The following is a 123,039-nucleotide window of genomic DNA, read 5'->3' on the forward strand; positions in this document are numbered from 1 at the left end:
TATTACGTTTCCCAATAAACAAACAAGAATAAGAAGGAAAAGAGAAAACTTACAAATTTTAGTCTTATGTTGCAAATAAATCAAAAAAAATATTTTGGACTAATTACAAAGAGTTCTCTAACTTTAGTTAAAAGTAAAAAATGTCATGTCACCAATCCGTTAGTGGATTAATGAAATTTTAACCACAGTGACCAATTTGAGCAATTATTTTAATTAGAGTGACTAAATTGACAAAAAAATTAGAGTGCTTTGTTGTGTAATTTATCCTAAAATAAAAATAATTCCAAAATTTTAAATATTATTTGAAGAATTTTTAAATTAAAAAAAACATTTTTTTATTTTTATTTTCAAAATTTTGGAACTGAATATTATAACCTTTATGAATTTCAAAGTATCTTATAATTTTGGAACTGAATATTATCCCCAATTCGCCTTACTCGATCACCTGCCAGCAGTACATAAACTAATTGCTTCCCTTATTTTGGAAGGGACCAAATTACTTCTAGCCTTATGGTCTAGGGATCTCTTGGATATCTATCCATTAAAAGTTAAAACTAAAGGTGGGTGATAGAGTACAACCAACTTGATATCTGAAGTTGATGGACCCCTTTGATGTTTTTGCAATTATATTTTTGTTAACAAAATGTTTTAAGAAAAGTTAATTTACTATTTATAAAAAAAAGTTATATTAAATATTCCATAAATAATAATTAATTTAATGAATTTCCATGCATCTAGAAAATATATCTACTAATATAATATTCTTAAAAGTAGAATATAAATTAATGCTCAAGTTTTTTAGAAGAAATTAATGCTTAAGTTAACATATATATTTTTAAAACAATGTAATTAATTTGTATTTTAAAAATGGGTTAGTATTTGAGACATTCGTGTGTATTTTAAAAATAGGTTGAAATATGTTCCTATACTTTTGAAATTTAGTCCTTTTACTTTTTAAATTAACAAAATAATAATAATGTTAACAATCGACACTGAATTTTAAAATCTAAAAGGTAGAGGATTAAATTCCTAAAAATAAAAGTATAGAGATCAAATTCTAAATTTTAATAAATGCATAGACTTATGGCATTTTTTAATACGTTACTATACCAAATATTTTCCCTTTAAATGTCGAAACCAACTTTTATTTTTGGAAAAAAAACAAAAATTAGTTGTCGATGAAAATTTGGAGTCGCCACCAATCTTTTTATTAAGGTGTGATTGGGTCACCTAAAAACGACTTTGGTCTACGAATTTTAGAAAAACGGGTCCGAGAGTCGGTTACGTATGAGGAAGGATTGGCACCCTCATAACGCCCAAAAATTGGTACCTAGTTAATTAATTAATGTCTTAATGTCGAAAATTTGAAAATATATAATCCTTAGCAAAAACTTAAAAACGTTACGTATTAAGACCATTATCATTCCAGAGAAAGAAAATGTCACACCCAATGCGTTAGGGCACGGCATTCTAATTTCCTCAAAAATGAATTAGGCCAGAATACTCGTGTAATAAAAATTTAAAAGAATATTCATTTGTTTAAGATTTAAGAAATCGCGGCCCAATACGTTAGGGCACAATTCCTCAAAATCCCAAACTTGAAATATTTCCTTTATTATTTTTTTTTCAAAAATCTTTGTCTCGAGAAATCAATACGTCACATCCAATACGTTAGGATACAACATATTTAACTCCCCAACAACAAGCTTTTTATTTTATATATTTTTTATTAATGAGCAACCCGATCGTTGGATTTAACGAAGAAAATTGGAACCCAATACGTTAGGGCTCAATTTCCTTGAAAATCCTAAATACGAGTGTTATCTCAATTTTGAAAATTTTAAAATCGAAAAAAAAAGATGTGATGCTACATTAAATATAAAATGTAATAATAAATACAACAATGGCATAGAAATAAACGAAATTAATGTACATAAACAACGACATGTAAAATATCAAATGAATATAAATGAAAACATAAATCAATAAGCAAATGAAGGAAATAAACAAAAAATATATATATAAAGAGAAAAAGGTACAAAATATATATACATTTGAAATTATGAAGAATAAAAGACATAAAGATAATTTACTCATAAAATTTTGGGTTATAAAACTTATATATATATAAAATACATAATGCATTTATGAAAACAAGGAAAATATAAATATATACATATAAAAAATATTCATGCATTTACAAAAATTGAAATATATAAGTTATAAAACGTGGAAAATATTTATAGTAAGCTTTGAATGGAGTATAAATATATGTGTATATATTACAAAATGTATAAACATATAAAATCATAGAATATGGGCAAACGTATGAATATTATGAAATATAAATGTGTATATATATATGTATAAAAACTATGAAAATAAAATGATAATAAAGTATGTATATAATATGTATATATATTAAAACGTTTAAAATATATATGTATATATATTAACATGCATATGCTATATATATGTAGGTATAATAATAATATATAATATAATAATAAAATGATAATAACAAAATTAATAAAATAGACTAAAAACCTAAAATGAAAGATTAAGGATTAAATTGAAAATCAACATAATTTAAAAAAAATGAAGGGCCCAATTAAAAGGCGCGAATAACTCATAGGGCTCGAATGGGAAAATATCTCCATCATTTGAAATGCGTCACTTTATTAGGGCTAAATAAAATAAATAAATAAAATTCACAGTGGTATCACCTTCTCCCTTTTTTAAAATCGTAAATAAGTAAAAAATAATCGAAAAAGAAAAAAAAAAGAAAACAGTAAGCCACCTTTAAAAAACTGCCAATCGTTCTCCCTTTTTTATTGATTCCTTTTTTTTTTTGGTGTGAAGGGAGAGGCCTCTATTTATAGATGAGCCTCCCCAAATCCAACAGTACAGATCAATTACATCAACGGCTAAGATTAAAGGGTATCTACAAATTAAATCTTTAAGATTACAAAATCATATCTTCTAAGATTGCATATATCATATCTAAGATTGCATATCATATCTAAGATTGTATATCCTCGAAAATTATGTTTCCATATGTGAGCCCGGGCTAAAATTGGGTATTACAGCTGCCCCTCTTTGCTCGTTGTCGTGTAACAGGAACAGAGCAAAGACTTTAGAAATGGCCAATTTTTGCCCGGTCACGCTGGATCTTGTTGCTCTTCTTCTTCAAGCAGCTACATCCATCCTACTGCATCTTCAGAGGTATAGGAATTCGTGCTTCAATCTACTCCACTGCAACTTCAGAGAGATAAGACTTATAGCTTTAATCTGCTCCACTGCAACTTCAAGAGGATAAGACTTGCTGGCTTAAATCTGCTTCCCACTATCTTGGGAAGATAAGATTTGCTGTCTTCGATCTACTCCACTATTGCTTAGGGAGAAAAGATCTACAATCTTCAGCCTACTCCGCTGCTGCTCAGGGAGACAAGGCTTGGTGGCTTAAATATGCTTTCCACTATCTTGGAAAGATAAGATTTGCCGTCTTTGATCCGCTCCACTCATCGCTTAGGAGATAAGATCTACAATCTTCACCTACTCCACGCTGCCGCGTCAGGAGACAAGGCTTGGTGGCTTAAATCGCTTCCCACTATCTTGGAAAGATAAGATTTGTCGTCTTTGATCCGCTCCACTATCGCTTAGGGAGATAAGATCTACAATCTTCACCTACTCATCGCTGCTCGTGGAGACAAGGCTTGGTGGCTTAAATATGCTTTCCACTATCTTGGAAAGATAAGATTTACCGCCTTTGATCCGCTCCACTCATCGCTTAGGAGATAAGATCTACAATCTTCACCTACTCATTCGCTCAGGAGACAAGGCTTGGTAGCTTAAATCTGCTTCCCACTATCTTAGAAAGATAAGATTTGCCGTCTTCGATCTTCTCCACTATTGCTTAGGGAGATAAGATCTACAATTTTCAACCTACTCCACTGCTACTCAGGGAGACAAGGCTTGGTGGCTTAAATCTGCTTCCCACTATCTTAGAAAGATAAGATTTGCCGTCTTCAATCTTCTCCACTACTGCTTAGGGAGATAAGATCTATAATCTTCAACCTACTCCGCTGCTGCTCAGGGAGACAAGGCTTGGTGGCTTAAATCTGCTTCTCACTATCTTGGAAAGATAAGATTTGTCGTCCTCGATCTACTTCACTACTGCTTAGGGAGATAAGATCTACGATCCTCAACCTACTCCGCTGTTGCTCAGGGAGACAAGGCTTAGTGTTTCACCGGTTTGTTCTATGGGGAACATGACCTGTATAATTCATTTTATGAACCTAATTATGCCTAGTGATTAGGATGTCATTATCAGAATGAGTCAAATGCTCCTAATTAAGTATGTATGAATGATGTTTGCATGAATGCAGAATGTCATTTTTTTCATTTTTTTTATATAACGATCTTTCTTTATCGCTTAAGTTAACATTGCTCGACATTTATTAAGGTTTTATCACTGACGCGCTATAACGCCCTCGCTCAGCTGACGTCTTTATTTAGTCAGATTGCCCCCACTGTAAACCTCAAAGTTCAATCCACTAGGACGCAAAATTTATACCATCATTCTTCCACTGTAACCCGAGGGTGGATATATATAGCTTTTTCTCAATCCACTCCTATCACAATTCAAGGATACAGGATCTAAATCTTTCTGGTCTCTTACACCATTCCCAGGGTGTCGTACCAAAGGCTCATGCGCAAATGAAAGCTCTCTTCCCCGAGGTAGCCTCTATTGCTTTAAGCTTTGTCATCAACACGACATCTTATCATTTGGTTCAACCAATGTTTTTGACAACAAAATACAAATAGAAAGTCCTAGTTTAGACTCTTCTTTTTCAGATTTCCAACCTTTAAACCTGGTGCGTTCTAAATAATAGTCATGTTTCAGGCTCCTGTTTTATTTAGAAACTTATAGAGTAATATGAAAAACTTCCCTTGTGAAAGTTTTATTAGTCCATTAATCATTATTCCAATGCAACATGCTTGCGAAAAAGGTCATAACAATGGATAAGAATAAAGTTAGTTCTAAGCATAGCTCGAAAGGAATAAATTATCAAAAATAGTAAAGAACGATAAATAAATTGATTGGGAATGTGTATCTTGGAAAAGAATGAAGTATTCCAAGAACAACAAATTCAAAATAAATGGTGTGGAGACGAGGTGCCCCAGATATCACAGCTTGAACTTCTCTGTACAAACTTCCTGAAGACCATTTTGAGTTTGACATGTATTTAGGAGATCTACATTACTCTGTCAATGCCCCAAGATGTCGCGTACCCTTTCTTGTTGACTAAGGCATAGCAAGATCACAACATGCCCCATTCTAATCAACATTTGAGCTGGTCTAATTACCTCATGCCCATTCTGATCAATATTTGAGCCGCCCTTTTCGGGTTTTCAACTCAAATCCCCTTTTGTCTAAGGCGCCCTTTGTGGGTTTTCACCTTAGCCTCTCCATTTTACTTTTTCATTTTTTCATTTCGTAATTTTTTTTCGACTCAAAGTGCCCTTTGCGGGTTTCTTACCTTGGTCATCTCTTTCCTTAAGCGGAGTATTTTTCTGACTGAATTTGAGTTTACAGGACTTTGCAGGTTTATCATCTATCTCGCTCAAAATCAAAGCTCATTTGAAAAACAAACCTTCTCTACAACATAAGGTTCTTTCTAATCCGTTTCCCTTCAAAATATATTTTTGTAGAGGGAGGATCTTTAACATTAGGTCACCCTCGTGGAATTCTCTGGGCTGAACCTTTTGTTAGCTCGCATTATCTTCTTCTGGCGTATTTGACCATGATGGATAACTTTGAATATTCCTCTTCAATCAGAATTGGATCCAAAAACTTAGAGAGAAAGAATCTTGTCTTCAATAGGCAAAAACCGCGATAGGCCCAAGAGAAAGGAAAAGGCCCGACAGAGACAAGCCCTTGTCATCCCTTTCGATCAGAATCAATGTCATTCCAGATAATGTTTTATAAAAATCTTCCACTTTTATTTTGTATGCGAAAGATCTTCTTCAGTATCAGGTTTCTCTCGTAGAGCCTTTTGGGACGAAATTTAACTATGACGAAAAAACTGTAGATCTTCCTTTTCAATACGAAGAAATGGCAACTTTACTTTAACGGGCAAAACTATGATGAGCCAAAAAAGAAAGCATTGCCCCAACAAAAAATTCTAACTGCATTGTTCGTGTTGTTTATCTTGAACATACTGTAAATTTTTGATGTCGTACTGTTGTTTAGATTACAATGACAATGCTTAACCTGGGCATATCCTAGTATGGCTATGTGAGGACATCTTTGAACTCTTGAGGTAACTCAACAAGGTCTTGTTTTGTTTCTCCGGTTATGTACATTCCTTTAAGGTCACAATCTCTATTGTTTCCTCAGGAAGTAAAATTTCCTTCATACTCTACATCCTCAACAAGTCCGGAGATAGGCTACAATCTATGTCATTTTCAAAGTCATGAGATCTCCCTAAACACATGCATCGCTCAAAAAGAAAATCCTGAGTCTGTCACAGCGTCACTCACGTCATTAATATATGGGGACCTATAGCAAGTACCAACGAATATACAAAAGAATGTATAAATTTATGAATAATTATTTGTACAATATAATTATGAATGAAAGAATGATGTGGAAGAGAATCCAAAAGAATGAAAGAATAATTACTCGTAAAGAATGAAACAATATTGGCTCAAAAATAAATGCAAAGATGTTATTTTATTAGAATAATGATGTTCAGACATGAGCCTATTTCACAAAGGAATTCCTATCATTTTGAGGCTAAAAACAACAAGAATGTTCTGAACATTACTCTAAATAAGCACTAAAGACTACAGAGATTTCTTCCGCAATTCAATTACTTAGAACACCTCCAAGTTGATAAGGGCGAATATCCAACAATGACCCTTTTCAGTTGTCTTCATGCACGACATTAATGTGAACGCTTCCTAACCCTTCTTCATATATTGCATTCACCCCATCATCGATGTGATTGGGTAGCAGATTTTCTGCACTAGATGAACCATCAATTTTGACAACGCCTATATTGATGAGTCTTTCAACTAGCTTTTTGAAGGCAATGCAATTCTCTACTGAGTACCCCGTAATTCCCGCATGATAATCACATTGCGTGTTTGTATCATACCATTTAAGGGTTTTGAGTAGAAAGGTGCAACAACGTGCGCATCGAATAGGCTTTGATACAGCTCCTTATACGCCATCGGAATTGGTGTGAAATGGAGCTTCTCAGTACCTGGTTTCCCACCAGATTCGTGCTTTAAAGGGCTCTGATGTCTGGTGGTTTCTGTCTTTGGCCGGCCCACAGTGATTGGTTTTGAGTGGCCCTTGTTATATCTGCCTGCATTATCCTATTTATTTCCCTTTTTCCTTGGGGCCTTTGTAGTATCTAGGTACTCCACCTTCGACTGTTGCATTTCTACTGGTTTAACAAGAGTAACCGGAAAATTGGATCCTAGGCCTGTCGAGTAATTCACTGGTGTTGATGTACCAATCTGATAATGTTGGGATCTGATAGCTAAGAATGCCCCTTGTGGACGCCCATCTGGCTGGACCTGGACATTTATCGGAGTACCACTTGGAGAATAAGCAAGATCCTCATTATCAACCCCAAGGTGGACCACCGGTTTTTTTCATTTCTTCTAACTCTCCAGCTAGCAATCGGTCAAACTGGCTCATCATGATTCTCTGTAATTCTAGCATTTGATCTCTCATTTCCTACTGAAATTTGGTCAATTTCTCCTGCATCTGTATTTGCATTCGCTCTAATTTTTCCAACTTTTGTTCCATTTCTCTGATCTTTGCTTGGGTACTATAACGGTGTTTAGCAGGTTGGTTGGTTTCCAAATTAACTGAAGAATGATTTTAATCGATTAGGCTCTTTTAGTGGATTTTAATGCGTATGATGTCATGTAACGCGAATGCATGCAATGAATGCATAAAGAAATGTTGATTCTGATTCAATTCCATTTAGAAAACTTTATTAGAAAACAAATCTCTTTACATAAAATGAATATTTATACGGCCTTGCCCTCATAGGCGGAGATATTCAATCCTCTTCTTCATTCGAGCGTTAAGATAAATCTCACGAACTATTCAAAAAACGTCTTTTCTATCTCTTTTTTGCTCGATTCGGGTCGTAACACGTTGCTCACTCATCCTCGTGATGCTCGTTGGCTTCTCTTTAAGAAGGTTTAGCAGCTCTCGAATAATCTTTGTCATCTTGAATCCTTGGGCAACGGAGCCATAGTCGTGTAGCCCTCCATTAAATTATCATCCTTCTCTTATCACGTGTTCTTAGACCATATTCGGACAACCATATTGTCATCCACTTTATCAAGAAACCTATTTTCTTATGACAAGCTCTCTATTTAGCAACCGGACGTGAATCAACACCTCTTTTTTAAGATGCAAATGCAATGCAATCATATTAAAAACAACATAAAAGACAAGTTAGTACAAAGTAAAAGCAAAGGAATAAAGTACATACTCGGGAAACCACTAGGGTTTGGTGTAATTATTCCTAATGTGGGCAACTAGGGTTCACTATATGTAGTTTGGCTCTAAGGTAAGGGTACCTGAACTAGCAGATTCCTCGATCCTCACCCATTATAGGCTCATACGGACCAAGTTCAGTTCAGGGGAATACATTTTCCTATGGCTGCACGGAGATGAAAATCTCATGAAGACATAGGTACGGATGTATCCCGAAAGCAATCCGCTATCCTGCACGGAGGTGAAGACCTCACGAAGGAAATAGCTTCTCACTCCCACTTAAAAGGATATAATCGAATGGTCATGTAATGAAATATGCAGAAACATCAAAATCCAAACCAATAAAGTAATTACAAACCAAAGTAATTATAATCGTAACAAAAATGGACAAAATACAACAAAATGATCGTAAATTTAAACCAAGTTTTCGAGTGACCTCTAGGCATTCGGTGTGATTCTACCTAGGGTAGGCTCCTAAGGCTCATTATATGCGGTTCGGTTCTAAAGTAAGGGTACCTGAACTAGCAGATTCCTCGATCTTCACCCATTATAGGCTCATATAGATCAAGTTCGGTTCAGGGGAACACATTTTCCCTATAACTATACGGAGATGATAATCTCACGAAGGCATAGGTACCGATGTATTCCGAAAGCGATCCACTATCCTATACGGAGGTGAAAACCTCACGAAGGAATAGTTTCTCACTCCCACTTAGAAGGGTAAAATCATTCAACTCATGTAATGAATAATACAAAGATCAATTAAGCAAGAAAATGAATGAATGCACAATGATCTCATGATTTTTTTAAAAAATTTATTTTCTCGACAATAAGACAGAAATTAATCAACTTTGTGGCTCGACTCTCGTATGTGTCCCCAGTGGAGTCACCAAGCTGTTGAAACCAACTTTTATTTTTCGAAAAAAAAGAAAAATTAGTTGTCGATGAAAATTTGGAGTCGCTACCAATCTTTTATTAAGGTGTGATTAGTCACCTAAAAACGACTTTGGTCTACGAATTTTAGAAAAACGGGTCCGGGAGTCGATTACGTATGAGGAAGGATTAGCACCCTCATAACGCCCAAAAATTGGTACCTAGTTAATTAATTAATGTCTTAATGTCGAAAATTTGAAAATATATAATCCTTAGCAAAAACTTAAAAACGTTACGTATTAAGACCCTTATCATTCCAGAGAAAGAAAATGTCACACCCAATGCGTTAGGGCACGACATTCTAATTTCCTCAAAAATGAATTAGGCCAGAATACTCGTGTAATAAAAATTTAAAAGAATATTCATTTGTTTAAGATTTAAGAAATCGCGGCCCAATACGTTAGGGCACAATTCCTCAAAATCTCAAACTTGAAATATTTCCTTTATTTTTTTTTTCAAAAATCTTTGTCTCGAGAAATCAATACGTCACATCCAATACGTTAGGATACAACATATTTAACTCCCCAACAACAAGCTTTTTATTTTATATATTTAAAATATTTAAAAGTGTTTATGGACAAGGTTTGAGTTTTAAATTTTTCACCTCGAGTTGACCTGACTCGACTCATTTTGTAATTTTAAAATATTATTTTTTTAAATAATATTAATATTAATATTAATATATTTTATTATTAAATTTAAATAAAAAGTAAATCTTATTAATATAAAACAATGAAATGGTTAATTGATAAAAAATTTATGTCATTAATATAAATGTCCAAAATAATAAATTTAATAGGTGGGTGATTAAGTCAAAACCTCTCAAATAATAGAATGATTAATTGTGTACTTTATTAATAACATAATAAAAATAAAAATAATAAAACAATTTATTATAGTGAATTTAAAAATATCGATAATCAAATTAAAATCAAATTTTTTAACAAACATAAATTTGGTGATGGTATTATGAATTTTCAAAGTTTAATAATTAAATAAAACTTCTCAAAAAAACAAAGTTATGAAAATTATTATTTTTATTTAAATTTTAAAATTATAATAGAACAGGTTAAATGTGTGTGGTACATTGAAGGGAATGCTATTGCTATGTATCATCTAATATGTGTTGTGGTACTATCACTTATTTAATAGTTAGATGACCAATTTTTTTATGTCAGTAATGTTAGTGTCAAAATGTCGACAATCTTTTGGCCCAATGACAGGTATCATGTAGTAGGCATGAGAATATGAGTTCAGTACCATGAAATCTCATTCTCCTTCCCTAATTATCAAAAAGGAAATGTTAGTACCAAAATTGATACTTTGAATAGTTGGATAACCGAGTTTAAGCCTTTTGAATGGTTGAATGATTATCTATGTAATTTATCAATAACCTTCATTAAACTTTACAACTAAAAATGTAATTATAAAATAGCTATATATGATAAATAGTAGTAATTTTAATATTATATAACAAATTTGTAGGAAAAAATTAACATCAAATTTTGCTATTAGGCTATGTACTTTGCATAAGCCGTGGATATAGTACATGTGCTTTAATTTGATCAATTTTAGTTCCTATATTTTTAAATTTTAAAATTTAATCTTGACCAAACAAGAGCAATTAAATATGTTTGGTTAAATTCTACTATTAATCATGTATTATGCGTAAAGTTAGAGATATAGTCCATATTCTCCAACTAGATCATTAATTTTAGTTGCTATAGTTTTACGATTTGAAATTTTAGTCTTAATATAAATGACAGTCATTAAATTTATTAACTAGGCTCCTTGTGAGTAATATGGGAAGATGACAAGTTGATATGACATTACACATACGATAATATGTTTGACGTATCAAATTTTGAAAATAATAGAATTTAATGAATTTAACAGTAGCCATTTGATCAAAACTAAAATTTTAAAATTCTAAAAGAGCAGGGATTGAAAATAACTAAAGTAAATATAGGTACAAATCCACAATTTATTCAAAGTATAGGGTCTAATAGCACAGTTTATCCAAAATGTAATAATAGTATGTTTTGATACCACTGCAATTAATTATTGACTACGTACCGTATTTTTTGTTATAATATTAAAGTAAAATTATACAAAATTTGTAATATAATATTTAATAGGCTAATTCATTAAGCTGGATGTTTTAGAATAAAAAAGTATTAATATTTAAGTCATAATTAATTTTCAACATATAATAGTAATTTTAACCAATTAAAAAGTAAATGTAAAATTAATAATAAATAATTTATCGTACAAGTGAAAAATATTATGCATAAAATAATAAATTATATACATAAAAATAAATAATTGATAAAAAAGATAATTGTAAAATTTATATAACTTATTAATAAAGTATAAGATAATATATTTATATAAATATCGTAATCTATATAATACTTAATTACAAAATATATTTATATTAAAAGTTATAATTTTTAAAAAAATACTTATAATCAAATTAACAATTAACAGCCTTATTTTTTAAAATTGTTACCAATTAGCTCGTTAATATGATAAATCAACTTTGCTTAACGTTCGTTGTAACGACAGTTCAAATGAAAACAAGTAGTGTAAAAATAAGGGAAAAAAAGAATTAACAAAATCGATATTTGTTAATGCAATTTAGACAGCCCTACGTCTGTGAGGTCTCATTCAGTGGATGATTTTATTCAACAATCGTCCAGATCACCAATTGGCTTAAGTTCAATCTACTTGTATACAAAGAAGTTATTAGAGCCCCAATATCAACCACAAAACAAAGCAAACAAAGAGTGCCACAAAATAACCACAAGAAAACCAAACAAAGTTGTTAACAAAAACATCCAAAACTACTTTTGATGTGCGGCACAAAATAGCTTATTTATAAGCCTCTTCAAGTGATAAATCAACCGTGTTTTGATAGGTTTTAAAAAACCTATTTAAAAGTTGAAATTATCTCATTAATTATTTGAGTATTTATCACATAAAAGTCTTCATAAATCATCTTCCAACTGCTCCAAAAATCTCTTGAATAAATATGATATTTGTCTTTAAAAAATAGCATTAATAATAAGACTTTTATACTTATCCAACCGCCTCAAGCAATTCAGTTGGGAATCTTAGTACCCTAATTGACCCATACTTCTAGTTTTGTCAAATATTCGACATTCAAATGAACTGAAATCAACACAAATTACATCTATTCAAAACCAAAATCGATGACCCAAACTGAGAACCATAGTAGCAATAACGTTCCCAACATTTACACCAAATTAATTAATAAAGTTTAAATTCACGTGTTAAAGCATATCAAATATTAAATAGAGACAAATTACAAATTTATTTTTTATTGATGGCACTTTAAGATTTTATAATACTTATTTGTATTTTTAAATTAAATTTAAATTTTATATTAATTTAATATAATGATAACTATTTTAATTATATTTTTATAAAAATATTAAATAAATTTAGTATATTATGTTTGGTTAATGTTAATATGTACAATGACAGAGCATTTACCCTACTTTACTTTACCTGTACTTTATTTCATGTTTTAATTTTCTTAATAACATAAATTAAATTTGATTTTAAATCTAAATTAATTTGAATATATCTAACACTTTAATTATTTTAATAAAAAAGATTACATACGTCAAATCTTTAATCTTAACATGTATGCGTATTATAGATGTGTTTTTCTCAATTTTTGTTCTCTATATTTTTATGGTAACTTGATTTTATGTTGTAATTACCCAAACATATTTATTATTTGCAAATATTGTTATTTGAAAATTACTAATATTTTAAAATTCAAGTTCCTAAGTTAACTTATTTTTATATTAAAATTACAAGCTCAAAGCAAGAGAAGAGGCTGTAAATGTTGATATCCTATAAAATCATCTTTTAAAATTAAATAAAAGAAATTTAAAAAATCATATTAGACATTTTAAAATGTTGATATCCTATAAAATCATCTTTTAAAATGTTGTGAGTGATTTGACACCAATTCAATCAATTAAACAAAGCAAAATCCAATATATAAAATAAAGGGTTAAATCACTATTTAGGGTCTGAACTTGGTAACTTTTCCTACATTAGAATCTAATTTTTTTGTCTAAATTAGGTCCTGAACTTGGTAATAGTTCCCACATTGGTGCCAAGGTTTGGTAATTTTTCTGACATTGGAGTATGAACTTTTTTTAATCCAAGTTAGACCCTAAATTTGACAATTGTTCCCACACAAGAGCACAACCTTTAGGATTTTCAAGGACTGACTTGGCCAAAAAGAGTTGAAGTCCCAATGTGGGAACATTTGCCAAATTCAGAGCCTAACGTAGATAAAACGAAGTTTAAGCCCTATCATGGAAACAATTACCAAGTACAAGGCCTTACTTGGACAAACAAAAATTTAAGCTCTAATGTAAGAAAAGTTACTAAATTCAAGTTACAAAATGTAATTTAGCCCTAAAATATATGTCGATAAGAATACCTTTTTCCTAATTATTTTTTAATGGTTAGACAAAAATCATATAAATAAATTATTATATAATAATTAATAGGATTAATATTTAATACATATTTTTATCTTGTAAATAATTTTAAAAGATTGTCAATGTACATTTTTAAAAATATTTATTGGTTAATATTTTAATAAATCTACTAATAGGGTTCATTACCCCCCAAAAAAAAAAACCTTTAAAAGTTAATCTCAACATTCAACAATGAACAAAGAGAAGAACCCAAAAAAGAAATGAAAGAAAAAGAAAATGAGAAAAGTTGGAATCTTATAGTTTGAATAAAATAATTAGAAAATCTACCTAAACAAAGTCCAAAGAAGCTTCAACTTGTCGATCCACTTGCAGTGTCCGGCGTAAGCCTGTTTGCTATTAACAAAATATACCCCTCTCTCTCTCTCCAACTCCAACAAATCCTCCCTTTTCCATCTTATCGTATATATTCAAAACCATGATCTTCATCCCATGCCCTCATTTTTCGCCCTCTTAAACTACCCCCCATCAGATGCCTTCCTCTTTGCAGCTCCACCGCACCACCACCGCCGTTGGCACCTGCCACCACCAAAAACAACAACCTCCACCCCCTACCACTCTCACGACCTTTTTCCCTCTTCCTACCGGCGTCTCCTTTCCCGACATGGTCTCCGCCTACCACTTCCACACCTTGGGTCCTAATCAGTGTTGCTCCGCTGTGGTTCAAACCATCAACGCCCCTGTCGAAACCGTCTGGTCGGTGGTTCGCCGTTTCGATAACCCTCAAGCTTACAAACACTTCCTCAAAAGCTGTCATGTCATCGTCGGTGACGGTAACGTAGGCAGCCTCCGTGAAGTCCACGTCATATCGGGTCTCCCCGCCGCTTTCAGCACCGAGAGGCTTGAAATCCTCGACGACGAACATCACGTGCTTAGCTTTAGCGTCGTCGGAGGTGTTCATCGGTTGAATAATTACAAGTCTGTCACGACTCTACACGCTTCAAACAAAGGTAACGGGACAGTTGTCGTGGAATCATTCGTGGTTGACATACCGCCCGGCAACACCAGAGAAGATACATGCACTTTCGTTGATACTATTGTACGTTGCAACCTTCAATCTTTGGCTCAAATGGCCGAAAATATGGCAACAAAAGAATCATTGTCATCATCCCCCTAAACTATTCCAAAGAAAAAGAAAATCGAATTCTCTCAATTCTATTTTTTTCTCGATGTGGGATCTATCCATTAATGACTTCGTATCGAGATTCATAGATGAAGTTGAATGTGATCATATGTTACAATATTGGTATCGATGATGTAATGTTTAGCTTTTTTCTTCCCATCTGGTGAAGATTTCGCTTTGATGATCACACTCAATTTTAATGTAATTATGAATGTATTTCCTTCTTTGTTGCATCAAATATATGTGATTTCCACTTAAATATCTTCAGCTGGGTTAGTATATTTAAAAAAGGCTGTTTGATTTAATAAAAGAAAAAGTAAATAGAAATTCCAATTAGTAATGCACGGATCATCGGGGTGGCTAATGGCTATATAATATAAGATTATATATGGATAAAGAAGATGAAAAGGGCCGGTGTATGACATGGCATATACATTACTATATTCAATTTAATCCTTTCTTTCAAATTTTATTCCATCATGTAACATGTTTACAAGAAAAGAGGCCAAACTATATATATATATAAACCATAGCTTTAGAATTTTCATGTTCGTACGGATAGGTTTTCATTGTTTCACTCCATAATCCACTGACCTACATTATATTTATGCAATCAAAGAAATGTTTAACAACAATTCTTTTATGGAAAAAACTCTAATTAATTCACCCAAATTGTTGTTGATCAGTTTGACTATTAATGAAGTTGAAGCAATGAGAAGTTGACACGTGACATGTTATATCAACATTTTTTTTAAAAAATTTTATGTTTAGACTGAACCTAGACAAATGAACATATAAGTTTATTTGAATTTGGATAATAATTTATCTAGGTTCATTTTAAATGTGATTATTGAAAAAAAATATTTCTAAAATTATAATAAAATATAAATCATTAAAACTATAAATAATTATTTAAAATTCTAAAAATTCTAAAAAATATTAATAATAGAAAATTAAATTATAAAATATTAAAAAGTATAAAATTAAAAAAAGATTATCAAATTTTAAGTAGGTAAGTATTCATCAAAATGTCTCAAGAATACAAGAATGACATAGTTTTAGTAATCAATGTAATTCCTGAAATTGCTTTCCTCTCTTACAGCTTCTTCAATGTTAGGTTTTTTTATATTTTTCTTGGAATTTTAATAATTTTATAATTTTATAATTATTTGAATTTCTATAATTTTAAAAACATTTTATGATTTTCGGATAACATTTTATTATTTTAGTAAACACATCTAAGCTGAATTTAGATAAATGTGTGTTCAAATTTGAATGAAGCTAGATGTTTTTTGTTCAAGTTTATTTTAGAGTATATTTTAAAAATATTGAAGACTTTACAGCATACTTCTTATTCCTTTGTTAACATTCGATAATGATCAAACCAGTCAATGATGATTTTATTAATGTAATAGTTTAATATTTTTTTTGGATTGAGAGTTGAATCGAATACTTTTTTTAATAATGGTTTAATTGATTTTCGATTTTCATTGAGGAAAATGATGATTAAATATAAATGATATGAAATTGGAAAACAATATTATAGTTATATAAAATCAGCCGGTAATCAAGTTTCAAAATTCATGTACTTGAGAGAGAAGAATGAAAAGGTGATTTCTTATAAAAATCCAACTTGTGGTACAAAACATTGCAAGTTGATGGTAATCTTCCACATCTTTAATTTCTATTTATTCTTTTCATTTATTACTAATTCACAGAATTTGTGTTAATTAATAAATATATTCTTTAAAACCAATTATTATATTATTTATAATTCTACCTTTGGAATTTAATTCTATTCATAATTTTTATCGCTTTAGATAATAATTTAATATATTTGCAAGTTGAAGTGCAAGTGGGATGGAATGATATTAATGTTTCACATTATTTATATAACAAAGCCAACCATTTGGTCTGTCTCGAACCTAATTTGACCGCTCAATGCCTCCCATCACTTAACAATCTTTCTTTTTTCTCTTTTTCTTGTAATTTTCATTAATCAATGCCCATCTTGTTTTTTGGTAAGTAATCATTAATAATGTTTTATTAATCCAAAATTGGGTGAAATGAATCAAAAGATTAAGGCTTGTAAATGATCCAAAATCCAAAATTAAAATGATTTGTTCAAAGTTTGAAAAGCCATATTGGCCACTTGCTATGAAGGCCATGCGATTTGCTTGCATTTGAAACAGCCTGGAGTCTGCTAAGAAAATCAGTCGATGGCACCCCCCTACACGTGCTTCTTGTCTGCAACTTGATAATATCATACGATTATCAAACTTTATATAATCAACATCATTACGCTATAAAAAGAATATAAACACGTTTTTCGACCCTCTTTTTTTCTATTAATGCACAGTTGTTTAAATTTATCTTTCGGTAAATTATAATATCAGGATAAAAATTGAATAACAAGCGCGATTAAGCACCTTAACCATCATGCCAACGCATGTGGTTCAAATTTAAATTTGACTTAAGGCTATTCTTTGAATTAATATTTACATATATATATATATATATATATCTTCCTCCAATGCATTGAAATGATAGTAAAATTATTAGTTATTGCATTTAATATAATGTTATTATTATAAATAATATATTAATTTCTTTTGGAAGTTACAAATAATTATAATAAAGGAATTGAACTTATGTGCTCAATGTCCTGAGACCTTATTGGCATGTTGTTTCATCGGCTTGGTCTACCATAGTCTTGCTTCTTGGCGAGGCACGTACAGCAAAAGAGGGCTTGGATTTAAAATTTTGAAGGGGTTGAATATTACCATGTTAGCTAAGCTTTATGTTTTCCTAATGATAGTGCAATGGAGACTAGGAAAGGGTCCAAAGCATCATGGGTTGCTATGATAGAATAAGAATGGAATTGAGGTTTCCATTTGGGATCATCATTGCATAGTTTGGTCTAAACCTATAAATTTACAAGTGTTCATGAAATGGTTGGGTTAGGTTAGAGTTGGACTCCTAAATGGTATAACATAATACATAATTGCTTAAGTTTTACTCCTAGTGGAATGGATTAACGAGGAAAAAGTGGAAGTTGGGGATGATAGGGCAATGGGGAATTAGATTTGGGATGACGCCAAAGCTGCAATCAAAGAGATTCCTATTTGCCAATAAAGTGGTAAGCATGCACCAATTTGGCCTTTTGTTGATAAAAGGCGTATTTACTGTTTCTTTTGGTACAAGGAACTGGAAAGGGATTAAGCCTCGGATAAATATATATTAGAAGAAGACACATAACGTCAATTTAATAAATATATTTATAAAAAAACTTGATATAATTAATAGATGAAGTTTTAATTGAATGGTAAAATATACATAAATGTTGAAAATTTTAGAAGTTTGGGTTCAAATCTTATTATGTGGTTTTTTTACTTAAATAATACAAAAAAATAAAATTAATAACTAAAATGGCATGCCCATTAGATTATTTGCCAAAACGGTATGGTTTTATTGACAGGCGGCACCGGACTGAAATGTAATGATCTAAAGTATTCAAGGACCTGATATGAAATTTACCATTTTGAGTGACTGTTGAAAAAAAAAAGTGAAAGGGTGCCGTGTCGCGGCACCAAACTTTAAATGTGACTAATTGCCTTCTAAGCCCTCCTTATTTATTATTATTTTTTATTCCCCTTCAACTCACTACATTGTGTTTAAACAAGCCCTCAACCTATTTTTGTAGTTAAATAAGCTCTTAACCTATTATTTTTATTCATAAAAACCCTTTATTTTAATATTAAAGTAAATATATTTTACCCAAAGTAAAGCTATTTAAAAATATATAAACTAAAATTAAGTCTGCTACCCTAGCACGATTGTGTCTGCCGCCTCTGGCACGCTTTTAGGTTTTCTTGTTTTTTTTTTTTTAGGTCTTCTTGTTTTGTCTTCTTTTCTTGATCCCTGCGCCTCTGTTTCTGGAAAAAATATGGAGAATGATTTAGCCAAATTATCAATTAATGAAGAGGAGGATGATGTTATCCAAATCCAAGAAAATCCTGGAACGGAAAGAACAGAAGAGTTTCTTCAATTGGTGGGGTGTTTTCTTACAGCAAGTATAATTCATTTTCCTGCTATGAAAAGTACTATGGCGAATCTGTGGCATCCTGTTCGTGGAGTTCGTATTCGAGATCTGGGGGAAAAAAGGTTTTTATTCCAATTTTTTCATTATATGGATCTTGAAAGGGTGTTGAAAGGCTCCCCATGGACATTCAACAATCATCTGTTAATTCTTTATAATTTAAGATGGGAGGATGATCCCATGAAGGTCCCTTTAGTATTGACCCCTTTTTGGGTTCAGATTCATGATGTTCCAATTGGTTTGTTTTCTGAAAATCTAGTAGCTAATCTGGGGAATTTTCTGGGAAATTTCATGGAATATGATGGGACTAATTTAGGGAAGGAAAACAGGAATTTTATAAGGATCAGGGTCCAAGTTGATATCAGACGTCCTCTGAAAAGAAAGAAGCTACTCGAATACAGGGGGAGAAAGTCCTATGTCCGGTTTATATATGAAAGATTGACACTTTTTTGTTTCTTTTGTGGAAAATTGGGTCACAATGATTCTTTTTGTGAGGTAAAAATGTTGATTGGAGTAGAAATCGCAGAAATGGGGTGGGATTTATCAATAAGAGCACAGTCCCGAAGAGCTCTATCCATGAATAGTGTCTGGCTACGAGAAGAGGGGGAAGGGGCTGTAGGTGGAATTCTGGAAGGAAATAGGGGTTGTGCAAGGGGACTACGAAGAATGGAACGCAATAAGAGTTATGGGAAGGCAGTAGATCCAATTCTGGGTTTTAATGTGGAAGGTGACACTTTGTGCGAAGATGAAAAGCAGGTTAACTCATTGATGGACCATGGCCAATATGCGATGGAACATGATTTGGAGGATGAAGCTTTAGTGGGAGAAGAAGGTAAAAAAAGAGCCAGAACGGAGAATGATGATTTACTACAGAATGAGGGGATTACCTCCCAAGTAAGAAGTATGAGATCGAGGGACCTTAACCAATTGATATCGGCGGCTGCCAAGAGGCAAGCCGACCGGGAATTATGAAAATCCTAAGTTGGAATGTCCGTGGATTGGGGAATTCAAGGACATTTAGAAGACTTCGGCACTCGCTGAAGACTTACGACCCCCAGATTGTCTTCTTTATGGAGACGAAAATTGGCAGAATTCAAATGAAGAAAGTTAGGCAAAGATGTGGTTTTGTGAATGGTATAGAGGTGGATCTAGAGGAGGGCTCTGTTTGGCTTGGAGGTGTGAGGTCAATATCACTCTGAAAAGCTTCTCTAAAAGACATATTGATGTGATAGTGCATGATAATGAAAGGGAGGTTATGTGGCGATTTACAGGATTTTATGGAACTCCGTATGCACGAGATAAAGAAGATTCATGGGCTATTTTGAAAAAACTTTATAATGGAGAGAATAATCCATGGTTAGTATGTTGAGATTTTAATGAAATCATGTATGGTTTTGAGAAGAAATGAGGTACACCCCGAGACGAGAGAAGGATGGAACAGTTCCGGAAATCATTGGAATTATGCCAACTGAATGATGTAGGATATGTGGGTAGATGGTTTACATGGGAACGAGGCAATCTACCATAGACAAATATACGAGAACGCTTGGAAAGAGGGGTAGCAAATACGGAGTGGATTTCGTTGTTCTCTAATATAAAAGTTCAGCATTTGGTGCACTCTTTTTCCGATCATTGTCCTCTCATTATTGATACAAAGAAGGAAATCAGACAGAGGAATGAAAAAAGTTTCAGAGTTGAAAACTGGTGGTTTTTGGAGGATTCATTTGTCGACACTGCCGAACATTTATGGAAGATGTCAACAAGTAATTTCCTACAGAAACTGGATTTCATAAAGAAGGGGCTGGAAGATTGGGCAGGAAAAATTTTAAAGAATAAAAAAGGGAAAAAGAATTATTTAACAGCAAAATTATCTGAATTACTTGAAGCTGAAAGGGATGATAGCGACATGGCAGAGTTTATTGATACGAAGATCCAGCTTAACTTGGAGATTGAGAAAGATGAAAGATATTGGGAGCAAAGGGCCAGATTGAATTGACTCAAATTAGGGGATAAAAACACTGCCTTTTTTCATAGCCAAGCAACTCAGAGGCGAAAGAAAAATATGATCAAGAGTTTGCAGTCCGAACATGATAGGGCCACGGAAAATCTACAAGAAATGGAAGAAATCTAGGTCTTACTTTCAGAATCTTTTTTCATCAGAGAATCAAGGAAATTGTGATTTCCTACTCTCGGGTATAAATCGTTGTATTAATGACGAGGATAATAAAAGGTTCACCGCACATTATACAAGGGAAGAAATTCGTGAGGCTCTTTTTGAAATGGGACCTACTAAGGCGCCAGGTGAAGATGGACTCCCAGCCATCTTTTATCAGAAATGCTGGCATTTTATTGGTGAGGATACAGTTTCATTTTGTCTTCTACTCTTAAACGGTGATATGGAGGTCAGTGTTATTAATTCAACTCATATTGTGCTCATTCCAAAAATTAATAATCCCAAAAGTATGCCATAGTTTAGGCCTATCAGTTTATGCAATGTTGTTTACAAAGTTATTGCGAAAACTATAGCGAACAGATTTAGAAGGGTGATTGATAAATGCATTGATAAGGCTCAAAGTGTTTTTTCCCGGGAAGATTAATCTCTGATAATGTCTTGCTTGCTTATGAGATACTGCATTCCTTAAAGCAAAAAAGAGTGGGGAAAAAAGGTTACATGGCAGTAAAACTGGATATGAGCAAGACTTAGATAGGGTGGAATGGATTTTTATCAAAAAGTTAATGTCTCGAATGGGATTCGCTCAAAGTTGGATTGACAATATTATGAAATGCTTGACTACTGTCTCATATAAGGTTGTGATCAATGGCAATGTTGGAATGAAATTCTATCCAGAAAGAGGACTGCGACAAGGGGACCCTTTGAGCCCATTTATTTTCCTTATATGTGGAGAAGGCCTTTCCAGTCTCATGAGAACAGCAGTAGAGGAAGGATTTTTAAAGGGTGTCAAAGTCAGTAGACGAGGTCCACAGATATTGCACTTATTATTTGCAGATGATTGTATCCTTTTTCGGGAAGCAACATGTAGAGGGGCTAATTCATTCAAGGCAATATTAAGCGAATATAGAAGGTGCTCGGGGCAATGTGTGAACTTTGAGAAATCAACCATCTATTTCAGCAAAAACACTTTTGAGGAGAAAAGAAGACGGGTCGTTAATTTGCTTAGAGTCCGAAGCTCAAATGAGCTTGAACGTTACCTTGGTTTGCCAAACATGGTGGGACGACAAAAGAAGGTTTCCTTTCAAGCATTGAAAGACAAAATAAAACAACGAATTGACAATTGGAGTATGAGATTTTTATCGCATGGTGGAAAAGAAGTGTTTATCAAAGCTGTTTTGCAAGCTATTCCGACTTACTCAATGGCTTGCTTCTTACTTCCGAAATCCTTATGTGACGAAATGGAAGGAATTATCGCGAGATTTTGGTGGAAAAAAGGTCAGGGAAAAGGGGGAATTCATTGGAGCTCGTGGAAGAATTTATGCAGTTTAAAAGAGAATGGAGGTTTAGGCTTTCGTAATCTCAGTCAATTCAATATTGCATTGCTTGCCAAACAGGGGTGGCGTCTTTTTAATTAACCGAATTCGCTTTTAGCCAGGGTTCTTAAAGCAAAGTATTATCCAAATTCGAATTTTCTAAGTGCAGAGTTGGGGAATTTACCTTCCCTTACCTGGAAGAATATCTGGGCTGCAAAGGGACTTCTCACTCAAGGCCTGTGTTGGAGAGTTGGGAAAGGAAACAAAATTTCTATTTGGAATGACCGGTGGATCCCGGGGATCGAACCTAGTATATGGCAGAACAGTAATCAAAATGGAGAGCTGGAAAATGTATCAGATCTAATTGATAGAATACATAAGACGTGAAAGTGGAGGTTGTTACTCATACCTTTCAACTGGACATTGCGCAAAGAATATTACAGATCCCACTTGCAACTACAGATAGTGAAGATTTGCTCGTTTGGAAAGGTGAACCGTCTGGAGAATTCTCAGTACGGAGTGCTTACAAACTATTACAAGATGCTAATCTGGACCCTAATAATATAGTACAGACCGAATTCAAAGATTTCTACAGAAAATTATGGCAATTACAACTTCCATCAAAAATTCTACTCTTGATCTGGAGGATTTCTTGGAACTACATTCCTACATTAGTCAATCTACGTTGCAAACGTTTAACCACAAGCGTGAGATGTCCTCGATGTGGTTCAGGGGAAGAAAACAGTTTCCACGTATTTTTGCAATGTCCTAAAAGCAATGAAGTTTGGCAAAACATTAATATGACTTGGGTTACACCATACAGAGATCAGAATACTAGAACATGGCTTACTTGGGTCTTCGAAAAAGGAACCAATGAGCAGTGTAAGGTGTTTTGTTGCGCCTTATGGGCAATATGGAACTCACGAAATCAATTGGTGCATGAGAGGAAGATTGTATCAGGAAGGGATCTTGTTCACAGAATAAAGGCTTATTTAGCTGAGATTGAAACAGTGGGAATGTAAAAACGTACCTTGAAGACTGTTGAAATTCAGAGACATTGGGAAGCGAGAACACAGGACACAATACACTTTGATGCAGCTTTTGATACTAACAGGTATAGATCGGCGTCGGGAGTTATTGTACGAGACTGGCGGGGAGAGTTAAGAGCCTTGAAAACAACCCTCCACTCCAATATTTCATCTCCGTTTCTTGCAGAAGCATATGCATGTGTACAAGCAGTAAAGTTAGGCTTAGCAATGGGTCTCCGATCAGTTACAATTATGGGAGATTCGAAGACGGCCATAAAGAAATGTCAAGCAAAAGGTATGGACAAGTCGATTATTGGAGCAGTCATCAGAGATATTTAGAAGCATAGTTCTCGAGTTCAAGAAATAATTTTTCAGTTTATTCAAAAACCAGAAAACTATCAAGCCCATAAACTAGCAAAAGAAACATTAGAAAAGGGGGAAGAGAGGAACCTGGTCGGAACCGAGAGGATCTGCAATGAAGAACTTCTGCAAGAGGAATGGGCAAGGAACCCGGGTTAAAGGGTTTTCAAAAGAAAAGAGATTTGAAAATGATAACAGATGGAAGAAAATCTTTTGGGAAACTGTTATCCTCAGAACAGATGTGACGATTCAGTATGGAAAAGTGGGATTTAATTGCGTCCAGCTGTTAGATTTGACTGGGTTTTATTTATTATTCTTTTATTTATTACTTTTGTTTTTTCATCTTCCGTTTTGCTTTTAGGATATGTCTTTTTTAGGCATACTTTGCAGCCCATTTCTGCTTTTGTTTTGGTTGTAATCCGTAGGAACATAACCCAAACATATTGGGTATTTCTTTGGTTTGATTTATAATAGCCCAGTTTGATTATTCAAAAAAAAAAAAAAACTAATTCGCATTTTATGTTTATGTGAATTTGATGGGAATAGTTTATTAAATAAAAATTTAAAATTTCTTGAGAGTGCTTAAATACATGATATTCTTAACTACTCTTTTGAAATTTTTGATTACTTTTTTAGGTTTAATGTTGATGTTAAAGTGTATATAATTTTTATTGCATCAACAAAAAATTAAGATAAGAGCTTGAAATTCAAAATATATTTACTTTAATATTAAAATAAAGGGCTTTTATGAGTAAAAAACATAGATTAAGAGCTTATTTAACCACAAAAATAGGTTGAGAGCTTGTTTAAACACAATGTAGTGAGTTGAAGGGGAATAAAAATAAAATAATAAATAAGGAGGACTTAGAAGGCAATTAGCCACATTTAAGCTTTGGTGCCGCCACTCAAAAGGGTAAATTTGCATGTCAAGTCCCTGAATACTTTGATCATTGCATGTCAGTCTGGTGTCGCCAATTTGACAGGTGGCACCAATAAAACCATACAATTTTGGTAAATAATCTTACGGGCATACCATTTTAGTTATTAATTTTATTTTTTATATTATTTAGGTGAAAAAGTCTTATTATGTGCATATATTTTTGGCTTAAACAATAAATGGTACTTAAATTATACTCATTTTCTCAAGTTAGTAGCTATACTTTTTTTTGTCACAAGTGGTACCTAAACTATACTGTTACCCAAAATAGTATCTAAACTATACCTGTTGCCTATATTACCTAGTGTCAAAAATAAAATCTCTTAACCAATTATTTTGTGACACACTAAAATAATTAATTGAAAATATAAAAATTTAAATATTATTTCCTTGAGTTTTTTTGAAAAAAAACTTACAAACATATGTTTTTTTTCTCTTTTGTTCTTCACCCAAGAACTCCGGTGATGAAAAATTCAAGAATCCTTAGAAAAACTTATTCAAACCCAGTTTTCGACAATAAAATCCAAATTTTGATAAGCTTATTTTTCTTTTTAAATCTCGATTTTGATTCCTCTCTCACCCAATCCAAAATCTATGTTTTATTTTTCTTAAAAATAACTTTTCCCGTTCTTTTTCAGATACTTCGCATAAAACAATTAATGCTGAATGAACTTCTATAATGAAAGAAACTAGATAAAACATAAAATCCAAATACAAAGAAGAAGCTGATTACGAAAAAAAAATAGTAAGAGGAGAAGAAAGAATCGTTGGGAGAGAGAGAGAGTGAAACAAATTTAAAAAATAATTTAATTAAAGAAAAATTATCTCGCACATTGCTTGTGGAATTTTTTAGATTCCACAAGCGAATTAAAGGTGTTAGATGTGTCTGGTAGGATATATTAAAAAATTAAAAAAAAACTCATCGAAATCTAGGTTTTATTGTCGAAAACTGGGTTCAAATGTGTTTCTCGACTAGTTCTTGAATTTTTTGTCACTAGAATTTTTAGGTGAAGAACAAAAAGAGATGAATATGTTTATAAAGGAAATAATATATAATCTTTTTGGATATTTTAGTTAAAAATTATCTCGTGTCACAAAATGATTGGTTAAGGGAATTTTTTTAACAACAGAGGTAAAATGGGTAAGGAGTATAGTTTAGGTACCACTTGTGATGACAAAAAATTCAAGTATCAACTTGGGAAGATAAGTATAGTTTAGTTATCATTTTGTGATTTAAGTATATATATTTTTATATAACAAATATAAAATAGCAAAACACACTTAAAACAGGTGAGTTAATAATATTTTCATCATTATCTAATTAAGTTAATATCCGTTTAACTCATGACACAAGTGAGTTAATAATATTTTATCATTATCCAATTGAGTTAATATCCGTTTAACTCATCACACAGGTGATTATCTCCCAAGGGAAATTCTGATCTCTTAAGCTTAAAACAACGAAAGCTTTAGTTTCTTACATAGGTCTAAAGTCTAAGCTAAAAGGTTGGACCACTGTTTTTTTTAAATCCACTTTAAAAGCCCTCCCAAAATGAAAGATTTCACTATTAGGCCCAATAACATAATTAACCATATACAGATGACTAAATTATTCGTGTAAGTAAGGTCTAATTATCTAAGAATTTGATATTTTCATTTTACTTAACAAAAATCAATTTGACTTCCTTTACAAAGATAAACAAGGGTATCGTAATAAAAAAATTTTAAAACTGTACGTGAATCAACCGAACTAAATTTCGAATTTCCCAAAACAAAACTTTAATATAAATTCATTTGAAAAAACAAACCTCAAAAGCTATAATAGAAAAAGATAAATTCAAGGATAAAATAATTTGGCAAAGAGGAGCTCATTCCAAGTATCTTGAAGGCCAGGCAAACACCAATGAGTACAATCCGCATAACTAATCGGATTAGCCAACTGCTCGGGCGTCAATGGATTCCATTGCTTTTTATAAATCGATGTGTGTGCATCTTTACGATAATTTGAGAGTTGAGTGATGTTAAGGAATGTGATGGGGTACTTTGATTTACTAAACACTTCTCCAATCACCTTCATTATACTTTTTCTACTATCTGAACCCCAATAGTTCGGATCTTCAATCATTGTTGTTTGATTATAACAGTTCTCACCAAGTTCACCTCCCCAATCTATGCCCCTGTCAAAAGAACGATCCAGCACAAATTAATTTAACAGAGAAAATTCGATAATCAAAACTTTAAATTATATACTCACTTTGCATGAGTAGGGGACATGCTAGTGAAAAAAACCCTAGTCTTCTTGCGATCCATATTTTTTCTCACCCATCTCAACATGCTTCTCATTCCCATTCCATAGGCTTCCTCAGTTGAAACCTTTATTATTTCTTTATTCTCCTCCTCAAACGATCCTTTCCTGTCCAAAAATATATATTTTTATTCGAAACATTTCTGATATTATATATATATTTAAATATATTAAAAAAATTAAATACACCCATATCCGACACCTACAAGACTTTCATCTCCAGGCCAGTCATCCACCACAAATAGGTATTGAAAACCAAGATATCAACCCCTTTCCAATTCTTGCCGTGCTTATTGATCGAACCTTTCCTCACTACTCTATCAGATATCCTATGAACAACCGCATTATCTGCGTTCGATTCAAGGAGAAATGGAGCCCAGTAGAATTCAATGCTCGTATTATAATCCTTAAAAAAGAAAAAAGGAGATTTTAACATTAAAAAAAATATTGATCATAAATTAAATTAAATTAAATTACGTACCCTGGCTTTGAAAACTGTGAGGGAACCATTTTTATGAGTTTTCATGGATTTCTGGTCATTAGGGATGAGTTTATGAAGAAGACATATCATTGATACGTATTGACCACGGTTCAATGAGTCACCAACAAACATCATTCTCTTCCCTCTTAGTGTTTCCAACATCAATGTCGCATTGAAGCTGTTCATTCCATAATAATTAGTATTCTATCACGTTATATATAGTCATAGATTAGAAATTAAATTGTATTTTGTTTATTATATTTTAAAAATAGATAAATTAGTCTTAGATCAAAGAATAAATTGGTTATTCTGTTAAAAATTTTTACATCATCTTAACATACATGGTCAATTTTTAATAATAGAAATGGATGAAATTTTTAATAGAATGATCATAATATATAAGGACTGATTTATCATGAATTTGACTCTTCATTATACTTTTACTGTGTATTATATAAAATAAAACATTAAAATATGATTAATTTGTTTTTACCTAGGAAGATCGCATCCACGAGGTTGCCATCGCCATTTCTGATAGTCTTTATCAGGCCTTCCATGTTCTTGACATGTCAACTGGGGTTGAATGTACGGACACTCCGATTCTTCATAGAGAGGCCGAGTTAACTCGTCCCTCACCCACCTCCCCCTGAATATATCACATCCTTCTTCGCCCTTCCCTATAGCGAATGCCAACTTCCCTCTTCTTTTCACTAACCCCAACAGCCCCAATTCCCAAGTCAAATCCAAACAACATAAAAATAAAAAACAGAGCTTGACTCGTTTGACTGAGTTGAGTTAACTCACCAGGTTTAGACATGGCTCGGCCTGGAATTGGTTCAAGTTGTCCAAGAGTGCACATGAAATCTTCTCCATAAAGAATAGAAACGAAAACAATGAAAGCTAACAACGTAAAGAGGTAAGGAGAGAGTCGAGCTTTTCTAAGAACAGCAGAGGAAGAAGACGACAATGGTGGTTTCATATCTTTGTTTCTTTAAAATTAAACCCAAAAATCTGTTTTTTTTTTACCTTAAATTTGTGTGGGAATTCTAATTATTTACAAGGGTTTAGGAATGTTGAGATTGGATTCAAGAATGAATATATAGAGAGAAGTATGCAAAGGTTTAATTCCACTACTGTTTCAACAATTGAATACTTTCACGTCTTCTCATTCTGAAATTATAATTTTATCATTTATAATACTAATAATTTTATTTAAGCATAAATTCGATATAAACCGAGAAAATAATATAATAATTATAATTATGTGTAGATAATATTATTAGCATTTATAAATATAATTTCTTTATTATTTTTGGTTACATAAAGTGTTTGTGTTATTTGCAGCTAGAAAATGATTGTTTAGCGCCTACATTAATCACACTTTATGATTTGTCTTAATATGTTCATTAATTATATTTTCATTAATTACTTACAAATGACAATATGTTCTGTAGATCTACTCAAGTGATACATTTTTCTCTTAAAGAAATAAAAAGAGTAGTAGTGGGCAGTAAATGGAGTGTAATGGAGAAGCTATAATTTTCCCTTGGCTTTTAAGCTAAGGATTGTCCCTAAATTGTAAAAGATGTCATATCATTATCCTACTTTATACACCTATAGTGACATGGACATGCAATTTCTGTCTTCATAATTATATTTAAAATTTTAGATAAATAATTAATTTTGTAAATATTTAAACATATATATATATATATGTCATGTTATTTTTAATGTTATATATTTAAATTATTTTTGCTATTGTATTTAATATTAAAAGAAAAAAATGAAGGTGATGGTGATGGTGATTTAATAAACTAAGGTTGCTTTGTTTTAAGAAATTTAGCATTTAGGTAAGGATTTGGTGACATTTTACATTACATTTTGTTGACTTTTTTTTATATGCTTTTACTCTAATGTCTAATCTTTAACAATAAAGCAGCAGTTAGCTGTTTTTAATTGTTGTACACCTTGGATGATGCAATGGATCACCTAAATCATTTCCATATATTTTTGTTTATATTAGATTCTACACCCCATAATTAAATAATGAATTAATAGTCTATTGAATTTTAGTTCGATTGGTATTAATATTGTTGTCAAATACGGAAGGACATGGATTCGAGTATGCTAAAACACATTTGTCCTATTATTTAAGGGTGGGAAAAGTCGTGTCAACAAATCTCTTGGTAAGTACCTGGGATTTAATATGAAGCATATTTCTTCTAAAAGCTCATTTTTTCAATCTACCATTAACAAGCTGAATATCAAGCTCTAAGGATGGAAGTCCAAATTGCTCTTTCCTGGTTGTAGGTTGACTATGATTTTCTCCATACTCTCAAATCTACCGGTCTTCAAATGATCCTACTTTAAAGCCCTTGAAAAGGTTTAATAACAAAAGTCTAGTGGAAACAAAAGGAAGGGGAGAGAAAGGTTCACTTTGTATTTGGGATTTGGTCTATACTCCTAAATGGAAAGGAGAACTTGACATTTAAAAATCGAAGGATTTTAATTAGGTTCTTTGAGCAAGACAGGCTTGGAGAATAGTTAATAATGAAGATCCTTTAAAAGAAACACTTTCATAAAAAAAATACTACAGAAATTATGCCTTCCTCAAGGTTAAAACTAAGCCAACTGACATCTGGATGCGGAAAAGCTTACTGCATGGTAGAGATCTTCTAGTAAAGGGATTAGATTGGCAAATTGGAGATGGCAGTAAACTTCTTTTTTTTTAAATGATAACATCATTCATGAGTTCCAGGTTTCAGGTGGTGGTAATGCCAACTGTTTAAAAGTTAATGACTGAAGAGAAAGGGGGGGGGGGGGCATGGAAAATGAATGAAGTTAACATACATTTAACTGAAGAATCTATGCAAGAGTTATTCAATAAAGGGTTCCCCATACTCGGAGGAGAGGATCAACTAATATGGAAACACAATCCTTTGGGATCCTTTTTTGTAAAGTCAAGACATGCTTCTATTGTCTTTGGAGATCATATTGACAAAATGCTAGCAATAGACAAGAATGGAACAAATCAACTTGGAGGAGGCTTTGGTCACGGAAGGTACCTTATAAAATTGTTTTCTTTCTTTGGAAACTATGCACTAGTAATCTGCCTTGTATGAAGGAATTTGCTATAAGAAAAGTTGTTCCTTTAATCTCATTTGTCTATAGAAAAAAAGGGTGCGTAGAATTTTAGCACTTATTCTATTGTTTTTTTAGAGTTTGTTTTTGAAAGTGTATGTAATAGCTCAATTTCGTCCGGCCTAAACAGAAACCAAAAAAATAAATAAACCAAATAAAAACCAAAAATAAAAAGTCCAAGTCCATTTACAAAAATAGCCCAAATACAAAAAAAAACCCTAAGGCCTGTAATCACTGAATTTTGCCCGGGTTGAATTTTGGGCCGGGTCAATCTCGTATGGGCCCAATGATCGGGCCCATTAGGATTTAATTTTAGAATTGTTTTAGCCCATTTTTAATGTTTGCTTTAAATATTAATAAAATAGTCATAATAAAATTTTGAAAAAATAAAAAATACAAAAAATAAAAATTACATTTTGACCCTTCTACTTTGTAAAATTTATATTTTGACCCCAAAATTTTCTTTAAATTACACTTTGACCCCTAATATTTCGTAAATTACAGTCAGGCCCCTAAACTTTCCAGAAATTACATTTTTGCCCTATATTTTCCTAGAATCGCATTTTTGCCCCAGAAATTTTGCACCCATTACGATTTAGTCCTTCTGGGCATGACAAGACTGCCCCCAACCAGCATTCTTGCGTGCCCCGCTCGCCACGCCTGCCACCCCAATGCATGGCCTCCCTCCTCCTCTGCCACCTGAAAAGAAAGAGAAAGAAACAAAAATTGATGGATTTAAAAAGAGGAATATGAGAGAAAGAGGGGGATTTTCGGATAGGAACCCCCCCCAAAAAAAAAAAAAGAAGCAGAGAAAACTCAAAAAAAAAAATAAAAACAGCAGTAAGTAAAAAGCCATCACCACCGCCGCACCACCACCGTCACCGTCACCACCTGAAAAGCCGCAATCAATCAAAAAGGAAAGCAAAGCAAAAAAAGTAGCAGCAAAAAAAAAAAAAACGAAAGAACAACTTCAAAAATCCGGCCGCTCCTTCGCCACCACCGTGCTCACCGCCGCGCCCTTGCATTCCCACCCCCGTCGCACCTACACAAGCAAGCAAAAAAAGAAAACAAAAAAACAGCAAGTAAAACGAGAAAGAAAACAGCAGCCCAAACAGTAAAGAAGAAAGAAAAGAAGAAAAGAAAGATAGGAAAAGGAAAAAGAAATAAAAAAAACAGCAGCCCATTTTTGGCAGTCCAGCAGCAGTCCAGCAGCAGTCCACCAGCAGCAGCCCACCAGCAGTGGCCCACCCTTGCAGCTCCAATCCAGCAGCAGGCCCAGCGCAGCAGTTCAGCAGATTCGGCCCATTTCAACAGCTCCAGTCCAGCAGGTTCAGCCCAACAGCAGCAGGCCACTGCCCAACAGGCCACTGCCCAGCCCAACGCCCAGCAGCTCCAGCAAGCCACCCATACAGCAGCCCAACAGTTCCAGCAGCCCAAGCCCACTAAGGCCCAATTCAAAGCAAAAAAAGAAAAGGCCTGTCCTTCAAGCCCACAACTTTGGGCTTTGGGTAATCTTTTTTTTTAATCCATTTTAATTTATTTAATTTATTTAAATGGTATTTTATTTAAATTAGCATTTTTTAATAGTTTTTTTTAGAAATATTATTATGTTATTTTATTTGCATGTTTAAAATAAAAATATATATTTTAATGCATAAGGCAACGAGCCGGTTTAGCATCGAGCCGTTGATTTCATCGCTATGTTGGGTGAATATTGATGGCTCGTGTTAAATACGGGACGCCCTTATAAAAATCGAAAATATTCAAAATTCCTCGTGTTTTAATAAAAATCCTCGTGTTTTATTAGAATCCCGATTAAATATTAATTTGATTTGTTTTGACACTAATTCGACGATTTCATCGCCATATCGGAGTGAATATCATCGATTCGTGTTAAATATGGTATTATTAAAAAAAATCGTGTTTCAAAAATTTTCATGTCTTCAAAATTTCTCATCTTTCAAAATAATAATAATAAAATTTCCCGTGTTTCAAAAAAATATATTCGTGTTTCTTTTTTTCAAAAAATTTCCCATGTTTCAAAAAAATATATTCGTGTTTCTTTTTTTTCAAAAAAAAATCTCGTGTTTCAAAATTTTCGTTTTTTAAAAGAGTTTTGTGTTTCTAAAATGCTTGTATTTAAAACAAAAAATTTTGTGTTTTCAAAAAAAAAAAAAAAAGAAAAAGTTGTTGTGCTTTAAAATTCTCGTGCTTTAATCGGATCACGGCTAATATTAAATTGAACTTGTATTTTTGAAAATTAAGACAACGCGCATTTTAACGAGATACCAATTTTGGGCGTCGCGAGGGTGCTAATACCTTCCTCGCGCGTAACCGACTCCCGAACCCTAATTTTCTCTGGATTTTCACGCAGACCTAAAATTACCTCTTTTTTAGGAAAATTTAAAAATAAATTTTTCTTCTAAAAAGAGAATTTATTAGGTGTCCGATCACACCTAGAAAAAAAGATCAGTGGCGACTCCCTTTTAAATAAATTGAAACTATGCTTTTAAATTTTCAATAATCACTTCAATTAGCGTCCGTACCCAAAATTTTTAGGTCGCTACAGCTGGCGACTCCACTGGGGACTTTTGAGAGTCGAGTCTGACGTTAAACGCGCGTTATCAAATTTTCAAAATTCTTGTTCAAATTAATTTTAATCGTGATCCTTGAATTTTATCTTCTTTTTTCAAAAAATCATACATCCGCATCCGGTTTTGAAATTAATATTTTCTAACTGTTTTACTTTCGTGTTTTTTTCACTTTAAGTTTTGTGGTTTTAGTTTGTTTTTTTAGTAAAATAAAATAAAAGGTTTGTGAGTTTCTCCCACACACCGTGCACTGCATTCTTGCATAACTTGAGCTCTCTACCCGGCTCTGCTCGCTTAAGTGGAAGTAAACGCTACGCCTTCGTGAGTTAACTCGTCCCTCCGACAAAGCTAGTGAAATACTTCCGGGTTACATATGACTTATGCTTTCGTGAGTTAACTTGTCCCTCCGCACAGGCATAAGTAAATGTAATCCCTCGAATTGAGCTCGCGAGCCCTGACGGGCGATAATCGAGGCTCCGTACTAGCCTTAGTAGGTGACAGTATGGACAATTCGAGTACCTTTCTAGAACCGAAACTACATATAGTGAACCGTATGAGCCACCCGAGTAGAGCCATGCCGAACCTCCGTCTATCGAATAGTCACCAAAATAAGTACACGGGAGAAACACCTCTTACCTTTTATTTCTTTTGCATTTACACTTATTTAATGAATTAAGTCTGTTTAATAAATTGGGCCGGATAGATTGTCTGATGATATGTGGGGTAGGTTTCTTGTAAAGCATATTGGGGCAAGAAAAAAGAAAAAATGTGGGCTTTTCCACCAAATTGCATGATTGAATAGCTTAATTCGTTAAATTTTCCATAGTCTTTATTTTTCTTCTTTCTTCTTTTATATCTGTTGTGATCTCTGACCAGGGTTATTTGTTTTTCATTTTATTTTTCATCATGCATCGTAGACATTTCATTAGGAAGGTGTTGGTTAAAGATTGGTTGCCAAAAACGGGTTTCTGATGGAGGAGTCAATTACACAAGTAACTGAGAAAAATGCCGTAGTTCGAGATTGGTCTTTGAGGACTCAGAAAGCGAAAGGGGATAGTTTAAAAGAAGGATACATCTCTGATCTTCCTGAGCATGTGACTTTGAATGCTCGTCAGAATGATCTCAAAGACTTGACTAGGATTTGGAAACAGTGGGACTCAGATACCAAAGGCATTTTCACTGAGAAGTATGGGGATATAGCTCACTTGATAGCAATTGATGTGAACGAGCAGTTGATCCAAGCCATGGTTCGATTCTGGGACCCAGCCTATCAATGTTTCACTTTCAATCAGGAAGATATGACTCGACCATAGAAGAGTATGCCGCTTTGCTTCAGATCGATAATGTGCAACTCAACAAGATATATGTGAAGGAGCCTAAACCAATAACCTTCAAGAAAAAGCTAATGAAGTTGACGGGATGACCGATACATGGGCTGAAAAAGATAAAGAAGAAGAATGAAGTCGGTTGTGTTCCGTGGTTTTCTCTTGGAGTTAGTTCGTAATCATCCGGATGTTTTGAAAAGAGTAGATTTGTTTGCCTTGGCCATTTACGGATGGTCGTCTTCCGAAGGTTCTTGGGCATATTGAAGTTGCGGTTGTGGATTTCTTCAAAAGTTGAAGCAAAGAGTCAACCCGGTCCCAACCATCTTGGTTGAGACTTTAGATCTCTAAATGCTTGTAGGAGAAAAGGGAAGGACGTTTTATTGGATGCGCCGATTCATTGAATGTTTGGATCTTTAGCCATTTTTGGAAGGTGGAGCGACGCCTTTCCACATGTTTTCAAAGACATTCGCCTGTTGGAAGCACACCTTGAAAAAGATTGGTCAAGGATGTCTTTGAACAACACTGGTCTCGCTTTTTGTAACCTCCGTGTCAAGATATAACTTGGAGAGCACCTTGGATTCGTCCCTCTGTCTTATTATACAAGTGTGGAAACCAAGACTGGATGCCTTTACTAGGATTATGGGGAGGAGTTGGATATGCTCCATTGTTGGTTCAAAGACAGTTCGCTTCGCGACAGTTTGTACCAGTTACCAATGGATTGGCACAATCGGAGTTTGCCTTTATGGGTGAGGGTTACATGAAAAAGGTTCGAGATACTGCGAATTCTTGGAGGCAAATCTACCTAATGGAATTAGCTCTCTATGTTGATACTATCACTGTAGACTATGACCTATGGAGGGAACGACGAGTGAAGAGTCAAGTAACCCCATCGATTGATGAAGCTTGCCAGAATCCGTTCTTAGAGAAAATTCCATCCGAGCTAGAAATTTCAAGACATGAATTTGAACGTGAAAAAGCCAAACTGTTGCGAGATATTAGTTCTCTCCAGAAGGAGAACTACCAGTTGAAGATTGATGTCAAAATTGAAAAATCCAAAACCGAAAAAGTCCAAAAAGATGTTGAAGTTACGAGAAAGGATTTAAGGGACCTTCATTTGGAAAACAAGAAATTAAGAGGCACTATAAGAAATAGTGGATTGGGCAAAGCATCAGCAGAATGGAAGGAGGAACTAAGCAATATCAAAGGTGGGATGGAATTCTGAAAGCCAAAGCGAAGAAAGAAGAGGAAAGAGTCAGACGTGCTATGATAGAGTTGAGGAAGAAGAGTGTTGAACACGAAGTCGTGGATCGCAGAACTAACAGCTAGTCAGTCTAAGCATCAAGAGCTAAAAGGAAAAATTCGAAGTTTAGAGAGTACACTGTAAGCTCATCAACAATATTTGGATGACCTCTTGAGGGCTTTAGAAGACAAGAATGGTCAGCATGACTGAGACATTCGCGCCTATGAGAGAGCCCTCCAAGAAAAGGATATGCATCTCGGCAGTTTAATCAATGAAATTCGTAGGGCGGCTAATTTGCGCATGTAGTACAATTGTCAGATGAAGCGGAAGTTCTCAGTTGCCAATACCCTCCAAGCCAAAGATCAAGCATATCGGAGTTCCTGGAACGTGTAAAGAAGCAAGGCGACGTGGCTAAGAAGTTTGTGTAATCGTAAAACTAATATGGCAAAACTTTTGTAATGGACTCTTTGATAAATGAAACGCCCAAGTATGGGGCCATTTGGAATCAACACCTATTTTTGCATATTTACGCATGATTAACATTCATTAATTATTCATTCATTCATTACATGCTCATATCTCCCTAATCATTCGCTAAGGTTAAAACCATCTAATCCACAGTTACCACACTACAAGTCTGGAATCACGTCACTCCTATAGGACGCGCTTAAGAGCTAGAACTATGGATGCCGAACTCAATGAAAGGATGGAAAGGATGGAAAGAACCCAAAGAGAATTGCAGAGCAACCGCCAAGTCGCAAAGAAGAGGCAAGAGATTTGATGGTGAGATCTCGAGAGGAATCGCTCGAGCAAAGAGATCAAATGACCAAAATGATGGAAATGATGATGGCCTTGGTCAAAGGAAAGGGACCTATGCAGAGCCCCGATATCGTAGAACCGCCTCAGTCAAGAGCTAATCAAGATCCACTTTATCCTCCGGGATTTACTCCACCTCATGTCCATACAATGCAAAGAGGATACCTCCAAAGAGAACCTACAAGTCAGGAACAACATCCTACTCCATCTGCTCATTTAGGACAGGGAATGTTTGTATCGAACCCTGGGGCTAATCCTTCAGATCCAATTGTTCCAGACCTAGATGATCCTGTAGAAGTAGCAAGGCTGAGAATTGATGATAATAACGCTCAGGATAAGTACAGGATCTGGAAGAGAGGATCAAGGCGAGAGAATCGTTGAAGTTTTCTCGCTTTGAGTGCCAAAGAGCTCGATTTGGTACCGATTTGGTCTTACCCCTAAAATTTAAGGCACCTGATTTCGAGAAGTATGACGGAACAAGATGTCCAAAGGCGCATCTGATCATGTTTTGTCGAAAGATGACTGGTTATGTAAACGATGATAAATTGTTGGTGCATTGCTTTCAAGATAGTTTGGTTGGCTCAGCCCTTCGATGGTATAATCAACTCAGTAGAGAGAGAATCCGATCATGGAAGGATTTGGCTTCAGCATTCTGTGAGCAATATAGGCATGTACCGGATATGATGCCTGATTGACTAACCTTACAAATGATGGAAAAGAAGCCGACAGAGACTTTTCGGCAGTATGCACAAAGATGGAGGGATATCTCGGCTCAGGTGGAGCCTCCGTTAACTAAGACAGAGATAACGGTCCTCTTCATTAATACTCTCAAAGCGTCGTTTTACGATAAATTGGTAGGAAGTGCCACAAAGGACTTCGCGGATATTGTAATATCCGGGGATCTTATTGAAAACGCCGTCAAGAGTGGGAAAATGGAAGGCCCCGAGAGTTCGAAGAGGGTAGTACCCGCAAAGAAAAAAGAGGTAGAGGCTCATATGGTTGGAACCGAGAGTCACTGTGCCCCCAATTCGTACCCTGCCTAATCACGACCTCATTATCGCCCACCTTCAAACTTCTACTTTCCTCCTCAAGGTCCTTACCATCAAGCACCTCCGTCTTACCCCGTTTATGCTATGAATAACCAAAGACCATTCACCTTGTTCCCACCAAACACCATGCCTACACAAAGTCAACCTAAAAATGATCAAAGACCAGCAAGACCCATTCCTGAAAAACCTCAATTCACCCCAATTCCTGTGCCATACGGAGAATTATACCCGAAACTGTTGGAGAAGCAATTGATATCCCACATTACATGGCACCCCAAGCCCCTTACCCGAGGTGGTATGATCCTAATGCTAGTTGTGTGTATCACGCTGGGAATCAGGGACACTCTACAGAAAATTGTGTGGCCTTTAAAAAGAGGGTTCAAGGTCTCATCGATGCTGCCATTTTACGATTTGATGGTGTTAGCAATGTGACGGGAAATCCTCTTCCTAACCATACTGGCGGGAATGTAAATGCGGTGATAGATGAAGACAATTGGCAAGCCAAATGTGATGTTAATAAAGTAAGAACACCTTTGAAGAAGGTATGGGAGATGATGATTGAAAATGGCATGCTATGTCCGTCTAGTAAGATCCTTAAAGAAGAAAGTACAAAAGACCAGAGTTTCTGTGATTTTCATGGCATTGAAGGGCATGACATCCAATCTTGCAGGGAATTTAGAAAATTACTTCAGGACATGATAGATAACAAGGAGGTCAAAGTCTTTGATAGTGTGGAAGGGGCCGATGAGGGAGAAATATGTGCCTCTGATGATCAATTGATGGCTTTCCCTTATAGTGTCGATAGACCCTTGGTGATTTATTACGAGGTAAAGAAGGAAGAAGTTAGTCGAGAAGTTAAACCAAGTTTGATAATTGAAGTACCTGCTCCTTTCCCTTATAAGGACAACAAGGCAGTGCCTTGGAATTATGATGTCAATATTATTGTACCTGAGGGTGAAAAGTCCAAGGTTGTGAGTGAAGGTGTTAGCGGAGTAGGGCATTTTACTCGTAGCGGAAGATGTTATTCTCCCGAGACGGTTGAGCCAAAGAAGAAGGTTGCTGGTCCGAGCCAAAAAGGAAAAGCACCAATGTATGAGGTTGAGGATGATGTTGAAACACAACTTGAGCGGGGAAGTTAAAAAGGTCGTGAATGAGAAGGAAGCACATGAGTTCTTAAAGTTTATTAAGCACGTGAATATAGCGTCGTAGAACAATTAAACAAGCGGTAGGCACGAATCTCGGTATTGTCTCTATTGTTGAACTGAGCCACATCGAAATGCCTTGTTAAAGTGTTAAATCAAGCTTATGTGGCGAACAATGTATCCGTGGAAAAGCTTGATAGGTGGGCAAATAATCTAAATGCGATAATTTCATCTCTTTTAGTGATGACGAAATACCGCTAAATGCTAGGGGCTCGTAAAAGCATTGCACATCACAACCAATTGCAAAGGTTACATATTACCAAATGTGCTCATCGACAATGGATCTCAGACTCAATGTTATGCCTTTGGCCACGCTTTCTAGGATGCGGTTGATATGTCTTATCCGAGGCCTTGTTATTCTACAGTAAGGGCATTTGATGGGACACGGTGAGAAGTCATGGGAAAGATCGAAATTCCTTTAAAAGTTGGGCCATGTGTATATGATATCGAGTTTCAGGTCATGGACATCACGCCTTCATACAATTGCCTCTTAGGAAGACCTTGGATCCATTCTGCTGGGGCAGTTCCTTCATCTCTCCATCAAAAAGTAAAGTTCATCATGGATAGCCGTTTGATTACTGTTGATGGTGAGGAAGACATCATCGCATCTATCTCTACTGATGCACCCTACATCGAAATAAGCGAGGATGCGGTAGAATGTTCTTTTCGCTCCTTGGAATTTATCAATGCTACATTTGTTGCTGAAAGGAATAAGATCCCTATTCCCAAACTGTCAAGGAATACCGGGATGGGAATTAAGCTGACTGTGGGAAAAGGAGCTCGAGCGAGGAAAGGTTTGGGAAAATATCAACAATGGATGGTTAGAGCTTTGAAACCAACGCACCACAAGGGCCAATACGGTTTGGGGTTCAAACCAGATATATATCAAAGAAGAAAACAATTGCAGAAAGATCGAGAGAGAAGAATCGCAAGGGCTTCATGCCAGGAATTGGGGTGGGATCCGTTAGTGTATCCTCCTTTATTAAGAACATTTACATCAGCAGGAGTGATGTACTCAGGGCAGAACAACTCGCAAGTCACATTATTGATTGAAAAGGGTCTTCAGAATATCAGCCTAAATGCTATTGACAATGAGAATGATGAAATTAAGAATGCTTCAATGATACGCCCTTGTCCTCCAGGATATGTTTTGAACAACTGGACTGCTGAGGACCTCCTTGTAGTTTTTAAGTCCCCTTCAGAGTAATGCTCAATGTTAACCCTTCATTTTGTGTGTCCTTAAACAGTAGGATTCCTTTTGTAAGAGCTTCTGTTTGCTCTTTATCATTTCAATGAACATTAATGAAGATGCATTTTGTTTTATATTGTCATATTCTTTTCATTAACTTTGCGACTACTCATTCTGTTCATATCCTTTTCTAGGCATATATCTCATATCATCTCATATCATTGTGTGTTGATTACAATACCTCAATACTCTGCTATAGCCTTTTTCCATTCACCTTTCAGGTGCTCAGATATCAATGGCATGAATAATCCCGTTATGAATCCTGAAATCAATTTTGAGAAGGTTGTTTGTTTAGGAGAATTCGAAGCTGATGAAAATGTTGAAGATTGTGTCTCGTCTCCTAACTTACTGAGAATGGTGGAACAAGAAGAGAAACAAATCCTACCCCATCAAGAATCTGTTGAGGTAGTTAACTTGGGGAACGAAGAAGAGAAACAAGAAGTGAAGATTGGGACTTCCATTTCAGAAAACACAAGGCAAGATTTAATCGCCTTGCTCCATGAATACAAGGATGTGTTTGCCTGGTCTTATCAGGATATGCCAGGATTGAACACGGATATTGTGGTCCACAAGCTCCCACTGAAACCAGAATGCAAACCCGTTCAGCAGAAATTAAGAAGGATGAGACCCGAAATGCTGTTAAAGATAAAAGAGAAAGTCAAGAAACAATTTGACGCTGGCTTCCTACAAGTCTCAAAGTATCCAGAATGGGTAGCTAATATAGTCCCAGTGCCGAAGAAGGATGGCAAGGTGTGAATGTGCGTGGATTATCGTGATCTAAATCAAGCAAGCCCTAAGGATAACTTTCCTTTACCGCATATCGACACTTTGGTGGATAATACGGTAAAGCATTCTCTGTTTTCTTTCATGGATGGTTTCTTAGGATATAATCAGATAAAGATGGGTCCCGAAGACATGGAGAAAACTACATTCATAACAATGTGGGGAACCTTCTGCTACAAGGTAATGCCGTTCGGATTAAAGAATGCTGGGGCAACATATCAGAGAGCCATGGTGACGTTATTCCATGATATGATGCACAAAGAAATAGAAGTTTATGTCGATGATATGATTTCCAAATCTCGGGAAGAAAGAGAGCATGTTGGGAGTCTTAGGAAGCTGTTTGAAAGATTAAGAAAGTTCCAGTTGAAGCTTAACCCGGCCAAATGTACATTTGGGGCTACCTTAGGAAAACTGCTAGGTTTCATTGTTAGTGAAAGAGGTATTGAGGTTGACCCAGATAAGATAAAAGCTATACAAGAATTGCCTCCCCCGCGTATATAAAAGGAAGTCAGAGGTTTTTTAGGAAGGTTGAATTACATTGCTCGATTCATTGCTCAACTTACCAATCAGTGTGACCCAATTTTTCGACTCCTTCGAAAACGTAATCCGGGAGAATGGAACGAGGAGTGCCAAGTGGCCTTCGACAAGATAAAACAGTATCTATCTAATCCTCCTGTGCTAGTACCGCCGACCCCTGGAAAACCCTTAATATTGTACCTGACCGTGTTTGAGAACTCAATGGGTTGCGTACTGGGGGAACATGATGAGTCAGGGAGAAGAGAAAAGGCAATTTACTACCTCAGCAAGAAGTTCACAGAATATGAGGCAAAATACCCTTCAATTGAGAAGTTTTGTTGTGCATTGATTTGGACGGTTCGAAGGCTCAGACAATACATGTTGTATCACACGACATGGTTAATTTCAAAACTGGACCCAATAAAGTACATGATGGAGTCACCTGCACTCTCAGGGAGAATGGCCCGATGGCAGATCCTATTGACTGAGTATGACATTGTATATGTGAGCCAAAAGTCGATAAAAGGAAGCGCAATAGCTGACTTCTTGGCAAGTCGTGCAATGGAGGAATACGAGCCTTTGAGATTTGAGTTCCCAAATGAAGATTTGATGTGCATTTCAGAAAAAGAGGGCGAGTCATCAAAAGGAAAGTCATGGAAGATGAGCTTTGATGGTGCATCAAATGCATCGGGGCATGGGATAGGAGTAGTCTTAGTATCACCTGAAGGGGACCATTACCCACTTACTGCCAGATTGAATTTCTTCTGTACAAATAATATAGCGGAATATGAAGCTTGCATCATGGGACTTCGTGCAGCTATCAAGAGGAAAATCAAAATCTTAGAGGTACACGGGGACTCAGCACTAGTCATTTACCAAGTTCGTGGAGATTGGGAAGTAAGAGATTCAAAATTAGTCAAATATCGCGATCTCGTCGCAGAGCTAATCAAGGAATTCTATGAAGTGACTTTTAACTACTTTCCACGGGAAGAGAATCAATTGGCTGATGCCCTAGCCACCTTGGCTTCGATGTTTAAAGCAAACAGAGAAAATGAAATAATGCCTATCCAAATGAGCATATATGAGACCCCCGCACACTGCTTTAGTATTGAGGAGGAGTCAGATGGACGACCATGGTTCCATGATATCTTGAAGTATATCAAGAATCAAAGGTACCCCGAGCAAGCAAACGAGAATGACAAAAGAACAATCAGGAGAATGGCGATTGGATTTGTTCTTGACGGGGATATTCTATACAAAAGGGGAAAAGATCAAGTGCTCCTGAGGTGTGTGGACGCTGTTGAAGCTAGAAAGATACTTGAAGAGGTTCATGAAGGAATTTGTGGAACACATGCCAGTGGTTTCACCATGGCCAGGCAGATTATGAGACTTGGTTTTTATTGGCTGACGATGGAAAGGGATTGCATTGGTTACGCACGAAAGTGCCACAAATGTCAAATTTATGGCGACAAAATTCATGCAGCTCCGTCGCCCCTTCATGTCATGACTTCTCCGTGGCCTTTTTCTATGTGGGGCATGGATGTTATAGGGCCAATTTCCCCGAAAGCTTCCAATGGGCATCGATTCATCTTTGTGGTTATAGACTACTTCACAAAATGGGTAGAAGCCACTTCATTTGCTAATGTGACAAAGACTGCAGTCTGTAGGTTCTTAAAAAAGGAGATTATATGTCGATATGGTCTGCCTGAAAGAATCATTTCAGATAATGCTTTAAATTTGAACAACAAGATGATGAAAGAAGTATGTGAGCAATTCCAGATAAAACATCATAATTCTTCGCCCTATCGCCCAAAGATGAACGGAGCAGTAGAAGCCGCTAATAAGAACATTAAGAGGATTATTAGGAAGATGACTGAGACATATAAAGACTGGCACGAAAAGCTACCATTCGCCTTGTACGCATATCGCACCTCGGTACGGACGTCTACGGGGGCAACTCCTTTTTCTCTGGTCTACGGGATGGAAGCGTTCTGCCTATCGAAGTAGAGATCCCATCCCTGCGCGTCTTAATGGAGACAAGATTAGAAGAATCAGAGTGGGTTCGAGCTCGATATGATTAGCTAAACCTTATTGAAGGGAAACGCTTGAAGGCAATTTGTCATGGACAGATGTATCAGAAAAGAATGATCACGACTCATGATAAAAAGATGCGGCCAAGAGAATTTCGTGAAGGGGAGCTTGTTTTAAGAAAGATCCTCACGATACAAAAGGACTTTCGAGGAAAATGGTCACCAAATTGGGAAGGGCCATACGTTGTAAAAAAGGCATTCTCAGGAGGGGCTCTGATTCTCACTGAGATGGACGGGAAAGAATTACCTAATCCAGTGAACTCAGATGCTGTGAAGAAATATTATGCTTAAAAAAAACAAACAAAAAAAATAGAAAAAAAACAAAAAAACAGAAAAAAACAGACAAAACAAAAAAAGAAGAAAAAATCAAGATGAAAACCCGAAAAGGGCGTCTTGATAAACAAAAAAAAAAGATTAGGATGAAAACCCGAAAGGGCGTCCTAATGAAGTGGGCTCGGGCTTGAAGAAGCCAATTGGCTTGAACGGGGAGTCGAATGGCGGGGTTACAATATTTGAAGCATTCTCAGAAGCTCAAAATCTTCTACACAAGAAGCCGTGCTCGAAAAGATCCAGGATGAAGAAACGTGGAAAGTTTATGCATTGGATATCTAGAGCATTTCTGGCCATTGAACTCGCTTTCTTTTCTTTATGACAATTTATTTGTTAAACTTTCCTTGTCAATTTTTTGTTTGTTGCTTTTGAAAAAAATGAAATGAATGTGAGATATTTCTTTCATGCCTACTTTGCCTTTTTATGCATCTCATGATTTATTCATTTAAATGATAAATAGTAAGATGACATACTCTAAACAAAAGGAATGTTGAGCATTACCTGGATGAGAATTTGATAAATACAAGGGCCCCAAAGCAGGAACAATGTTCAGCAGGGGGCAAGAGAGTGATATACGAAGAAATGTGGATTACTTGCAAACCTTGAAGATGAGTACAAAACTTGAGAGAAAGTCGTGAATGGAGGCAATGAATGCGGACCCTCACAAAAATCAAAAGTGGGGCACGTGACAAACAGCCCACGGTGCATTGCATGATCATGTAGACACAAAAGCATTTAGGACAAACATGTGCATATCGTAATAACATCATACATGACATATACAGGTATACCAGTAGAGCAAGGAATACTAGGAGAAAGCTGCACAGAATCAATGAGGAAGAAGGCTTTTAGTTTCACCTGATGTTTTTTTTGAAACCCTATTCTTTCAAGAAATATTTTTTTAAAAAAAATCTGTTTTTTTCAAAAAATCAACTCATAATACAGAGGTGAGTTGAGCCTCGGGTCACGCTGAGGTATTTTTTAATTTCGCTTTTTCAAAATCAACTCATAATACTGAGGTGAGTTGAGCCTCGGGTCACGCCTGAGGTATTTTAAATTTCGCTTTTTAAAAATCAACTCATAATCAGAGGTGAGTTGAGCCTCGGGTCACTCGAGGTATTTTAAATTTCGCTTTTTCAAAAATCAACTCATAATACAGAGGTGAGTTGAGCCTCGGGTCACTGAGGTATTTTTAAATTTCTTTTTTTCAAAAATCAACTCATAATCTGAGATGTGAGTTGAGCCTCGGGTCACGCTTAGGTATTTTTTAAATTTCGCTTTTTTCAAATATCAACTCATAATACAGAGGTGAGTTGAGCCTCAGGTCACTGAGGTATTTTTTAAATTTCGCTTTTTCAAAAATCAACTCATAATCTGAGGTGAGTTGAGCCTCGTCACTGTTGAGGTATTTTTAAATTTCTATTTTTTCAAAAATCAACTCATAATCTGAGGTGAGTTGAGCCTCGGGTCACGCTGAGGTATTTTAAATTTCGCTTTTTTCAAAAATCAACTCATAATACAGAGGTGAGTTGAGCCTCGGGTCACGTTGAGGTATTTTAAATTTTGCTTTTTCAAAAATCAACTCATAGTACAGAGGTGAGTTGAGCCTCGGGTCCTGTTGAGGTATTTTTAAATTTCTACTTTTTTCAAAAATCAACTCATAATCTGAGGTGAGTTGAGCCTCGGGTCACTGTTGAGGTATTTTTTAAATTTCAACTTTTTCAAAAAATCAACTCATAATCTGAGATGTGAGTTGAGCCTCGGGTCACACTGAGGTATTTTTTAATTTCTTTTTTCAAAAATCAACTCATAATCTGAGGTGAGTTGAGCCTCGGGTCACGCTGAGGTATTTTTTAAATTTCTGCTTTTTCAAAAAATCAACTCATAATACAGAGGTGAGTTGAGCCTCGGGTCACGCTGAGGTATTTTTTTTAATTTCTACTTTTTTCAAAAAATCAACTCATAATACAGAGGTGAGTTGAGCCTCGGGTCATGCCGAGGTATTTCTTTTAAATTTCCGTTTTTCAAAAAATTAACTCATAATACAGAGGTGAGTTGAGCCTCGGGTCATGCCGAGGTATTTCTTTTAAATTTTCGTTTTTCAAAAATCAACTCATAATCTGAGTGAGTTGAGCCTCGGGTCATGCCGAGGTATTTCTTTTAAATTTCCGTTTTTCAAAAATCAACTCATAATCTGAGGTGAGTTGAGCCTCGGGTCATGCCGAGGTATTTCTTTTAAATTTTCGTTTTTCAAAAATCAACTCATAATACAGAGGTGAGTTGAGCCTCGGGTCATGCCGAGGTATTTCTTTTAAATTTCCGTTTTTCAAAAATCAACTCATAATACAGAGGTGAGTTGAGCCTCAGACCATGCCGAGGTATTTCTTTTAAATTTATGTTTTTTGAAAAATCAACTCATATTGCGAGAGGTGAGTCGAGCCTCGGGGCACATGTCGGGGTATTTTTGATTTTTGTTTTTCGAAGATCAAATCATAATCCAAGAGGTGAGTTGAGTCTCGGGTCGCACGCCGAGCTGTTCTCGATTTCTGCTTTTCAAATAAAGAGGAAAATTTTGGATGGTCAAACAAAATTCAGTGCTTTTTAGTCTTTGCTCTATCCCTGTTTCACAGCTATGAGCAAAGAGGGGCAGCTGTAATCACTGAATTTTACCCGGGTTAAATTTTGGGTCGGGTCGATCTCGTATGGGCCCAATGATCGGGCCCATTAGGATTTAATTTTAGAATTGTTTTAGCCCATTTTTAATGTTTGCTTTAAATATTAATAAAATAGTCATAATAAAATTTTGAAAAAATAAAAAATACAAAAAATAAAAATTACATTTTGACCCTTCTACTTTTTAAAATTTACATTTTGACCCCAAAATTTTCTTTAAATTACACTTTGACCCCTAATATTTCGTAAATTACAGCCAGGCCCCTAAACTTTCCAGAAATTACATTTTTGCCTTATATTTTCCTAGAATCGCATTTTTGCCCCAGAAATTTTGCACCCATTACGATTTAGTCCTTCTGGGCATGACAAGACTGCCCCCAACCAGCATTCTTGCGTGACCCGCTCGCCACGCCTGCCACCCCAATGCATGGCCTCCCTCCTCCTCTGCCACCTGAAAAGAAAGAGAAAGAAACAAAAATTGATGGATTTAAAAAGAGGAATATGAGAGAAAGAGGGGGATTTTCGGATAGGAACCCCCCCCAAAAAAAAAAGAAGCAGAGAAAACTCAAAAAAATAAAATAAAAACAGCAGTAAGTAAAAAGCCATCACCACCGCCGCACCACCACCGTCACCGTCACCACCTGAAAAGCCGCAATCAATCAAAAAGGAAAGCAAAGCAAAAAAAGTAGCAGCAAAAAAAAAAGAAAAAAAACGAAAGAACAACTTCAAAAATCCGGCCGCTCCTTCGCCACCACCGTGCTCACCGCCGCGCCCTTGCATTCCCACCCCCGTCGCACCTACACAAGCAAACAAAAAAAGAAAACAAAAAAACAGCAAGTAAAACGAGAAAGAAAACAGCAGCCCAAACAGTAAAGAAGAAAGAAAGAAGAAAAGAAAGATAGGAAAAGGAAAAAGAAATAAAAAAATAAAAAAAACAGCAGCCCATTTTTGGCAGTCCAGCAGCAGTCCACCAGCAGCAGCCCACCAGCAGTGGCCCACCCGTGCAGCTCCAATCCAGCAGCAGGCCCAGCGCAGCAGTTCAGCAGATTCGGCCCATTTCAACAGCTCCAGTCCAGCAGGTTCAGCCCAACAGCAGCAGGCCACTGCCCAACAGGCCACTGCCCAGCCCAACGCCCAGCAGCTCCAGCAAGCCACCCATACAGCAGCCCAATAGTTCCAGCAGCCCAAGCCCACTAAGGCCCAATTCAAAGCAAAAAAAAGAAAAGGCCTGTCCTTCAAGCCCACAACTTTGGGCTTTGGGTAATCTTTTTTTTAATCCATTTTAATTTATTTAATTTATTTAAATGGTATTTTATTTAAATTAGCATTTTTTAATAGTTTTTTTTAGAAATATTATTATGTTATTTTATTTGCATGTTTAAAATAAAAATATATATTTTAATGCGTAAGGCAACGAGCCGGTTTAGCATCGAGCCGTTGATTTCATCGCTATGTTGGGTGAATATTGATGGCTCGTGTTAAATACGGGACGCCCTTATAAAAATCGAAAATATTCAAAATTCCTCGTGTTTTAATAAAAATCCTCGTGTTTTATTAGAATCCCGATTAAATATTAATTTGATTTGTTTTGACACTAATTCGACGATTTCATCGCCATATCGGAGTGAATTTCATCGATTCGTGTTAAATATGGTATTATTAAAAAAAATCGTGTTTCAAAAATTTTCATGTCTTCAAAATTTCTCATGTTTCAAAATAATAATAATAAAATTTCCCGTGTTTCAAAAAAATATATTCGTGTTTCTTTTTTTCCAAAAATTTCCCATGTTTCAAAAAATATATTCGTGTTTTTTTTTTTCAAAAAAAATCTCGTGTTTCAAAATTTTCGTTTTTAAAAGAGTTTTGTGTTTCTAAAATGCTTGTATTTAAAACAAAAAATTTGTGTTTTCAAAAAAAAAAAAGAAAAAGTTGTTGTGCTTTAAAATTCTCGTGCTTTAATCGGATCACGGCTAATATTAAATTGAACTTGTATTTTGAAAATTAAGACAACGCATTTTAACGAGATACCAATTTTGGGCGTTATGAGGTGCTAATACCTTCCTCACAGAACCGACTCCGAACCCTAATTTTCTCTCGGATTTTCACGCAGACCTAAAATTACCTCTTTTTTAGGAAAATTTAAAAATAAATTTTTCTTCTAAAAAGAGAATTTATAAAAATTTAAAAATAAATTTTTCTTCTAAAAAGAGAATTTATTAGGTGTCCGATCACACCTAGAAAAAAAGATCGGTGGCGACTCCCTTTTAAATAAATTGAAACTATGCTTTTAAATTTTCAATAATCACTTCAATTAGCGTCCGTACCCAAAATTTTTAGGTCGCTACAAGGCCCACAACCTAAATTTTTTCAGAAAACTAAAAAAACCCTAGCCCTTTCGTGCTGCGCCCCACCACATCAGCATGTTCACCGCCCGAGGCATGACACGCCCCCTGCCACCATTGCACCAAAATAGTAAGGCACGACTCCCATCGTCGTCATTGACCGCCATGGGTACTTGCAAAGAGAAAACAAAAGAGGACAGAGAGCAAAAATAGTGGAAATGGCAGAAACAGCAGAAACAGCAAAAAAATAAAAAAAATAAATAGTATGTAATATATGGCTATAAAAGCCATAACAACAGATTGTATTCACAACACAAAGCAATCGAATAGAATACAAAAAAGAAGAACAACAAGTTTAACAAAAAAAGGTAGTTACTTTTTTTTATTTCGAAATATAAAAAGAAAAAAGGAAAAAAAAAACAAAAGGCTAGATTTTTTTACCTATTTTGCTGCACCACCGCCATGGGTGGTCCCCGTCGGCTTGTAATGCCGCCAAATCCCTAGGGATTTGTCTAAGGCCGCGTAGAAAAGGGAGAGAAAACAAAAAGATTTTTTATTTTTTGTCGAGTTCGATCAAGTTTTTGGGGATTTCAGTCTCAGATCTATGTTCTACATACGAAGGGCTTCAAAAGGGGAAATTTTGGGGAACTCCGGCTACCGGAGGCGGCAGTCTCTGTCGCCGATGACCGGTGGCCACGACGGAGGCCCACTGTCCCATGATCGATCAAAAAAGGGTTGTTTGATAGAAAGAAAAGGGTGAGAAAGGGATTTTTTTTTTGAAATGAGGGTAAAATAATTTTTTCTTTCTGAATTTTTTACTTATATAGGGTCATGATACGACGCTGTTTTGTGCTTTGACCTTCAGACGTCCAAAACAATGTCGTTTTGACGCGACCTGAAACCCAACTCAAATACTAGCAGGATTCGCATGTTTTCGAGACAAGGGTCTAGTTGCAGCCCTAGTCCTTCCGCTTTTTAAACGCTTTTCAATACAGTCCTATTTCTGTCTTTTTTTCTTTTTTAAATTTATACCGTTTAATTCTACATTTTTTTTTATTTTGATCCCTCTAGAAAATGGTGCGCATAATATGGTTAGGAATATTTTCCCATTCGACCCCTGTTCTTTTTCGCGTGTTATATTTTAGTCCTTTATTTTGCTTTATTCATTTATTTATTTTATATAATTCATTAGTTAAATTTCAATTTAATCACCATTTATTTAATCTCACATCTTTAATTGTTTTTTAGCATTTAAAATTTATGTTGTTTATATCTTCTTCTTCTTCTTTGCATTTTTAGATGGTTATTACATTTCTTATTTATTTATTTATTTTGGTATTATGATAGTGATATGACTATTGTCATTAGTATTATGAATTAATGTTCTTATTATTATAATTACATTATTATTATATTTATTTATTTATTATTTATCATTCTAATATAGATGTTCTATCCATATGGCTATTTTATATTATTTCGCTATCACTATATCATGCATTATTTTTAAATATATTTGTATGTTTTCATACTATGCCCAAATAAGTTAAATACACATTGCTTTGAATGTTACATTTGTTTTTACTCGATGCATAAAATTTTAAAACCAAGGCAATGTTACGTATTTGGAAATTAGAAGTTGTTCACTAACTTATGGGGTTCGACTTTTCTCTTTGAACCTAGATGACCAAACATCCTTTTAAAACTAAAAACAGGAGATTTTCGAGAATTATAGATGTTGTGTCCTAACTTACGGGACATGACCTTTTCGTTTTGGTTACCTCGAGATAAGAAGGTCTTTTACATATGTTTTAATTTATTTAAGTGATTTTAATTAAAAATAACATTATGCAAAAAGGGATCATGTTTTAAATTCTCTTCAAGTTTTAAATTCTCGACACTAAGACATCAATTAATCAACTAGGTACCAATTCTGGGCGTTACGAGGGTGTTAATTCTTCCTCGTGCGTAACCGACTCCCGAACCTATTTCTCGAATTTTTGTAGACCAAAAATAATTTTAATAAATCTAACATTTTATAAAAACGTGAGGTGATCCGATCACACCTAATTAAAAAGGATTGGTGGTGATTCCATTTTCATTTTAAAATAAAAGGTTGATTCAAAAAAGGTTTCGACAGTGTATTTTGTAAGTATTCAAGTGAGTCACTTGATTTTCAAGCTAAATTTTTAGAGAGGAAAGCTTAGAAAGGAGTGATCTAGATTTTAGGTGATGAAAAAGTGAGGTTGCTAATTTAGTTTAGTATTAGTGCTTATAATTACTTGCTATACGATGTGTTAAGATTTAGGATCATCTCCATAGATGTAGGAAAACTGAATTACATAAGCACGTTAAATGTTGATTGTTTTTGTCTTGTTCTTCACCAGAAGCAATTGGCATTGCTCTTATACACTACTTCCGACACTGATCACTTTACTTGCAAATAATTAGTTCTTTCATCATGCTCTTTTGCAAAAGCCATATCGTTTAATGGTGACCTGGGTCTCAAGGTGGAAAACCTTAGAAATTGTGATGTAAGGGAGCTAATTCTTCAATATATCTTAGCTCCTGATAGAAGGGATGAACCTTTTCAAACTATGGTTCTCCATATCATTGCTACATTTTGAAGCATTTAGAAACAAATTAAGAAATGGTGTTTGCTTTGGAAATAGATCAGCTGAACCTATTGCTACAATCTTAATGGCTAAAAACACAACAACGTTTTGGAAAGGTTGCTTCTCTCTTGAGCCAGTGAAGATTTCAAAGCATTCTATCATTGATTCTATACAATCTCCTGGAATATGGTGTTTCATTAATGATAGTCAAACTCAACAAAGTGATCTTACAATACTGCAGTACACTGGAATACCATAATGCAACTTGCTCCAAGCTTCACGTGGTAAGAGAAGCTCTTCTTGCAACATCAAAATTGAATGGCGAATTCAGGTAATTTGTAAATCTAACATTATGCATTCTCTTCTTTGCAAATCTAACATGAGGCAATTTGTAACCTTGGTTGGCCGATTCGAGATATTAAAGCACCTGGTAAAGGTTGTAGCAGTTGGGAGAATAGAGTACCTTAGTTTCAGCGAGGCCAAAAATTGGTCATGCATCTGCTGCAACTTCAAATTCAATTTGTTGATTTCTTAAATATTTTCTAGGTTGTTAAACACCTTGTTCTTATTTTTAAAAAAAATATGATAAGTTTGTGAATTTAGTCTCTATACTTTTTAAATTTTAAAATTTTAATCCTTACCCAGACGTTATCTGTTGAATCCGTTTAGTTAAGTTTTGATATTAGTCATATACTATGTGTAAAGTTGCAGATTTAGTTCATGTTTCCAATTTGACCATTGCTAGTTCTTATACTTTTTCAATTTTAAAATTTTAATCATGAAGCAAATGACTACCATTAAATCCATTAACAAATTTTTTGTGAGTAATATATGGAATAACAGTGACACATAGTATTATGTAATAACAGGACTTAATGAATTTAACCATTATTGTTTAGTCATGATTGAAATTTCAAAATTGAAAAAGTATAGAGATTAAAATGATCAAATTAAAAAATAGGGACTAAATTAGCAACTTACGTACTACAAAAACTAATGGAAGAATTTAACCTAAATAATAATAAAAGGAACTTTGATATTTCAATAACCAAAATGAAGAGAGAAAAAAGGGATAACGTGTCTAAAGCGCTAGTTCGATTAATATGTCAACCGAACTATCATTATTGAATTATTTAATTGTTAATCAATTGAAATTTATACATATTTTCTTTTTTTATAGTTCTATTAAGTTTAAAATATGACAAAAATACAATAATAATGCTCTTTTTATTTGTTTTAGTTCAAAAAGAGAAACAAAAACAACAAATAGGACAATAATTACACTAAATGAAAAATTACAAACAACACAATAGCAACAAATAACACAATGACAATGTCATTTTGTTAAATATTTTATTTTAATTTTATAATATTTTTCTTTGACACATTATATCAATAATTGTAATTCTATGTAACTTATATACTGGGCTTATAAATATAATATATTGAATATATATATATAATATAATTAAATTTAATTGCCAATCGATTATCAAATTGATTCGATTTAATTTGATTAATTAATTCAATTTTAATTAAAGTATCCGAGTAGAAAAATAAAATATTTGTTGGTCCACTTTACCATTTTCATTCTACATATCTGATAAGCATAAGAACCCAAAACCCAAAGATTAACAACATGAAAAATAAAACAGCATTGCATTCATTCTTTTCCAATTCCTCCCTAAAATATCGTAGGATTTTCGGATGAATAACTCAATCTTTGGATATCTTTAATCTCAATTATCAAACTTGTGCAAACTTCAGCAATTAATTAATTCAATCACTTGCTACATTTCTACAGTTAACTAGGATAAAGTAGCTTTGTAAATAGAAGTTCATTCCAAGTATCTTGGAGACCAGGCAAACACCAATGAACACAATCCGCATAGCTAATCGGGTTAGCCAACTGTTCGGGTGTCAATGGACTCCATTGCTTCTTATAAATTGAAGTGTGGGCATCTTTACGATAACTCGAGAGTTGAGTGATGTTAAGGAACGTAATTGGATACTTTGATTTACCAAATTCTTCAGCAATCACCTGCATAATGTTCTTGTTTTCTGATCCCCAATAATTAGAATCCTCAATCAAAGTCGTTTCATTATAACAGTTTCCACCAGGTTCCCTCCCATTCCCGACTCCTACATATACAAAATCATTCAACATCTAATTAATTGTTTCATTCATCTTAAAATTCAATGGTTTTTTTTTGTGTGTATGTACACAGGAGATAAAAGTACTATGAAAGTCCAAGAATCAAATTACATTGTATCCATTCTACTCAAAAAGAGTAAATTAGTCATTATATGTTAGATTAAAGAGTAAATCAGTCTTTTGTTAAAAATTCTATCCATTTATAATGTTAAAACTGATCCTTATACGTTAGGATGAGGTATTTATAGTATACCATATGTAACTAATTGATTATTCTATCAGTCACGTCATTTTTAACAATAAAATGGTTAAAACTTTTAAAAATTACTAATTTGCTCTTTGATCTAATATATAAAAATTAATTTGTCTATTTTTTAACAAAAGTATCAAAATACAATCTAACTCTTAATATATCAACCTCCATAATAATTTTAACGTATGTAGAAAGAATTCGACTCACTTGATATGCAAAGGAGACATGCTAGTGAAGAACACCCTCGTCTTGTTACGATCCATGTTTTTCCTCGCCCATTTCAACATGCTTTTCATTGCTACTCGATAAGCATCCTCAGTTGTCAGCTCTTCGATATCTTTCTTTTCATCCTTAAATGACCCTTTCCCTTTCCTGTCAATGCACCATTTTTTTCTGAACTTAGTTAAAAACTATTAACATGTTCAACCCACACGGAAAAATGAAAGAAAAAACCGTACAAGAACTTCATCTTTCGGCCTGTCATCCACCATAGATATGTGTTGAATACCAACACATCGACGCCTTTCCAATTCTTGCCATGCTTGTTGATGGATCCTTTCTTCACCATTCTATCGTCCACTCTGTGAACGATGGCGTTATCCGAATTCGATTCCAGAAGAAATGGTGCCCAGTTGAATTCAATCGTCGCATTGTAATCCTGAAAAAAATGTATCACAACAAATAATACGACCATCAAAACAAAACTAGCCATGTAATGAGTTGAAGAGAGATTTGGGAACCCTAATTACCTTGGCTCTGAAGACCGTTAATGATTGATCGATGGAAGATTCTAAAGACTTTGCATTTGGAGGAAGAATTCTATGGAGAAGGCACACCATTGAAACATACTGACCCCGGTTCAATGAGTCTCCTACAAACATCATCCTCTTCCCTCTTAACGACTCTAGAATCAATGTGGCATTAAACCTTGCAACAAAAATATTATCAAACATCAGCATATATTACTAATATTATATCACCATTTAACTCATATTTATACGTATCAACAAAAATTTATCATTTAAGTCATCTAAATGATAGGTATAATGTTATTAAATTTATGCTCAAGTTTTCCGTTAATATCAATAACACATTATATCTTTAAACAACTCATTATTTAAAAAATTCAATTACACGTTAAATAAAATCATAAAATCACAAATATTTATTTTAATGATTCTTATAGTAAATAATTTGAAAATATGATGAATAATTGTTTATACAATTTTATCTAACATTTTCAAACAAAATAAAACAAGACATAGAGTAAACTTGTAGCTAAGAATAAAAGATTGAAGTGTTGATAATGGTATGGCAAAATATTTCAACTATTTTGACTCTTAACATGTAGCAAGTAGGAACCAAACCAATATGCAATCTTTTTTCCATAGGCTTAGTTGAACAAAGAAGACCCAGCTCAAAGTGGGCCCCAACTACACCAGATTACGTGGACTAAATGCAACTCAGTGTTCCCACGTCCTAATATGTTATATTTAAACAGGAGGCCCCTTACTTGCCATCCACTCCGAGTTAACATGTTATAATTTACACGAGAAGAATCATTTATTAAATATTAAAAAGAATATTCTTTATAATAATATTATTCGCCCTCTAATTTTTAAAAGAAATTATTTTAGTCATTCGTCTAATTTTTCGCGTCTTTTAATCATTCCAATTTACATTATTTGTCAAATTACCCTAAAATGAATGAAAAATTAATATTTATTATTAACTTTGATGGCGTGACATACACGTGAATTGTCATGTGTATGCCACATAAGCAATTGATTAATTATTTTCAATTTAAAAATATCTTTTATAATTTGTAGTACTTTTTATTTTAAAATAATTTTTCAAGTGACAACATATATGTCATATTAACAAAGTTAACAAACGTTGATTTTTTATCTATTTTGAGGTGATTTGATAAGTAACGTAAGTTTAAAGGTTAAAAAAGACAGAAAAATTAAATAAAAGTATGACTGAAGTTGGGGCCAAATAAATGATTTCGTGAATTGTAATTAGAATTCTCAAATCATAAAAAAACCTTCATATTAACTTCATCACATAACTTTTTAACTTTTGAAGTGTTCTACTTTTACTTGCATATTATTTGAAACACTTTCATTACCATTTCATGTGGTGAGAAGCCTCTGAAGCTTGAAACGACAAAAACATAGGAGTTGGCCAACATTGAAGTTTTAAAAGAGAAACAAAACACTACTTTAAGATTCCCAGCATTGAAAAACAAGACAACATATAAGAATATATAAGTATTGCTCTGTGTTTTGTTTTTGTTTTGATCATGAGTATAAAGAGGTTAGGGTTTTAGTGTCATTAAATACCTGGGAAGGTCACATCCATAGGGTTGCCATCGCCATTTCTGATACTCTTTATCAGGTCTACCATGTTCTTGACATGTCAACTGGGGCTGAATGTACGGACACTCCGATTCTTCATAGAGAGGCCGAGTTAACTCGTCCTCACCCACCTCCCACTGAATATATCACATCCTTCTTCAGTTTCCCCTATCGCGAATGGCAGCTTTGACGTCGATTTCGCCTCCTTTTTCTTCCCTACAATCCCACAACCAAAACCCCACCAAGAAAACAGCATTATATATGCTTGTCAAACCCTAAAACAAAGTAAAAAACGGTAACCGAGTTAAGAACTGAGTCACCTGTTTCTTCAGGTTCCCCTCTCGCAAATGGCAGTTTCGACGTCGATTCCGTCTCTTCTTTCTTCCCTATAATCCCATAACCAAAACCCCACCAAGAAAACAATGTCAGTCAAACTCTAAAAAATTGAATAAAAAAACGATGACCGAGTTAAGAACTGACTCACCTGTTTCTTCAGGTTCCCCTATAACAAATGGCAATTGCGACGTCGATTTTGTCTCTTTTTCCTTCCCTACAATCCCATAACCAAAACCCCACCAAGAAAACAGCATTATATATGCTTGTCAAATCAAAACCAACAAAAAAAAAAACACGACTGAGTTAATAACTGAGTTACCTGTTTCAGGGATTGGTTTGATTGGAACGAGTTCATTTCGATCAAAAACGGAGAGCAAGTCTTCACAATAGAGAATGAGAACGAAGACCGTGAACGTTAAGAAGGTGTAAAAGTAGGGAGAAGGACGCGTCTTTCTCAGAGCTGAAGAGGTTGAAGGTGGCAATGGAGGTTTCATTATTTTCTTTTCCTTTTTGATGTTTGGCAACTATGATTAGATAAAAATGGTGTTTTGAAATGAGGGAGATCACTGAATTCAATCATTTGCAATGATCAAAATATAGAAGCTTTTTCGTAGTTGTTGAAGTTTCCGAATATTCAATGTTTTTTATTTGATTTATTCCTATAAAAAGATCCCTTTGTTGCCAAAATTTTAAAAACTTAAAAATACGAAATTATGTGAGAATAAAATGTGGGAATAAATTATTATATATATATGACAGCATTATAAGGTTGTCCAATTGTTCACTGTTTTTTATTGCTAGATATATATTAAATTTAATCATTTTATTCTAGTTCAAGGGAGAAATTTCAAATTAATACATTAGAGATGATATTGTTGGAACAAATAATGTGGAGAGGAGGTTGACTTCTTTTAGAGAAGTCTTCGAAGTATCGTCCATTGAAAGTCGATTGAACACTCAACTTGTCAGTAGTGTCCCTGGTCAGGGTTTTATTTTCTGACTCTACAGAGAACTTGAGTGTCAATATTGCTTGAAAAAGTTACAAGTTTCATAGAGTGAAAACGTCTCCTCGGATCGAATAGTGTTAGATCAAGTGGTAGCATAGGTGCTCAATAATTTCATATAAGGGCATGGTTCAAACCTTATCAAAGTGTAAATATCCATATTTTCTTGGTAGGTAACCGTGTGTAATGCACAATCTAATCTTATTTGACAAGTTATTCTCGTTCAATTAAACTTGTCGCCTCTTGAGCAACCTTAAGCACTCGGGCCCTCTATAAAGTTGGCGAGGCAAAACCACGACTAAAGACAATATTAACATGTTGAGAGATTTGCCAACTTTTGGAAGACTACACTTGAAAACTCTTTTGAAAAGAATAATCAATTTTCCTCAACAGCAACCACAAACCCAAAAGGATTAGTCTTCGTAATATATTTTTCTAAAAAATATATAAAATATAAAATGTTTAATAAATATGCAAATATTATAATAAATACCAGTCATATAAATATGACTAAGATGATTTATATTACATTCATATTCAAAATGCTAAACTAAAAGCAAGTATTTATTTATAATAAAAAAAACTTTGATGTAATTAAAATATTAAAATTATTAATTATAAGTTAAAATGTGTAAACATGAATAAATTTCTTAATTCTATGATAATTTGTAGGAAATATAGCGAGTCTATATATTACATCAAATAAGTTAGAGGACGCTGGACATGATAAATTAATTCAAAATATTAGGGCATTATGACAAAATTGGTCCATTATTTTAATTTTGTTTTAAAAAATCCATATCATTTTCATCCAAGCTGTATCCAATGTACATAGTCAACAATATTCCCAATAGTGATGGATCAACTAAAAGGTTTTTCATTTACTATTTTATTATTATGTACCTACTTAATTATTATAGATTTTAATTATTTTCTTAAACCATTACTTCTTTTTAGAAATTATCATATATGCTTTTATTTTAGACAATATTTAGAACTACTCATAGCCCCAATCCCACCCATAAATAGGAGGATAATGTGCTTCAAAGACACTCAAACTCACATCTTTCGAATTGACAACAATATCTATACCGATCAAATTAAGACTCAATTGGCAAATATCACGTATAGGTAGTTAGCTCATTCTTTTTTTATTCAGAGTAATAATGGTTAGTTACATTTTGTATTATATATAGATAGTTATGATTATAAAATGATTTAAACATAAGACTAATTGTGCTAATTTAACAATACAGAATCATCATTATGATATTGGGCTGTTAAGGCATCCATTTTTTATTTTCTTTAAAATGGATTTTCTAGAGCTAACCTAATTCCATATTACTTTATCATGAACCAAAAATTAAGAAAAACACAAAAGAAAATTTAATCATTGTCATCTTTAGTCCTTAAACTTTTAAAATTTCAAAATTTTAGTTCTCGCCAAATGATAATTGCTAAATTTATTAAGTTTTGTTATTTTCCAAATCGATGCAGACAAACATATTACCTTATGTGTAATGTCACGTCCGCTTGTTATTTCTACGTATTATTCACTAAAAATTCAGTTAATGAATTAATGGCTATCATTTGTGCTAGTAATGAAATTTCAAAGTTCGAAAGTATAGGAGACTTAGAATGATTCAATTAGAGAATATGTGCTAAATCTATAGCTAAATACATAGTTCAATATTAATAACTGGATTTAATCAAATGAATTAGTGATTATCATTTGTGTTAGTATTGAAATTTTAAAATTCAAAAATATAAAAATTAAAATTAGACAAATTAAACTACAAAGACTAATAAAAAATTTAAAAATTATATCAAGCTACCACCTTACAATTTGTCTTTTTTGAAATTAAAGAGAATTTATTCAGGAGAAAAAAAAAACACTCCTTACATAGGACCGTATACTCCAATAGGAAAAACAGAGCATACAGCTTACAGTAAGAATTGTGCTCCCAAGAAAAGACATCAAATTACCGAAACAACCAAGAACACACCTCAGAAAAGCAGGATTAATAAAATAAATAAATAGAGATAAAAGCATTAGTACCTAAAATTGGTAACTTTTCAAACTTGGCCCCTAAATTTTTTTGGGGTTCACATTAGTCCCAAAGCTTGCACTTAATTTAATCCTTAAACTTGGATTCTATTCATGTATGATGACATGTTACTTTGATATGTCATCACCTAAAATTTTAAAAAATATTTAAAAAATTCTAGCGATGACGTAACATAATCTTAGAGTGTCACGTTATTATACATTTATAGAATCTTAACCAAATTGGAAGAAGCTACCAAGTTCAGGGATTAAGGTGAAAAAATAAATTTTAAAACCAAGATGAGAAAAGTTATTAAATTTAAGGGATTCAATTGTTAATTTTATTAGGAATTTTTATTAAATTAATTGGTATGACATTTTGAAAACAAATGAGAGCATTTTGTAAAACAACATTAGAACCAAACCCAAATTTCACCAACTCTTTCCCACATGAAAACCGACATTTCTGTCAAAGCCCTTGAAGAGGAAAGAGAACCGTGTAATTAGCAGGCTTAACATTCAATTGTAACAGGTCTCATTGCAACTGTTTCGGTGCAGGAAATTGACCGAACAGTTTGAGTGCATGGTCCATGTCACCAGAGGAAATAACCAGTTTGAGTTGCAATGATTTAATGTGCATGAGACTACTAAACATCAATTTCACCAAAAAAGAAGGCTCTGTCATCATGCCTTCAATGTAGGCTGCACCAGCCGGGAATCGAACCCGGGTCTGTACCGTGGCAGGGTACTATTCTACCACTAGACCACTGGTGCTTCTTGATAATCTGAAGTATAAGTTTCCGTATTAATATAATCAAACTAAAAAGGAGAAATATTTTGAGAATTATGGATTCATGAAAGGAATTTGATAGCGTGAACGGAGTAGAAAAAAAGGAAAAAGAGTTTGAAAGAGATTCGATTTTTCCATAACATCCATATGATATGACTTAGGACTAGTTTGACAATGTTTTTGAAAATTACTGTGGAAAAGTGCTTTTAAGAAGTACTTTTGAAAAATTTAAGTGTTTGGTATTGCTGTAAAAAAGTGATTTTGAGAAATAAAATGTCTATTTTAGACATGATATTATAAAGTAACAAATCTGTATTTAAATAATGTTCAAATTAGTTAATATTATGATACTTTAGCAAAAATATAAAAAAATAATTTATTCTAAGTTATTGTTAATATTTTAATATATAATATTAATTTTAAATATTTCTAAGTAATTAATATTTTTATTTTTATTTTAATTAATGCTTTTAACACATTCGTATTATTTTATTTTAAAATGTATTTGAATATATAACTCATATTAAATATTAACATAATATTGAAAACATAAACCTAACAAATTAAAATATTACATATATTTGGATTAAAGTTTCAAAAGGGATAATATTTATATACCAAATATAAATACTAAAAATTTTACAATAGCATTTACAATTTGGAAGAAGAAATAGTAATGTTAAAAAGTAAAATACCACCAAAAGTACTTTTGAGTTAAAAAGTTAAAATTTCGCTTTTCATCGTGAAAAGCATTTAATATAAGTTAAAAAATTTTCTACACTAAGGTTTGTTCTTTATTACTTTTTAGGGAAAAATACTTTTTAATGGAAAAGTTCATCTGAGAAGCATTGGAGAACACAACTTTAATGCAGTTTAGCGCTGTTATCAAGTGTTTTTAGAAAGTTCACGAAAAAATATAGTTTATTAATTTCATATGTTTAACATTACATAAAAATTAAAATATTCATTATGTTGGAAATTGAAAATAAATTGATTTAAATATTATTTAAATAATTTAATATAATTATACATAAAATTTACATTTTAATTTTTTACTTTTAATAATTAATGAATTATTTTTAAATTTAATGATATATGAAATATTTTAAATTTTTAAATATAATAATAAACAATATTTAAGGTCTAACATATTAGTATAAAATTTTGTCTAACATTGATTGTGATTAGATCATCCAAGGGTCGTAGCTCATTCGATATAATTTAGATCAAACTTGAATAAAGATTTTTACACTTTGGGCTAGACTAGTCCATCTTAAATTTAATTTAAATGATAAAAAAATATTTTGAATTTATATTTAATTATAAAAGTATATAAATATCAATTAAAAATATAATTTTAATATATTATTATTTTTTGAATAATGAAAAGGGATTTTTGAGCAGGTGGTGCAAGCCCAAAAACTAGCCTAGAGTTGAAACTTTTTTTAGCACGTTGACACAACTAGCTGTGATCAAATTGACCTTTCTCCATTACAGGTTTGCCAGCATCTTCCTTGTGGGGTTCAACTTACAACTCTCTTCAATCATATTAGTACAAAAATGTTTTTTTTTTACCTTTAACTAATCAATAATTTCTCCATTTATGTTCCTTAATTAATCATCAATTATATCCATTGAAATCCAACATGAACATGTTTCGAATCTCACTAACCTTTTAGATTCAAGCCTTATCTGTGCTAGTCTTTCCAGTAAGTTTGTGAAATTTTAGTAAAAGAGTCCCTCGATGCTCACAATGCTGCTTGAAAAGAACTTGGTGTTCCCCCTATGAGATGGGACAATGTGTTGGCAGGCTTTGCACTGAGTTACGCTCATGGCCGGGTCAACAATTGCACTCTTGTGCATGCACAAGACCCTTCGGGTCAGAATCTTGCTTGGAGCAACAGCCCTGAACTTTCAGCAACCGATGCTGTCGGACTTTGGCTGACTCAAAAGCAGGATTTTTAAGGAAAAAGCTTATTGACATGGGAAACACGATACAAAATCGTGCAAGACTTAACATCGGCATTGCTGTATCCGTATGAAGAAGGAAATTACTGTGTATTACTTAGAGATATCAAGACCAACAACATTATGTTGGATTCCAGCTTTGATGATAAACTCGGTGTAATACCCAAATTTTGTCCGGCCCAAGCCCAACTATTAAAACTCAGATATAAAAAATACCAAATAAATAAAGGTCCAATAATAGTCCAGCCACAATCCAATACAATGGGCCCAATTTCAAAACACCCAAAATTTAAACCCAAGCCCAAAATACATTACCCTAGCCCAAATACCCCTAGCCCAAAATCGAAACAAACAAAACCCTAGGGTTTCAGGGTCTTCACGCCGCTTTCCCTCAGCCTCACGCACGCACGTAGCACCACTCACGCGAGCCTCCAGACTGCGCGCGCCACAGACATCCGTCGTGCACGTCCCCGACCTCGCACGCGTTCTCGCAAAGAACGAACAAACGAGCAGCAAAGCAGACACCAACAACACACAAAAGGAGCAGAGAGAAAAAAAACAAATATGGCAGAACGGGGGCGATTTGTTTTCGTTTTTATTTTTCATTTTTATGTAAATAGAGACTATAAAAAGACCAAGAGTGTACTGTAACTCTCTCAGGCATTCAATATACAAAAAGAAATCGGTTTACAAAAAGGTTTTTTTTTTGGGTTTTTGTTCTCTTCCATTTTCCCTGGTTACTTGATTCATTCCTCTTTTTCTTTTTCTAGTTTTTATATTCATTAATCGTGGGTTAAAAAGAGAAATAAAAAAAGAAAGAGGAGAGAGCGAAGAGTTTACCTGGCGATCGATTCCTTGCTTACTTCGTTGCAATCGATGATCGAGTAAGGGATCTTGGAAAGGCCAGCTTGAGAGCATGAGACGGAGGCCATGACTTTGAGAGATTTTGAAACGGCGCAGCCATGAACAAAAGGGACTACGGTTTTCCTTGTTTAAACTGGCCGGATGTTAGTTTAACTTAGGTTTTGTATCAATTGTGCAACGGCGTCGTTTAGGCCAACTTCAACGGCTTTAAAATGGCACCGTACAGGCCACATCCAGTGACCCGATCCGAACTAAATTCCCGGTCCGCGCGTTTTGGCTTAATGGCTTATTTCCGCAATTAGTCCTCTGCTTTTGTAATATTCTTATATTGATCCTTTTACGCCTTTTAAATTTTGCCACATCTTTTCATTGTCTGTTTCGATTTGGCCCATGCTAAAACATAGCGTTTTGGGGCTGGGGATATTTTCCTCTTTAATCTCCATGTTATTTGCGTGTGCTTTTTTTGGTCCTCCATTCTGCTTTACTTTCATTTTTTCTCCTTTTAATTTCAAATTAAATACATTTTAATCCATATTTATTTAATTAAATATATTGTATTTTATTTCGTTTAAATTTTCTTTTTATTTTAGATATATCTATTTTTTAAAAAACTAACATTCTTTTTATGATTAGGTTTAATATAATTTAAGTTATTATCATATATTAGTACTTAATCTTATTATATACTTTTTTTTAGTTATAATGTACTATTATTGGTATTATAAGCCTATTATGTATTATCATCTTATATTAATTACGTATTATATTGTTTTAAAACTTGTTATATATGTATTATTATTGTAAATATATCATTGCATTTTTATCTTTTCATGAAAATTTGATATGTTTGTATACTTTCTTAATATTTTCTATTTATAATAATTCTTTAATTCATTTTTATTCTCTTTTATATATCGAAGATACTCTACATAATATTATTATTTTTAAGTAGGTATATATTTTTTATATTTCTCTTAATTCATTTTTATATAATTTTGTATTTTATATAAAGATGTTTTATAGAATATCATTTTATATATATATACAAATTTTTTATTTTATATATAATTTATTCTATATGTAAAATTTTTTTGTGTACATACAATTTATTTTAAAGATTTCGTATGTATACCTTATTAATTTACAATTTCCATTTCTTTTATGCCATTTTTTAGTTATTTCAAAACTTGTACATTTGGTTCGCATTTTCATTAATCGGCTTTTTTTAGTTTTTGAACGTTGATATTGATATTGACATAATGTACAATTAAGATTATTGTTGCTATGTTTGTCAAGATTAATTTATTATTTATTCATTATTCTTTAGTATGTGTTTGGATTATATATTATCTCTTATGTCGTACATCACCATTCAAATATGTTACATTTGTAAGAATTGTATTTTATTAAACCACTACAATCCTTTTATTTCAAAAGTTTTAAAAAGAGGCTTGGTGTTCTTAATTTCCGAGAAAATTGCGCCCTAACTTACTGGGTTTCAATTCTTCTCGATGAATTTAACTAGTCAATTGTTTATTTTATTAAAACCATACAATCTTTAAAATAAAGTTTTTAAGATTTCAAAATGTTGGATCCTAACTTACTGGATATGACATTTTGTTATCTCGATTTTAAAATAAAGGCAATATTTTGTGTTTAGGAATTTCGAGAAATTGAACCCTAACATACTGGATTCTGATTTCTCGATTGACTTAAATAACCAGACATCATTCTCAAAACATATGAATTTTTAAAATTTAAAAAAAAAGACGAATTTAACTTTGAAGATTGAACTGTTGTACTCTAACTCAGTGAGTGTGGCGGTTTATTTCTTTGAAATAGGGTACGTCTTATCATCCAATTCAATTATTTAGGTTTTTATTTCATAGGATCGTATTTTAAAATCTTTTCAAGTTTTGACACTAAGACATTAAACAATTAATTCGGTACTAATTTTGGGTATTACGAGGGTGCTAACCCTTCCTCGTGTGTAATCGACTCCCGAATCTATTTTCTCAAAATTTCGCAGACCAAAATTATTTTCAAGGTGAGCCAATCACGCCTCAATAAAGGATTGGTGGCGACTCCCATTTTCATTTTCAAAGTCGATCCCCGTTTTTCAAATATAAAAAAATGGTTTCGACACTCGGAGACTACGGATTAGCTAGGTTAGTTGATCATTCAAAAGGGTTAAAAAACACTCTTTTAGCAAGGGTGGGATACATTGCTCTTGAATGTCTATCTTCGGTCAAGGCTAGCGAAGAATCCGATGTATATAGTTTTGGAGTAGTGGCATTAGAAATTGCTTGTGGTAAAAGGTCAATTGAACCCAAATTTCATGAGCTTGACACTCTATTACTTCCATGGGTGTGGGAGTCATATGGAAATGGAAAGGTTCTTGACGTGGCTGACAAGAAAATGGGAATGGAATTCGACCCAAAACAAATGGAATGTTTGGTGATTGTTGGACTATGGTGTGCGCACCCAAATCTCAAACTAACACCATCAATCAGGCAAGTCATTTAAGCTCTTCATATCGAGGCACAGTTGCCAAATCTTCCAAGCACAATACATGTTCCCTGTTATAATGCACCTATTGCTCCAGGAATTGGAACAAGCGAGCCAGTATTTGTTGGAACAACGGAAATGTAAATATACACAATCGCAACAAGTAATAAAGTGACAAATAAATATCGAGTTATCGTAGCTACAGAGACTATGTAAGAAAATATTTATGAAATACAATCAAAAACATTTTGGTGAAGGAAAATATTTTGTTTTGAAAGAAAACTGTTTAATAAAACTAGATTTTTACTAAGTAAATTAACTAAGAAAATTAAAAGATAAAATTGCAAAGTATGAATTCTGAAAAATAAGTTTAATCAATATTACATAATTGTGTTAGATCAATTACTTTTCTTAACTTATTATTACTAAAACAATGTTCATGTTGTTATGAATATATTCACGGCAACTTAGTAATTTGTTAACTATAGCATATACAGACTTACCAAATTAACTAATCTCTTGAACATATTACTATGTCAATTGAAACAATTAATCAATTTTAATAAGCAAGTAAAATATTACGTTAAGTAACAATATATTCCTACGCTGAAACAGTTTAATCACAATAATCTTGCAAGTTATGCAAGGCTAATGTATCGTTTATCATCGTCGCTAATTTAACCTTCAACTACCTTAGAAGATTAAATATGCATCGATTAAGTATTGTGTCAATTAATTACAATTTTAATACAATTAATAATTAATTTATTAGTTATCATTCAATACGATTAATTCACAAAATCAAATTTTGTTCGTGGCAGAAAATATAGCCAGAAAGGCTATTTCAATAGCGGCGTCAAAAATGCCTATAAAAGCTCAATTCATTATTTCAGAATAGGAATATAGAACTAAAGGAAAGAAGTCTTGTCTTGGGAATAAAAAAAATAATAGTTTCCTTTTTTTTTTGAAGAACAATATTTCTTTTTTTCTTCGTCCTTTGTTACATTGTGTAGCGACCTAAAAATTTTCGGCACGGGCGCTAGTCGAAGTAATTATTGAAAACTTGAAAACCGAATCTCGATTTTATTTGAAAAAGGAGTCGCCACCAATCTTTTTTCCTAGGTGTGATCGGACACCTAATAAATTCTCTTTTTAGAAAAAAAAATTATTTTAAATTTTTTTTAAAAGAGGAGATTTTAGGTCTACGTGAAAATCCAGAGAAAATTAGAGTTTGGGAGTCGATTCGCCATGAGGAAGGTATTAGCACCTCATGACGCCCAAAATTAGTATCTCGTTAAATGCACGTTGTCTTAATTTTCAAAAATACGAGTTCAATCTAATATTTAATCGTGATCCGATTAAAACACGAGAATTTTTTTTAAAACACGAGAATTTTGGAAACACAATTTTTTAAAAAAACGAAAATTTATGAAACACGAGATTTTTTTTTGAAAACACAAAAATTTTCAAAACACCGAAATTTTTGACAACACGAGGATTTTTGAAACACGGGAATTTTCTGAAAACATGTAAAATTTTGAAAATTGGAATTTTTTGAAAACACGAAAATTTTTCTGATTTTTTTATTAAGCACGTATCGTATTTAACACTAATCGGTGATATTCACTCAACATAGCAATGAAATCAACGAATTAGTGTCAAATCGATTCGTTACTTTATTTTTGAAAACACGAGAAAATTTTTCGAAGACACGAAAATTTTGAAACCCGAGGATTTTTTTGAAAATACGAATTTTTTGAATATTTTTTATTTTTAAAAGGGCGTATCGAGTTTAACACAAACCGGTGATATTCACCCAACATAGCGATGAAATCAACGATTTTATGATAAATCGATCCGTTGCCTTATTTTTTAAAATTATTTAAAATAAAATAAAATTAAAATTGAATTAAATTGAAAATATAAATACAAAAATATAAAAATGCATAAAATGCTAATAATATTAAAATGAAATAACATAAAAATACGAGCATTAAATTAAAAGTGAAATAAACGAAATTACCGAAAAATCTAAAACGCGAGCTTCATCGAACGGGTTACACAAATTGAAATTTTCTTTTCTTTTTCTCTTCTTTTTTTTTTTTTTCTTTTTTCTTTTTTCTTCTCTCTTCTTTCTGGCCTGCTTCTTTTGGGCCTGCTGGGCCGTTGGTCAGGCCTAGCCTGCTGCTGCTGGGCTGGAGCGTGCGGGCCTGCTGCTGGGCTGGCTGTTGAGTGGGCTGCTGGACAGCTGCAGTATGTTGGGCTCAAATGCTGTTGGGTTGGCCTGCTAAGCTTTTTTTTGGTTTTTTTTTTTTTTTTTTGCTTAAAATTTTTTTGGGCTAGGGCTGCTGCTGGGTTTCTTGGGTCGCGAGTCGGGTTGCCGGATCGGGTTGGGTCGGTTTGACCTGGCTATTAATTTTTATTTTTTTATTTTTTCTTTTTCTTTTTTCTTTTTCTTCCTTCTTTCTTTCTCTTTTTTCTTTCTTCTTCTCCGATCGGCCTCCTTCACGCCGCTGCTGCACCGCCGTCGCTCCTCCTCTCTCTTCCTTTCTTTCCTCTTCCTCTTCCTCCTCCTTCTTTTTGCTGCTGAAATTTTTTTTGAAACTTTCTTTTTTTTTATTTTGTCCGGGCCTCCATTTTTGGGGTTTTAAGTCCAATTTATAGATGTTTTTCTCTTCCTTTTTGCAGAGATTAGGTGGCTAGGGGAGAGGGAGGCCATGCCTTAGGCCGGTGGCCGGAAATCACGGGGGTAGGTGTGCAAGTTGCTGCTAGAAGGACTAAACTGCAATTTCAGTAAAAGTTCTAGGGCCAAAACGAGTTTTGAGAAAATTTAGGGGTTAAAATGTAATTTTAAAAAGTTGGTGGGTCAAAATGTAATTTCAAAAAGTTTAGTGGTCAAAATGTATTTTTTTATTTTTTATTTTTGAAATTTTTTTGAATTTTTTTAAATATATATATAAACACGACAAAACCCGGACAAAATTTAGTGCTTACAGCTGCCCCTCTTTGCTCATCGCTGTGAAACAGGGATAGAGCAAAGACTTTAAAAGCACTGAATTTTGTTTGATTGTCCAATTTTATTCTCTATTTTTCTTGTTGAAAAACAAAAAACAAAAATCGCTCGGCATGTGACCCGAGGCTCAACTCACCTCTCGTATTATGAGTTGATTTTAAAAAACAGAAATTTAAAAGAAATACTTCGGCATGTTTCCGAGGCTCAACTCACCTCTCGCAATATGAGTTTATTTTTTTGAAAAAAATAGAAATTAAAAAAAAATAACTCAGCGTGACCCGAGGCTCAACTCACCTCTCGTATTATGAGTTGATTTTTGAAAAAAAACAGAAATTAAAAATACCTCAGCGTGACCCGAGGCTCAACTCACCTCTCGTATTATAAGTTGATTTTTGAAAAAAAATAGAAATTAAAAAATACCTCGGCAGGGCGAGGCTCAACTCACCTCTCAGATTATGAGTTGATTTTTGGAAAAAAACAGAAATTAAAAAATATCACAGCTTGACCCGAGGCTCAACTCACCTCTTGTATTATGAGTTGATTTTTGAAAAACAACAGAAATTAAAAAAAATACCTCAGCGTGACCCGAGGCTCAACTCACCTCTCGTATTATGAGTTGATTTTGAAAACAATGAAATTAAAAATACCTCAACAGGACCAAGCTCAACTCACCTCTCAGATATGAGTTGATTTTGAAAAAAAGAAATTAAAAAAATACCTCGGTGTGACCCGAGGCTCAACTCACCTCTCAGATTATGAGTTGATTTTTGAAAAAAAAGAAATTAAAAATACCTCAACAGGACTCGAGGCTCAACTCACCTCTCGATTATGAGTTGATTTTGAAAAAAAAGAAATTAAAAATACCTCGGCGTGACCCGAGGCTCAACTCACCTCTCAGATTATGAGTTGATTTTTGAAAAACAATGAAATTAAAAATACCTCAACAGTGACCGAGGCTCAACTCACCTCTCGTATTATGAGTTGATTTTTGAAAAAAAATAGAAATTAAAAAATACCTCAGCGTGACCCGAGGCACAACTCACCTCTCGTATTATGAGTTGATTTTTGAAAAACAACAGAAATTAAATTAAAAAAATCTTGAAAGAAACAGGGTTTCAAGAAACATCCGGTGAACTAAAAGCCTTCTTCTTCATTTATTCTGTGCAGCTTTCTCCCAGTATTGCTTGCACTACTAGTATACCTGTATATGTCAAGTATGATGTTATTATGATATGCACATGTTTGTCCTAAATGCTTTTATGTCTGACATGATCATGCCATGCACTCTGGGTTGTTTGTCACATGACCCTTTCTGACTTTCGTGAGGGCCTTCATTCATTGCCTTCATTCTCGACTTTCTCTCAGGTTTTGTATTCATCTTCAAATTTTGCGAATAATCCACTCTTCCTCGTATATCACCCTCCTGCCCCCTGTTGAACCTTGTTCTTACTTTGGGGCCCGCGTACTTAATAAATTCTCAACCAGGTAATGCTCAACATTCCTTTTGTTTAGAATATGTCATCTTACTATTTATCATTTAAATGAATCAAACACGAGATGCATAAAAAAGAAAAAGTAGGCATGAAAGAAATACCTCACATTCATTTTTTTAAGCAACAAACGAAGGAAATTGACAAGGAAAGTTTAACAAATAAATTTTCATAAAGAAAAGAAAGCGAATTCAATAGCCAGAAATGCTCTAGACATCCAATGCATGAACTTTCCACGTTTCTTCATCCTGGATCTTTTCGAGCACGGCTTCTTGTGTAGAAGATTTTGAGCTTCTGAGAATGCTTCAAATATTGTAATCTCGTCATTCGACTCCCCATTCAAGTCGTCTTGCTCCTTAAGTTCAAGCCCATTTCATTAGGACGCCCTTTTGGGTTTTTATCCTAATCCTTTTTGTTTATCAAGACACACTTTTCGGGTTTTCATCTTGATTTTTCTTTTCTTTTCTTTTTCTGTTTTTTTGTTTTTTTTTGTCTTGTTTTTTTAAGCATAATATTTTTTCACAGCATCTGAGTTCAGTGGATTAGGCAATTCTTTCCCATCTATCTCAGTGAGAATCAGAGCCCCTCTTGAGAATGCCTTTTTTACAACGTATGGCCCTTCCCAATTTGGCGACCATTTTCCTCGAAAGTCTTTTTGTATTGGAAGGATCTTTCTTAGTACCAGTTCCCCTTCGCGGAATTCTCTTAGCCGTACCCTTTTATCATGGGCCGTGATCATTCTATTCTAATAAATCTGTCCATGACAAATTGCCTTCAAGCGTTTTCCCTCAATAAGATTTAGCTGATCATATCGAGCTTGAACCCACTCTGATTCTTCTAACTTTGATTCCAACAAGACACGTAGGGATGGGATCTCCACTTCGATGGGCAGAACAGCTTCCATTCCGTAGACTAGAGAAAAAGGAGTTGCCCCCGTAGATGTTCGCACAGAGGTGCGGTACGCGTACAAAGCAAATGGTAGCTTCTCGTGCCAGTCCTTATATGTCTCAGTCATCTTCCCGATAATCCTCTTTATATTATTATTAGCCGCTTCTACCGCTCCGTTCATCTTCGGGCGATAGGGTGAAGAATTATGATGCTTTATCTGAAATTGCTCACATACTTCTTTCATCATCTTGTTGTTCAAATTTAAAGCATTATCTGAAATGATTCTTTCAGGCAGACCATATCGACATATGATCTCCTTTTTTAAGAACCTACAGATTGCTGCCTTTGTAACATTAGCAAACGAAGTGGCTTCTACCCATTTTGTGAAGTAGTCTATAACCACAAAGATGAATCGATGCCCATTGGAAGCTTTCGGGGAAATTGGCCCTATAACATCCATCCCCCACATATAAAAAGGCCACGAAGAAGTCATGACATGAAGGGGCAACGGAGCAACATGAATTTTATCGCCATAAATTTGACATTTGTGGCACTTTCGTGCGTAGTCAATGCAATCCCTTTCCATCGTTAGCCAATAATAACCAAGTCTCATAATCTGCCTGGCCATGGCGAAACCACTAGCATGCGTTCCACAAATTCCTTCATGAACCTCCTCAAGTATCTTTCTAGCTTCAACAGCGTCAACGTACCTCAAGAGCACTTGATCTTTTCCTCTTTTGTATAGAATATCCCCGTCAAGAACAAACCCAATCGCCATTCTTCTTATTTTTCTTTTGTCATTCTCGTTTGCTTGCTCAGGGTACCTTTGATTCTTGATGTACTCTAGGATATCATGGAACCATGGTCGTCCATTTGACTCCTCCTCAATGCTAAAACAGGGTGCGGGAGTCTCATATATGCTCATTTGGATAGGCATCATCTCAGTTTCTCTGTTTGCTTTGAACATCGAAGCCAAGGTGGCTAGGGCATCAGCCAATTGGTTATCTTCTCGTGGAAAGCAGTTAAAAGTCACTTCTTTGAATTCTTTGACCAATTTCGCAACGAGATCGTGATATCTGACTAATTTTGGATCTCTCACTTCCCAATCTCCACGAATTTGATAAATGACTAATGTTTAGTCCCCGTGTACCTCTAAAATTTCAATTTTCCTCTCGATAGCTGAACGAAGTCCCATGATGCAAGCTTCATACTCTGCTATATTATTGGTACAGAAGAAGTTCAATCTGGCAGTGAGCAGATAATGATCTCCTTCCGGCGACACTAAGACTGCTCTGATCCCATGCCTCAATGCATTCGATGCACCATCAAAGTTCATCTTCCATGATTTCTCTTTTGATGACTCACCCTCTTTTTCTGAAATGCACATCAAGTCTTCATCTGGGAAATCAAATCTCAAAGGCTCGTATTCTTCCGTTGTTCGACTTGCCAAGAAGTCAGCTATCGCGCTTCCCTTTATCGATTTTTGGCTCACATACACGATATCATACCCAGTCAGTAAGATCTGCCATCGTGCCATTCTTCCTGAGAGTGCAGGTGACTCCATCATGTACTTTATTGGATCCAGTTTTGAAATTAACCATGTCGTATGATACAACATGTGTTGACACCATTTTTTTGATGAAAACGAGGTCCACTTGGATTTTGAAAATGAAAACAAAAACGGGAGTCGCCACCAATCCTTTTTGATGAGGTGTGATCGGGTCACCTCGAAAAGTGATTGTTTTTAATAAACGATTTAATTTTTATTAAAACAACGATTTTGGTCTGCGAAATTCAGAAAAATGGGTTCGGGAGTCGGTTACGCACGAGGAAGGATTAGCACACTCGAAACGCCCAAAATTGGTACCTAGTTGATTACTTAATGTCTTGCTGTCGAAAATTGAGAACTCGAAAAGAATTTAAAAATACGATCCCTCTTTATATTGCGTTATTTTAAAATTACTCGAATAAATCAAAATGAAAAATGCCTTCTTATAAGATGCCACATCCAGTAAGTTAGGACACAACACCTTGTATTTTCTAGAGTAAGCTTGCATTTTCATTTTTTATTGAGACCTCATTTATTTTTAATTTCAAAGGGATATTCAGTTACTTAGAATCAACGAAGAAAATCGAAACCCAGTAAGTTAGGGCACGATTTCTCGAATTTTCTAAATATAGAATATTGCCTTTATTCTTGAAATTTTATGTTTTGGAAATTTAAAAGGATATTTTGCTATTTAGGTTTAACGAGAAAATCGAGGCCCAGTAAGTTAGGGTACAATTTCTCGAATTTCTAAACGTAAAACATTGCCTTGTTTAAAAAAATTTCTTTTTGATGTATGATGTTAATATGCATAGCAAAACAATAATGAATATGATGGCATAAAAACAACACGAGTAATAGCAACGAAAATAAGATTATTAAATATAAATAATAGTGAAAATGAAGATAAATAAATAAATAACGAATAGATGTAAAAAACGTATATACATGAATGTACACAAAATTATGAAAATATGAAAATCTATGTACATATCGTATTGTGAGATTATTAAATATAAAAATATATGTAAATATGTATACATGTATAGGTATATGAATTAAAATATGTAAATAGATAAGTACATATATATGCATGTAGAAAATATGAAATATAAAAATATATTTAAAATAAATAAAGAATATGTACGTATGTATATACAAATTATAAGATATAGTAAGAAATGTATATGAATATATATACATACATATATATTAGAGAAAACGTGTACGTGTATATATTTATGAAAATAAAATATGTATATAGATATATAGGTATGTACATAAGTTGTAAAATATATAAAATGTATATAAGTATATATATGTACCGAAATTTAAATAAATATAAATAAATAGATAACAATAATAATAATAATAATGTAATATAATAGTAATAATATTATTAAAATAACTAATTTAATGATAAATTAACTAAAATAACAAATAAGGGATTAAATTCAAAACTAAACTAAAATTTGGGGGTGAATCGCAAAAAAATAAAATGATTTGGGGCTGAAATACGAGATATTTAAAGGCTGGAGGGACTGAAGTGAGGCACGCACAAAGTACGGAGGACTGATCGGGAAATATGCCCAAGTCTGGTTACCGCATTTATGCATGAGACTAAATTGGAGCAGACGAAAAATTATGCGGCCAAAATTAAAAGAATTGAAAGGCTGCATGGAACGTGTCGCAGAATTAGAGGGACCAAAAGCGCAAATAAACCATTAAGGCAAAGTGCGCAGGTCTCCCCTTTAAATGACGCCGTTTTCATCACTATAAAAGCAAAAATTTTCACTCCCTCTGTCGTTTCACTCTCTTGCAAAGAAAATTGAAAAAATAAAAGAGAGGCTTCCCTTTTCATCGGGTTCCAGCCCGTTGCCGTCGTCCCTCCCACGCTTGGGTGGCGGAGCCATCTGGCGCCTCCCACCAGAGCTTTGGAGCGCGTTCAGAGACCAGGGCTTCGAAACGGGGAAACGAGGGGAAAACGGAAAGCCTCTGCCCCTTCCTAAACTCGCGTCCGACGACGGCGAAGCGCCGACGATGACGGCGAAGGGCCGATTCAGGTGAGTCTTTCTTCCCCTTTTCCCTTTTTTTCTTTTTATTAAAAAAATAAATAAACTCTAAATAAATGGTGACCTTTCGGCCTCAATGCCCCTTCAATCACGGTCCAAGCGAAACCTTAAAGGCTTCCGTGACCCCGACGAATGGAGAAGATCTCCGACGGTGGTCTATGGCCGATCCTCAGGTACGTTTCAAAACCTCTTTTCTATATTTATTTTGGTTATTATTCTTATCTATAACAGTGTAAAAAAAGCATAATAAAATCTAAAAGAAGCAGATGCGCGAAGTAAAAATAATCAACCTTGATACTTTGATTGATTTCGTTCTCTGTTTGTATTCCCCTGTTGTGTGTAAAGATTACATTTTTTTTCAGGCTTTATAGCCGATTACAAAGGTTCTCTCTTTTCTTTACGTGTTTCATCCTCTTTTGCTTTGTTTTTGGGGTTAGGCAAGGTCAACTGAGGTGACCTTGCCATTTCGATGCAAAGGGAGGCGGACCTCAAACAAGCACCTCGGGTGGTCGAAAAAGGGGGAACGGCGAGAGGAGGAACCCTAGGGTTCCCTGGTGCTTGCTTGATTTTTGGGCTCCAATGGGCCTTCTAGGTTTTTTTTTAGAATTTGGGCCGTTTTAGGCCTATTGTAAATGGGTTATTTAATTTTGGGCCCGGGCTCCTACAGCTGCCCCTCTTTGTTCATTGTCGTGTAACGAGAACAGAGCAAAGACTTCAAAAGGTCCAATTTTGCCTGGTCACGCCGAGTCTTAACTTCTTCTGGTGCTTCTCTTTTTCGAATAACTTTATTCCAGTCCACTGTGCCTTGTTGCTTCGATCTTCTTCGCAAGGACTTCAAGGGATGAAGCTTGTGATTTTAATCCACTCTTTTGCAACTTCAAGGAGATAGGATTGGTTCTGTCTGCTCCACTACTACTTAGGGAGATAAGACTTGATGCGATTTGCTCCGCTGTAAACTCAGGGAGATAAGATCTCTGGCTTCAATCTGCTCCACTGTAACCTCAGGGAGATAAGATCTTAAATTCTTCGGTCTACTCCACCGTAACCTCAGGGAGATAAGACATTATGCGATCTACTCTACTGTAACTTCAGAGAGATAAGATCATTTATTTTAATCCGCTCCACTGTAACCTCAGGGAGATAGGATTACTATCTTCAATCTGCTACGCTGTAATCTCAGGGAGATAAGATCTCTAATTCTTCGGTCTACTCCACTGTAACCTCAGGGAGATAAGACCTGATGCGATCTACTCTGCTGTAACTTCAGAGAGATAAGATCCTTTATTTTAATCCGCTCCACTGTAACTTCAGGGAGATAAGATAGTGTCTTCGATCTGCTCCGCTGTAATCTCAGGGAGATAAGATCTCTGGCTTCAATCTGCTCCACTGTAACCTCAGTGAGATAAGATCTAAAATATTCACTGATCCGTTATCTGGGAACATGACCTGTATAATGAACGTAATTATGCCTAATGATTAGGATGGCATGATCAAAATGAATCAAATGCTCCTGACTAGACATGTGTGAATGGTGTTTGCATGAATGCAAATTTATTTTTTATTTTTTTTGAGAATGATCCCGCTCAGGTTGTCATTACTCAAAGCTTATTAAGGCTTTGTGACTGACGTGTCACAGCGCCTTTTTGCTTGACTGGCTTTTTTGAAGAAACATTTAGCCAAGTTGCCCCCCACTGTAAACCTCAAAGTTTAATCCATTAGGGCGCCCAATTTGTGCCATCATTCTCCCAACTATTCTCAAGGTGTCGTACTCATGTGCAAATGAAGGCTCTCTTCTCCAAGGTAACCTCTTCCTATTGCCTGATGGTCAATGCTTGCTTGTTCGTGTAAGCTTTGTCACCAACATAGCGTTTTGTCAATCAACGCATTTGACAACGAAAATCCAAAGAGAAAGTCTAAATTTAGACTATTTCTTCCCAAATTTCCAACCTTTAAATTTAGTGTTCTAAACAATTGTCCTGTTTCGGGTTCCTATATTATTTAGAAACTTTTCAGAGTAATATGCAAAACTTCTTTTGTGAAAGTTTTATTAGTCCATTAATCATTATCATAATAATGGACAAGAATAAAGTTGGTTCTGATCATAACTCAAAAGAAATAAAACATCGAAGATAGTGGAAGAAGGATAACAAGGAAGTGGATCGAGAATGTGTATCTTAGCAAAAAGAAGAAAAAAATGTATTTTCAAGAATACACATATAAATAGAATAAGAACTAGGTGCCCCAGTTATCGCAACTTGAATTTCTCTGTACAAACTTTCTGAAGACCATTCTGAGTTTGACATGTGTTTAGGAGATCTGTAATACTCTGTCAATGCTCCAAGACGCCGCATATCCTTTCTTGTTGGTTCAGGTAAAGCAAAATCATCATATGCCCCTGATCAAAATTTGATCCGCTCAAATCACCTCATGCCTCAATCCAATCAATATTTGAGCTGCCCTTTCCAGGTTTTCGACTCAAGCCCCCTTTGGTCTCAAGGTGCCTCTTGCGGGTTTTCACCCTGGCCTCTCCAAAGTTTTTTTTTTGGGAAGCAAAGCGCCCTTTGCGGGTTTTCACTTTGGTTCTCTTTTCTTTCAAGTGAAGTATTTCTTGACGGAGTCTGGGTTTACAGGGTTTGGCAAACTTTTGCCATCCATCTCACATAGGATCAAAGCCCCTCCGGAAAAGGCTTTCTTTACAACATAGGGACCTTCCCAATTTGGCATCCATTTTCCTTTTGAATCTTTTTACATGGGGAGAATCTTTTTTAGCACCAAGTCTCCTTCACGAAACTCTCTGGGGCGGACCTTTTTATTATAGGCTCGCATCATTCGTTTCTGGTACATTTGCCCATGACGAATAGCTCTTAGCCTCTTTTCTTCTATTAGGTTCAACTGATCGTATCGAGATTGGACCCAATCGGCCTCGTCCAACTGTAGTTCAGATTGCACCCGTAGAGAGGAGATTTCAATTTCAATGGGTAATACCGCCTCCATTCCATATACCAGAGAAAAAGGTGTTGCTCCGGTAGAAGTTCTAACAGATGTTCGATAGGCAAGGAGAGCAAATGATAACTTCTCATGCCAATCCTTATAAGTTTCAGTCATTTTCCCCACGATCCTTTTGATGTTCTTATTGGCCGCCTCTACTGCGCCATTCATTTTTGGACGATACGGTGATGAGTTATGATGTTTGATTTTAAATTGGATGCAAACCTCAGCTATTGTGCTATTATTCAAATTCAACGCATTGTCGGATATAATTTTCTCAGGCATTCCATATCGACAAATAATCTCCTTCTTCAAGAATTTACTGACTGCTGACTTCGTGACATTTACGTATGAAGCAACCTTTACCCACTTGGTAAAGTAATCAATGACCACGAAGATGAAGCGATGCCCATTAGAAGCCTTTGGTGATATTGGCCCAATAACATCCATACCCCACATGGAAAACGGCCAAGGAGAGGTCATGACGTGAAGAGGTGAAGGAGGCGCATGTATTTTGTCTCCGTAAATTTGGCATTTGTGGCATTTCTTGGCGTAATCTATGCAATCTCCTTCCAGGGTGGGCCAATAGTACCCAAATCTCATGATTTGTCTGGCCATCGTAAAACCATTGGCGTGCGTCCCACAAATACCCTCATGTACTTCCTCCAATATTTTCTTGGCTTCCACGGCATCCACACATCTTAACAATACTTGATCCTTCCTTCTTTTGTATAACACTTCCCCATCTAGGACATATTCGATGGCTATTCTTCTCAGAGTTCTTTTGTCATTCTCTGTCGCTTGATTAGGGTACTCCCGATTCTTCACGTACTGTAGGATATTCTGATACCAAGGACAATCATCTTTTCCCTCCTCTTCAATATTGTAGCAATGAGCTGGGGTCTCATAGATACTCATCTGAATAGGCCTCATTGCCTCGAGTCTATTCACCTGAATCATTGAAGCTAGAGTAGCTAATGAGTCAGCCATCTGGTTTTCCTCTCGTGGGAGATAATAGAAGGTGATATCGTCAAATTCATCAGTCAATTCGAGGACCAGTTTTCTATAATCGATTAACTTAGGGTCCCTAGTCTCCCATTCCCCTTTAAGTTGGTATATCACCAATGCAGAATCCCCATATACTCTTAGCACTTTGATGTTTCGTTCAATGGCTGCATGAATGCCCATAATACATGCTTCATATTCTGCCATATTATTTGTGCAATCGAAGTCCAACTTGCTAGCAACAGGATAATGATCTCCCTTTGGGGATACCAAGACTGCCCCAATTCCATTACCCGTAGCATTTGAAGCTCCATCAAAATTTAACCTCCATACGCTATCCATCTGAGGATTCTCTTCAGTGTTCACCACATACTTCAGGTCTTCATTTGGAAAATCGAAGTTCAAAGTCTCATAGTCTTCCAAGGCTCTACTAGCTAAGAAGTCAGCTATCGCACTTCCCTTTATGGCCTTCTGACTTACATATACTATGTCAAATTCCGAGAGCAGGATCTGCCATCTAGCCATTCTCCCGTTTAAAGCAGTCGATTCCATCATATACTTTAAAGGATCTAACTTTGAAATCAGCCAAGTCGTATGATACAACATATACTGCCATAGTCTTCGGGTTGCCCAGATTAAAGTGCAACACAACTTCTCAATTGATGAGTATCTCATTTCTCAATCAGTAAATTTCTTGCTGAGATAGCTTATTACCTTTTCTTTTTTTCCCGTCTCATCATGTTGGCCCAATACGCATCCCATGGAATTCTCCAACACTGTTAGATATAATATCAATGGCCTATCTGGACTTGGCGGCGATAAGACTGGAGTATTAACCAAGTACTGCTTTATCTTATCGAAAGCTCTCTGGCATTCTTCATCTCATTCACCCGGATTATGCTTCTTTAAGAGACGGAATACTGGATCATATTTCTCCGTCAGTTGTGAGATGAATCGAGTAATGTAATTTAATCTCCCTAGGAAACCTCGAACTTCCTTCTGAGTGCGCAGGGGAGGTAAATCTCATATTGCTTTTACTTTGTCTGGGTCTACTTCAATCCCTTTTTTGCTAACTATGAAGCCTAATAACTTCCCTGATCTGGCTCCAAATGTGCACTTTGCCGGGTTAAGCTTGAGCTGAAATTTCCTCAATCCCAAAAATAACTTTTTCAAGACTTGAACATGCTCTTCTTCCGTTCTAGACTTCGCAATCATATCATCCACATAGACTTCGATCTCCTTGTGCATCATGTTGTGAAACAAAGTCACCACAGCTCTTTGATATGTTGCTCCCGCATTTTTCAATCCGAAGGGCATTACCTTGTAACAAAATGTTCCCCATAAGGTAATGAATGTGGTTTTCCTCATGTCTTCAGGATGCATCTTTATTTGATTGTACCCAGAGAAGCCATCCATGAAAGAAAACAATGAATAGCCCGCCGTGTTATCTACCAAGGTATCAATGTGAGGCAATGGAAAATTATCTTTTGGACTCGCCTTGTTCAAATCCTTATAATCCACACACATTCGTACCTTTCCATCTTTTTTGGGAATAGGGACGATGTTTGCTACCCAATCCGAATACTTGACCTCTTGTAAGAATCCGGCGTCGAATTGCCTTTTGACTTCTTCTTTTATTTTCAACACAATATCAGGTCTCATTCTCCTGAGCTTCTACTGAAGGGTTTACAATCCTCTTTTATGGGCAGATGATGCACAACAATGTTAGTGCTTAGCCCGGGCATATCTTGGTACGACCACGCGAAAACATCTTTGAACTTTCGGAGTAAATTAATGAGGTCTTGTTTTGTCTTTGCAGTGATTTCAGTACCAATTTTCACCTCTTTTCCATCCTCTAGGCTCACGATTTCTAATAATTCCCTATGAGGTAGGATCTGTTTATCCTCTTGTTCCACCATTCTTTGCAAGTCCGGAGACACACCATAATCTTCGTCATTTTCAAAGTCGTGAGATCCCTCCAAACACATTTCTTGCTCAAAAATAGGCTCCGTGTTTGAAGCAGCATCACTTATGTTGTTGATATCTGAAGACCTATGAAGGCATATCAAAGAATATACCAAGAATATATAAATTTATGAAAAAATATTTATGCAAAAGAGTTACAAATGAAAGAATTATTTGTAAGACAATTAATCAAATGGAAAATATTTATTTGCATGTAAAGGAAAAAAAAGGTGACTGATCGAGATGAATGTTGATATGTATTTCATTAAAATGATGATATTTAGGCCCAAAGCCTATTTCACAAAAGATTTCATATCGTTCCTAGGCCAAAACAACAAGAATGTTTTGAGCATTATTCTGAATAAGCCCTAAAGACTACAGGGATTTCTTCAGCAGTCTAATTGTTTAGCTCGCTCCCCGGCTCATAAGGGCGGATCTCCAACAAGGCCCCTTTTTTTGCTGCTTCCACAGTGTTGATATGAACATTTTCCAGCATTCCTTCAATGCCTTTTCTACCGGACACTCCACACTCAGAATGAATAAATCCTCCCGACACAAAGGATGTAGATATGTGGGGAAAGGTTAAAGGCTCCCACTTAGCTTCATATCCGCTCAAACGCGCCCTTCTTTTCTCTTGTCTCTTCTCTATTTCTTTCTTTTTCTGCTTCATGTCTGGCTTGTATCCTAAGCCAAAACTATCGAACTTTTCCTTGACATTGGAGCTTCAATCCTTCCACGAAGATATTTTCCCGATCCTTTCCACAGTGGGGCTCCTCTTCCTACCATCAATCGCAACCCCATTTCGGTGGTCCTGGATATTTTTGGTATTAGAATTCTGCTTCCCTCCGCAATAAACATCGCGTTCACAAATTCTAACGACCGAAAAGAACATTCCAGTGCCTCATCGTTGATGTCCACATAAGGTGCATCACTGGTCATCATTGTGATAATATCTTCCTCTGCATCTATTGTTACCAACTGACCCTCCGATACCAACTTCACCTTCTGATGTAATGATGAAGGTACTGCCCCCGATGAGTGTATCCATGGTCTTCCCAATAGACAGTTGTAGGAAGGCTTAATATCCATTACCAAGAAGTCCACCTCATAAGTGATTGGGCCAATCCTTAACGGTACCTAAATTCTCCCCATAACCTTCTTTTTCGTTCCATCAAATGCCCTTACTATACTCTGGCATGCTTTCATGTGTGAACTGTCCACGGTAATCGACCAAGAGTGGATAGAGGCAATACATTCAGTGCAGATCCATTATCAACCAGGGCCCCCGGGAGTGTGTACCCTTTGCATCGGACAGTAACGTGCTGGGCTTTAGTAGAACCCCTTCCTCCGGATGGTATTTCGTCATCATTGAAGAAGATAAAATTGTCAGCGCCTATGTTGTTGATCAACCGATCTAGCTTGTTTACCGAAATATCGTCGGCCACATATGTTTCGTTTAGTACCTTCAGAAGCGCATTCCGATGTATTTCTGAGCCTAGGAGTAAAGCTAATACAGAAATGCGGGCTGGCTATTTGTGCAGTTGCTCCACAACACTGTATTCACTGTGCTTCAAAAACTTCAAAAACTCTTTTGCCTCATCTTCTTTTATTGGTTCATTAACCAATGGCTCAACTTCTGCTGCTTTTCCTTTCCTCTGTTCTTTCTTCCAATTCTCTTCTCTGGACGACTCTGCTTGAGTGTCATATCGTTTCCTATTGCGTGTGTAAGAACCTATTTCCTGGCTTTCTTCCGCTTCTTTTCCCAAGATGGTCACATTGCACCCATAATTCCACGGCACCATTTTGCTATCCTTATACAAGAAATTTGATGGTTTTTGAATTACAACTTTCGGTGTTACCTGAGCCCTAGCTTCATTACCCTTAGGCGTGAGATAATGACCACAGGATGATTTATTTTGGAGTTCTGTTCGACTCGACTCGCGCATATGCTCCTCCTTTCTTCCGCCTCTTCATAAACGTCATCTCTTTGTTATCCATCATGTTTTGAACCAAAGCCTGAATCCTTCACATTCTTGGATTTCGTGCCCTGTTTTATGGTGGAATTCACAATAATTTTCCATTCGTACCCTTCCTCAAAATTTGAAATAACTAACCTCTCTTTGCCATCTCTTTCCGGACCCGTTTCAACGGAGTTTTTACTTCAGCAACGTCAGACTTGACTTCTCCTCTCGTACCTTCGCTCACCATATTCACCCCCTTATCAGCGTGATTAGGTAACGGATTTTCTGCGTTAGGTGAGTCGTCAAGTTTAACAACACCTAATTTGATAAGTCCTTCCACTACTTTCTTGAAAGCTGTACAATTTTCTATTGAGTGCCCTGAAATTCCCGCGTGATAATCACATTGTGTATTCGTGTCATACCATTTTGGATATGGGGGTTGTAGAGGACTCAAGTAACGAGGGGCAACAACATGTGCATTGAATAAAGTCTGATACAACTCCTTGTATGACATTGGGATTGGCATGAATTGGGGCTTTTTAGTAGTTTGCCTAGCTCTCGACTCTTGTCTTGACGATCCCGGTTGATTAGCAACCACTTTCTTTGGTTGATTCACAGTAATTGACCTACCGTAGGCATTCACATTATTCACTTCATTTTCTCTTTTCCTCGGGGCTGCCCTTCTATTATTCTCCCCTCCATCTATTCTTCCATTTTTAATGGCATGCTCAATCATTTCACCATTCATGATTATATCCGAGAAATTCTTTGAAGCGCTTCCCAACATGTGAGTAATGAATGGGGCCTTCAATGTATTAATAAAAAGCGTCGTCATCTCTTTTTCTAAAAACGGTGGTTGTACCTAAACTGCCACCTCTCTCCACCTCTGCGCGTACTGTCTGAAGCTTTCGTTCGATTTTTTTTCTAAATTCTGCAGAGTTATCCTGTCAGGCATCATTTCCGAGACATGATCGTATTGTCTCATGAAAGCCGGTGTCAAATCCTTCCAAGTAGCAATTTTTGTTCTGCTCAGCTGATTATACCACTTTGACACCGCTCCTGTAAGACTTTCCTGAAAGTAATGTATTAATAATTGATCATTATTAATATACCCTGTCATTCTTCTGCAAAACATAGTAATATGGGCTTCTGGGCAACTGGTCCCGTTATATTTCTCAAATTCCGGCATTTTAAATTTGTAAGGTAGCACCAAGTCCGAAACCAAGCTCAGGTCTTTTGCGTCTATCCCACGATAGCTTTCAATGCTTTCTATTGCCCTAAACTTCTCTTCTATCCATTTCCATTTCTCCTCAAATTGTTTTGGAAGTTCCTCTTTCGCCTTGTCCTTTTTAGCCATCTCATCAAGATCTGGGATAGCAATATTATTCGGGCTATCTCCGGGATTAGAGCCCACTCCGGGTTGAAAATTCATTGGTATTAAAGCATCACCTTGGAACTGCTGAGGCCTAACCGACACAGAGGGTCTTTGTGGATGCAGCTCAGTCTGAACCTGCGCGTGCGGAGACGTGAAACCTGGAGGATAAAGTGGTTCGCTATTGTTTTCTTCCTCATTAATAATCACAGGTCCTTTTTCCTTATCCACTCCCTTCAATAATTGCGTCATCTTAGTTATCAGATCATTTTGAGACTCCTGCATCATTTGTTCCATGTCATGCTGAATTTTTTCTATTTGCTCTTTCATTTACACCTGCAACTGGTCTTGCATTTCCTTTTGAAGTCGCTCTAGCTTTTCCAGCCTTTGGTCCATAATTTTTGACTTAGCTCGAGTGCCATAACTTTGTCGGTTTTCCAGGTTAACTGAAATAATTTTATTTGATTAGGGTTCTTTAATGGTCATTAATGCATATGATGTGATGCAATGCATGAAAAGAATGCAAAAAAGAGGCACTGATTCTAATTCAACTTCATTAGAAAACTTTACTAGAAAAGAAGTTTCTTTACATAAAATAGATTACATATATGGCTTTGCTCTTACACTCAAAGCCTTAACCTTTCTAAGAAGCTAAGCTAATTCACGGCCCCGATTTGACTCCGACTCGTATTTCAAACTTAATAAATCAGCCTGAACTGCTAGGGTCTGCAAATGATCAGCTACTTCGCGTACTTGAGCCATCGCCTCGCCCATAATATAATCTCTTTCTCTGATCTGATCTTGAGATCGATGGAATTGCCCTTGCCACTGCTCATTACTTTTCTCCAGAAGCTCTATTCGAAGTTCACTATTTTGCAATGCATCCTCGAGCTCTCCTACTTGTCCTTTTAATCCTTCAATTTTGTCTAAGCTTGCCTTTAATTCAACCGTAGAATTACGACTACGGTATTGGTAAAGCGATCTTTCTAGTTCTGTTACTCGGACCTTCAACTCCGTCTTCTCATTTTGGCAGACTAGTAGACTCTCTCCTAAAGTAACTTCTCGAGCTCGAGTATCCTGAAATTTCTTTTCCCACTGATTAGCTTTCGATTTTTCCTCCTGAATTTCCTGTCGCCATTGTTCTGGCGTTTTACCCAAGCCAGCAGTTCTTATAGACCTACGCAGCTTCTTGTAGTCCGTCTTTAGGCTGTCTAAATCTTCTTCTGCCTTGTTCTTTCCTTTCTCAATTTGTCAGCCTCCAGTCTTTGAATGTCCACATCCAGTCCTAACTATAGTTTTTCTTCCTCTAGTTGCTCTATCTTCTTCCCTAACTCCAAACTCCTCTTTTCAAATTCTTGTTTGATGATTTCTATCTCAGAGGGCAATATTTGTAGGTGCTCCTCTAAAGATCGAGCAGTTTCTAGATTTGATGCTGGGATATTGTCATTGACCCTTTGATCATGCCACTGACTATACTCGGGGGTCATCACCGGTCCCACAGCTAAGATTTTCATTCGGCGAGTCTGGTTCCAGGCATTAGACATTTCTCGAACCCTTTTCTTGTAATTGTCCTCCTTATAGGAAAATTCATAATGGGCCAACCCCTGTGTTGCTGTTATGAATTGTCGTGATCTAAACTGTCTTGATACGAGTAGAGGAGCATATTCGATAGCTCTCCATATTTCGAGCAGAGGAACCCAATCAAAATCTCCACACCGGTATAAAATCTCATCAGGAATTAACCAAGGAGTCCTCCACTCAACATCTTCATCTTGGAGATTCTGGAGTATCGCCATCCACTTTTCTTCTGAAACGTCATCTCGTCTTGGCGTGGTCACCAATTCTTCTAGAGGAGAATAGCTATCAGAGAATACCCGATAAGAGATCTTTTCTACTTTCCAGAATTGGCTATGAAACCATGCTAGTAAGAGCTGGGCACATCCAATGAACCTTCCCTCTTCAGCTCTCCGGCATGCGTTCAAATATCTGAAAGTTTCAGCCAGTATTGCCGGAACGGGAGTAACCCCTTTACCAAGCCGATCAAACAGATCAGAAACGTCCTCGTCTATATGTCCTAATGCTTTGGGGAAGACCACTAGTCCGTAGATACCTAAAGTGAAGACATCGACCCTTTTCTTTACATCAGGATGTACCAGCACCAAATTTCGCAAGCTTTTCCAAGGAACGCATTTACTATCGCCTTTCTGCTGGATTCGGGCAGCAACCCACTGCTCACCCATCCCAGTAATGTTCATTAATTTCTTTAACAACGGAAGGGCCCCAGCAGCTCTAGAGTAAGCCTTGTCGACTTGAATCTTTGGGCACCGAAGCAAGGTCGTATACTCATCCACAGTAGGCGTCAAGTCCACTTTTTCGAAAATGAAACAACCATAGGCGGGATTCCAAAATTGAGCAAGGGCTCGAAATAAATACTTGTCCACTTTGACACTGAGCAGATAAGGCAGGTCACCGTAGTTACAATAGAACAGGTGCTTGGTCTCGACATCCCATTGATCCCAAACTTCTTTCATTTCCCGAATGTCATTCTGGATTACACTGATACGGGTGAAATCCCACAATTCTGACATGTGTCCCTTGGTAAGACTATCGCCTTTCTCCCGTTGTGTCGTCTCAGCCCATATTCGCACAGCCGCATTATCTTCTACTTTATCAAGAAACCCCTTTTCCATGATAAGCTTTCTATTTAGATACTGAACGTGAATCGACACCTCTTTTAGAATAAAAATGCCATGCAATCACAAACAAACAAATAAATATTAAACACTGAACAAGATCTAAAGTAAATGATGATAAATAAAGCATCCATTTGGGTAAGTACTAAGGTTTGGCGGAGTTCCATCTAGGTGGGTTCCTATGGCTCACTACATGTGGTTCGGTTCTAAAGTAAGGGTACCTGAACCAACAGATTCCTCGATCCTCACCCATTATAGGCTCATATGGACTGAGTTCAGTTCAGGGGAATACATTTCCCTATGGCCATGCGGAGATGAAAATCTCACGAAGACATAGGTACGGATGTATCCCGGAAGTGATTCACTATTCCATGCGGAGGTTAAAACCTCACGAAGGCGTAGTTTCTCACTCCCACTTAAAAGGTGTGACCCATGGTCATGCAATGCAATGTGCAGAGGTATATAAAAATAAAATACAGAACATGATGAAAAATATAACTCACAACAAAGAAAATGCAATGAGAGGATCGTAGATTTAAATCAAATTTTAAACTTTCGAAAAAAAGACAAGAAATAATCAACATGTGGCTTGACTCTCTTATTCTGGGTCCCCAGCGGAGTCGCCAAGCTGTTGACACCATTTTTTTGATGAAAACGGGGTCCACTTGGATTTTGAAAATGAAAACAAAAACGGGAGTCGCCACCAATCCTTTTTGATGAGGTGTGATCGGGTCACCTCGAAAAGTGATTGTTTTTAATAAACGAATTAATTTTTATTAAAACAACGATTTTGGTCTGCGAAATTCAGAAAAATGGGTTCGGGAGTCGGTTACGCACGAGGAAGGATTAGCACACTCAATACGCCCAAAATTGGTACCTAGTTGATTACTTAATGTCTTGGTGTCGAAAATTGAGAACTCGAAAAGAATTTAAAAATATGATCCCTCTTTATATTGCGTTATTTTAAAATTACTCGAATAAATCAAAATGAAAAATGCCTTCTTATAAGATGTCACATCCAGTAAGTTAGGACACAACACCTTGTATTTTAGAGAGTAAGCTTGCATTTTCATTTTTTATTGAGACCTCATTTATTTTTAATTTCAAAGGGATATTCAGTTACTTAGAATCAACGAAGAAAATCGAAACCCAGTAAGTTAGGGCACGATTTCTCGAATTTTCTAAATATAGAATATTGCCTTTATTCTTGAAATTTTATGTTTTGGAAATTTAAAAGGATATTTTGCTATTTAGGTTTAACGAGAAAATCGAGGCCCAGTAAGTTAGGGTACAATTTCTCGAATTTCTAAACGCAAAACATTGCCTTGTTTAAAAAAATTTCTTTTTGATGTATGGTGTTAATATGCATAGCAAAACAATAATGAATATGATGGCATAAAAACAACACGAGTAATAGCAACGAAAATAAGATTATTAAATATAAATAATAGTGAAAATGAAGATAAATAAATAAATAACGAATAGATGTAAAAAAACGTATATACATGAATGTACACAAAATTATGAAAATATGAAAATCTATGTACATATACGTATTGTGAGATTATTAAATATAAAAATATATGTAAATATGTATACATGTATAGGTATATGAATTAAAATATGTAAATAGATAAGTACATATATATGCATGTAGAAAATATGAAATATAAAAATATATTTAAAATAAATAAAGAATATATACGTATGTATATATAAATTATAAGATATAGTAAGAAATGTATATGAATATATATACATACATATATATTAGAGAAAACGTAACGTGTATATATTTATGAAAATAAAAATATGTATATAGATATATAGGTATGTACATAAGTTGTAAAATATATAAAATGTATATAAGTATATATATGTACGAAAATTTAAATAAATATAAATAAATAGATAACAATAATAATAATGTAATATAATAATAATAATAATATTAAAATAACTAATTTAATGATAAAATAACTAAAATAACAAATAAGGGATTAAATTGAAAACTAAACTAAAATTTAGGGGCGAATCGCAAACAAATAAAATGATTTGGGGCTGAAATACGAGATATTTAAAGGCTGGGGGGACTGAAATGAGGCACGCACAAAGTACGGAGGACTGATCGGGAAATATGCCCAAGTCCTGAAGCGCCGCATTTATGCGCGGACTAAATTGGAGCAGACGAAAAATTATGCGGCCAAAATTAAAAGAATTGAAAGGCTACATGGAACGTGTCGCAGAATTAGAGGGACCAAAAGCGCAAATAAACCATTAGGGCAAAGTGCGCAGGTCTCCCCTTTAAACGGCGCCGTTTTCATCACTATAAAAGCAAAAATTTTCACTCCCTCTGCAGTTTCACTTTCTTGCAAAAAAAATTGAAAAAATAAAAGGGAGGCTTCCCCTTTTCTGTTTGGGTTCCAGGCCCAGTCGCCGTCGTTCCTCCTCACCGCCTGGTGGCCAGAGCCATGCGAGGGCGTCTCCCACCAGCGCTTTGGAGATCGTTCAGAGACCAAGGCTTCGAAACGGGGAAACGAGGGGAAAACGGAAAGCCTTTGCCTCTTCCTAAACTTGCGTCCGACGACGGCAAAGGGCCGACGATGACGGCGAAGGGATTTAGGTGAGTCTTTCTTCCCCTTTTCCCTTTTTTTCTTTTTATTAAAAAAATAAATAAATAAACCCTAAATAAATGGTGACCTTTCGGCCTCAACACCCCTTCAATCACGGTCTAAGCGAAACCTTAAAGGCTTCCGTGACCCCGACAAACGGAGAAGATCTCCGACGGTGGTCTATGGTCGATCTTCAGGTACGTTTCAAAACCTCTTTTCTATATTTATTTTGGTTATTATTCTTATCTTGCCGAAAGCCACTTGACACTCCTCGTTCCATTCTCTCGGATTATGTTTTCGGAAGAGTCGAAAAATTGGATCACACTGATTGGTAAGTTGGGCAACGAATCAAGCAATGTAATTCAACCTTCCTAAAAATCCTCTGACTTCCTTTTGTGTGCGCGGGGGAGGCAGTTCTTGTATAGCTTTTATCTTGTCTAGATCAACCTCGATGCCTCTCTCACTAACAATGAAACCTAGCAATTTTCCAGAGGTAGCCCCAAACGTACATTTGGCAGGGTTAAGCTTCAACTGGAGCTTTCTTAGCCTTTTAAACAGCTTCTTGAGATTCCCAACATGCTCTTTTTCTTCCCAAGATTTGGAAATCATATCATCGACATAAACTTCTATTTCTTTATGCATCATGTCATGGAACAACATCACCATGGCTCTGTGATATGTTGCCCCAGCATTCTTCAATCCGAACGGCATCACTTTATAGCAGAACATTCCCCATATTGTAACGAATGTAGTTTTCTCCATATTTTCGGGAGCCATCTTAATCTGATTATAACCCGAGAAACCATCCATGAAAGAAAACAATGAATGATGTGCTGTGTTATCTACCAACGTATCGATGTGTGGCAAAGGAAAATTGTCCTTAGGGCTTGCTCGATTCAAATCACGATAATCCACGCACATTCATACCTTGCCATCTTTCTTCTGTACCGGGACTATGTTAGCTACCCATTCCGTATATTTAGAGACCTGTAAAAAGCCAGCATCATATTGTTTCTTAACCTCATCTTTTATCTTTAACAGCATTTTAGGTCTCATCCTTCTTAATTTCTGCTGAACGGGCTTGTATTCTGGTTTTAATGGGAGCCTGTGGACCACCACATCCTCATTCAACCCTGGCATATCCTGATATGACCAGGCAAATACATCTTTGTACTCACAGAGCAAGGCGATCAAATTCTGTTTGGTGTTCTCTAAAATGGAAGTCCCTATCTTCACCTCTTGTTTTTTTCTTCACTTCCCAAGTTCAGAGTCTCAACAGATTCTTGATGGGGTAAAATCTGTTTCTCTTCTTTTTCAACCATTCTTAGTAAGTCAGAATGCGGGACACAATTTTCAGCATCTTCCTTAGCTTCGAATTCTCCTAAACAAACAGCCTTCTCGAAATCGATTTCAAGACTTGTAACGGAATTGTTCATGCTATGGACATCTGAGCACCTGAAAGGTGAATGAGAAAGAAAACTATAGAGGAGCATCAAAGTACTGGAATCTACACACACAATGTTATGGAGTGATATGATATATATATAGGAGAAAGCTATGAGAAGCGGTAATAATTGCAACACTAATTGAAATGAAAAGACCATGACAAAATGCATCTTTATTAATTTTCATTGAAATGATAAAGAGCAAACATAAGCTCTTACAAAAGGAATACCATTATTTAGGAACACACAAAATAATGGAGAATTAATATTGGGCATTACTCTGGAGAGGACTTAGAAACTATAATGAGGTCCACAGCAGTCCAATTGTTCAAAACATATCCTAGAGGACAAGGGTGTATCATTTAAACATCTTCAATTGTATCACTTTCGTTGAGCTCAGCATACATAGCTCTAGCTCTTAGATGCGTTCTATAAGAATAACGTGATTCCAGACTTGTAGTGTCACAACTGTGGATTATATTGTTTTAGTCTCAGTGAATGATTAGGGTGATATGTACATGCAATGAATGAATGAATGAATGACAAATGGATGCTAGTCATGCGTAAATATGCAAAAAGTGGTGTTGATTTTAAGATAGCCCCATATTTTGGCGTTTCAATTATCAAAAGAGTCGATTACAAAATATTTTGTTGATGAAGATGCCCCTAGTGTTTGAGTCTCATTGTTTCCAGATTCTAGTCAAATCTTCGAGGTTATTCTGTAAAGCATTCGAAGTCATATGCTCAGGAAGATCGGAGATATATCTTTCTTTTAAACTATCCCCTTTTGCTTTTTGGGTCCTCAAAGACCAGTCTCGGACTACGACATTTTTCTCGGTTACTTGTGTAATTGACTCCTCCATCAGAAACCCGTTTTTGGCCAATCTCTAATCAACACCTTCCTAATGAGATGTCTACGATGCATGATGAAAAATAAAATGAAGAATAAATAATCTTGGTTAGAGATCACAACATATATAAACAGAAGAAAGAAGAAAATTAAAGACTATGGAAAATTTAACAGATTAAGCTATTCATCATGCAATTTGATGGAAAGGACCCGCATTTTTTTGCCCCAACATGCTTTACAAGAAACCTACCCCACATACCCTCAGACAATCTATCCGGCCAAATTTATTAAACAGACTCAATTCATTTGCAAATAAGTGTAACTGTAAAAGAAATAAAAGGTAAGAGGCGTTTCTCCCGTGTACTTATTTTGGTAACTATCAAACGGACAGAGGTTCGGCATGGCTCTAATTGGGTGGCTCGTACGGTTCACTATATGTGGTTTTGGTTCTAGAAAGGTACTCGATTTATCCATACTGTCACCTACTAAGGTTAGTATGGAGCCTCGGTCATCACCCATCCCAGGCTCACGAGCTCAATTCGAGGGATTACATTTACTTATGTCTATGCGGAGGGACGAGTTAACTCACGAAAGCATAAGTCATATGTAAACGGAAGTATTTCACTAGCTTGTGCGGAAGGACGAGTTAACTCACGAAGGCGTAGCATTTACTTCCACTTAAACGGACGGAGCCCGGGTAGAGAGCTCATGTTATGCAAGAATGCAAGTGCACAGTGTGTGGGGAGAAACTCACAAACCTTTTAATTTTTTTATTTTTACTAAAAACCAAACTAAAAAACGTAAAACTTAGAGCTAAAAACAAAAAAAAAACAAGTTAGAAAACATTAATTTAAAAATTGAATGCAGATGCATGACTTTTCAAAAATAAAATTCAGGGATCACGATTAAAAATTAATTTGAACAGAGAATTTTAAAAATTTTGACAACACGCGTTTAACATCAGACTCGACTCTCAAAAACGTCCCCAGTGGAGTCGCAAGCTGTAGCGACCTAAAAATTTTCGGCACGGGCGCTAATCAAAGTAATTATTGAAAACTTGAAAACCGAATCTCGATTTTATTTGAAAAATGAGTCGCCACCGATCTTTTTTCCTAGGTGTGATCGGACACCTAATAAATTCTCTTTTTAGAAAAAACTTATTTTTAAATTTTTTTTAAAAAAGAGGAGATTTTAGGTCTACGTGAAAATCCAGAGAAAATTAGAGTTCGGGAGTCGGTTACACGCGAGGAAGGTATTAGCACCCTCGCGACGCCCAAAATTTGTATCTCGTTAAACGCACGTTGTCTTAATTTTCAAAAATACGAGTTCAATTTAATATTTAATCGTAATCCGATTAAAACACGAGAATTTTTTTTAAAACACGAGAATTTTGGAAACAATTGTTTTAAAAAAACGAAAATTTATGAAACACGAGATTTTTTTTGAAAACACGAAAATTTTTAAAACACTGAAATTTTTGAAAACACGAGGATTTTTGAAACACGAGAATTTTCTGAAAACATGAACAATTTTGAAAATTGGAATTTTTTGAAAACACGAAAAATTTTCTGATTTTTTATTAAGTACGTATCGTATTTAACACTAATCGGTGATATTCACTCAACAGAGCAATGAAATCAACGAATTAGTGTCAAATCGATTCGTTACTTTATTTTGAAAACACGAGAATTTTTCGAAGACACGAAAATTTTGAAACCCGAGGATTTTTTTGAAAATACGAATTTTTTGAATATTTTTTATTTTTAAAAGGGCGTATCGAGTTTAACACAAACCGGTGATATTCACCCAACATAGCGATGAAATCAACGATTTTATGATAAATCGATCCGTTGCCTTATTTTTTAAAATTATTTAAAATAAAATAAAATAAAATTAAAATTGAATTAAATTGAAAATATAAATACAAAAATATAAAATGCATAAAATGCTAAAAATATTAAAATGAAATAACATAAAAATACGAGCATTAAATTAAAAGTGAAATAAACGAAATTACCGAAAAATCTAAAACGCGAGCTTCACCGAATGGGTTACACAAATTGAATTTTACTTTTCTTTTTCTTCTTTTTTTTTTCTTTTTTTTTTTTTTTTCTTTTTCTTCTCTCTTCTTTCGGCTCGCTTCTTTTGGGCTCTTTGGGCCATTAGTCGCCTAGCCTCTTCTTCTTCTTTGAAATTTGGGCGTCTGGCGTGCTCTTGCATCATGGTTGTTGAGTGAAATTCTTTGGACATTGCAGATATGTTGGGCTCAAATCTTTGTTGGGTTGGCTGCTTTTTTTTTTTTTCTTTTTTTCTTAAATTTTTTTTGGTGAAATTTCTTCTTTGGGTTTCTTGGGTCGCGAGTCGGGTTGTCGGATCGGGTCGGGTCGGTTTGACCTGGCTATTAATTATTTTTCTTTTTCTTTTTCTTTCTTCTTCTTTTTCCTTCTTTCTTTCTCTTTTTTCTTTCTTCTTCTCTGATCGGCCTCCTTCACGCCGTCCCTGCACCGCTGTCGCTCCTCCCCTCTTTTCCTTTCTTTCCTCTTCCTCTTCCTCCTTCTTTTTGCTGCTGAAATTTTTTTTTGAAACTTTCTTTTTTTTGATTTTGTCAGGCCTCTATTTTTGGGGTTTTAAGCCCAATTTATAGATGTTTTTCTCTTCCTTTTTGCAGAGATTAGGTGGCTAGGGGAGAGGGAGGCCATGCATTAGGCCGGTGGCTGGAAATCACGGGGGTAGGTGTGCAAGTTGCTGCCAGAAGGACTAAACTGCAATTTTAGTAAATTTTCTGGGGCTAAAACAAATTTTGAGAAAATTTAGGGGTCAAAATGTAATTTTGAAAAGTTGGTGGGTCAAAATGTAATTTCAAAAAGTTCAGTGGTCAAAATGTATTTTTTTGATTTTTTATTTTTTGAAATTTTTTTTGAATTTTTTTAAATATATATATATATAAACACGACAAAACCCGGACAAAATTTAGTGCTTACACATTGAAAAAAGAGATTTAAAAAATGATTCCACCTCAGACCCATTTGAATTTAGCAGATAACAGCGGGACCCGAGAATTGATGTGTATTTGAGTCATAGGAGCTAGTAATCACCGATATGCTCATATTGGTGACGTTATTATTGCTGTGATCAAGGAAGCATTACCAAATACACCTCTAGAAAGATCAAAAGTGATCAGAGCTGTAATTGTACGTACTCGTAAAGAACTCAAAAGCGACAACGATATGATAATATGATATGATGACAATGCTGCCGTTGTCATTGATCAAGAAGGAAATCCAAAAGGAACTTAAATTTTTGGTGTAATCCCCCGGGAATTGAGACAATTAAATTTCACTAAAATAGTTTCATTAGGCATTTCACGCCTAGTGCTACCATTTTTCTTCACATAACCACACCTAACCAAAATCCACAAACCTGATACCACATACCAATACTAGCCCAAGTGAAAAAAAAAATCAACACATAAAACGCAAAACCAATCCAATTCCCCAAACCCAAAACAAGTCCAAAGTAACCCAAAAGAAAAAAAATGAGAAAGGGCCAAATGGCCAAATGTGGCCCAAGAAAGAAAAAAAATGAGAGAAAACCCAAACAAAAAAAAAAAGAAAAACACTCCTCAAGCCTGTAAACCCCCACCCTTCTTCATACTTCTTTCTTCCTTCTTCTATTTAAAAACCCTAAGCCCATTACTACCTTCCCAACCATCACCATCATCGCCTAACACCACCATGGCACCGATTAATCACCAATTCTTTTCTTTTTCTTCTTTCCTCGTACAACAACACCAAGCTAGCACCAAATGGCACCGTTTTACGAGCACCGTCGCTCGTGTCCTTTCTCTCTCACTTCTATCGACCTTGGACATCACAAAACCGTCGCGATCTCGATATTTCTCTCCTCGCCGATCTACTCTCTTTTCCTTGCCGTAACGCCACCTCACCTCTTATTTATTCCACTATCGAACCTCTCCTCCTCTTTAGAAATTGCTATCACCTCAAGCCTGAATGATCGTTGCTCTGTTCAACTTCCCCTAACCCAAACGTCGCCATCCGCCACCGGGAGATCACCGTTGTGAGCAACCGTAATAGACATCATTTCTTTCGCAAACCCAAACACAAACTATGGTGTGCACTAGAAACCAAGTGGCCTACGGATTCCCAGTCTCTCTTAATCGCGGTCGAAACTGATTTTTGGCTCCTTCAGTTATTGATTTAGACAATGAAGACTCAAATCGAGAAAGAATGCTCTCACAGCAGTTTCGCTACTCCCAAAAGGTCGATTCCTAACTTACAACCTATTTTACCTTTACTAACGTACTATGCAAGTTACTTAGACGAGGCTGGGACTTCTAACAACCATGGCAAAGGTCCTTCGAATAGAAATGAACATGTTCCTCAAAGTCGAACATGGTTGTCCAACACTCGAACACATCGACCATCACTTGATAAACCAATAACATCTCCATATAGTAGTATTAAAGCTGCTGAAAATTCGAGCCCACCACCCGACTTGCCTAAAGAAAATGTTCAACCACCCCGAGACGGTCAACGTAATAGGCGAGGTTGTACCCACACTATACCGAAGAAACACGACTTCGAGGGTCTCTAAACTTTGCAACCGCAGAGCATCGCACAAGATACGACGACATTCGAAAACGACCACTCTTGATCTGTAAGAAAATTGATCTTTACACTCTTGACATGCTTAATATACATGATGTTAAATTAAACTATTTTGATGTTATTGGTTAGAATTCGTTTACGAATATTTCATGTGTTGGGTATTATGAACTAGCCTATGAGTTCTATGCAATGTTTAGTTTCAATATTAATGCATTGCAAACTATTGAAACTCGAGATGTTATCTATTTTCGGTTACTTGGTAAGGATTTTAAGATGTCAATTTCAGATTTTAACATTGCTATAGGTTTCGCTGACCCTAACGAGGTTCAAGCTTATTCATATCATACTGCTTTATTGGATATACCAAGTAATTTTAATGCTAATGATGCTTACTCTATTTTAACTCAACCTAGGAATCATCTTTACAATCCTAAGACATCTAAGGACTTGTCAGTGCACGAACCAACTTTAAGATATATTCATCAGTTTTTAGCTTTTAGCTATTCAAGCTTAAATGATTCATCATCTATTTTAACCAAGACAGAGTTATTCTTCTTATGGTGTATGCATTTTGGATATAAGGTTAATTTAATATATTAGATTGCACGGAATTTTCATGTTGATTTACGCTCTAATCGACCACTCATTCTTGGGTCATATATTATAAATTTAATCTCTCAACTTTTTCCTTCTGAATTCAATTTTTCCTCCTTTACATGTGCATATACTATGAATCATATAGATGAGTATTGTTTGGATTCTATGGGTTTGCTTGCTGACACCCCTACTGCATATTATTTTGTTCCTCCAAGTATGCGAACTGCTCGCAATAATAGGGTCTTTCGCCAACGTCACAACTTCACTACTAGGGAGCCAGAGGAGCAGCCTCCTTCATCTGTAGAGCAATGCTTAAGCTGCATCAAAGCTCACCTTGAAACAATGGAAACCTAAGTCTCCACGACTCTCGTCATCTTACAAAGTAGTCACTCCCAATGCTGGCAACCACGCTAGATATACACAGGGAGTATACTTGACACTTCTCTCTACTTACTTTAATTCTTATACAATATGCTTGAGGTCAAGTATAGGCTAAGTAAGGGGATTTTATAGTATGTTTATTTTGCAAATTTTACGTGTTTAAATCAATTAGTTCTTGAAATAATTCCTGCTAAATTGATGATTTTATGTTTAATTCTGTCAAGAACGAAATTCGGATGCTTTAATTCAAAAACAATAACAACAAAATAATAACGAAATGGTAACAAAAACAACTTATTCAGGCCGGGCCAAAAAAATCTACCTTAGGCCAGTTCCCTTTAGAAAACGAGCTTTATTTTTTTGTCCAAACCCATTTTTCAAGCCTATATTTTTGCCCAAACCCTTTCATTCTTCGGACAAGCCTTCGGACTTGAGCAGATAACTCGGTCCATGATCAAATCTACTCACAAGCTGATTGAATTTTGGTTTTATATTTTTAAAACATATTTATTTTATTTTGTATTATAAAATCTCAATTTGAACTTAAAGTTGAATTTAAGCTTAGCATAAATAATCAAGTTTAAAATGAAAGATGTGAATTTAAACTTATTTTATACCTTCAATTTGAATTGAGTTTAATCTTGAACTACTATAAATTAAGCTCGAGTCAACTAGATTAAACCCGTTGTAGAAGCCCAATTTCACCCTGGCCCATTACAAACAAATAAAATACATACACCCAAACCTCAACCCACCTAAACACTAACCCAACACCCATGACCCAAACATCAGCCCAAATAAATTAAAACCCTAATGGCCTAACAAGCCCAAAACCTAAACCATTTTTAGCCAAAAAACAAAAAAGAAATAAACAAAAAAAAACCTAGCCGCTCTCCCTAGCCTAGCGCCGCAACCACCCTTAGTCTTCTGCTCACCTGCTCTGCCAGCAACCACCGCCAACTGCCACTGTCATCTCCATCCACGTGCGTTGGTCCCTGCAAACAAATCAAGGCAGACATGACAAGCATAGGAAATAGACTAGAAATCTCATGTGAATCGGCTATAAAGCCAAGAATATGTATTGTAAAAAGGCTCTCTCTTCTTCACGATTTCAAGAAATAAAAAGTAAAAAAAAAAAACAGATTCAAGGACTCTTTGTTTTCGATATAAGATCTAATTCCTTTTTTTTATTTTTATTTTTTTTCCTTCCTTTTGAAACTGTTTATATACATACATATATTTCTTTAGTTTTCTCTTTTAACTATTATACATATACATTGAAAAAGATTTTTTTTTTAAAAACGCACCTTTTCAATTTCTCGGCCACTGCGGACGGCGGCGCCGTCGCCGGTGATCGGCGGCCGGCGCGGCGGTGGTCGCCTGGATCTCTGACCGGCATCTAGAAAGGGGAGAGAGGGCTTGAGAGAATTTTAGGTTTTTTTTTAAGAAAAGGCAGAAAATGAAATTTTTAAGAAAAAAATTTGATTTATATAGGCATTCAAAACGGCGCCGTTTTGAGCATGCCTCCCAGGCACCCAAAACGACACCGTTTTGGCTTTGACCCTATCCGGCCGACCTGACCCGATGAAGGTCCGCTTGTTTTCATACCTGAGGGTCTATTTGCGATTTCAGTCTTCCACATTTTTTTTTAATTTGCTCCCTTTTGTTCGATTTTATTTTATTTCAATTTTGTCCCGAACTTTTGTTTCTTTTTCGATTTCGTCCCTAGCCCTCCAGCGTACTGGACAACGAACACGTGTCCTAATAATGGTTTTATTATTCATTTGATCCCCGACATTTGCGCGCATTTCCATTTTAGTCTTTCTTGTTTGTTTTATTGTAGTTTTACCCTGTAATTTCATTTTGCTTCTCGATTTTGTCCTATGTTTCATTATTGTTTACTTGTCCATGTCTTTTAACTTTTTAGTTTTGTTATATATACATACATATTTTTTTATACCCGTGTACCTATATATATATTTTATACTTTATAATTTATATATATACGTCCATATATATTTCTCTTACGAATATATATATATATATATATATATATATATATATATATATAAATATCTTCTTTTATCCTTTTATAGGTACATGCATACATATACGTATATACTTATATAAGCTTTTTATTTTAATAACGTTAAAACATATATATATACATATATGTTTTCATATTTTTATAATTTTAAATATTTTCTTTATATGCGCATGAATATTTTTTATATATTTTATATAATTTTTGATCTATTTTCTTCTTTGTTATTATTTGTTTTACTTAATGTTCATTTATTTTTATTTTTTATATGTTCATTCTTTAAAATGTTTTAGTTTTTTTTTATTTACTTGTATATACATGATCGATTTAATTTTTAATTTATTTTATTTTATTTATTTCGTTCTTTACACATATTATTTTATGCACAATGTCATATTTGCTATTCCATTATGCATATTAATACCATACTTCAAAAAACAAAAAAATTTATAAATAAGGCAATGTTTTGCGTTTGGAAATTCGAGAAAACATGCCCTAAGGTGCTGGGTGTCGATTTTTCTCGTTCAACCAAATGGCTTAATATCCTTTTAAAAATTTTAAATAAGGCAATGTTTTGCGTTTGGAAATTCGAGAAAACATGCCCTAAGGTGCTGGGTGTCGATTTTTCTCGTTCAACCAAATGGCTTAATATCCTTCTTAAAAATTTCAAAATAAGGCAATGTTTTGCGTTTGGAAATTCGAGGGACGTGCCCTAAGGTGCTTGGTTTCGATTTCTCGTTTAACCAAATTGCCAAATATCCTATTGAATTTAAATCCATGCCATTCGAGTTTTTTTTTAAGGATCGTATTTTAAATTTCTTTAAAGTTTTCAATCTTCGACACTAAGACATTAAGTAATTAACTAGGTACCAATTTTGGGCGTATCGAGGGTGCTAATCCTTCCTCGTGCGTAACCGACTCCCGAACCCGTTTTTCTAAATTTCGTGGACCAAACTTGTTGTTTTAATAAAATCAAACCTTTTATTAAAAACAACCATTTTTCGAGGTGATCCAATCACACCTTATCAAAAAGGATTGGTGGCGACTCCCGTTTTCGTTTTCATTTTCAAAACCCAAGTCGACCCCGTCTTTCATCCAAAAAATGGTGTCAACACCCGTCATCAATGAAAAGAAAATAGACAAAGATTACCTCACGGAAGTCTGGGTTTTTATGAGTTCATTCTTGAACTAAATTTATAATGTAAAACTAGGCAAACATTTTACATTCATCACACTATTTATTTAAGATTTTCCATTTAGTCCTTTTATAGTTTATAAAATTTTAAATTGTAATAGTAAAATTGTACTTTGACCCCTAAAAATGATAAAATATTGATTTAATCCTTTAAAATTATAAAATATAAACTATTAAAATGATAAAATTATATTTGTATTATCATAAAATATACAATTTAATTTCGAAAAAAAAAATTCCTAAGAAAAGATGTTTTAACCCCACTGGTGCGTGCCGAGGACTTTTTAATGTTTTATTAACAAATGATAAATGCTTCAGGAACTATATTTACTTTTTGCACGGCCAACTCAACTATGCTTTTCTTCTTCTTTTTTGCATTTTACCATAATGTTAAATTTCAGCTTTGGTCCTTCTAATATGTCTAAATTCGATATTTAATCTATATACTTGAATTTCTAAACTAATTTGATCCTTTTAATTTTATAATATTATAAATTGGTCAAAATAGTTAATATCGTTAACTTTCGATTACATATTATGTGATTATATATAATTTGAATACCTCAAATCTTAGATACTAACATATGACTTCTTATTTCTTTACATTTGCATTGCCTTTTTTTTTTACATTATAAAACAATGGTCAAATTTCAATTTTGACCTTTTTTAGAAATAAAGTATGGCCATAAACTATACTGAAATTTGAGATTTAATCTATATTTTTTACATAATTTGGTCCTCTACTTTTATAATATTATTAGATAGTCTAAATAATAAATATTGTTAACTATTTCAACTAAAATATATATATATATATATATATATATGTTTAATAACATTATTCTAATAGAAAACATATATTTAATCATGTCAATTTTGAATATGTATTTTAAGGAAAAAATCCTAATTAGTATTTTCAATTTCTTTTTGTTAATGACTACCAAGTGAATTTTTTAATTTTAAAATTTCACACTAAAAAACTAATAAAATAATTTTAACGGACTTAAATATTTAAATTCAAAGAGTAAAGGACTATATTCCCAAAAATAAAAATAAGGAGATTAAAATCCAAATGCATGAAATCTATAGAAATTTAGAGTATATTTTAAAATCAACCCAACGTGAATCATAAATTGGAAAACAGTGCATGACAAAAATGCAACGATTTCAAGACGTTAGGTCTGAACTGAGATTAGAGTTGCAGAAAAGGTTATGTAGAAAGTCTAAATGGAAATGTTTGTCGCTTCCATTTTGAACATGAAATCCAATAAAATAAAGAAGAGTAGAATCTTTTTGAGCAGCCAATGTGATGAATGACTGTCTCCCATCTCTATCACTTTCACTTTTTCACTGAACTCTTTCAACATACATGTATGTAGTAAGTTAAAATGCAGCTTATTATAACAACATATTTTATTTATTGTCTTTTATGTATGATACTATTATATTTTTTTTATATCAAGTTTTAAAAACTTATTCTTATCAATTTATTATGTTGTGATTGTTTAATCATTAATTCTCGTTAAAAATGTAACACAAATTAATGTGACCATTAATAGTATCTTTTTATTATTCTTTAAACACTAAATATTTAACCTTTTTTCCTCTATTCTTTCTTTATTTTCCTTTGTCTACTCCTTCCTTCTCATTTTCTCTCAATCAAACTCGAGTCGTTATTGCTAACTCTACTGTCTCCGGCCTTAGATTTCCAATAAAAATCTCTAAACATGTACAAAAGCCCACAATCCCCTCTCAACTTGTTGAATTAGAAGTTGAAAACAACAAAAATGAGAGAGAATGAGAGAGGGAGGAGATCGAATATATATATATATATAAAGATGAACTCATATTTTCTTGGCTTGTCAAATTCCTAAATATTTGAAGCTCCAATAGAAGATTTCAACGATAAAAGCATTGGTTTTAGTGGGGAGAAGCTTTTGTTGGAATCTCAGTCCAATTTAGTGACTGACAGTAACGAAAGGGGCTAAGAATAGTTCAAAATTAGTTTTATTTTCGTAAATGTTTGGTTGGCTTCTTGGAAATCAAAACCAATGGAAGGAGAGAAAGGGAAAAGACCAATGATTTGGTGGGTTCTGATCGAAGATTGAAGGTCGGACGGTGGCGGTTGATGGTGGTAAAGTTGGCGGTAGGTAAGGCTAATGGGAAAGAAGAAGAGAGAGAAAAAAAAGAAGAAAAAGAGCACATGAAAAGAAGAGAAAGATAAAATAAAATAAAAACAGCGTTAACGATCACATCAACTTGATATTGAGCCCTTGACGAGAGTTAACAATTGAGTAACCATAATGTAATAAATCATCATATAATAAACTTTTAAAATTTAATAATCAAAATGTAAACTTAAGCAAATGGAAGTTATCAATTTTATAACTCACCTTGAAAATTAATTATTTCATTTCAGCATTCATATATTCTATAAATTAAATTTTAATTATATGAAAAGATGTTTAAAACACAATTCATAGAATTTCATTCTTGAACAAACTTAACTAAAGATCCCTTTAGATGAGTATTTATTTCAATGCGATTCAATGTGTTCAGCTTTTTTTTTGTCCCTTGCTATAGTATTACAGTATTTAATCTCACAACTATTACTCCTTTTACACAAATCACAAATAAACACATCATTTATCCAAAAGAACCCTACAATAAAAGAAAGAAAAGAAGTATGGCAAAATATAATCCTGAGAGAAAAGATGAGATAGAAAGAAGGTGTGAGATTCTTACAGAACAGAAAAGAAGGAATGTAATTTGAAAATTAAACCACCTTAGTTTGGAAGTATATTAACCTCGAGCACTCAAAACCCGACACTCCATGTAAAGCAAACCTTCTTTTTCTTTCTTTTTCCCCCCTACTCCTTATCTTTGTCCCCCCCTTAATGTTGCAATATTCGAGGTTGATAGATCCAAAAACTAACATATCTTTGTCTTCTTATGTCCTTCTTTCTTTTTGGCTTTTCTTACTTAAGCTGTAAATGGAGGATAGAAGCTTCATGAACCTTATGTATTGAGCCAAATTCTGTCAATTTTTACAGCTAAATATCAGATATAATATCACATAGCTGGTCGTTTTCAATGATTATACAAGCCCCATTGTCTTTTATAATAGAAAAAAATTACATAAACATTAATTCTCGAATTTAAATTTAAACAACATGTTGATTGAGTCTTAGTTCGATTGATATATGTATTATTGTCAATACAAGAGGACGTGGATTCGAGTTACTAAAGCACATTTTTCTCCTATTTATGGGTTTGAAATGGGCTAAAGGTAGTTTTAAACATTGTGTCAAAAAAAGCAGATATAATCAAAACCTATAATGAGATTATTCAAAAAAAATTTAAACAACATCATTTGTCATTTAGATTTTGGGGAGAAAAATTCAAGTTGCTGGATATTAATAATTTGATTAAGGAATTAAAATGGGTATCTTATAATAAATTTTTTGTTAATAAAATAAACATTTATGTTACGTTGGTAGGAGTATTATTTTTATATATGCTTTAATATATGGGTTAGTAATAAACTAAATCAATTGGTAATATTTAACCACTCTCGTGACTTGTTTTTAGCAAGAAAAGAAAGAAAAAATTTCGCTTATTTTAAAGATGTCTTATTTTTTTGCAAGAGTTTATACTTTGTACTAACTATTCTTTATTGGGTAAATTATATACTATGACCATGTCATTGTTTTGGTCACCCAACTTTAAAAAGTTTTAATTTAGGTACTAATGTTTGTATCCGTTTCTGTTCTGGTCACCTGTTATTAAATTGATAACGGAAACAATGACGTGACCTTTTTTTCTAACTAGCATAATAATACATTCAGTCCTCAAGACTTACATATTCTATCAATTTGATCTTAATTTTAAATAATTCAATAAATTTAAACTTTCATATTTATAAATTCTATCAAACAATCTAACCAAAGCTTTCAATTTTAAAACAGAGACTTACAAATTCCTACTTGTTTTCGGATTGAGCAGGCGGATTTTGAAACCAAATCAAAGAATCAAACACTCAAACTCCCATCCACGCCCAACCCAATGACTCGCATTTGGTGCTCTTCTTCATCCTCTTCCTAGCCCGTCCCTTTCATTGTTTGAAAAAAACCTATACAGAGTTTGAGCTACCGAACCAATCATCCACCGAGTATCCCCTCCTTGTTTCATCCATTCTTTCAAACACTGTTTTTTTTTTAAAAAGGTTTTTAAGTTAATTAAACAATTTCTTTTCTACCCAACAATGCCTTCTCACACCCCTTCCCAATTCATTTCCGTGTGCCCACCACGCACTGCTCCACCATTTCCCAATTCCCAGTTCCATTGCTAGCGTTCACCTTTTTTTTTTTTTTTTTAATTTTTTATAGCGACAAAGAAAATATGTGTATATAAATATGATAGACCTCTTTCTGGAATCAGAGCAAACTTAGACAGGGCAAACAAGGGCCTTGGCATCTCTGAAATGAAAAAAAAATTATATGGATAAATTATACTTAGGTCCTTAAAATAAAAAAAAATTTATTAAATCCCTTCAAAAATTATAAAATCATAAATTAATAAATGATAAAATTATATTTTCACCTCTCAAAAATATATAATTCAATGGATTCACCCCTGCTTAGAATATACTACCTAGTTTATAATTTATGATTTTGTTATTCTAATGCAAAATTGTCAACAAGTAGAAGCCACCATGGTTCTATGTAAGCCTTGTTTATAAGGCGGTGGCCATGATGATGTTGGTAATAATAATAATTATATTAAATATTCGAGGATTAAATTGATAAAAATTTTAAAAATAAATAGTTAAATAGATCAAATTATTTAAAATTAGGATCAAATTAATAGAATATGTAAGTATTAAGGACTAAATGTATTATTATACCGGTTAGAAAAAGGCCACTTTATTATTTACCTTATGAATTTAATGGCGCGTGACCAAAATAGGAACGAATATAAACGTTAGCATCTAAATTGAAAATTTTAAATTTAAGTGACCAAAACAAGAACACAAACGAATGACCATTTCTATAATTTAACTTTAAATTTTAGAATAATCTAAAGATTGTTACTGCTGTAAATATTAGTAAATAATGTATGCGGTGAACCATGACAATCAGAACAATTTCAACCTTTTGATTTTTCTAGGCCATGGATATATAAATACTACCAAATAAAAAGTCAACAATAATATTTAAAGGGTAAAAATATTAAAACTTGCTTTCTTTCTTCTTCTTTTTGAATTAATTTAAAATTAAAAGCAGCAATTCCATAAATAAATAAAAGTAACTACATTTTCTTATAAAATTACTAATAATAACAACCATACTAAAAAATATATAAATATCTTAAAAATATATATAATCTATTCGAGAAATTGCTATTTTTGATACAATGCCTACAACTACTCATAGTCCCTCCTCAACCTTGAAATAAAAGGATAATGCGCTTCAACGCAGTCAAGCCTATGTCTTCCTACACTGACAACAATGCCAATACCGATCGAATTAAAACTCAATCCACATACATTTATTTTATTTTAAAATGATATATTTAAAATGATTTACATGGCTACTTTCAATTTATTTTTAGCATATATGCTCACCTTAAAATGGATTCGAGAAAGTATAAAATAATTTGTAAATATATAATCTAAACTAGTTTTAAAATTAAATATTTGAAATTTCAAACTTAAAATATTTTAAAACTAAAAAAACAAATAATCACGTGTCGAACAACAAAATTCGATATTTTTGAGCATCGACAAATCAATTTAAAAAATATGAGTGTAATAGTTTTAAACATAGATATACTTTTATAGAATTAATTATCTTTTTAAGAAAATTTTTATTAATAGGTTTGTTAATTATTGTCAACTTTATTTATTTATTGAATTTTTACTTTTAGTTTTAAATTAGTTGAAATATTTACTTACAAATTAAAAAAATCTAGAAAGTAAGATGTGATGATCTTTATATCCTTTATGTGATGATCTTTATATCCTTCCCTAATGTATGAGACTAAATCATATGCGTATGAAAAGTGTTATGAAAAACTGTGAATATTAAAAATATAAATAATTAAATTGAATTAAAGGAAAAGGAGGAAGGATTAGGAGTGTGAATATATTAAGAGAGCGTCATTAAATAAAGATGGAATTGTAAAGATTGATGAAGGCCAAAATAATATTTTCTTAAATGATAATTATGATAAAAATATCATAATTATTGGTGAAATTAGATTTCTTGAATTATTTTGAAAATTGAAAATGAATAGTAGTCATTAGATGAAAATGATGATGTTTATATTCTTAAATAGATAGATTAAAACAAAGTGGAAGATGGAATGAGTAAACCGATGGATATAATGCATAGAATGATAAATGACCAATTGAATCATTTGAGATATAAATCTCAACAAATTCAATTAATGGCTCTAATCAACCCTCCAAGAAATAATCCTTGGCAAATTGAAGGGTGGAGAATGAATCCCACGACTCCTTGAAGAAAATTGACAAGAAAACTATTTCTAAAAATCATAAGAAAGAAATCTTACACAAATAAACAAACTCCTAAAGTTGGAAACTTTATTAAAGAAAACAATTGTCTACTTAATGAACAATTAAGAAGCCTTTATATAGGCTAGCTAAGTACTTCCAAATAAAACTCTAAAGTATACGGAAACTCTAATTAATCTAAACAATAAGTAGTTTTAAACTAAACTTTCTTGTTTGACTAAGAAACAAAAACTCCTATACAACTTAAAATACTTAAACAATATCCAAAATTCGAATAAATAAATAATAAAATGTAATCAATACAATATCGGACTCATGTATAATAAAAATTAAGCCTAAAAACCAAACCCAATATAATTTAAACTCGAATTAAAAGCCCGAAACTCATAATTCCCGTCATAATCTCGTCCAGAAATTCAGTTCATGTAGTCTTCACTAAAACTGTCATAACTTGAGCTCCCGAACTTGAAATAGAGTGATTTAAAGTGTGTTTTAAAGATAAGTGATATATCTTCAAACTCTATGCAGACATCTAAGCCCATAAATGTTTGGATTTCATCCAAAAATTCATCGCAAGTTGACTAATCTTTTCAGTTTGAAAATTTGCAGATTGATTGAATTGACTTTAATAAATTTCACCCATTCCATGCATGTATCATTCCTCGTTTCCTCGAAAAGATTCATCCTCAGATATTGCCTTTGATCAAATCTTGGTTTGATTTGCTTGGCCTTTGACCTTGTTGTTGGACCTTAAGGTAGTGTAAGCTCATCACATCTATGGGTCTAAAATTGGGCCTTAAGACTCGCTTCAATAACTATAATACATTACAATTCAAGTTGAAGTTCCCTTTGTTCCATAATTCTGCATGCAATGTATATTTTCGACACACAATACAAAATTCGACTCACACCACCTAACCTTAACAACAATGATAGAAGGTAATATTCGTCAATCAACAATCTCAAACTTACCCCTCTCCCATGTAACACTAATACCCCCTTACTTGCCTAGAGAATGAGAGAAAATGAAATCAAAAATCATATTTAAGTAATACCTTGTTCACCTCCTCTAGCTTAGATTCTTGAAATAGTAATTCAGAATTTGTTTCTTCAAAACCCGCACTTTCAACGCTTTTCCATCCCCTCCCATATTCCAAGATAGGATACACATGATTAATATCTTCAATTTTCAATTTCATTAGTGGGAAGAAATTATTCTAGCCATGGGATCCCACTAACATTTTCCATGAAAGCTTATTAACCATTGATTTATTGGTAAATTAATTAAGTTAAGAAATAACATGAGAATAATGGAAAGAAAGAGAGAATGTTTCATTTTATCATCCTCCATTGTTTATAAAGAAAGAAAGAATAGATATAAGTCTTTAAGCTTTTCTTTCATGTAATGTGCTAATCAACAAAGAAGTAAGAAATTTTTCATTGAATTTTTGTTAAATTATAAGCTTAGGATGATGAATAATGAAAACCTATGTGATAGATCATAAAATTATTAAGGTTTTGGTAGCTAACCATTGTTGATTTCATGAAATTTTAGAGAGACGATAGTGTTGGATATAGTGCCCTAAGTGTAGTATATTCATTTTGCATACTTGTATTTTTCGAGCAAATTGGTTTGATAAAAATATTCATTAATTACATTAATATTCTTTGTACATTATCCTCAATGTTTTTAAACGCAAAGCAAAATGGAAGCAAATATTGGCTTACTAGTTATTTAAGGTTTAACTAATGCTAAGCAGTATTACATGGTTGGATCACAATATGGAAAGACAACTTGTATTAATAAATAAACCTAAGCATGTCCTTAGTTTAATCAGAAATGAGGACACTAATTGAAAGACTAATATGTTGTCTATCAAGTCCAATTAAGGAGATGTTTTGTCTTAAGCATCAAAGCAGATGACTCCCAGAAGATAGAGACATAGATGTGATTGACTGGACTAGCAGTGCATCGATAAAACCCAAGTAGAATAGATCCTACATCCATTTGTAGATTTATTCACTTGTGATGTTCACGGTGTGGCTTACCTTAATATTGAGTAGATGATGAACTATGTATGTGTAACCTGTATACTTTCATGTAAGTAAAGGCCTGAGTTCAAATAGATAAGGAACCGAAGGTTGGTGGATTAGGTATACAACTTCTGTAGTATGTAGCACCATTCACGATAGTATAATTCATAGCCCAACTAATGGGTAAATGATATCACTACAGCAAATTAAGTTTTTAGCGGTGTTTTTAGAGGCGTTTGGATCGAAAACGCTGCAAAGGTTGAACTTTTAACGGTGTTTGTATTGAAAAACGCCACAAATATATACCATTAGTGGCGCTAACCAAAAAATGCCGTAATAAGTCGTTTTATAGTGGCGTTTGTGGACATAACGCTGCAAATAGTACATATTAGCAACGTTTTATGCTATGCACTACAAAGGTACACTGAATGGGAGCAACGTTAGCAGCGTTTTTCCTATAAACGCCGCAAAAGGTTAAATACGATAGCGGCATTTTTCTTATAAACGCCGCTAAAGGTAAAGCAATAGCGGTGTTTTGCCCATAAATGCTGTGAATATTTTTTAATTTTTATTAAAATAGCGCTGTTTTGATAGCTGACCCCCAACCCTTATTCCCCCAAATCTCTAACTTAGTTTTTTTCCCCCATCCATCTGTTGCTAGTCATCTGTCCAGTCATCCGTCTGCTACATCGCCATTGATAGTGCATTTGCCATCAATCTCCATCTCCTTCGTCTATCGCTGCTCAACAGTCCTCTGTTCATCTAACTCTTGTTTCGAAGTTTGATAAGATCGTAAATTATTTGGGTTTGCCTATTATGTTTATAATTTGCCTGGTAGGAGTCGTAAATTATTTGGATTTATGCAGTTTAATAGCATATAGGAGTTTCGCTTCCTCCTTAAAGTTAGGTTCATGTATACTTGGAAATTTTGTTCGTATTCTAGTGATTTCTGATTCAACAAGCCTTTGTCTTTTGTAGGGTTATTATGTCTATGGATTTGTGCTACTGGTGTTCCTAATTCTTGTCATTGTAACTGTCTGTGTGACAATTGTGGGGACATATTTCTTGTTAAACGCAGAGAACTATCACTGGCAGTGGACATTATTTTTCTCTACTGCCTTGACAACAGTATTTTTAGAAAAAAAAAGGTTATTTAGCCTTTTTTATGTTTTCTTTCCAAATCAAATTTTCTCTCATGAAATTTTCGATGGAATATGGAGTATACCCTTAATCTATATAGCTATTTAGCGTTGTTTGTTTAAGACAGATAGGAGTAGAGATTTATGGCATCACTTGCTTCAGCTTCATGTGGGTTTTTGATGATTTCCTTTTCAATGTATAGGAGCTATTGGTTATCTTGGTTCTAATTTATTTGTAAGGAGGATCTATAGAAACATTAAGTGTGACTAGAACTTTGCTAATGGATATTTGAACCAGCCGCACTTCCACAAGCATTTTCAGTTGTCGAGGCAATAAACATGGAGAGGTAGCTTCTTGTTAGGTATGAGGAACCAAGCAAAGCCTCAAGATGAAATTGGAAGCCCTGAGATTTTTGTTTTGCCTTTGATTTTAGTCGCCTGTAATTGGAAGCCCTACTTTAGAATACAGAAAGGTAGCTAAAATATTAAACAACTGTCATTTGTTATACTTCTGTTATACTTTTTTCCTTGATCCCTTTTGCATATAAATGTGTCCAATTTAAGAATTTATGGTTAAATTTCCTTTGGATTTATTTTTTTTTCTTTCGAGGATAAGGAACTTAAATCAAGGAAATCGTTAAATAGGTGTGTTTGTTGTTGCTTTTTTTTTTATAATTATATGTATTCTTGAATATATTTTGTTATTTCAGTTATTAATTTAGATCATATACATATTTCTTTCGTGATAGTATCATTTAGATTTGAAGTTTGTTTTTGGATTTGAAGTTACAAGAAAATATGTTGAAAATTCGGGTTTTATATAAAATAAAATGGGTTGGTAAAATCTGTTGATGTTAGTGGTGCTTACCAACAAACGTCGCTATAGAACATGATCTTTTGCGGCGCTTCTAGCTACGAACATCACAACATGCTCGACTTTTTTGCGATGTTTTTCACATAAATGCCGCAAATTTTAGCGGCGCTATCTAAAGCGGCGTTTTTTGCAGCGCTTATCAAAGCAGTGGTTGAGATTAAGTTGTTAGTAGGAAGTTGGGGGATATCCAATTGGTTTTAATTTTATTTTATTTTTATTTCCCAAAATTCCCTTTGTTTTGGCGTTCTTCTTCTTCCAAAACAAAATCCCCATTATTGTTCTTTTCGTTTTCTTTACTCCCTGACAGAAAATTAAACTATTTTCTCTTCTTTGTTTCTACCACTAATCCTTACTTTTGGGCGTTTCGAATCCTTGGTTTTTCGTGTTATCGGAGAAGGCGTCGAACTGTGAGTTTCACTCAATTTGTTTAAATGGTGTTAGCGGTGTTTTTTGTCATCGATTTCGGAGGCCTCGGGATTACTGTAGCATCTTAAATGAACCAGGTGGGTACCCGAAACGCAAAAAATTACACTTCGGCAAAAGTTGAAAAACCATTCTGTTAACGCCACACGAGCGTACACTTGGCCGTGTGGTCGATGAAGGCATGGTCGTGTATAAGACAAGACTATGTGGTAGTGTGGGTGTGGCCGTGTGGACTCGAGCTAGGCCAAGTTGGGCGTCTGGGCCTATACGGGCATGCCACACGGGTGTGTGGGCCCACATGCTCAAAAATTTTCCTAGGGTCGCATGGGCCGTTTCGATTGACCGTAGGCCTATCGTAGGTTCGGTAAGGGATAACCAAACCCTAAATTATATGATTTGATATTCTAATAGTCTGCTCTGAGTAGGACACCGAAATGTATGTCTGATTATCCTGCTAAATATATATGTTATCTGTACACGAGCATGTTAAGCATGATTTTGTTTCTGTATCTGTGATTGGGGTGGAGCTTGTATATGTGGAGGAAGTGATCTATATTGCGACTCTTCGCCTATATTTTTGCAGCTCGAGTGCATATTATCTGTTATGTGTCGTATCGACACTATATGGTGTGAAGGGATGGATGGGTATTTTTAACCTTACATGGTGTGAATAGATGGTTGGAGATGGTGTGTAGAGGGCGGAGGTAGGATTCTGTATATTTGTGATGCTTATCTGATTCTCATATTCGTATCTGTTATGGACTTAGGTCCGAATCTGTATCTGACTGAATGAAATTTTATGTATATTGTATGACTATTTATGTTGAGTTACACACTGATTTTACGAAAACTCACCTCTGTTTGTCTGTTCTGTTCAAGTAATCTACAGATTTAGGAGGATCGGTGCGACGGAGTCTTATGGTGACCACGAGTTCGTAAACTGTTTTAAATAATGGTTTTTGTTTAATTTAAGGATTATTTTCTAAGAGTTTTGTAATTATTGGACTCTCTGGACTGTTTGATCTTTATTTTGGTTTTTGGATTCGTTTAGAACTTTTACTGTGATGTTTGACTAAAACCACGGTTTTGAAAAAACAAAGGTTTTTTTTAAAATAAGAACTGGATTTCCAAAATATAACGGTTTCTAAGACTTCCGCTATAAGTTTTGTTTTGGCAAATAAATTAATTAAATAACGCTTTCAGTAATAGTTATATAAACGAATATGGGATACAAAACTTGGATGATTTATCGAACAACTATTCAAAGCTATACCGAAATAACACTGTTTTCAAAACCCTTCTTTGTAACACTCCCGGATTCGGCCATAACGTCTAGGTCGAGTTTGGGGTGTTACATACTAAGTGTCCATGAGAATATAACACTAGCTCTAGAGCCCTTTGAGTTCATGAGCATATATTGATATAATGATTCATATACATGTCCGTTCGTTCAGAATTAGTTAATAAAGGCCACAAGTATAGAATTGTCAATCGGTTGATCAATCTACGGTAAGTTGATAACCTTACTATGAATGTGAATAATTATAAAAGGATGTATTGGTGATTAGTTTTGACTATAATAACTAAATTGAATAATATAGTAATGGAACATAGTACGACATAGAAATTATTACAAGGAAATGAAGAGATTGACTCTGGTTTACTCTATGGCTCAAATGAAATGAAGTTGAAATGTGAGAAATGTTATGAAAGGTATTAAGTTAGTTGATATGATTGGTTGATATGCAAAGTCTTGAGGGTGCATCGATATGCTTATGTACAAAACAAGAATCAAGTTATGATGCTTATATGAAAGCTTAAGGAAATGATGTCATGAGATATTGGCTCCATTATAAACTCGATAATATGATATACTCTTATGGATTAGAAGCATGTTTAATTATTATTATGTTTTGCTTTGATATTCAAATTATGTTAACACCATTGAGTTCTCTATACTCAACGTGTGGATGTGTTTGTTTCTGTATGCATGTGATAGACAAGTATTTGATAGTTAGAAGCAACTTGTACAGCATCCAAGACTTAGTAGCTCAGTTCAAACCAAGTTTGTGTTCTTTTGCTTGTGAATGGTTAAAGCCATGTACCAAAGTTTAGTCACATGATTAAATGTCATTTTTAGGTCTTTTGATATGTTATGCTATGGTACTTGTTCAACATTTGAGTGCCATAAAGTTAAACTTCACTATCTAATTTTGATTATTATATGTATGTTTTAGCTTGCCTTATTATCTTTCTAACTATATGATGACATGATGTATTGGATGCCATGTTTGTGAACAATTTGAATGTGTTTTCACATGTTAAATGTGTGTGTATTGGCATGGTATGCTATTGGTATAACTTAAGTGACATTAGACATCATTTCCAAGCTTGAGATTTTGCATTATGGACAATTTGGTATGCTGGTCTCAAGACACTATGGTCATATCTCGAGACACTATAAACAAAAATGACCATTCCAAGCATTTTTGGGTAATGGTCTTGAAACATCAATTGCTAAGTCTCGAAACAAGTGCCCTTTAATCTCAAGACAGGTAAACACCGAAGTTAGGGGTCTAAAACATGAGAAGACTGTCTCGAGACATGGTCCCCTATTTCTTGAGACATCCACCTGAATTTTGATAGTTGAGTTTGGATTCGAGTCTTGACTTTGAGTAGGACCCCGTATAACCCCAAGACAACTTAAATGAGATTATTAGATTTCGGTAATTCATATATTTGAAATTGAAAATGGTTTGAATTATGCCATGTTTATACGCTTAATTATTTTGTAAATGATTCGAATTAGTCTGAGACGTTGCTTCGACAATATAATGTGATGTTTCATATCTGAATCCGACAGTTGGATCGAGTGAGGGTTGTCACAACCACAATTTGCACAATTAAAACTAGAGTCAGTGTTACAATACATGACAAATTCATAGCCAAATAGACTCAAATATTTATTATTAAAAAATCAAAATATGCTATAAAGCTAATTAAAATTGATTAACTATAAAGCATATTTATAGTTTAGTACTGAAATTACTTACATTACTAAATAGCGATGCATATTTCACAAATATACTCTTAACATTTATTCATTTTATCACTTTGATGTTGTTGGGATCATTTTGTCTATTAACTTTCAAATTTTAATCAAAATACTTTTTTTTACTTAAAATGCTAATTAATATGTAAGAATTTTAAAGACACTAACGTGGCAGCCTGCACAATCTACACGTACTTCATTATTGATATTAATATTTTTAAAAATATTTTAATGAATTTATTTTAAATATTGATTTTTTTGAATATTTATGAATTACATGTAAACTTTTAGGTAAGTTGTCACATATGTGTTATTAAAATTTTAATGTTTTAATCAAATTTTTTATCTAAGAAAAACAATTTGACTAAATTTTGAAGGTTGAGAGTCAAAGTAATCCTTTTTAAAAAAGACTTAGGATTTAAGTGATAAAAGGAAGAAATATTAGAGTTAAATTTATGATGATATTAATTTAAAATAATAGTAAGATATCCTGATAAGCATGAAATTAATGATTATACAGCTCCATAATTGGATGAAAGGAGTTAACACAACAGCTGGAATTGATAAGTATTCATAAAATAAAATAAAATTTAGCAAAGGTTGACTTAATTGGGGGTAATGCATTTTTAAACAAAGGTTAGAAATTTCAACCCAACATCTGCAGGTATCCTCAAACTCAAACCTCTCTTTTGTAATTAAAAAAACAAAACCAAATTGAGGAATCTTAGGTCGGTTGTTTTTGTCTTAATTTTTTTTATTTCATCATCTAAATCTGAAATACTTTTAAGTATGGGGAGAGGGATGGATTTTATTGAAATTTTAAAAGTTAGTTTTATATTCTAATTTAATCTATTCAAATTTTGAAATTTTAATTATGACAATTAAATATTTTATTTAAATTTTGTTATTAATTTTATACTGTTCATAAATTGTGGGTTTAATCCTTAACTCAAACAGTAACCATTAAATATATTAAGTAAAACTATGTGACTTTAATAAATATTATGTGAAAATAGTATGTTGACGTAACATTACATACATATAAGTATCTGTTTATCACATAAAATTTTAACAATAAAAAAATTTAACAATTAAGTCGAAACTAAAAATACAATAAATATAAGCAAAATTAATAAATTGAAGTACTAAATTCGTAACTCATTAATGGAAATTTCATATTTTTATCCAAAAATCTATTTAATTATGTGTCAAACATAAAGTTGAAGAGGAAAGCAAATATATATATATAAAAACAAAGTTCAAGAGACACTCCTTAAGAGGTTAAATCTCTCGTACCCCCACGTGAAGAAGCTTGATGAAGTGAGATCTAGCATGGCACGTGGAAACTACATCAACTTATATTATTTTTCTAATAATATGGATTACTAGCAATTTAATTATATATTTTTATACATTTTTTTTAGAATTAAGGTATCTTTTTAAGTTTGTTTTATGATCCATAGAGGTATTTTTTTTTAAAAGATTTATAGATGTGCTTTTTAACATTATAATCTATAAGATTTAAACTCAAAATCATCTATTTAAAATTGCAATATATACATTTTCAATTCACCTTAATCTTTCAAACCTCTAATTAATTATAGGAGATGTATTTAAATTTAGTTGAACCCACAACTATGCAAAAATTATAGAATTTTCAATATAGTCTCTCGTGAGAAAGGATTATATGAAACTGCGATTCCACGTCATCTCTGTCCCTTTCTAATAGGAGAATGACAAATTAGATTTTTTTTCTCCCGGTATTCAGTATTTTTAGTTGGATTTGAATTTTTTCAGGAGGAAAAATTTAATTTGTTATTCTTCTATTCAAAAGAGGTAGGGATGACATGGAATCACAATTTCATACAATCATTTCTCAATGATATTAATATAATTAGTATTGAAGTTTAAATTTATTGGATATAGTTTGAAGTTTAAATCATAGAGATTATGTGTTTATGATGTATGTAGGAGAGTGATTTATTTTATGGTGTGAGTTGCATAAAAACATGTTATTAGTATTAAAATTTTTATAATAAAAGAGATGGAAAGAAAACCCTAGTTTTACTTCACTTCTCACATGCTAGAGTTGACCTTATCAACTTCCTCTTTTTTAAGTCTTTTATTTGTTGTCTTAGCACATACTCTTGTCTATACTCTCTGTCTTTACATGTCATTTTAATACTTAAAAATCCCGATCAAACATGAAGAAATGAGGTTCCACTTTTCGGCTAGAAAAATCCAGGAAAGAAATTTAATTAATAAATTTATAAAATTTAATATTTTTAGACTCAGAGTTTAGAGCTTACCAGGATCCAACCCAAAAAAGAACCATTTGAGGGAGAGACAAAAAAAAAGAAAAGAAAAGGAGAGTTTATTATTAAGAAACCATGTCTCCAAAGATGGTCTCTCTCTTGACAGAATATTGATCATGAATTACATTGGTAGTAGAATTAATGAACTGATGATGATTGTGGAGGAGAAAGGGTTTGTCATAATGGAGTTGGTCGTCTAACAACTGAGAGGCGGTGGCACCGCCGTGTGCGGTGGTTGGAGTGGGGTTGGGAAGTTGTTGAAGCATGGGGTCTTGGACTTGGTGTTGCATCTGGATGCAAAGTATCTCAGCTTGAGCCACAGCGAGCTGCATTTGAAGCTCAGAAACCTGGTTCTGCAAGAAAGATATGGCCCCTACACATCCATAAACTGGATCTCTCACCCTTGCGTTCGCTTCATACACCAAACTGCTCACTGCATCCGCCCTTTGCTGCACTGGCAGCTCCTGCTTATATACATACATACATACATACATACATACATATATTTAAACAACAAAGATATATAAAATCTGGTGATAATGATATGTAGGTGATATAGGATGAACCTGAAGCATTTTGCTGACATTGCTAGCACCAAAAACTTTGTGAACAATGGCAAACTTGTGAGGATCATCGGAAGGGAAGTAAGGGGCAAAGATACAGTCCTTAGCACAGCGGCGACGAAGCAACTTGCAGGAAGCGCATGGTGAATTTCCACCCATCTTTGGGAACTTAAAAAAAAAAAAAAAGGTTTTCAAAAATGGTGATTTATGAAGAAATTACGATAAAAAGGAAATTAAGTTAAGGAAACAGGTGATTTGATAGCTTGAAGGAAGGGTGTGTGAATAAAGGCACAGGCTTACATTAATTTAGAGGGCATGCATATTTATAATAGCCGAAGAACATGTGTGCCCCAAGTGTGCAATTGTTCAACAATGGTAATTTTGTCTTCACTCTTTATTTATATTAATAAATTCAATTTAATAAATATATGGGTAAACTACAGTCAAGATCACTAAACTACCCGTAGATTTACATTTTGGTCACTTGACTTTAAAAAGTTACAAAATGGTCACTAAACTATTCAAAGTTTCCATTTAAGTCATTGAACTATTCGAAAGTTTTTATTTAAGTCACTGGCTATTAAGCTCTTTTTTTTTTATTTAAGCCTTTCGAATAATTCAGTAACCATTTTGTAACTTTTTAAAGTTAAGTGACTAAAACATAAACTTATTAATAATTTAATAACTTTAGATATAATTTACCAAAAATTTTGATTTTACAAACAATGTTGAAAACAGTAATTCTCTTAACTTTTTTTTGTTGATGATAACTAGGATTAGACGAGGTGAGTTCAAATGAGTCCAAAATAGAACCATAGGGTAAATAAAAACACATGAATTCAAAAAACAAAAAAAAGGATAAATTGACATTGGAGCAATGGAAGGAGAGAGAAAGTTTGAAAAATGAGGTGAAAGGTAAAATATCCCAGTCTCCTAAAATATAGTAATGGAGACAAGTTGGATCAAATCCCACTACAAATGATTCAGGCTTCGACTATTCATCCGCCATGACTTCTACTGATGTTTGAATAAAATAAAATTTTAATTTGCAAGTCTCAATTATATATGAGATAATTTATTGTGAATTTAAATTTTGCTTTTATTATTGGGTTTGGATGGACGATTGAGTGCGGTACAGTGCGTTTAGTTTACTTTTTGTCTTACGTTACCGTATCTAATTTCACTATCACCACTATTTTTACACTAACCGTAAACGCATCGTCCATCCAAACCCACCCTAAATCTATTTATATTATAAATGATTTATTCATATTATTTTATTTAATATTTAGTAATTATTATATTTATATATTTCTTTTGTTAAATTTCTAAAGACATTTACATTACTATACTTAATTCATGTATACAAGGAAAGTGTTTACTGCACTGCCAGTAGAGTTTGGGGTTGACAAATATCTTATGGGGTATAGTAAAATATTAAAAATATTTAAGAAAAAGAGACAAATGATAAACTTTTTATGTTGCTTTTGGAATTAAAAAAGTACATTACTAGTGTACCAAATACTAACCCTACATTATATAAGATACAAAATAAATTTTATGTATTATAAAGTTCAAAATTGGCTACGCTATCGAGCTTTGGATATTAGATTCGATCTAAATTCATATTTCAAGCGGGCCTAATGTTTTTATCCAAATCCATTTTTCAAACTTAATATTCTCGAATAGGTCTAAATATCAATACCTGCTATCGTTTTTTTTTTCTTTCTGACATACAATAATCTTTTGGGAAAACATTCGATATGTTGTCAGTAGAGTTTTTAGACTTCACAAGCAGAGTTAGGGGTGAGTATTTGGTTCACTGAAAGTGTTTTTCTTTTTTTATTTCACAAGCAATTTTAAAATTTTGACATCTGTCTCTTTCTTTTTGAACATTTTACCATACCCCTATAAAACACTTGTATACTAAATACTCATCCTAATTTTTTATATAAAAATAGAGTGAAAGTGTGAAGGAAATAAAATATGTATATTTTTCAAGCATCAGCATACATAATGTAGCAAAAAGAAAATACAAGAGGCGCCCACCCAACTCCATCGGGCCCAAAACTGAGAGTAAAAACACAACGGTAAACGGTTGACCGCCGCCCAAGCGTTCGTGTGTGATAGTTGCCCCGTCTATAAATAATCAATAGGGTTGCCCTCCACGTTCTTCGTTCATTTTCTTAGAGTTTCGGCTTTTTATTCCTCTTTGTATTTTTTTATTAAAATATGACACACTCATAAGTGAAAATTTGTATATTAAATTTATAAAATTGACATGAGAATCAAATATTTTTGAATGGTAAAGTTGAAATTCTCATTTATTTTATAGATTTATCAAAATCAAAAAGATATATATACACCCAAATAATATATGTTTAGTAATTTTACAATTAAGTTGAGGCTAGGTTAATGAGTGACACCAACTTAATCAAAGCTTTAGTATACAATATAAATAAAATATATAAATATCTTTAAAATAACATTTGTTTCCTTGTAAAAGTAACGAGTCGTTTAGTAATTTTACAACCGAGTTGGAACTTGGTTGATTGGTGATACAAACTCAATTAAAATCTTAATATATATATTAATCAATTATATTTAATTTATTAACAATATTTTAATTTACTTTACTAGATGATACACTCAAAAAACAATTTATGTAACAAATTTATAAAAAAATGAATTAAAATTAAATATGGCCTTACTTAAACGGTAAAGTTGATATAATGAAAATTATAATGTATTGGGTTTTTCTTTTTTGAGGAACGGGTTCAAATCTTGATATTATTATTGTGTGTATATAAGTTTTTAGATTTATTAAAGTATAAAAACATATATATTCCTTTAAAATAATTTTAGTTCTTTTATAAGAAGAATGAACTTTTGATAAATTTATACTTGAATTAAAATTTAATTGATGGACAACACATAATCAAAATATTAATAATAGTATAAGTAGATGGAAAATAGCATAAATACTCTAAAAACCTATTTAAATAGCCTTTCATAACTTCAAACCTTCCTATAGAATCTCAAGATTTCTAACAATTATTCAACTCAAAAGTGGTAAAAAGAAGATATATTTTTTGTACTGAAAAGTTATTTTTTTAAATCCTATTCTAAATATAAATATCTTGACTTTGTCTACTGAAACAGATTAAAACAGTTTATAGTGAGTACTTTATTAGATATATAAAAATAATTTATCTATCTATGTATGTATGTATGTATTGGATGAAGTAATGCCTCAACGTGCGTGCATGGCACTATAGGGGCTCATAATGGGGCGGGTTAGGGCATTAGGGTTGGAAATAACAATAACAATAATGATGTGTAGATAAACATAGCATATTAGGGGGTCAAGTCAAGGCCTCCTCATCACCTTGCAAGTTGCACAAAAACAATTGAAAAATATAAAAACCCCAAAAGCAGCACCATGGGGGGTGGTGACCCTTGAGAGAGGTGTGAGCCGAGCCTCTCTACGTGAATGTTTGTTACTTTGTTAGCCTCACAAACATTCACGTGAACACTAGCCTAAAACAAGGTTCTCCCCCCCCCCCCTCTCCCAACTATTTAATTTAATTTAATTTATCACCAACTGGTTAATATAAAAATGAAAACGCGCAAAAATTCAAGATAGTTGGATGATAAAAAAAAACACAAAATTAAATAGTTGAATAATAGTTTTGTAACTTTTAAACCCATAAATGAATGACTACCGATGTCGTTTACCCTAATTTAATATTATAGTAATATACTACATAAAATATTATATATATATACATAGTTTAGAGTTTTGACCCTAAATCTTTTATTAGATCAACCACCAGTCAATAACAGAACAAGAGTGTATAAAATATGTACACATATTACAAATATTGTGTGATTAGCAAACTCATATATATCATTCTTCAATCAGATTCTTTATGAAAACATGTATCTTTTTTATTAATATAGGATAATTAAAGCATTATTTGTTATGGGCAACTATAATTATCTCCTAAAAGTGATCGTATTTTGAAATAAGAAAATTAGGATCCTAATAAAAGTTCATCCACACCTCTCCATGCAAGTAAGACATGTGCACACTTTTTTTCCTTTATAAATAAATTTCATGACTTTTGTTGTGTGGCTAAACACTTCCTCTCTTTTTTTTTCTTATTTATTCGTTCAATTAATAATAAATAAGATTGTACTATAATTTAAAATATATTTTCAGAATCAACAAATGGTTGAAAAAAGTTTCTAGGCATTTAAATTAAGTTTCAATCTCGAAATCGTCATTGTTAAGAAGATTTTACTTGAATATCACCCTTGGCTTGAATAGAACTACACTCAGACTATAAAACCGATGAAGATATTTGTGACTATATAAAAAAAGAAAAAATAGATTCTTTAAAAATTTTAAAAAAAATATTCCCAAAGATCTATCTTGTGCCTGATACTGCATGGTTCCACTCTGCAAAAACGTCGAATCTTTCTCTTGAAGCTCATTGGGTCTTTCGATACAATCAAATAGAAAACCCCAAGAGTACCATATCCTAAAAGCCCGAACTATTTGATTGAATAAATCCTCCTCTATCTGTTGCGACACTTTTTAATTTAATAGTTCGATTTATATGGAATTGTTATCAATGCAAGAAGATTTGGGTTCAAATGCACTGAAATGCATTATTCTCCTATTTATGACTTGGGGAGAGGTTATAGATAATTTTAAACATTTTGTCAAAAAGAGTTAATATATTTTAACATCGAGAACTACTTAAAAATAAATAAATTGGTTTTGGTTCTTTTTATTTAATTCTCAAGAAAATTCCAAGCTTTTAATGAAGTCTTTCTCGAAAGATTTGGATTATTATATATGGTTCATATTTTCCAATAGATGATCTCTTGGAGACCCACTCCCGTGAGCTAAGTCTTCGTCAGTCGTTATCAATGGATGGTGGTCGACTTATTTTGTTGCCAAATGCAATCGATTCCGATTGGGTAATTGGACTCGTGGGGTATGGTTGAGTCATGCTGACCGAGTCATTAAACCTGTGACATTTTAAGTTTTCTTAATTTACAATAATACAAATCATTAATCAATCGTTATCATCTAAAAGGAACTAGAAAAATGATGATTGAAATATGATTACAGCCCATTGTTTTGTATACTTAGAAAACCAGATATTGAATTGAGTACATTCCATATATTCAAATTTGGTCACCTCATTGAACACCTAGAGTTAATCAGAGTTGAGTCAGACTCAACATGCACAAAATTCAAAT

At 34.1% G+C, this 123,039-nt stretch overlaps 5 protein-coding genes, 2 long non-coding RNA genes, 1 other non-coding gene and 3 pseudogenes across 12 annotated transcripts; 3 read left to right on the forward strand and 8 right to left on the reverse strand.

Annotated features, from left to right (window-relative positions):
• Window positions 1-14,309: 14,309 nt before the first annotated feature.
• On the forward strand, window positions 14,310-15,395 carry LOC105772893 (abscisic acid receptor PYL4). The gene has a single exon (XM_012594384.2). It carries the CDS (start codon window positions 14,486-14,488, stop codon window positions 15,128-15,130), a length of 645 nt encoding a protein of 214 aa, XP_012449838.1. The 5' UTR covers window positions 14,310-14,485; the 3' UTR covers window positions 15,131-15,395.
• Window positions 15,396-18,940: 3,545 nt separating this feature from the next.
• Window positions 18,941-24,552, reverse strand: LOC105772894 (uncharacterized). 4 transcript variants are annotated; one of them, XR_001126914.2, is made up of 4 exons: window positions 23,572-24,014; window positions 23,131-23,489; window positions 22,916-23,028; window positions 18,941-19,071 (listed from the first exon to the last, which is right to left on the reverse strand). It is a non-coding gene; the product is annotated as an uncharacterized LOC105772894 (long non-coding RNA). The 4 variants fall into 4 exon arrangements; XR_001126915.2 differs by having other exon boundaries at window positions 22,906-23,028; XR_008196899.1 differs by lacking the exon at window positions 18,941-19,071 and adding an exon at window positions 24,200-24,552 and having other exon boundaries at window positions 22,467-23,028; window positions 23,572-23,929.
• Window positions 24,553-26,783: 2,231 nt separating this feature from the next.
• Window positions 26,784-28,941, reverse strand: LOC105772891 (protein trichome birefringence-like 33). Its single transcript, XM_012594379.2, has 6 exons — window positions 28,637-28,941; window positions 28,326-28,542; window positions 27,833-28,010; window positions 27,558-27,757; window positions 27,301-27,459; window positions 26,784-27,223 (listed from the first exon to the last, which is right to left on the reverse strand). Exons 1-6 carry the CDS (start codon window positions 28,809-28,811, stop codon window positions 26,884-26,886), a joined length of 1,269 nt encoding a protein of 422 aa, XP_012449833.1. The 5' UTR covers window positions 28,812-28,941; the 3' UTR covers window positions 26,784-26,883.
• Window positions 28,942-38,260: 9,319 nt separating this feature from the next.
• Window positions 38,261-41,201, forward strand: LOC128041760 (uncharacterized; annotated as a pseudogene).
• Window positions 41,202-46,942: 5,741 nt separating this feature from the next.
• LOC128041889 (uncharacterized) lies at window positions 46,943-47,823 on the reverse strand. The gene is made up of 2 exons (XR_008196900.1): window positions 47,562-47,823; window positions 46,943-47,478 (listed from the first exon to the last, which is right to left on the reverse strand). It is a non-coding gene; the product is annotated as an uncharacterized LOC128041889 (long non-coding RNA).
• Window positions 47,824-54,373: 6,550 nt separating this feature from the next.
• LOC128041888 (protein trichome birefringence-like 33) lies at window positions 54,374-57,459 on the reverse strand (annotated as a pseudogene).
• Window positions 57,460-60,652: 3,193 nt separating this feature from the next.
• On the reverse strand, window positions 60,653-60,723 carry TRNAG-GCC (transfer RNA glycine (anticodon GCC)). Its single transcript has one exon. It is a non-coding gene; the product is annotated as a tRNA-Gly (tRNA).
• A 4,981-nt stretch (window positions 60,724-65,704) lies between these two features.
• On the forward strand, window positions 65,705-66,246 carry LOC128041761 (L-type lectin-domain containing receptor kinase IX.1-like). Its single transcript, XM_052632078.1, has 2 exons — window positions 65,705-66,084; window positions 66,177-66,246. The coding sequence occupies exons 1-2, from the start codon at window positions 65,705-65,707 to the stop codon at window positions 66,244-66,246; spliced, it is 450 nt and encodes a 149-aa protein (XP_052488038.1).
• A 5,081-nt stretch (window positions 66,247-71,327) lies between these two features.
• LOC128041762 (uncharacterized) lies at window positions 71,328-73,034 on the reverse strand. The gene is made up of 3 exons (XM_052632079.1): window positions 72,701-73,034; window positions 71,871-72,475; window positions 71,328-71,687 (listed from the first exon to the last, which is right to left on the reverse strand). The coding sequence occupies exons 1-3, from the start codon at window positions 73,032-73,034 to the stop codon at window positions 71,328-71,330; spliced, it is 1,299 nt and encodes a 432-aa protein (XP_052488039.1).
• A 4,646-nt stretch (window positions 73,035-77,680) lies between these two features.
• Window positions 77,681-82,848, reverse strand: LOC128041763 (uncharacterized; annotated as a pseudogene).
• Window positions 82,849-117,241: 34,393 nt separating this feature from the next.
• LOC105772292 (LOB domain-containing protein 12) lies at window positions 117,242-118,035 on the reverse strand. Of its 2 annotated transcripts, none has more exons than XM_012593593.2 (2): window positions 117,766-118,035; window positions 117,242-117,663 (listed from the first exon to the last, which is right to left on the reverse strand). In XM_012593593.2, the coding sequence occupies exons 1-2, from the start codon at window positions 117,919-117,921 to the stop codon at window positions 117,265-117,267; spliced, it is 555 nt and encodes a 184-aa protein (XP_012449047.1). In that variant the 5' UTR covers window positions 117,922-118,035; the 3' UTR covers window positions 117,242-117,264. The 2 variants fall into 2 exon arrangements, with proteins under 2 accessions (XP_012449047.1, XP_052488882.1); XM_052632922.1 differs by having other exon boundaries at window positions 117,242-117,666.
• Between the last annotated feature and the right edge of the window lie 5,004 nt (window positions 118,036-123,039).

The sequence above is a fragment of the Gossypium raimondii genome, chromosome 6 (assembly GCF_025698545.1).
Source record: "Gossypium raimondii isolate GPD5lz chromosome 6, ASM2569854v1, whole genome shotgun sequence".
Classification (NCBI taxonomy): Eukaryota; Viridiplantae; Streptophyta; class Magnoliopsida; order Malvales; family Malvaceae; genus Gossypium; species Gossypium raimondii.

What these genes read in the sequence shown, in the direction of transcription:
- LOC105772893 (XM_012594384.2), top strand. Translation starts at nt 14,486, where the DNA reads ATGCCTTCCTCTTTGCAGCTCCACCGCACCACCACCGCCGTTGGCACC.
- LOC105772891 (XM_012594379.2), bottom strand. Translation starts at nt 28,811, where the DNA reads ATGAAACCACCATTGTCGTCTTCTTCCTCTGCTGTTCTTAGAAAAGCT. An exon ending in CGTGGATGCGATCTTCCTAG is followed by an intron (nt 28,011 to 28,325) that starts GTAAAAACAAAT and finishes TGGAATGAACAG; the next exon opens with CTTCAATGCGACATTGATGT. An exon ending in ATGTCCCCTACTCATGCAAA is followed by an intron (nt 27,224 to 27,300) that starts GTGAGTATATAA and finishes TTCTTTTGACAG; the next exon opens with GGGCATAGATTGGGGAGGTG.
- LOC128041761 (XM_052632078.1), top strand. Translation starts at nt 65,705, where the DNA reads ATGGTTTCGACACTCGGAGACTACGGATTAGCTAGGTTAGTTGATCAT. An exon ending in AAACTAACACCATCAATCAG is followed by an intron (nt 66,085 to 66,176) that starts GCAAGTCATTTA and finishes CTATTGCTCCAG; the next exon opens with GAATTGGAACAAGCGAGCCA.
- LOC128041762 (XM_052632079.1), bottom strand. Translation starts at nt 73,034, where the DNA reads ATGGAGTCACCTGCACTCTCAGGAAGAATGGCACGATGGCAGATCTTA. An exon ending in TGCCAGATTGAACTTCTTCT is followed by an intron (nt 72,476 to 72,700) that starts GTACCAATAATA and finishes TTCCACGAGAAG; the next exon opens with ATAACCAATTGGCTGATGCC. An exon ending in GGCATCGATTCATCTTTGTG is followed by an intron (nt 71,688 to 71,870) that starts GTTATAGACTAC and finishes GAGCAATTTCAG; the next exon opens with ATAAAGCATCATAATTCTTC.
- LOC105772292 (XM_052632922.1), bottom strand. Translation starts at nt 117,921, where the DNA reads ATGGGTGGAAATTCACCATGCGCTTCCTGCAAGTTGCTTCGTCGCCGC. An exon ending in ATGTCAGCAAAATGCTTCAG is followed by an intron (nt 117,667 to 117,765) that starts GTTCATCCTATA and finishes TATGTATATAAG; the next exon opens with CAGGAGCTGCCAGTGCAGCA.